The 144,179-nt window shown below is 42.3% G+C and overlaps 2 protein-coding genes and 1 long non-coding RNA gene across 4 annotated transcripts; 1 reads left to right on the top strand and 2 right to left on the bottom strand.

The window, feature by feature from the left end:
- Window positions 1-11,782: 11,782 nt before the first annotated feature.
- Window positions 11,783-13,218, bottom strand: LOC125801706 (uncharacterized). Its single transcript, XM_049478679.1, has 2 exons — window positions 12,787-13,218; window positions 11,783-12,642 (listed from the first exon to the last, which is right to left on the bottom strand). Exons 1-2 carry the CDS (start codon window positions 13,153-13,155, stop codon window positions 12,127-12,129), a joined length of 885 nt encoding a protein of 294 aa, XP_049334636.1. The 5' UTR covers window positions 13,156-13,218; the 3' UTR covers window positions 11,783-12,126.
- A 17,771-nt stretch (window positions 13,219-30,989) lies between these two features.
- sh3gl1a (SH3-domain GRB2-like 1a) lies at window positions 30,990-94,066 on the top strand. 2 transcript variants are annotated; one of them, XM_049476824.1, is made up of 10 exons: window positions 30,990-31,190; window positions 43,389-43,457; window positions 44,997-45,069; window positions 46,121-46,264; window positions 50,154-50,287; window positions 53,879-54,037; window positions 57,436-57,539; window positions 89,433-89,563; window positions 91,003-91,053; window positions 93,444-94,066. In XM_049476824.1, exons 1-10 carry the CDS (start codon window positions 31,146-31,148, stop codon window positions 93,635-93,637), a joined length of 1,104 nt encoding a protein of 367 aa, XP_049332781.1. In that variant the 5' UTR covers window positions 30,990-31,145; the 3' UTR covers window positions 93,638-94,066. The 2 variants fall into 2 exon arrangements, with proteins under 2 accessions (XP_049332781.1, XP_049332780.1); XM_049476823.1 differs by lacking the exon at window positions 30,990-31,190 and adding an exon at window positions 39,215-39,297.
- On the bottom strand, window positions 52,704-53,865 carry LOC125801091 (uncharacterized). The gene is made up of 3 exons (XR_007438611.1): window positions 53,788-53,865; window positions 53,052-53,433; window positions 52,704-52,811 (listed from the first exon to the last, which is right to left on the bottom strand). It is a non-coding gene; the product is annotated as an uncharacterized LOC125801091 (long non-coding RNA).
- Window positions 94,067-144,179: the final 50,113 nt, after the last annotated feature.

Here is a 144,179-nt window from a genome sequence, read left to right as displayed (position 1 = left end):
AGTACTGCCTCAGTCTTCACATCTGAAAATTTAAGGGCATTATCCAATGTTACCTTTAACCTCAGGTCCCTCTTCAGTCCTTCATCAAAAAGTCCAGAGATGAACTGATCTCGCATCAGCACCTCTGGGTTCAGGATATTGGCAACATCATTCACCATCATCTTCTGCCAACACTCCTGTAGACGAAGCGCAAAGCCCCTCACACTTTCTTCTGGGTGTTGCCTACAATAAAAAAAAAGTGAGCGAGTGACTGAGGCAGAGGCAGGGCTAGCATATAAATCTTTAAGTTTTTGAAAAACTTTTGCCACTGTGTCTTTATCAGTGTCAGGCAGAATAGCTATCTCTCACTTTGCTTCCCCATCTAAACAGTTAAAAACCCAATCAATTTGGTTTTCTTCAGGTACACCACACATTCTAAACCACATTTCCAAATCACCTTTCCATTGCTTAAAAGAAATGTCATTTGCCCCTCTCCCCCCTGAGAATCTAGAGCAAGGCATCATATATGGAAAGAAAGATGGCATAGAAAAAGCTCTTGGTCTCCCAACTCCCTCATTTTGACTTTGAGACATCTTCAATGGTTTAACAACTTTAAAGTACTGATCCTGCCGACTACGCCAAGATGTAACACCAGGCTCAATATCAGTTGTCAACACCACAAAAGAGCAATGAGGCAGATCAACAAATGATAGGTTTATTAATACAAATACACATGAGACAAACGGGAGGATTAGAGGAGTAGCTGCTCACTTACAGGGGTTTCTTCCTCCTCCTGCAGCTCTGAGGGAGTTTTTCCTTGCCTCCGCGCTCACTGGGGGTTCTGTATTATGTATATTCTATGTTTAATGTTTTGCCTGATTCTTTGTCCTGTAATCATGTTTCTGTAAAGCTGCTTTGTGCCAACACCTGTTGTAAAAAGCGCTATACAAATAAATTTGATGCGTGTGTGAAGCTCTAGCTGCAGTTGCGAATTTTGACCCTGTTTTGACGCCTGCTTGATGGACCAATAGGAAAGCTTTATCCGGACCAATCAGATTACGGGGTTTGTTTAACCAATCAGAACAATGGGTGGGTCTCTGCAGGTCGGAGTACTGGGCGTGTCGAAAGGTGTGGGCGTGTCGAAAGTGTGGCCGCCATTTTGGAGTCGGCCACCATGCGCCCCCCAGTGGATCAATTTACACTGAGGAAGGAGTTTAATAAAACAATAATATTCATAACTCTACCAATTTTTTACCCGATTTACACATTACAAATACGTGCTTTCATGCTGAAATACTTTATATTATGTTCTAATAATATGAATTAATTTTATATTTATGTACATAGATGCACACACTCACACACACACACTCACACACACACACAAACACATATATATATATATATTAATAAATTAATTAATTTATGTACTAATTAATATGCTATACCATATGTCTGTCTTTGATAAAGAGCATAATGTAAAGTATTTCAGCATGAAAGCACATATTTGTAATGTGTGACAGCGTCCTCCAGCATCTCTGCTGTTTGTAACAAACCAAACCGTGTGTAAATCGGGTAAAAATGGGTAGAGTTATGAATACTATCGCTTTATTAAACTCCTTCCTCGGTGTAAATTAATCCACTGGGGAGCGCATGGTGGCCGACTCCAAAATGGCGGCCACGCGGAACGTCAGCTCCAATAGACCAATAGATGCCCACCTTTCGACACGCCCAGTACTCTGAGCTGCAGAGACCCACCCATTGTTCTGATTGGTTAAACAAACCCCGTAATCTGATTGGTCCGGATAAAGCTTTCCTATTGGTTCATCAATCAGGCGTCAAAACAGGGTCAAAATTCGCAACTGCAGCTAGAGCTTCGCACACGCAGCAGAGAAGATGAATGAGAGGATTTTTAGCTCCACAGTGAAAAACGCCCACTGTCACATTTACAACCTCATAAATTCCATGTGATTTTTGGTCTGACCCAGCTTAAGCCATTTGAGCAGTACTGATTCACACATTCAAGAGATTGGATTTACAAATTAAAAAATATATATTTATATATAATTAAAATATTTTTTTCACATTCGTACATTTGAATTATTATTAATATTACTTTCTGTTTCAAGTTTGCACATTCCAGTTAATTTGTGGATTTGGATTTTCGTGCATGTAGTTGTTTAAATGCAGTTACAAGTTTCAGTACATTTGTGACTTCTGTTTTACAAACTCAAAATCTTTATGACCCTTTTTTGACTCCATAGTCACACTGTCTACATTCTGATTAAGAACAGGGCTGCTCTCACTGACGCGACTCAGGGATTATGTCAAACGCAGCACCGTGCGCAGCGCCCTAGTGCCTGTAAATTTAATGGTCCAATGAAGGTAATTTAAAAACCAGGGGCCTCGTGTACTAAAGGTGCGTACGCACAAAAACATAGCGTACGCCATATTTCACGCTCACAGTCAGATGTACTAAATTTGACTTGAACGTGAGAAAGTGCGTTCCCCGCGGCACCTTCATTTCAAGTGTACACCTTTTTTTTGTGCGTATATATTGTGTTTTTGTCATTTGGCGACACTTAGAGGCAATGCATTGAAATTACAACTATTAAGATATCCTTCATGCACAGATTGTAATAATCCATTATTGGGAAAATAAAGTCAATTAATCAGACAATTTCATTGGCTTACAGAAATAATCATTCAACGTGTTTCCACTTAGCCTAGATTATATAAAAATACATCAAAAATTTGCGCTGTAGTTGTTGGAGTTGGCAACATTGGCATTATTGGAAAATATTGCTAATGGCCGAATTCATTGAGAGCGCATTTTCCGTGATCATTATGTTTTTTTTGGCCCATGATGATGACTGGCGTATAAGCCGTTTTAGATTTCCAAAAGCATAAGAGGATAAGAAAACAAGCTGAGTGCGTGACGTGTGGCTTCTTGGTAAGCAGCTCATTTAAAGCATTTAAATGAAAGCATTTAATATCCATCTTAGAATAATACAATTTAAAGCATTATTATTATTATTATTATTATTATTATTATTATTAATATTATAACATTATACTCTGCGTAATTGAGGGAGGAGTCATGGCTGGTGTGATGTTTTCGTGCACTTGCGCTTGATTTCAAGTTGATTGTGATGTACTAAGAGAAAGTACGTGGAATTCTGCCCACGCCTGGTTTGATAAATCCGGATTTTTTTGTGCATACGGAACTTTTCAGGTCTGAGTGTACGGAACATTTTAGTAGGAAGTCCACGCAAGTCTTAGTACATGAGGCCCCAGGACATTTCCTCACTTTTTGAAAAAAAACCGGGACGCCCGGGACAGGACGTGAAATACGGACATGTCCCGGGATATACGGACGTTTGGTCACCCTACTCACAGGTGTCCAGCGAAGCCAGTTTAGACTGATAGGAGAGGCAAAGAATCGAGAGGATGAGTGAGAGAGAGTAAAGAGTGGAGGAGAAACTCAGAAATTCTGAACTCTTCTAAAACCTGTTTCCCGTCCTGGTGGAGACTGTGTATAGTTGCTTGAATGCCTCAGTAACAGCCTGGTTACAGGAGACAGCAGATTGCTTAGACCATGAGCATCATCTGCAGGAATTCATTGATTGCGCTCATTGCAGCATTAAAGTCAAGAACTCTACATGGATTTATTGAATAATTCCTGGGTTTGATTGGTCAATTCAAATATGCCCGGTTAGACTACAAGCTACAGACAAAGCTGGCATTATAATATAATTTTATGATAATATAATATAATATAATATAGATTCAACCACGTAAATAATATATTTTCTCCCTTAAATTTGCCGGTCCCTGGTGTTTAAGGTGCTAAACTGCAAGCAGAATCCTCTTTAAGTGGTACATTAAGAATAACAACGGGGTCAGGTTACTGGTTAATCTGCGAGCGAGTTTATGTAGTACTTTAGTTAGGCACGGGTTTGGGAAACACTCTTTAATTAACGATTAGTCTTAAGTATGAGGTAACAAAGTTCTTAGCGTTAAAAAGCTTTCGGGGAAACCCACCCCTGTTCAGGAGAAAAGTAGCAGCTCTGGCTTGGTCTTGTAGTCTTCTCCACTTTTGAGTCTTCTCCACATTTCGAACTCACTGCCAATATTCACATTGTTTTATTCCTTCTTTGGTCACTGAGCTTTTTTTGAGACATGCTCTGTTTTAAGTCTTTTTAAGCTGTGTAGCAGCTGAGGTTTACCTGAACCAACCCTGCAAGCTTCATTGCTGCAGCACTGATCACTCGCTGTTGAGTACCGTACTGGTAACCTCGGGGTGCAGTTAGTGTTGGGGAACGAGCAGCAGACACAGATACCCGTGACGGACTGCACAGTCCAAATAAGAACGTACTGACTGAAGCACTGCTGACAAGAGCTGCCAGTGCTTTAACTTAGCATGTTTTCTTATTATCTGATGATACTTCCTGAACATTTTATCATTTACTACTGAAAATAAATTACATATTGGTCCTTAATATAATATAATATAATAATTATATGATACGTTTATATGCTAAATGATACTGTTTGTGTGTATATACAAAATTTTCATTCAGCTGATTTAAATGAAGGCGATACAATTATGAATGGGTTTCACATCTGGCCAATAAAACTGCATCTGACCCAAGACCATCACTGATTGTAGAAACTTCACACTAGACCTCGAGCAGTTTGGACTGTGTGTCTCTCCACTCTTCCTTCAGACTCTGCTCCCTTAGTTTCCAAATAAAATGTAAAATTTACTGATGATCAGTGATGGTTTATAGAGACATGTCATCTGTTGGTGTTGATCCACTGTGTTTTATCAAGTCCAAAGTCAGTGCAGTGTTTTTCCACAAAATCTTTCAGCACTTCATGCTTCATTCATTTAATTTTCCAGCAGGCACACTGTCCACTCTGCCAAAAGTAACAGTTGGATATAATATTCTAATTTTATGAGACACTGATTTTTAGGTTTTCATTGTCTGTAAGCCATAATCATCAACAATAAAAGAAATAAACGTTTAAAATAGATCACTCTGTTTGTAATATAAGGAACAGTGCTACAGAAAGATGATAAATCCTGCCTTATTATAACAACAACCAACCACAGCACACTCTCCAATTCTAATAGTACACAAATCAATACTATTTTAAGCTATAAGCAGAACCTTTTTTTCCACAAATAAGTTAATAGGGCTTAGAGCAGAGTGAGGAGTGAAACTACTACAAGAACAACAAGAAAGACCACACCTAGCACCCATACCCAGCCCATTCCCTTCACCCATATTCTAAAACACAAACTTCATTGCAAGCTCTTCGTAGGTTTCATCAGGTAGGCACCTCCTTTCATCAGTGTTTTGCTGAATTAAGCCACGACACCTCCGGAAGGCTCAACAGTGGAGTCTGGCGTCCCAGACCCACCCCCCTTCAAGCCTGCTGCTGAAGCAATTTCAAACTCCTTCCCTTCCCCACCTAGCCTCAGCCCTTCTGAACCACAACCACTGACTAGATCTTTCAGCTACCACTGACAACTCCTTCACAACGGTCCTCAGCACACGACCTCTAATTCCCAATTCAGACAGCATGTTATGGCAGACTTTGCTACAAAACCCCTAGCACCTGTAACGCCAGACAGAGTGGAGCGACGCTTGCAGAGTAAAATTAACAGACAGGTTTATTTACAGGCTGACAATCAGATATTGCAGATGTTAAAGCCAAACAAACAATAATCTCACCAGAAACCAAAAGACAGTCCAACCGAGCAATAAATCCAAAAGGGGCAAAACAAGAGACATAAACCGATAAACCAGAAAAGAGGGTCGTAACGAGAAGGCAATAGAAGAAACCATTAAAAACGCTTAGTATGCAACCAAAGTCGACAATACCTCGCGAAGATAGAATACATAATGCAGCCTTAAATACAAAATACATGCTGAGCATAACCCGGAACTTCCTCAGAACACAGGTGAATCTGAGTGTCGGAGAGTAACGTGATTGGGCGAAGGAGAGCGACTGACGGTGACATCATAAAACATAGGATTCTGGGAAACGGAGTCCGGTAGTGTGGAAGGAGAGTCAGGCTGCGTAACAGTACTCCCCCCCAAAGAGTCAGAAGAGACCAACGGATGAGGACGACACGAGGGTACCGCCCCCCCCCCCACCCAGTGGAGATAGGGACAGATGGCCTGGAAGCGGGAACAGCATGGACAGGAGCCCTGGATCTGGGACGACCCCTCCTGGAACCATGGACGGAACTGAGGGACCGGACGGAGCTTGTACTTCTGCGCCTACCCCTTCTTGGACCAGGAGACCCTCTCCTAGGACGACGTCTGGGGCGAGGCGCAGGACGAGATGGATGAGACCGGTGGAAGTCCTCCACCATTAAAGGATCCAGGACATCAGCCGCTGGGACCCAACTTCGCTCCTCAGGTCCGTAACCCTTCCAGTCCACCAGGTACTCCAGGGCTCCCCTTCTCCTCCTGGAGTCCAATAAACGTTCCACAGCATACACAGGACCACCCTCCATGTCCATGGGTGGGGGAGGAAGTGACCCATGCGAAGTCTCATCCAGGGGACCAGGGATAACCGGCTTTAACAGGGATACATGAAAAGAGGGACATACACGATAATGAGAGGGTAGATCAAGACGGTAAGTTACTTCATTAATTTTCTTTATGATCTTGAAAGGGCCAATGTACTTAACTGAAAGCTTTTTATTTCCGTCAGACAGCCGGAAATCCCTGGTAGATAGCCAAACCCGGTCTCCAGGAGAGTAAAGGGGGGTCACACGACGTAAGCGATCAGCTTGTTGTTTCTGTCGGTCTAAGACAGCCTCAATGCATCTGTGAGTCTCCTCCCACACTTCCTCACTACAACGCATCCAATCGTCAACTGCAGGGATGTTAGAGGGTTCGGCTGACCAGGGCATGAGAGGAGGTTGGTAACCTAAAAGGCATTGAAAAGTAGTTAACTTAGTAGTAGAACTAATAAGCGAGTTCTGAGCTATTTCCACCCAAGGGAGATATTTGGCCCAGTCATGGAGATTATTGGAACAATAAATCCTTAAAAATTTACCCAGTTCCTGATTCATTCTCTCACATTGGCTGTTACTCTGAGGATGATAGCCTGAAGACAAACTGACAGATATCCCTAACCTATTCATAAAAGCTGACCAAACCTGAGAAATAAACTGAGGACCTCGATCTGAAACTATATCTTCAGGAATACCAAAAAAGCGAAAAACATGATTAAATAGAGCTTCTGCAGCTTCAAGTAGTTTACTAAAGGGGATAAACCTTACACCACGAAAAAAGCAATCGATCACAGTCATAATAACAGTCTGACCCATAGATACAGGGAGGTCTGTGACGAAATCTACTGCTAAATGAGACCAGGGTCGGGCAGGAACCGGTAAGGGTACTAACTTGCCGGCCGGTAGGGTACGCGGAGTCTTGCTTTGGGCACAGACAGTGCAGAAGGAAACAAAATCATGAATATCAGAACGCATCTTTTCCCACCCAAACGGTTCTCTAGTAACTGAAAAGTACGTGTTTCACCTGGATGACCTGATGAAGGTGAAGTATGGGCCCAAGTAATAAGCCTGGCTCTGCACTGATCAGGCACATAGAATCTGTTGGGAGGACATTGTTCAGGAGGAGGTGATACAGAATTTAGTTGGTCTATCTCCTCCGAAATCTCCCATCTAATGGGAGCCAAAATCATCTCAGGTTTTAAAATAGGCATAAGTTCAGGACTCTATATTACAATCTTCATAGATACGGGAGAGTGCGTCAGCCTTAGTATTTCTAGATCCTGGTCGATACGTCACTACAAAATCAAAACGCGCAAAAAACAAAGACCAGCGTGCTTGTCGTGAATTCATACTCTTCATGGATTTCAAATATTCTAGATTCTTGTGATCCGTTATGACAACAAACGGGTGTAAAGCTCCCTCTAACCAGTGTCGCCATTCCTCTAATGCTAGTTTGATAGCCAAGAGTTCACGATCCCCTATACCATAATTGAGCTCAGCTGGGGAGAGTTTGTGGGAAAAGTAAGCTACAGGGTGCAATTTACTGGGAGAGCCAAAATTCTGAGAGAGAACAGCACCTACCCCTACATTGGATGCATCTACTTCAACTATAAAAGGTTCCTTGGGATCTGGGTGTTTCAAAGACGGGCTGTAGTGAATACTTTCTTAAGGGAAGTAAAAGCATTATCAGCAGACTCAGACCAAACCAATCTTCTGGTGTTGCCCTTAAGCATATTGGTGAGTGGGGCTGCAATAGAGCTGTAGTTACGAATGAACCGTCTGTAGAAATTAGCAAAACCTAGAAATCTCTGTAAATCCTTGACTGACCTGGGTTGGGGCCAATTAACAACTGCTTGAACCTTATTTTCATCCATGGAAACGCCCTGAGCACTAATGACATAACCCAAAAAAGTTACAGTGGACCTATGAAACTCACATTTCTCAGCTTTCACAAAGAGCTGGTTCTGAAGAAGGCGGGTTAGGACTGCTCTAACATGTGGTACATGAGTAGAAATGTCGGAGGAGTAGATCAAAATGTCATCTATAAATGCAATGACAAACTTTCCTAGCATATCACGCAAGACATCATTGATAGATGACTGAAAAACAGAAGGTGAATTTTTCAGACCAAAAGGCATAACCAAGTACTCATAGTGCCCTCTAGTGGTGAAAAAGGCCGTCTTCCATTCATCTCCCTCTCTAATTCTTACCAAATTATAGGCACTGCGAAGGTCTAACTTCGTGAATACAGAGGCTCCACGCAATTGTTCAAGAGCGACAGGCACTAAAGGGAGACGATATGGGTTGGTCCTAGTAACAGCATTAAGCTGTCGATAATCAATACAGGGGCGAAGACCACCGTCCTTCTTTTTAACAAAAAAAAAGGATGCAGCAACAGGTGAAGTGGAATGACGGATAAAACCCTGTGCTAGAGCCTCCTGCACATACTCCTCCATGGCTAATTCTTCAGTCTGCGTGAGAGGATATATACGTGATTTAGGGGGTATCTGGTTATTTATCAGGTCAATCGCACAATCGTAGGAACGATGTGGAGGAAGTTGGGTGGCACGAGCTTTGCTGAAAACTTCATACAAATCCTGGTAATCTGGAGGGATATGTGCAAGAGACTCCGGCCCTGGACTTTCAACAGATGTGGATTGGAGCTTAACTTTGGGAACCCTTAAACAATGTTCTATACAGTAGGGAGACCAGGAGGTAATTTCTTTGTTGGACCAGGTAATAATAGGATCATGCTTTCTTAACCATGGAAGTCCGAGAATAATCTGATAATTAGTGTCTTTCATAACAAAAAACCTGATCTCCTCAGAGTGCAGTGCGCTGACGCTCATCTTAACAGGCTTGGTGGTGTTGGTTATGGTTCTCCGTCCGACCGGTGTCCCGTCCACCGCAGACAGTCTAATAGGTTCCTCCAAGCGCTCAAATGGAATCAGGATTTGTCTGGCCAGCTGCTCATTAATGAAATTCCCCTCAGCGCCGGAGTCAATCAGAGCTGGAAACACAAAGGAAGAAGACTGGCAGAACAGTACAACAGAAATAATAAAAGATCTGGAATACATGTCAGAGTTGAGTCTGCTTACCCCTTTAGCATGTGGAATCCGAGGGGTTTCCACACGCTTTCCCGAGCTAGTGGCGGGTGGTTCGTATGGATGGTCCGGGTTGCCATGGAAACCATGGGAGAGCCCACCGTAGGACGAACCTGAAGTTTTCTCTTGCCGTCTAGCTCGAGAGGGGCAGATTTGGCAGTTACGTAACACGTGATCAGCTTCGCCACAGTAGAAACATAGTCCAGCTTGAAATCGTCGTAATCGTTCCTCTCTTGACAACCGGGTAGCGTCCACTTGCATGGGTTCTTCGTCATTGCGAGGGGAGACCGCTGGTCGAGCAGAGGCAGTAACACGAGACAAGAAACCAGAACCGCATTGAGTAGAAGCTCTACAATTCAGTACAGAGCCCTGTTTCAATTGATCCAATCTGATGGCCAGTGAAATAAGTTCATCCAAGGGAAGTCCATCATCCTTACATGCTAACTCAGCTAGCATGTCAGCCCTGAGCCCATTACAAAACATAACTCGTAAAGCTGGTTCATTCCACCCACTACCAGCAGCCAGCGTATGAAATTCTAAGGCATAATCAGAAACAGAGCGGTTTCCCTGATGTAGCCCAACCAACAACTCCCCCTGAGACTGACCCTGGTGAGGATGATCAAAAACTAACTTGAATTCCTTAAGGAAGTGTTCGTAAGTAGCTCTCTCAATGCTAGGCCAAATAGCAGTAGCCCAGTCTAGGGCCTTGCCGGTGAGACGCGAGATAAAAAATGAAATCTGCGCTGAATCGGAACCGACCGTAGAATTAGCAAAAAACAAAGACATCTGCAGTAGAAAACCTCTGCACAAATCCGGAGTACCATCATACTTATCAGGTTTGCTAACCGGAAAAGAAGCTGCCGACGGAGTAGGCGAGCTAACTGGAGAGGGGCTAGCAGAGGCTAAGCTAACGGGGTTAGCCACTCTCAACTGGGCAAGCTGCGTGGCGATATCCTGGAAGCTACTGGTGATATGAGCTAGTTGAGAGTGTTGCTCAGACTGCTGACTAGTGAGAGCAGTAACGGAGTTAGCGAGACTCTCGAAAAGATTTTTGAGCCAGGCTGAGTGCGCATGCGCCGCGCAGTGGCAGCAAGTCCAAACAGCTCGTATTTTCTTTTCTTTGCGTATATTTGTGTATGGGCTTACTTTGTTTTTGTTTGGAGTAGGTTATACTCTGAGTATGTGCCTGTATAAGTACACTAGAGCGGAGCTACTACAGTTACGACTTAAATCGAGTGGGATTAAACACCCTATACCGCCGGAACTTAGGAAACCTTTCCGTGGTTGCCGTGCTGGGGCGAAGCTAAAGGCTAGGAGATGGAGATATAAGCCGTTCCTACCATCCATCATAATGGGTAATGTCAACTCTCTTGCTAATAAATGTGAAGAGCTGGAAGGGCTGATGAAGAACGACAGGACTTACCGAGAGGGCAGTTTATATTTCCTCACGGAATCATGGCTAAATAACGACATCCCGGACTCTGCTGTTAGCATCACCGGCTTCACCATGGTACGTGCTGATAGAAATCCGGAATTGTGTGGGAAAACTAGAGGTGGGGGTCTCGTTCTGCTTGTGAATGAGAAGTGGTGTAATTCCGGACATATTACTGTGAAAGAGAGGGTATGTCACCGCGAAGTGGAGCTTTTAGTAGTTGGTTTGAGACCCTATTATGTGCCGAGGGAGTTCTCCCACATCGTCGCCATTATTGTTTACATCCCACCGGGCGCTCAGCCTACGTACGCGTGTGACGTCATTCAGGAGGCAGTGGCGAATGTACAGTCCGCCCACCCTGATTCCTGTATTATTATATCGGGTGATTTTAATCATGTGGACATGAGTACTCATTTAGGGGGATTCACACAGTATGTCATCTGCCCCACCAGACATAACAACACGTTAGATCTGTGTTTTATCAATGTTAAAGATGCCTATAAAGCACTGGCTATGCCACCTTTAGGTAAATCAGACCACAATATGATTTATCTCAAGCCACATTATAAACCTTGTGTAATGAGACTACCTCCCACCTGTCGATCTTTCCGTAAATGGACTCCTGAGGTCTTCGAAGCTCTACAGGATTGTTTTGAATCAACTGACTGGGACACACTTATTGTCTCACAAGTGGCTGATAATGACATAGATGGCATAGTGGACCGTGTTACTGATTATGTGAACTTCTGTACTGATGTGGTGGTACCCATGAGAACAGTCCACTCTTTTGCAAACAATAAGCCATGGATCACTAGCAACATTAAGAGCCTCCTGAATCTAAAAAAAGAGGCATTCAAATCTGGGGACCGTGAGAGGGTTAGGAGTGTGCAACATGAGTTGAGGAAGAGTTTAAGGGCGGCCAGAAGAGACTTTGGAAGGGGTCTGCAATGGAATATGCGGGGTAACAGTACAAGGGAGGTGTGGAAGGGTATGAAGACTATTACTGGCTACAAAAGTAAAGTTAGCGAGACAGTGGGCGATGTGGACAAGGCCAACGAATTTAACCACTTTTATAGTAGGTTCAGTTCAGTCAGTGGGCCCCTCACCTCCTCTGCTGGAACCACCTGCTCTGCTCCATCCTGCAGCTGTACCACCTCCTCTGCTGTGACCACCTGCTCTGCTCCATCCAGCAGCTGTACCACCTCCTCTGCTGTGACCACCTGCTCTGCTCCATCCAGCAGCTGTACCACCTCCTCTGCTGTGACCACCTGCTCTGCTCCACCCAGCAGCTGTACCACCTCCTCTGCTGTGACCACCTGCTCTGCTCCACCCAGCAGCTGTACCACCTCCGCTGCTGTGACCACCTGCTCTGCTCCACCCGGCAGCTGTACCACCTCCTCTGCTGTGACCACCTGCTCTGCTCCATCCAGCAGCTGTACCACCTCCACTGCTGTGACCACCTGCTCTGCTCCATCCAGCAGCTGTACCACCTCCGCTGCTGTGACCACCTGCTCTGCTCCACCCGGCAGCTGTACCACCTCCTCTGCTGTGACCACCTGCTCTGCTCCATCCAGCAGCTGTACCACCTCCTCTGCTGTGACCACCTGCTCTGTTCCACCCGGCAGCTGTACCACCTCCTCTGCTGGGACCACCTGCTCTGCTCCATCCGGCAGCTGTACCATCTCCTCTGCTGTGACCACCTGCTCTGTTCCACCCGGCAGCTGTACCACCTCCTCTGCTGGGACTACCTGCTCTGCTCCACCCGGCAGCTGTACCATCTCCTCTGCTGGGACCACCTGCTCTGCTCCACCCGGCAGCTGTACCACCTCCTCTGTGGGGACCACCTGCTCTACTCCACCTCGCAGCTGTACCACCTCCTCTGCTGTGACCACCTGCTCTGCTCCACCCGGCAGCTGTACCACCTCCGCTGCTGTGACCACCTGCTCTGCTCCACCCGGCAGCTGTACCACCTCCTCTGTGGGGACCACCTGCTCTACTCCATCCGGCAGTTGTACCACCCCCTCTGCTGTGACCACCTGCGCTGCTCCACCCGGCAGCTGTTCCAGATGTACTGCTGTGACCCCACATAGCTTCTCCATAGATGAGGTTTATGCTGAACTACGTAGGCTGCGTCCAGGGAAAGCTGAGGGTCCTGATGGCGTATCGCCTCGGCTTCTAAGAGAATGTGTATCAGGACTGGCAATGCCTCTACAAACAATTTTCAACCTGAGTCTTCGCACAGGACAAGTGCCTGTCCAGTGGAAAACATCATGCCTCGTGCTGGTCCCTAAAGTAGGGAGGCCGGTAGGGGTGAAGGACCACAGACCAGTGGCCCTGACTTCAGTGATCATGAAGACATTGGAGAGGCTTTTGCTGCGGGTTCTCAAGCCTCAGGTGCAGCAGGCTGTGGACCCCTAACAGTTTGCATATCAGGAGAACATGGGTGTGGAGGATGCAGTAATATATATGACCCACAAGATACTTTCGTTTCTGGACGGGACAGGGGGATACACAAGGATCATGTTTTTTGATTTTACAAGTGCCTTTAACACTATCAGGCCGCAGTTTCTGAGGGAACAGCTGGAGATGATAGGTGTGGATGCTATGTTACTCACATGGATTTACAGCTATCTCACAGAGCGTCCGCAGTATGTCAGTTTGGGTGGTTGCAGGTCTGAGACGGTGGTAACCAACATTGGGGCTCCTCAGGGTACAGTATTGTCACCATTTCTCTTCACTCTTTACACTGCTGATTTTAAACATGTGTCTGAACTTTGCCACATTCAGAAATATTCAGACGACACAGCTGTGGTGGCATGTATATAAGAGGTGGGGATGAAAGAGAGTACAGAGATCTTGTTGCTGCCTTTACAGCCTGGAGTAGAAGAAAAGGTCTTCTCCTCAATGCACTGAAGACCAAGGAGATGATTGTGGATTTCCGTAGACTGAAACATTCCCATCAGCCTGTTATCATCGATGGACAGATAATTGAGAATGTTCAGTCCTATAAGTATCTCGGAGTCCACCTGGACAACAAACTGGACTGGTCAGTGCAGACGAGTGCAGCATATAAAAAAGGACAGAGCAGGCTTTACTTCCTCAGGAAGCTTAAATCATTTGATGTGTGTAAAGAGTTTCTGCACACATTCTATCATTCGGTTGTGTCGAGTGCTGTCTTCTTTGGTGTTGCCTGCTGGGGAAGCAGCATTACTGTTAGGGACAGGAACAGACTGGATAAGCTTATAAGGAAGTGTGTGTCAGTAATAGGCGGGAAAGTGGACTCTGTGGGTCAGTTAGTGGAGAAGAGGATGAGGTGTTTAATGGAGTGTATCCTCAGTAATAGCAGACTCCCTCTGCATGGGATCCTGGCAGCTCAGAGGAGCAGGCGCAGTGATAGACTCCTTTCTCTCTGCTGCAGGACTGAGAGGTTCCGCAGGTCATTTGTTCCTGCTGGAATTAGACTGCTTAACACCTGATGTGTTTACTTAATAAGCACCATTTAGCACTTTTTTTTTGTACCTGGGTGTGGACTCTGTTACTTCTTTATTAGTATTACTATTATTTTTATTATTTGTGTGCTGTTGGACAAATTAATTTCCCCATTGGGGATTAATAAAGTATCTATCTAAGAATCCTCCCCTGATTCCCTACAGCCTGCTGTAAATCATTAAACTCAGCCATCACACTTTTTTGGCGAGGTATTATGTAACGCCAGACAGAGTGGAGCGACGCTTGCCGAGTAAAATAAACAGACAGGTTTATTTACAGGCTGACAATCAGATATTGCAGATGTTAAAGCCAAACAAACAATAATCTCACCAGAAACCAAAGCCGTAGTAGTATAAACAGTCCGTGTTCGTAACCAAAAGACAGTCCAACCGAGCAATAAATCCAAAAGGGGCAAAACAAGAGACATAAACCGATAAACCAGAAAAGAGGGTCGTAACGAGAAGGCAATAGAAGAACTCATGAGAAACGCTTAGTATGCAACCAAAGTCGACAATACCTCGCAAAGATAGAATACATAATGCAGCCTTAAATACAAAACACATGATGAGCATAACCCAGAACTTCCTCAGAACACAGGTGAATCTGAGTGTCGGAGAGTAACGTGATTGGGCGAAGGAGAGTGACTGACGGTGATGTCATAAAACATAGGATTCTGGGAAACGGAGTCCGGTAGTGTGGAAGGAGAGTCAGGCTGCGTAACAGCACCTACTTCTACCGGCCTAATGTATGCTTGTCACCCACATTCTCTTACCTGAGCCACCAAGTCTGTATACTTCAGCCTTTTCCTTTCATCTACCTCATCTTCAAACGGAACAGTCAGCTCTATAAAATACACTATCCGCTTGATTTCAGTGTACAATACTACATCCGGCCTCAAGGTTGTGACCACAATGCACTCCGAGATCTGCAGTTTACTTCCTACATCTACAACTTCTATTTTCGTGCATCAGCCCACTTACCGTCAGTTTTCAAGCACTGTGCCGTTTCTCCACTACGCTGCCCCTCACACACAAACGTAATTACCCTACTGCAACCAACCACAGCATGTTATTAACTTCTAATACATCTCTATAATATATATTAGTTTCACATTTTAAACTGAATTACTGAAACAAAGTAACTTTTCAATGATATTCCATTTTTTATGCATCTGTATGTATATTGGTGTGAGCGAGTGAGTAAGTGATTGAGTGTGAGTGTAAGTGAGTGAGTGAGTGTGAATGTGAGTGAGTGTGACTGTGTGAGTGAGGATGAGTGTGGGTAAGTGAGTGTGAATGTGAGTGAGTGTGACTATGTGTGAGTGAGGATGAGTGTGAGTAAGTGAGTGTGAATGTGAGTGAGTGTGACTATGTGTGAGTGAGGATGAGTGTGAGTAAGTGAGTGTGAATGTGAGTGAGTGTGACTGTGTGTGAGTGAGGATGAGTGTGAGTAAGTGAGTGTTACTGTAAGTGAGTGAGGGTGTATGAGTGAGGGTGAGTGAGTGTGTGAGTGAGTGAGTCAGAGTGTAAGTGAGTGAGTAAGTTTGACTGAGGGTGAATTTGAGAGTGTCACTGTGTGTGAGGGTGAGTGAGTAAGTGTGAGGAAGTGTGAGTGAGTCAGTGTGAGTGAGTGTTTATTTGAGTGAGTGAGTGTGTACTGGTGAGTAAGTGTGTATTGGTGAGTGAGTGTGAGTGTACTGGTGAGTGAGTGTGTACTGGTAAGTGAGTGTGAACTGGTGAGTGAGTGTGTACTGGTGAGTGAGTGTGTACTGGTGAGTGAGTGAGTGTGTACTGGTGAGTGAGTGTGTATTGGTGAGTGAGTGAGTGTGTACTGGTGAGTGAGTGTGAGTGTACTGGTGAGTGAGTGTGTACTGGTAAGTGAGTGTGAACTGGTGAGTGAGTGAGTGTGTACTGGTGAGTGAATGTGTGTTGGTGAGTAAGTGAGTAAGTTGTGCTTTGGTTAAGTGAGTGTGAGTGTAAGTGTGTATTGGTGAGTAAGTTGTGCTTTGGTTAAGTGTGTGTGAGTGTAAGTGTGTATTGGTGAGTAAGTTGTGCCTTGGTTAAGTGTGTGTGAGTGTAAGTGTGTATTGGTGAGTAAGTTGTGTTTTGGTTAGTGTGAGTGTGTCTATTGGTGAGTGTGTTTTGGTTAGTGTGAGTGAGTAAGTGTGTATTGGTGAGTGTGGGTGTGTGTGAGTAAGTGTGTATTAGTGAGTGTGTTTTGGCTAGTGTGAGTAAGTGTGTATTGTGAGTGTGTTTTGGTTAGTGTGAGTAAGTGTGTATTGGTGAGTGTGAGTAAGTGTGTACTGGTGAGTGTGTTTTGGTTAGTGTGGGTGTGTGTGAGTAAGTGTGTATTGGTGAGTGTGTTTTGGTTAGTGTGAGTAAGTGTGTATTGGTAAGTGAGTAAGTTGTTTTTTGGTAAGTGTGAGTAAGTTTGTATTGTGAGTGTGTTTTGGTTAGTGTGAGTAAGTGTGTATTGGTGAGTGTGTTTTGGTTAGTGTGAGTAAGTGTGTACTGGTGAGTGTGTTTTGGTTAGTGTGGGTGTGTGTGAGTAAGTGTGTATTGGTGAGTGAGTAAGTTGTTTTTTGGTAAGTGTGAGTAAGTGTGTATTGGTGAGTGTTTTGGTTAGTGTGAGTAAGTGTGTATTGGTGAGTGTGTTTTGGTTAGTCTGGGTAAGTTGTGTTTTGGTTAGTGTGGGTGTGTGTGAGTAAGTGTGTATTAGTGAGCGTGTTTTGGTTAGTGTGAGTCAGTGTGTATTGGTGTGTTTTGGTTAGTGTGAGTAAGTTGTGTTTTGGTTAGTGTGAGTGAGTGAGTAAGTTGTGTTTTGGTTAGTGTGGGTGTGTGTGAGTAAGTGTGTATTAGTGAGCGTGTTTTGGTTAGTGTGAGTGAGTTGTGTTTTGGTTAGTGTGAGTAAGTTGGGTTTTGGTTAGTGTGAGTGAGTGAGTGTGAGTAAGTTGTGTTTTGGTTAGTGTGAGTAAGTTGTGTCTTGGTTAGTGTGAGTAAGTTGTGTTTTGGTTAGTGTGAGTAAGTTGTGTTTTGGTTAGTGTGAGTGAGTGTGAGTGAGTGTGAGTAAGTTGTGTTTTGGTTAGTGTGAGTAAGTTGTGTTTTGGTTAGTGTGAGTGTGAGTAAGTTGTGTTTTGGTTAGTGTGAGTAAGTTGTGTTTTGGTGAGTGAGTGTGAGTGAGTGAGTGTGAGTAAGTGTGTTTTGGTGAGTGAGTGAGTGTGAGTAAGTTGTGTTTTGGTGAGTGAGTGTGAGTGAGTGTGAGTAAGTTGTGTTTTGGTTAGTGTGAGTGAGTGAGTGAGTGTGAGTAAGTTGTGTTTTGGTGAGTGAGTGAGTGTGAGTGAGTGTGAGTAAGTTGTGTTTTGGTTAGTGTGAGTGAGTGAGTGTGAGTAAGTTGTGTTTTGGTGAGTGAGTGAGTGTGAGTGAGTGTGAGTAAGTTGTGTTTTGGTGAGTGAGTGAGTGTGAGTGAGTGTGAGTAAGTTGTGTTTTGGTGAGTGAGTGAGTGTGAGTGAGTAAGTTGTGTTTTGGTGATTGAGTGTGAATGAGTGAGTGTGAGTGAGTGTGAGTAAGTTGTGTTTTGGTGAGTGAGTGAGTGAGTGAGTGTGAGTGAGTGAGTGAGTGTGAGTAAGTTGTGTTTTGGTGAGTGAGTGAGTGTAAGTGAGTGTGAGTGAGTGTGAGTAAGTTGTGTTTTGGTGAGTGAGTGAGTGAGTAAGTTGTGTTTTGGTGAGTGAGTGAGTGTGAGTGAGTGTGAGTAAGTTGTGTTTTGGTGAGTGAGTGAGTGTGAGTGAGTGAGTGTGAGTAAGTTGTGTTTTGGTGAGTGAGTGAGTGTGAGTAAGTTGTGTTTTGGTGAGTGAGTGAGTGAGTGTGCGTAAGTTGTGTTTTGGTGAGTGAGTGTGAGTAAGTTGTGTTTTGGTGAGTGAGTGAGTGAGTGAGTGTGAGTAAGTTGTGTTTTGGTGAGTGAGTGAGTGTGAGTAAGTTGTGTTTTGGTGAGTGAGTGTGAGTGAGTGTGAGTAAGTTGTGTTTTGGTTAGTGTGAGTGAGTGAGTGAGTGTGAGTAAGTTGTGTTTTGGTGAGTGAGTGTGAGTGAGTGTGAGTAAGTTGTGTTTTGGTTAGTGTGAGTGAGTGTGAGTAAGTTGTGTTTTGGTGAGTGAGTGAGTGTGAGTGAGTGTGAGTAAGTTGTGTTTTGGTGAGTGAGTGAGTGTGAGTGAGTGTGAGTAAGTTGTGTTTTGGTGAGTGAGTGAGTGTGAGTGAGTGTGAGTAAGTTGTGTTTTGGTGATTGAGTGTGAATGAGTGAGTGTGAGTGAGTGTGAGTAAGTTGTGTTTTGGTGAGTGAGTGAGTGAGTGTGAGTGAGTGTGAGTAAGTTGTGTTTTGGTGAGTGAGTGAGTGTAAGTGAGTGTGAGTGAGTGAGTGTGAGTAAGTTGTGTTTTGGTGAGTGAGTGAGTGTGAGTAAGTTGTGTATTGGTGAGTGAGTGAGTGTGAGTAAGTTGTGTTTTGGTGAGTGAGTGAGTGAGTGTGAGTAAGTTGTGTTTTGGTGAGTGAGTGAGTGTGAGTAAGTTGTGTTTTGGTGAGTGAGTGAGTGAGTGTGCGTAAGTTGTGTTATGGTGAGTGAGTGTGAGTAAGTTGTGTTTTGGTGAGTGAGTGAGTGAGTGTGAGTAAGTTGTGTTTTGGTGAGTGAGTAAGTGTGAGTGAGTGAGTGTGAGTAAGTTGTGTTTTGGTGAGTGAGTGAGTGTGAGTAAGTTGTGTTTTGGTGAGTGAGTGAGTGAGTGTGCGTAAGTTGTGTTATGGTGAGTGAGTGTGAGTAAGTTGTGTTTTGGTGAGTGAGTGAGTGAGTGTGAGTAAGTTGTGTTTTGGTGAGTGAGTAAGTGTGAGTGAGTGAGTGTGAGTAAGTTGTGTTTTGGTGAGTGAGTGTGAGTAAGTTGTGTTTTGGTGAGTGAGTAAGTGTGAGTGAGTGAGTGTGAGTAAGTTGTGTTTTGGTGAGTGAGTGAGTGTGAGTGAGTGTGAGTAAGTTGTGTTTTGGTGAGTGAGTGTGAGTGAGTGTGAGTAAGTTGTGTTTTGGTGAGTGAGTGAGTGTGAGTGAGAGTAAGTTGTGTTTTGGTGAGTGAGTGAGTGTGAGTGAGTGAGTGTGAGTAAGTTGTGTTTTGGTGAGTGAGTGAGTGAGTGAGTGTGAGTAAGTTGTGTTTTGGTGAGTGAGTGTGAATGAGTGAGTGTGAGTGAGTGTGAGTAAGTTGTGTTTTGGTGAGTGAGTGAGTGTGAATGAGTGAGTGTGAGTGAGTGTGAGTAAGTTGTGTTTTGGTGAGTGAGTGTGAGTGAATGAGTGTGAGTAAGTTGTTTTGGTGAGTGAGTGAGTGAGTGAGTGAGTGTGAGTAAGTTGTGTTTTGGTGAGTGAGTGTGAGTAAGTTGTGTTTTGGTGAGTGAGTGAGTGAGTGTGAGTAAGTTGTGTTTTGGTGAGTAAGTGTGAGTGAGTGTGAGTAAGTTGTGTTTTGGTGAGTGAGTGTGAGTAAGTTGTGTTTTGGTGAGTGAGTGAGTGTGAGTGAGTGTGAGTAAGTTGTGTTTTGGTGAGTGAGTGAGTGTGAGTGAGTGTGAGTAAGTTGTGTTTTGGTGAGTGAGTGTGAGTGAGTGAGAGTAAGTTGTGTTTTGGTGAGTGAGTGAGTGAGTGAGTGTGAGTGAGTGAGTGTGAGTAAGTTGTGTTTTGGTGAGTGAGTGAGTGAGTGTGAGTAAGTTGTGTTTTGGTGAGTGAGTGAGTGTGAATGAGTGAGTGTGAGTGAGTGTGAGTAAGTTGTGTTTTGGTGAGTGAGTGAGTGAGTGAGTGTGAGTGAGTGTGAGTAAGTTGTGTTTTGGTGAGTGAGTGAGTGAGTGAGTGTAAGTTGTGTTTTGGTGAGTGAGTGAGTGTGAGTAAGTTGTGTTTCGGTGAGTGAGTGTGAGTAAGTTGTGTTTTGGTGAGTGAGTGTGAGTAAGTTGTGTTTTGGTGAGTGAGTAAGTGTGAGTGAGTGAATGTGAGTAAGTTGTGTTTTGGTGAGTGAGTGTGAGTAAGTTGTGTTTTGGTGAGTGAGTGAGTGTAAGTAAGTTGTGTTTTGGTGAGTGAGTGAGTGTGAGTGAGTGTGAGTGAGTCGTGTTTTGGTGAGTGAGTGTGAGTGAGTGAGTGTGAGTAAGTTGTGTTTTGGTGAGTGAGTGAGTGTGAGTGAGTGTGAGTAAGTTGTGTTTTGGTGAGTGAGTGTGAGTGAGTGTGAGTAAGTTGTGTTTTGGTGAGTGAGTGAGTGAGTGTGAGTAAGTTGTGTTTTGGTGATTGAGTGAGTGAGTGTGAGTAAGTTGTGTTTTGGTGAGTGAGTGAGTGTGACTGAGTGAGTGTGAGTAAGTTGTGTTTTGGTGAGTGAGTGTGAGTGAGTGTGAGTAAGTTGTGTTTTGGTGAGTGAGTGTGAGTGAGTGAGTGTGAGTAAGTTGTGTTTTGGTGATTGAGTGAGTGTGAGTAAGTTGTGTTTTGGTGAGTGAGTGTAAGTGAGTGTGAGTGAGTGTGAGTAAGTTGTGTTTTGGTGAGTGAGTGAGTGTGAGTAAGTTGTGTTTTGGTGAATGAGTGAGTGTGAGTGAGTGTGAGTAAGTTGTGTTTTGGTGAGTGAGTGTGAATGAGTGAGTGTGAGTGAGTGTGAGTAAGTTGTGTTTTGGTGAGTGAGTGAGTGAGTGTGACTGAGTGAGTGTGAGTAAGTTGTGTTTTGGTGAGTGAGTGAGTGAGTGTGACTGAGTGAGTGTGAGTAAGTTGTGTTTTGGTGAGTGAGTGAGTGAGTGTGAGTAAGTTGTGTTTTGGTGAGTGAGTGAGTGTGAGTAAGTTGTGTTTTGGTGAGTGAGTGTGAGTGAGTGAGTGTGAGTAAGTTGTGTTTTGGTGAGTGAGTGAGTGTGAGTAAGTTGTGTTTTGGTGGGTGAGTGAGTGAGTGTGCGTAAGTTGTGTTTTGGTGAGTGAGTGTGAGTAAGTTGTGTTTTGGTGAGTGAGTGAGTGAGTGTGAGTAAGTTGTGTTTTGGTGAGTGAGTAAGTGTGAGTGAGTGAGTGTGAGTGTGATATGGTGGGTCCCCACACCAATCACCAACTATGCTGAAAGACAATTTTTAATATTTAATTAGGCAGGTTACCCCTGCTACTTACCGGCTTCCTTATGGAGTGGCAGCGCGCGGGTCACCCAGCTTTTATACCCTTAATGGGGTGGGAAGAAACCTTTGGTGCCGGGGGGGGGGTTCCAGATTACCTGTGGGGGAAAAAGCAGAATTGTTAATTAAATGTGTATGTATATGTGTGTATTATACTTACCTGTCCTATAAGTCCTAGTATGTCGTATGAGTGAAGATAACCGGTTATGTGTATATTTGTTATATGTGTAATTGTTGGTAGCTGTTTCACCCATGTACTCTTTTGGTTTAGCCCGGGGGGTATTTAAGGGGTATAGGGTGAGCATTACGGGAGGAGAGGTAGATTGAGTTCTCTGAGACGGACATGTTTGCTGGAGCTAAAAAGCTTAAGACCTCTATTAAGGACTGGGTTAGCGTTCTTACCCGTAAGTCTTAACTAGTGGTAGCATTATCCACTTATCTCTGCCTACTCCTAAAAATAAGTGTATATAGTGTGTTGTATTCTTTTTTGTTTTTTTTTTGTCAATAAACTGTTATAGCTGAACAGTTTACAACTGCTCCAAGCGCCTCCTTTGCCTTTACGACGCTATTCGACAGCGGTACCTCCTGACCACACCACCCACACTACCACAAATGGTGGCAGTGGTTTAAACTGCAAATGGTTACAGCCATCTGTACCTGTTGAAAGCGCGAAAACACTTCATCGCGGAAGTCGTCGGCGAGGAGCAGCGCGGATCACGGGACACCTGGGCTCCGTGAAGCGGCATTAATTCCTAGTGCACACTAGAGAGGGACGTCGGGCAGAAGGCGACGCGCTCAAAGCAGAGGAAGCAGTTCCGGGAGCTTCAGAATAAAAGTCCTGATGCTAGACGCACGAGCGGCACGTCAGTAAAGCCAAAGCCCGTACAGACTCTTATTATGGAAACCAGAAGGGATCCATCCGGGAGAAGAGTCGACTCTCGCGAATCGAACAGCGGGAAAGAAGCGACTCCCGAGAGCGATCATGGCGGTACAGCGGCAAGCGCGCAAACAAATCCGGCAGCGCCTAACTTGGATCAGCTCGCAACTATGTTCCAGGTTTTCATGCTTCAACAACAAGAACGGGACGAGTTATGGAGAAAAGAAGCGGGTAAACAAGAACAGAGATGGCGTTCATTACAGCACCAGTTCACGCTTCTACAGCAGATGACTCGCGCCGAGAGCCATTCAGCCGACGAAGGAGGAGCAGCAGCAGCATTACCTGGCAACTCTACACAGATACTCCGACACAGCGGAGCTGCGGCAAGCGGGAGAGAAGGAGTACAAGCTTCGAACCAAGACAGCGTGAGTCCACACACAGCATTCAGGCCAGCACCAAGGCTGCCTGATTTGAAAGAAAGTGACGATATTGAGCATTATCTGGCCATGTTCGAGAGAATCGCACAGACCGCAGGCTGGCCACCTGAGGAATGGACATTACATCTAGTTCCAGCTCTTGAAGGCAAGGCCAGAGAAGCATATATCTCCATGGACACTGTAGACATCAGCAGCTACGCCAAGGTAAAAGAAGCAATACTCCAAAAGTTTGAAATAAATAAGGACACATACAGGCAGCAATTCAGACATGCCCACATGAAACCCAAAGAGACTCCAAGAGAGCTACACTGCAGGCTGAAAGGACTGTATGAGAAGTGGATCAGACCGAAGGAGAAATCCAAAGATGAAATCGGCGATGCCATCGTTCTGGAACAGTTCCTGAGTGTGTTGAACCCGGAGTTGAGACGCTGGATTATAGAACGCAGTCCCGAGTCAACAGCCAGAGCCGTGGAGTTGGCGGAGGCATTCATTACAGCGCGACGGTCTGATGAAGACTTCAACTTCAACAAGGGCAGAAGCAACCAGCCAGCAGAGAAGCCAGGTAAGTCTGATGGTGATTTTGGTAAATGTCTTAATGCCTATACCAAAAATAGCAACGTAGAAGGTCGCTGGCAGAAAGCTAAAGCTAAAACGGGCTATGGTAGCGGATACAGCTATAGCAATAGCAGAGTGCAGCAGCCTAATACTACGGTTAAATGCTATAATTGTGGCCAACAGGGCCATAAGAGCAGGGAGTGTCCAGCGGTAGATCGCAGTAAACTGTGTTATGTACCTAAACCGGACAGGAAAGGTGAAGTTGCACCAAACATGGACACAGTTATTACCGTCATAATCGATAAACGAACCCATAAAGCTTTAATAGACACAGGAGCCAGTCAAACCCTGATCACCAAACAAAGCTTACCAGGGCCCCAAATATTTCACGACAGCAAGTTAAGAGTTAAATGCGTACATGGGGACGAGAGAACTTACCCTACTACTGACGTGAAAATTGAGATAAAGGGACAGGCCTATATGCTCAAGGTGGGGGTAGTAGATAGACTGCCTTACGACGTGATCCTGGGTAGAGATGTTCCGATTTTATTAGATCTGCTTAGTGAAAATAGTGTCACGGCTAGTGTATATGCGGTCACTAGACAGCAGACTAAGGTGAGTGAAAGTGCTGAGAACAAGCAAAGGGCAGAACAGCTGCCATTCTCTACGGCATGTCGTGTACGTAAGAGCAAAAGAGAAAAGCGGCAGGCCAAGGTCAGAGGTACTAGGGTGGAGGAGCAACTGTCTGTACCGAGCTTGGAGGATCCAAAATTCCCAGCTGATATTGGTAGCTTACAGAAGACAGATGAAACCCTTAAAATACTCTTTAATAGGGCCAGCAAAAGTAAACACCAGCAAAATGGTGATGTTCAGTTTGTGCTAGAGGATGAGAAACTGTATAGGGTCAAAAGTAATCAGCAACTCTTAGTCATCCCAAAAGCACTAAGATCAGAGATTTTAGACCTGGCACACACCAGTGAATGGGCAGGTCATTTAGGCCAAAATAAAACAGTAGACCGGATCTTGAGTAGGTTTTACTGGCCAGGCGTGTATAAGGATGTAGTAGAATACTGCAAAAAATGCAAAGCGTGCCAATTAACCGCCCCCTCCAACAAGTCGGATAGAGTGCCATTAGTCAGCTTGCCAATAATTGAGGTTCCATTCTCAAGAATAGCAATGGACATTGTAGGACCATTACCAAAGAGCCAACAAGGTAATAGGTACATTCTGGTGATATGCGACTACGCCACCAAGTATCCAGAGGCTTTTCCTCTGAGAAAAGTTAAAGCCCGTCAAGTAGTGAACGCATTGATCCAATTAATCTCTAAGGTGGGGATACCAAAAGAGATAATTACTGACCAAGGCACTAATTTCACGTCCAAACTAGTGAGCGAGGTGATGGCACTGCTAGGCATTAGAGGCATTAGGACTAGTCCTTATCACCCTCAGACTGATGGCCTTACTGAGAGATTCAACAAAACTCTCAAACACATGTTGAGAAAATTTGTCTCAGATACAGGATCTGACTGGGACAAGTGGCTTCCGTACCTGCTCTTCGCATACCGGGAGGTACCACAGTCATCTAGTGGATTCTCACCGTTCGAGCTGCTCTTCGGACGAGAGGTGCGAGGACCCCTAGATGTGCTGAAAGAAGCTTGGGAGGGTGAGAAGCCAGAGCTGCAGCTGAACATCCTGTCGTACGTCAGGAGGATGAGGGACAAGATGGAGAAGCTGAGCATGCTGGTGAAAGGTAACATGGAGCAAGCACAAGCCAATCAGAAGAAGTGGTATGATGCAGCTTCAAGAAAGAGAGAGCTGAAGGTGGGGGAACAGGCACTCATCCTGCTGCCAACATCTGATACCAGCCTCCTAGCAAAGTGGCAAGGTCCGTATGAGGTGACGAAGCGGCTGGGGCAGACAAACTACGAGCTCTACCTGCCTGATCGGAAGAAGACCACCCAGACCTTCCACATCAACATGCTGAGGCGCTGGCAAGATGGGGCGACCTCTGAGCAGTTATGGCTGAGGGCTGTAGAGGACGAGGAGGAGTGTGAAGAACAGTACTTCCCTGGAGCTCAAGAAGGTACAGCGTCAGTATCACTCTCTCACCTTTCACACCAGCAACAACAAACACTGCAACAAGTCATCCCAGAGGGACTGTTCAAGGAAGAGCCGGGGCGCACAGACCTGACTGAGCACTCCATCAAGCTGAATAAGACAGAACCAATCAGACAGACCAGCTGCAGAGTTCCAGCAAGACTCATCCCGAACCTGAAAAAAGAAGTCCAAGACATGCTGGACATGGGGGTGATCGAACCTTCGACCAGCGAATGGTGCAGTCCAGTGGTCCTGGTTCCAAAAAAGAATGGAGAGCTGAGATTTTGTGTGGACTTTTCCAAGCTGAACAGTGTCTCTGCATTTGATCCATATCCCATGCCACGAGCTGACGAACTGGTGGAACGGCTAGGAAGGGCCAAGTACCTGACGACATTGGATATGTGCAAGGGATACTGGCAAGTGCCATTGGATCACCAGTCAAGGAAGCTGACAGCATTTCGAGCACCCAGTGGACTATACCAGTTCACGGTAATGCCGTTCGGTCTGCACGGGGCTGCAGCAACCTTCCAACGACTCATGGACAGAGTACTGAGGCACATGGAGGACTTCACCGCGGCCTACATTGACGACGTTGTCATCTACAGTGAGTCGTGGGCTGAGCACGTGGAGCATGTGGCTCGGGTGCTCACAAAGCTGAAAGAGGCAGGGCTTACCATCAACCCAGAGAAATGCAGCATGGCACAGCCTGAGGTCTCTTACCTGGGATATGTCCTGGGAAACGGAGTACTACGCCCTCAAGTTGACAAGGTGGAGGCAGTTCGGAACACCCCGATCCCCACAACGAAGAGGCGGGTCCGATCCTTCCTGGGTCTTGTGGGGTGGTACCGGAGGTTCATCCCGGACTTCTCCAGTGTTGCAGCACCTCTCACAGAACTCACAAAGAAAGATCATCCGCAAAAGGTGAAGTGGACACCGGAGTGTGACCAGGCTTTCGAGACACTGAAGTCACGATTGTGTTCAGCACCTGTGCTATGGAGTCCAGACTGGGAGCGGCCGTTTTTGGTGCAGACGGATGCATCAGGAGTTGGCCTGGGGGCAGTGCTTCTGCAAGGTGATGGTGATGAGCAGCACCCGATCCTGTACATCAGCAGGAAGTTATTCCCCAGGGAAAAGAACTACTCCACGATTGAGAAAGAGGCGCTCGCAATTAAGTGGGCCTTGGACTCTCTCAGATATTATCTGGTGGGGCAGGCTTTCACTTTAGAGACTGACCATCGTGCATTGCAATGGATGCGGCGCATGAAAGACAGTAACGCCCGAATCACCAGGTGGTATTTGTCACTGCAACCGTTCAAATGTGTGGTCAAATATCGCAAAGGGACACAAAATGTCACAGCGGACTACCTTTCTAGAGATTCAGAAGGGCTCTGAACATAAGGGGGGGGGTGTGTGATATGGTGGGTCCCCACACCAATCACCAACTATGCTGAAAGACAATTTTTAATATTTAATTAGGCAGGTTACCCCTGCTACTTACCGGCTTCCTTATGGAGTGGCAGCGCGCGGGTCACCCAGCTTTTATACCCTTAATGGGGTGGGAAGAAACCTTTGGTGCCGGGGGGGGTTCCAGATTACCTGTGGGGGAAAAAGCAGAATTGTTAATTAAATGTGTATGTATATGTGTGTATTATACTTACCTGTCCTATAAGTCCTAGTATGTCGTATGAGTGAAGATAACCGGTTATGTGTATATTTGTTATATGTGTAATTGTTGGTAGCTGTTTCACCCATGTACTCTTTTGGTTTAGCCCGGGGGGTATTTAAGGGGTATAGGGTGAGCATTACGGGAGGAGAGGTAGATTGAGTTCTCTGAGACGGACATGTTTGCTGGAGCTAAAAAGCTTAAGAACTCTATTAAGGACTGGGTTAGCGTTCTTACCCGTAAGTCTTAACTAGTGGTAGCATTATCCACTTATCTCTGCCTACTCCTAAAAATAAGTGTATATAGTGTGTTGTATTCTTTTTTGTTTTTTTTTGTCAATAAACTGTTATAGCTGAACAGTTTACAACTGCTCCAAGCGCCTCCTTTGCCTTTACGACGCTATTCGACAGCGGTACCTCCTGACCACACCACCCACACTACCACAGTGAGTAAGTTGTGTTTTGGTGAGTGAGTGAGTGAGTGTGAGTAAGTTGTGTTTTGGTGAGTGAGTGTGAGTGAGAGTAAGTTGTGTTTTGGTTAGTGTGAGTGAGTGAGTGAGTGTGAGTAAGTTGTGTTTTGGTGAGTGAGTGTGAGTGAGTGAGTGTGAGTAAGTTGTGTTTTGGTTAGTGTGAGTGAGTGTGAGTAAGTTGTGTTTTGGTGAGTGAGTGAGTGTGAGTGAGTGTGAGTAAGTTGTGTTTTGGTGAGTGTGAGTGAGTGTGAGTAAGTTGTGTTTTGGTGAGTGAGTGAGTGTGAGTGAGTGAGTGTGAGTAAGTTGTGTTTTGGTGATTGAGTGTGAATGAGTGAGTGTGAGTGAGTGTGAGTAAGTTGTGTTTTGGTGAGTAAGTGAGTGAGTGAGTGAGTGAGTGTGAGTGAGTGTGAGTAAGTTGTGTTTTGGTGAGTGAGTGAGTGTAAGTGAGTGTGAGTGAGTGAGTGTGAGTAAGTTGTGTTTTGGTGAGTGAGTGAGTGTGAGTAAGTTGTGTATTGGTGAGTGAGTGAGTGTGAGTGAGTGTGAGTAAGTTGTGTTTTGGTGAGTGAGTGAGTGAGTGTGAGTAAGTTGTGTTTTGGTGAGTGAGTGAGTGTGCGTAAGTTGTGTTATGGTGAGTGAGTGTGAGTAAGTTGTGTTTTGGTGAGTGAGTGAGTGAGTGTGAGTAAGTTGTGTTTTGGTGAGTGAGTAAGTGTGAGTGAGTGAGTGTGAGTAAGTTGTGTTTTGGTGAGTGAGTGTGAGTAAGTTGTGTTTTGGTGAGTGAGTAAGTGTGAGTGAGTGAGTGTGAGTAAGTTGTGTTTTGGTGAGTGAGTGAGTGTGAGTGAGTGTGAGTAAGTTGTGTTTTGATGAGTGAGTGTGAGTGAGTGAGTGTGAGTAAGTTGTGTTTTGGTGAGTGAGTGAGTGTGAGTGAGAGTAAGTTGTGTTTTGGTGAGTGAGTGAGTGTGAGTGAGTGAGTGTGAGTAAGTTGTGTTTTGGTGAGTGAGTGAGTGAGTGTGAGTAAGTTGTGTTTTGGTGAGTGAGTGAGTGTGAATGAGTGAGTGTGAGTAAGTTGTGTTTTGGTGAGTGAGTGAGTGTAAATGAGTGAGTGTGAGTGAGTGAGTGTGAGTAAGTTGTGTTTTGGTGAGTGAGTGAGTGTGAGTAAGTTGTGTTTTGGTGAGTGAGTGTGAGTGAATGAGTGTGAGTAAGTTGTTTTGGTGAGTGAGTGAGTGAGTGTGAGTAAGTTGTGTTTTGGTGAGTGAGTGTGAGTAAGTTGTGTTTTGGTGAGTGAGTGAGTGTGAGTAAGTTGTGTTTTGGTGAGTGAGTAAGTGTGAGTGAGTGTGAGTAAGTTGTGTTTTGGTGAGTGAGTGAGTGTGAGTAAGTTGTGTTTTGGTGAGTGAGTGAGTGTGAGTGAGTGTGAGTAAGTTGTGTTTTGGTGAGTGAGTGTGAGTGAGTGAGAGTAAGTTGTGTTTTGGTGAGTGAGTGAGTGTGAGTGAGTGAGTGTGAGTAAGTTGTGTTTTGGTGAGTGAGTGAGTGTGAGTAAGTTGTGTTTTGGTGAGTGAGTGAGTGAGTGTGAGTAAGTTGTGTTTTGGTGAGTGAGTGAGTGAGTGTGAGTGAGTGAGTGTGAGTAAGTTGTGTTTTGGTGAGTGAGTGAGTGTAAGTTGTGTTTTGGTGAGTGAGTGAGTGTGAGTAAGTTGTGTTTCGGTGAGTGAGTGTGAGTAAGTTGTGTTTTGGTGAGTGAGTGTGAGTAAGTTGTGTTTTGGTGAGTGAGTAAGTGTGAGTGAGTGAATGTGAGTAAGTTGTGTTTTGGTGAGTGAGTGTGAGTAAGTTGTGTTTTGGTGAGTGAGTGAGTGTAAGTAAGTTGTGTTTTGGTGAGTGAGTGAGTGTGAGTAAGTCGTGTTTTGGTGAGTGAGTGTGAGTGAGTGAGTGTGAGTAAGTTGTGTTTTGGTGAGTGAGTGAGTGTGAGTGAGTGAGTGTGAGTAAGTTGTGTTTTGGTGAGTGAGTGAGTGAGTGTGAGTAAGTTGTGTTTTGGTGATTGAGTGAGTGAGTGTGAGTAAGTTGTGTTTTGGTGAGTGAGTGAGTGTGACTGAGTGAGTGTGAGTAAGTTGTGTTTTGGTGAGTGAGTGTGAGTGAGTGTGAGTAAGTTGTGTTTTGGTGAGTGAGTGTGAGTGAGTGAGTGTGAGTAAGTTGTGTTTTGGTGATTGAGTGAGTGAGTGTGAGTAAGTTGTGTTTTGGTGAGTGAGTGTAAGTGAGTGTGAGTGAGTGTGAGTAAGTTGTGTTTTGGTGAGTGAGTGTGAGTAAGTTGTGTTTTGGTGAATGAGTGAGTGTGAGTGAGTGTGAGTAAGTTGTGTTTTGGTGAGTGAGTGTGAATGAGTGAGTGTGAGTGAGTGTGAGTAAGTTGTGTTTTGGTGAGTGAGTGAGTGTGACTGAGTGAGTGTGAGTAAGTTGTGTTTTGGTGAGTGAGTGAGTGAGTGTGACTGAGTGAGTGTGAGTAAGTTGTGTTTTGGTGAGTGAGTGAGTGAGTGTGAGTAAGTTGTGTTTTGGTGAGTGAGTGAGTGTGAGTAAGTTGTGTTTTGGTGAGTGAGTGTGAGTGAGTGTGAGTAAGTTGTGTTTTGGTGAGTGAGTGAGTGTAAGTGAGTGTGAGTGAGTGTGAGTAAGTTGTGTTTTGGTGAGTGAGTGAGTGTGAGTAAGTTGTGTTTTGGTGAGTGAGTGTGAGTGAGTGAGTGAGTGTGAGTAAGTTGTGTTTTGGTGAGTGAGTGAGTGTAAGTGAGTGTGAGTGAGTGAGTGTGAGTAAGTTGTGTTTTAGTGAGTGAGTGAGTGAGTGTGAGTAAGTTGTGTTTTGGTGAGTGAGTGAGTGTGAGTGAGTGAGTGTGAGTAAGTTGTGTTTTGGTGAGTGAGTGAGTGTGAGTAAGTTGTGTTTTGGTGAGTGAGTGAGTGTGAGTAAGTTGTGTTTTGGTGAGTGAGTGAGTGAGTGAGTGAGTGTGAGTAAGTTGTGTTTTGGTGAGTGAGTGAGTGTGAGTAAGTTGTGTTTTGGTGAGTGAGTGAGTGAGTGAGTGAGTGAGTGAGTGTGAGTAAGTTGTGTTTTGGTGAGTGAGTGAGTGAGTGTGAGTAAGTTGTGTTTTGGTGAGTGAGTGAGTGAGTGAGTGTGAGTGAGTGAGTGTGAGTTCAGGGCGCTGTTACAGAGCTGTTTGTGTCTAAGTGAAAAAGTGAAACGTGTGACCCGGAAGTGCGAGGTGGTGGTGGGGGTGCAGTATTTCTCCGGCAGCAGGATTCGGCGGTGCAGCAGGAAAAGAGCAGCGAGCTTTGGATCCGGAATCCGCGGAGAGTAACCGGACTGTAACCGGAGAGTAACCGTAGTGTGAGCGGGAGCAGCGCGGGGTGAAGATGTCTGTGGCCGGATTAAAGAAGCAGTTTTATAAAGCGAGTCAGGTGAGTCGGTTTACTAAACAACTCTCCGAGTCACTTCAGCCCGGGCTTGGGTCTGAGCTCAGACTCGGTTCTGGACTCGGTCCGGGTTTAGTTCACTAATCTCCCGCTGATCCGTGTTTATCAGATTAATCACAGCAACTTTAATCCGGAGCTTCTGAATGATCTGATCCCTCTCTGTAACTCGATTCAGTTTATAAACGACTCTTCCCTGCTGGAGCAGATCAGATATTGAGGCTTTATTTAAAACTTCAGATAAAACTCCCAGTTAATCCAGCAACAGGCAGGATTATACAGCACAAATATGATAAACAGACTCAGATTAAAATCACACCAGTTTAAACCAGTTACAACTTAAATACAGGCTTTGAAATCAAATATCAGATGTGAACTATTAACTAATAACATTATCAAATCCAGAAATCCATTCTAACCAACGACATGATCCCGTTTATTTACACGGAATTTCAGGCTCTGCTCTATTATTATATCTGTACTAGTCAAGGCATGTTCAGATTGTTCAGCAATATTGAATATACTAATCAGCAACAAAATATTTAATGACCATCAGTTACATTTCCCAGACAAACCAAGAAAGAAGTATTTTTAGGATATTTATTTTATACAGTGATGGAAAAAATGGCAAAATGAATGAAAACCTGCAAAACAACAATGTGCAGTGTTGTTTAGTTTAAGTTTTGGACAAAACATAACATTTTGGTGTATATCCAGAAAACTGTTTTACTAGTCTACAGATAGTATAATACAGCTAAAAATGACTAAATTAATCACTTTCATTGGTATTCAGCCAAATGAATAAACGTACCACAAAAGTTCAACAGAACAATCATGTTTTGGGGAAGAAATACAAAAATCTAAATTCATATCTGATATCTACAAGGAGATCTTCTTCTATAGCTAAACCATGCGGACAAAAAAAATCACTGACCTTGCGATACTTCATCATCACAGTATATCACAGTATTTAAAAATACAGCACATTCTAATATTAATATTCACTCTGTTTATCAAAGGCTGGAGTTATAGAAGAGCTTTTTTGAGATATAATCTATATAATATATCTAATAGAAATGCCACAAGAAATAGGAACAGTGTAAAGTGCCTTTTATAATCAGTCATGAGGAGACAAAAAAACAGATCCATATTTATGATACTTTTTTGGATGCACTGGGAATGTGGATTTTTTGAGGGCGGGGTAATAGCTGCTCACTCACTCAGTAAGATTCTCAGTTTCTATTGTTTTAAAGAGATGATGGAGAAAGCTAGGAACAGGAGCCGTACCCACAGGAAGCAGAGATGAGCATGGTAGACCTAATACTTTACTAATTTACTAATTGAAAAATTAATAATCAGACGAGTCAACTACCAAAATAATCAATGTAATAAATAATAGTTGCAGCACTTACAACACGAAAGCTGACATCATGCTGAATCACAGTACAGTAGTTTCCTGGAACTCTGTACTGTAGGCCTGTAGACTGCACTGCTGAACTAAGCTATTGTTAGTAGCCTTTAGCAGACAAACCGTCATTATACCACACTGAAACTGACCTGCCCAATTTACTCCCCACTTAACGTTCAGATAGCAACAGCACTTACTGCTACTGTTTTGTGGGCAGGAGCTACTTTGCCTTGTCTGATTTTATCTATTAGTCTAATAATTAATCCTTTTGTTTAATCTGGGTACTGTTTTTCTGGGTGAGTTCTATTTACTGCCACGTCATCCAGCCCAGGTATGTTTATTATGTTGTCCTCAGGCACATACCTTCATACTGAAGGCCCAGTACAATCATACCTGCACACTGTCATCAGTGAACAAAGGGAAATCCCAGCTCACGGAACAGGTCCTGACATGAACACATATCTGCAGAACTAGCTAAAACAAATCTCAGGGATTTGAACATAGTACTCATTACTCTCAGATACAGCCTCTTCTTGTGCAAAGTGCGCTGAATAGCTGAGCAATGCACAGTGACTCCACCTGCAGTAGGATGATGATGTAGATCTTTGGAGCTGATCTGTGGATTCACTATGACTGTTCTCACCTTCCTTCTCCTCTGATTATCTGAGATATTTCTTGTTCTGCCACTTCATGTCTTAACTAGAACTGTGCCTGTGGCCTTTCATTATTTCACTATGATGTTGAACAGTGTTTGTGATGCCACTCCCATGATGCCACTCTTCAGAGAAGATGCAAAGAGGAGAAAAACATTTTTTGGGCACTTTTATCCCATAATTGGATTCACCTGTGTATGTAGGTCAAGGGTCAATAAGCTTACCAAACAAAATTTATTTTCCAATAATTAGAGCTAAAGGTTTTAAATAATTAAAACAACAAGGGTGCCCAAATTTGTGCTCCTGCCTAATTTATAAAAAAAATATATTTCACACTTTCTGTGTTTCATAGGTTATTATTGTTGGAGCTATCTCTGAATTTGATATAGTGGCGATATTTAATTCACAATACCTCTGCCTCCTTTGGCTCTCTGTACTAAAAGTATTGAGAATTAATATTTAAGTCAGATTAGGCTTTTACATTCATAAGTTATGTTATTAAAATGCCTCACTGGAACTGCTTGATTGTTTTAAATTGTATCTGTGTAAATGCTGTTGGCTTATTTACACATGCACAGACTAAAAAAATCACAGAATAACAATCTATTTGGTGCGTTGGGTCGTGAGATACCTGAAGATATTGAAGCAATGTGGCTGGGTTACCAATTAGCCTAGCATCCATTTAAACAACAGCAAAAACTCCTGCAAAAAATGAACCTGCAAGTTTTAATATTTTGCGTGTGTAAATTTCTTTCTTGCAAACGCAGCTGTGAAACTCACAAGCACAATAAAACAAATCGTGTGACTGCTGAACAAAATATCTTTTTTCGTTCAACGCGTTTATTTAAAGCTGATATCTGTACATTTTGTGGGAGTTAGGGCCCTCTCTGGTGAGAATGGGTAATTGCACCGAGCATGCAGAAGAATAATTTTAAACTGGGCAGGTGTGATGCGGTCTCCCTTCAGAGCGGATGAATCCAATTTCAGGTTATGTTCAGTCAGAGAGAGGGCGCGCTCAGTCAGAAACTGCTAAGGGAAATGGCTTAAGAGGATGTAAGAGAGTTATTATATACGGTCGTCAGGTTTGTCAGTGTAAGTGAATGAGCTACTGAGCTCTTAGTTTCCTCTTCTGAAGTCTCCATTGCTCCACCAGCCACGTTCAGTAAAACTGAGCTGGATTCTCTTTCAGAGGCTGTACATGCAGAGGTGGAAAATAACAAATTACATTTACAATTTTTTTAGGTAGTTTTTAAAATAGGTCATTTTACTTTTACTCAACTACATTTTTACTTCGCTACATTGGAAAACTTCCAGTTCTTGAGTAAAAAATAAAATGCTGGGGAAAAAACTGTCTGAACTAAAAAAAAAATGGCATAAAAAAAAATGATGAAATGAAATTTAAATAGCCTTGTTACTCATATTTTATTCTGGCAACATAAAAAAACAAACCGGAAAGCTTGTGGTTGGATAACAAGTATAAACTTATACCATTCAGACCATCTATTGGTTTGTATTTGATGCGTGACCTGCACGTCACGTCAAACTCCAGAAGTGAGCCAGTGAGAAATTTGGTAGGAAGACTCCAATAATGCGTCTCCAGCTGCAGCGAGGGGCTTCGGAATGGTTGGATGCAAAAACTACTATTTCAGGATGCGATGCAGCTCAGCAGCACGAGCTAATGGTTTTCAAACATTCAGCATCTAATTTGTAAAGGCATATTAAGGTAAACTGAATGTTTCCTACTGCCTCTGGCCTCTGCTCATTTTTATTCCCTGTGTTTCATCCCATATGCTTTGTCTTGGATGAGGGATGTTGCATCTGGGAATGACGTCACACCTCTGAGTTCCAGTTAAGCATTCAGATATCAGCTCACTCTTAGCGCTGTCCCACATTAGCATTGCTGGTGATACCAGTTAATATCGTATTTAGTGCTTTCAAACATTGTGTAATTGTTTTCACAGAGTAGTGTCTATTACTGATTTAATGAGATACTAATAGAAGTCACAATAAAGTGAATAGTACTAATGTTGCTGGAAAAGCCGTTTTGTAGGAAAGTTCCAGTTAAAATTTTCTACTTGCAACTAGGAATCTCAACATCAACATTTTTAACTGTTGTGTGGTAATATTTATCCAGCTGCAGCAGAGTTTTGCTGCCTCATTTGGACTCTAAATTAAACTCAGATCAGCAGATGCTTCTTTTTTTGTGCAGCACTCTGGCTGAGTTTATACATCTCGCAGTTCTTCCGAAGCTAATCTGTGTGTATCTAAACTCTTTATTTACAGTATTGTCCACCCGTTGGATGACAGACAGTGCTGTTGCAGGAACATCAACAGTTAAAACAAATAAAATTAAACATTTACAGTATATCATTATTGTTCACCACAATCAATGAGTGCACTACAATTCAGTATTCTGTAGCCCACACATCAGCGTTTGCCTAAAGCTGTTGAGTTTAAATAGTTCTGCTCAGTTCATTGCTAAAAATTCCAGCTGGTCATCCCGAACAAAACGTCCTATGCTGAATAATAGCTAGTTATTGCGCTAACCTACCAGTATAAGGTATGTTTTCTCTGGATGACCAGCTTGGCTTGAGCTGGATTTTTGTAGGAACAGAACAGCTGGAAAACCGACTGCTACTGACATGTTCTGTTTTTAAGAGCTGTGAAGTGTATTTCTGTTCACGTGCAGGAATGCCAAGAAAATAAATGACTGGATATATGTTATTTTCTGAACGTACAGCAGTGGAAAAGCAAAGGATTAGAACTGGATCAGGCTTAAAATAGCCATCACCTGATCCCTTACAGTATGCATGCTTCAGCATGATTTGAATGAGTCATCTCTGATTTCACTGTTAAAACCATAGACTGTATAAAAAGATGGACGCCGTGTCGCCGTTCCCATTCATTCAATGAAAATGAAGCCAAAATCTTCCGCCATTTTGGCGATTCAGAAACCAGAGTCTGCGCAGTAGAGCCCAGAGGAGGGAGAAGGACTGTGGAGAGACAGCCTACTCATTTAAATAACCCCGCCCCTGAGGGCTGCCTCGACAAAGCTCACACAGTCTGCCAAACCGAGCCGAGCGGAACGGAGCGGAGTCCAGTCGAGCCGAGCGGAGAACTTATCTGCAGCACGATAAGATTAATATTTTCATAGTAACAGTGCAGTTCGTGCACGTTATGGATATTAACCGTGTACCCAGCCTCATGATAGTTCTGTATGTAGCAAGTGGAAGTGAATAAAATACAGCAAAAAAACATCACCAAACGGCAGTGAATGCCAGGACTAGTTATTGCTTTAAACAATGAGACGAAGCCGGTACTGAAGCTCAGTTAATTTTGTCGCTGAGGCTGAGCACTGAGCACATTTGGCTAAATTCTGCACGGATTATGCAGAGTCTAAGCCAGTGCTGCCGTACATCAGCGGACCTCTGGCAGAGCCTTCATGTTATCTGGGTCAGCTTGCCGCACGCACCGGTGACGGGCGAAGCCACTGACCAAGTAAAAATATGAATTCTACACAATCTAGCGAATATAGTTAGTTAGATAACTACACTAATGTTAGCTAACAAATTAAGATAGCTATATAATCCAACCGAGATTAAATGGTTCGCCTAAGATCTTGATAATTAATAAAATAAAATGCACACAGACACAGGAGTGGAGGGAACAACAGCCACCAAACTTACCGAAAAAACTGCAAAGAACTTTGTCCAGAATGTCTTTTAGAGCAATTAACAGCAGAACACGACATTATTAATACAACAATCTAAATTCAGTTTAGCTAAAAAAATAATAATAACAGTAGTACAGTTAGCTAGCTAAACGTTTGACTAACTACTAGTGCTAGTCTACTGCTTGACGTAAGGGGGAAAAAAAACATGATGCAGGTTCTGACGGTCTGTTATTGGTCCCGCCCCGGCTAGGTGTAACCCAGCCCTTTTTACAATAACCACATCTTTTTTAATAGAGCTGAATAACGCTTTAAAAAACGAATTCTGTGGGAATATAAAAAATTTACAATATAAGCAGAGGTTACACTAGCTGTTGCATTTAAATAAAGGAGGTAGAATTACAGTATATTAGAAAAAAACATGATTGAAAGTTGTCTGTTTTGCCATTGAAACCTATGGGGGTGGGTGGGGTTATACAGCTTTCTGCAGCCGAACAGCAGGCGGCGCCCGACCTGTGGTGGCTTCACTTTTGAGAGACAATGCTCTGTCCAGCTATATATACAGTCTATGGTTAAAACAAAAACAACTAACTGCATAGAATCAGATTTAGTTTCAATTTATGTTATCAGCCTGTAGCCTGCGCTAACCCCGGCTAGCACTGCACTGCTGGAGCAGCATTAGCATTAGCCGCTAACCACGCTAATCGCTAGCTCTTTTGTCATTCAGAGGTGAGTATTATCGGCCTGTAGCCTGCTGATAACCCCCTTTAGCACTGTTGGAGCAACATTAGCATTAACCATGCCATGCACCTAGCACTTGAGGACAACAGTAAATTAAGGTATAGATGAAAACTCAAAAATGAAGCTTGAGAGCAATATTTTATTCAGTGCTCACACGATTTCTTTTACAGTTGCGCTTGCAAGAAGAAAATTTACACATGCTAAATATTAAAACTCACAGGTACATTTTTTTTTTTCACCTGGTGTTTTTGTGCCCCCAACTTTTGACATTCATGCGACGCCATACACTCACTCCACTGACACTGTAGCATGTTGGACTTCTGTCTTCCTTCAGTCAAGGTAGCATTACAGTATTAAAAGGTAAATTACAGTTTTGTCTACCCACCTTAGCTTTACTTAACTTTGTTCTTTATGTTTCAGTATTCATGTTATTAATGAGCTGTGATCAGAGCTGTAATTATGTTCAGTAATCTCAGTCTGAGAGTGATGTTTTATTTATAAAGTGTTCCACCCTGTAGGTGTGCCCAGAACGAGGTGATAACCTGTCAATTTCATTGTGTTTAATCTTTATGGCTGTGATCACCTTTATATACAGTGACAGGACCGTTTTAATGTACTTTACATTTTTCATTGCAGCTGCAATATACATAAGGAATGTGCTCAAAAAAAAAAAAAATGGCTAATATAAATGTTACAAAATGAAACATTTGCCAAAAGCCACCTGATTTTTCACAGGTTTCTATTAATTCCATTAAATAAGTAACGTGGCCTAAAGATTTTTGTCTTGCTTTTCAAGAAAACTTACAGTTTAACATTTTAATATCCCAGCAGACAAACCAACAAAATCCCAATACAACCCTTAGAAATGTTATTATAATTAATAATTAGCTCCTAGTCATCATTAAGATGATTTAAAAAAGAATGCAAACTTTACATTATTTAGGGATGCACTGATCAATTTGTTTAGTTTTAATACGAATAAGGATACTATAATTTTGCACTTAGGTCAGCACCTCATACCGATCTGATACTGCTTTTATATCAATAAACTAAACCTCACCAGACTTAAGGCGTCAACATTGATTTATTTACTAACATTCTGGAAACAAGTATCAGTAAATAACACACAAGTATCACCTTTATCTCGCTTTTGTAGTGTGCTCAGCTAGCCCTGGACAATTGTGCTTCAGTTTAGAGAACAGAGTTCTGTTTTTATTTCACTACAATACTGTTCAGTGTATATTTGCATGCAATCTTTATAACTGTTCTGTCTGTTTTATTTGATGTTCCTTTAACTCCTGTCTGAAAGGGAGTGAGTTCTGAAAGGTAATTTACTAATGTTTGTAAATCTGTAAACAAGTAATTACTGTCACATTCCTGAGACAGCAGAGACACACACCAATCCAGTTCAGTGGTTTTACTGGTACGCTGAACAGGTATGGACACATGCTGCGGGACACAAGTGGAATCCTGTCTAACTGCTTTTCGGGCGCAGGTGAATGCTGCTGTACTGCAGTCGGAGCGCAGGTGAATGCTGCTGTACTGCAGTCGGAGCGCAGGTGAATGCTGCTGGGCTGCAGTCGGAGCGCAGGTGAATGCTGCTGTACTGCAGTCGGAGCACAGGTGAGTGCTGCTGGGCTGCAGTCGGAGCGCAGGTGAATGCTGCTGTACTGCGGTCGGAGCACAGGTGAATGCTGCTGGGCTGCAGTCGGAGCGCGGGTGAATGCTGCTGGGCTGCAGTCGGAGCGCAGGTGAATGCTGCTGTACTGCAGTCGGAGCTCAGGTGAATGCTGCTGGGCTGCAGTCGGAGCTCAGGTGAATGCTGCTGGGCTGTAGTTGGAGCACTGGTGAATGCTGCTAGGCAGCAATCGGAGCTCAGGTGAATGCTGCTGTACTGCAGTTGGAGCACAGGTGGTGAATGCTGCTGGGCTGCAGTCGGAGCGCATGCAGACTACTGGGCTGCAGTCGGAGCGCAGGTGAATGCTGCTGGGCTGCAGTCGGAGCACAGGTGAATGTTGCTGGGCAGCAGTCGGAGCACAGGTGAATGCTGCTGGGCTGCAGTCGGAGCGCAGACGAATGCTGCTGTACTGCAGTCGGAGCACAGGTGAATGCTGCTGGGCTGCAGTCGGAGTGCAGGTGAATGCTGCTGGGCTGCAGTCGGAGCGCAGACGAATGCAGCTGTACTGCAGTCGGAGCTCAGGTGAATGCTGCTGGGCTGCAGTCGGAGCTCAGGTGAATGCTGCTGGGCTGTAGTTGGAGCACAGGTGAATGCTGCTAGGCAGCAGTCGGAGCTCAGGTGGATGCTGCTGTACTGCAGTTGGAGCACAGGTGGTGAATGCTGCTGGGCTGCAGTCGGAGCGCATGCAGACTACTGGGCTGCCGTCGGAGCGCAGGTGAATGCTGCTGGGCTGCAGTCGGAGCACAGGTGAATGTTGCTGGGCTGCAGTCGGAGCACAGGTGAATGTTGCTGGGCAGCAGTCGGAGCACAGGTGAATGTTGCTGGGCAGCAGTCGGAGCGCAGGTGAATGCTGCTGTACTGCAGTTGGAGCACAGGTGGTGAATGCTGCTGGGCTACAGTCGAAGCTCAGGCAGACAGGTGGTGAATGCTGCTGGGCTGCAGTCGGAGCGCATGCAGACTACTGGGCTGCAGTCGGAGCGCAGGTGAATGCTGCTGGGCTGTAGTTGGAGCACAGGTGAATACTGCTAGGCAGCAGTCGGAGCTCAGGTGAATGCTGCTGTACTGCAGTCGGAGCGCAGGTGAATGCTGCTCGGCTGCAGTCGGAGCACAGGTGGTGAATGCTGCTGTACTGCAGTCGGAGCGCAGGTGAATGCTGCTCGGCTGCAGTCGGAGCACAGGTGGTGAATGCTGCTGTACTGCAGTTGGAGCGCAGGTGAATGCTGCTCGGCTGCAGTCGGAGCGCAGGTGAATGCTGCTGTGCTGCAGTTGGAGCGCAGGCGGATGCTGCAGTGGTGATGTTGAGTAACAGGTTTGTAATGGAGTGTTGACCTGGTCGCTGCAGTCACGTCTCACACTGAGTCAGAGCTGTCTCACTGCCAACGCCCCTCCTTACAGCTCCTGGAACACCCTGACATTTACAGCTCCACCAGTTTTACAAGACTTTGGCTTTTTACCACAAAGTCACCTGAGTGTGCGAGTGTCTGCGAGTGGAGGAGGACTCACAGCCAAGTTGTACAGCTGATCTGGTTACCTCTGCATTCCACTAAATGCAGCTTCACCCCAAAACCGCAGGCAACAATTTTCTCAATTGTCAAAGACAAAAATCTAAATAATCATAAATTTACCCCACTACTTCTCATCATATTTAAATGCACTGGTGGTCACTATCTAGATTTTAATAAGCAAATAAGAGCCTCCCATGAGATAATTACTGCATGGGTGATTATGTTTCAGCTGGCAACAAGTGATTTAACCATACCTGATGCAGTGAGTAGCTTCTCATTTGTCAAACATCCATGCAGAAAAGATGTGCATATGTTTTACAAGTCAAATTATTGGCATGCATCAAACTGGGAACATCTTAAGAGATTCCTGAAACTAATAATATCAGGTAAATTTCTGTTTATTATTAAACAGTGGAAGGACAGTGGGAAAGCATCATCTTCTAGGAAGGAATGTGGGTAGAAAAAAAAATCTGATTGTGGTTGGTAACTTAAATCAAATGGTATAAAAACTACACTACAATTTGGGATATGTTTAATAGTGAAAGTAAGAGCATTCCCACAGGCACAGTGTGAAGAGAACCCAAATGATTAGTGCTGTTAACCACAAATGGCGATGCTACTAAACGGGGGTGGCTAGTGCTGCTAACCGCAACTGGCTAGTGCTGCTAACCGCAACTGGCTGTTGCTTCTAACCGCAACTGGCTAGTGCTGCTAACCGCAACTGGCTAGTGCTGCTAACCGCAACTGGCTAGTGCTGCTAACCGCAACTGGCTGTTGCTTCTAACTGCAACTGCCTAGTGCTGCTAACGTTATTGATAGTGGCTTATAATATGGTGCTCCTCATACTGATAAATACGGTACCCGATCAGGCACTAGTAACACTGAGTGAGAAATAAAGCTTCTCCAAAACTGCAGCATGTTTTGAAACAGCTGGTCGAGAGCTACCACACTTAAAGATATAATGAAACACTCAGGGATGAGTGAATGAGATTTAAATCACTGAGAAATCTTATTTAGTTTGTTTCGCAGGCTTGAGTTAGTTTGAATGAGAATATAAAGCTAATGTGTTAGCTTAGCTTGTTAGCTTAGCAGTGACGTTTACCCACGGGATAAACAGGCTAGTATAGATCGACCTTGAGTTTATATGAATTGATATTTGATCATTTTTTCTCTTCTTTTCTGTTCTGTTCTCTTCCCATTTTTATATCCATCTTCCCAATTTTACTGTTTCTGTTTTTTTCTTTTCTCTTTTTTGTTTTAACTCTCTTATTATTTTCTCTCTTCTTCTTTTTTTCTTACTTTCTCACCTTGTTTCTTCTAATTTTGCTTCTCTTTAATTTTCTTTTCTTTGTTTTTCCTATTGTCTCTTTCCTCATCTTTTTTGTTTTTTCTTCTGTTTCTGCCTTCTCTTTTCATTTATTTACATTTCTATCTTTCTCCTCTTTTTTTTTCTTCAAATTTTTGGAAATTTTCTCTGTTCTTAAATCTTCTCCTCTTGCTTTGCCTCCTCTTTTTTCCCTTCCTTGACGTTTTTTCTCATATTTGCTATTCCTTTCACATTCTCTTCCTTTCTTTAATCCTTTTTTGTGTTTGTTCTACTTTTCTCACTTCTGCTGGTAATTTCCTCTTGTTTTCTCTGTTCTTGGTGACTCATGTTCTGTATGTATGTGGGAGTGATTATAGAAGCTGATCATGGCGTCAGTCTTTTGTTCAGGTTGACCTTTATCTGTTGCATCAGAGTCCTCAGATCTACTGACTCGTACAGAGCTGACCACAACGCCGCTTCTGAACAGAGTCATGTGCCAGCCTCTTTCTGTAAAGTACAGTAACAATCCACAGGTCAGATATGTAATACTGTAATACTGTATCTTAGCGGATCGTTATAAATGATACTATGGTTTTAGCGTTACCGTGTTTTCTCTCTGTGGGGAGTGGATCAGGGTGTGTTACAGCTGCAGTACACTTCCTGTACGCTTCCTGGAGTACACACCCTCTCTGTTAAGATCTGCTGATTTGAAGATCACAGGTACATTTTTGTTTGCCAGGGTGCAGTCAGTTACTTTCAGATCATAAGTACACTACATTCACTGTCCCACTGGAAAGCTTTTATAACCTGGATGTATTTAAATAAATAAAGGATTCTGCTCGGCCAGTCCGGCATTTATTTTTTCCATGTTTCTGACTCAAACTCATAAACAGTGGTGTGAAGAAGTGTTTGCCTCCTTCATTATTTCTTATTTTTTACATGTTTGTCACTTAAAAATGTCTCAGACCATCAAACGAATTTAAATAGTCTAGAACAACACAGTCAAACACAAAATGCAGTTTTTAAATGAAGGTTATTTAGGGAGGAAAAAAAACAAACCTACATGACCCTGTGTGAAGTGTTTGCCCCCCAGTTAAAGCAGAACCTGCCTGACAAAGCCGAGTAGACCAAAAGATACTCAAAAGCAACACTTTGATCCTGGCTGCAACAATAGTATAAATATCTGTTCACATTTTAACAAAACTGTTGATCTTTTATTCTGCAGATGGTGAGTGAGAAAGTGGGCGGAGCCGAGGGCACTAAACTGGATGAAGATTTTAAGGACCTGGAGCGAGTAAGAAATTGCTGAATGTTTTTTTTTTGCTGATTATTATTGCCCACCACATTTAAACGGACAGTTTTAACAGCTGCATTGTTTACTCCTAATGTTCTGACTTTAAGTTTGGTCTGAACCAAAATACAGTTGCAAGAAATTATGTATGTGAACCCTTTGGAATTACTTGGATTTCTGCATAAACTGGTCATTTAATGTGTTCTGATCTTTATATAAATCACAACAATAAACAAACACAATCTGCTTAAACTAATACCACACAAAAACTTTATACGTTTGTATGGTTTTATTGAACACATTAACATTCACAGTGAAGGGAAAAAGTATGTGAATCTTTGGATTTAATAACTGTAGTTACAGATCAGACCTGCACAACAGTCAGGAGGAATTTTGGATCATTTCTCTTCACTAAACTGTTTCAGTTCAGCTATATTGTTGGGATATCTGGTCTGAAACACTCTCTTGAGGTCTCATCTCTATTGGGTTGAGGTCAGGACTCTTCAGAAGGCGTATTTTCTTCTGTTGAAGCCGTTCGGTTGTTGATTTACCTCTATGTTTTGGGTCATTGTCCTGTTGCACCATTCATCTTCTGCTGAGCTTCAGTAAGCTTCAGTGAGCTTCTTAAGAACAACAAACTCAAAACTGGTGAACTGGGCAGGGCAGCTTTAACCAATACATCCAATCTCATCACATCCTGGCTACAATTAGCTCTTAGAAAAGTCATTAGCCTAGAGGTTTACATACTTTTTTCTCCCTCCCTGTGAATGTTAACATGTTGTGTTCAATAAAACCATGCAAACATATATTTTTTTGTGTGGTATTGGTTTAAGCAGATGTGTGTTTCTATTGTTGTGACTTAGATGAAGATCAGAACACATTTAATGACCAATTTATGCAGAAATCCAAGTAATCCCAAAGGGTTCACATACTTTTTCTTTCCACTGTAACAGATTTAAAAAGTACTACAACCCCTAGACCAGAGCAAAGGATCAAAACTGGTCTGACAAAAAGAGTTGGTCTTAGTCTGGATCAGATAAACCATGATCCAGTATGTCTACGTTTTTTGGACGGTTCAGACTTTCAGATCAATTATTCAAAGTTTAGTCAATCTATCGTCACCCATTAAAAATGGAAGAAAAAGAAGAGTGGTTGTGCCAAAATCTGATGATGTGTAGGTGCACTGACACAGCAGTTATGGTGCTGGTGGTTCTGTATCTACTGTAATTGCAGATTAACCTTTACTATAGGAGAATTCAGCACAACACCTGTAAAGGCAAAATTGTGGACATTTTACAAACCATTCAAAACAATGTATAGTATAGGGAGACTCATAAGGGATGAAGACAGAATGTAGTAAAGTCCTGCAGTGAGCTCAGTCAATAAATTAAAGAGCGAAATTAAAACTAACTGGACTACATATAAAAATGTAAAACACACCAAAATTGGTTTGCCTAAAATGTAGAGTTGAGTTACGTTTAACTACTAGATCTACAATTCTCACTAACTCTCACCTCTCTTTTCACTCGCTGTATTTAACAGAAAGCTGATGTCACCAGTAAAGCCATTGTGGATGTGCTGGCCAGAACTTCTGAGTACCTGCAGCCCAATCCAGGTATAGTAAACCAGTGTCTTCACAATACGTGTATACTCTCCGTAAATGCAACCTATATAGGAAACCTACAGGAAAGCAAGAGCTAATAAGGTGATCAGTGAGGGGATTAACATTCATACTTTCTGCAATGGGTAATTGATACATTTACTGCCAGAAACAAGATGCTTACAGACACAAAATAATCATAATTATAATATAAGCACTGTCACTATGATCCAAAGATTGCCAAATGCCATCAGAGTCCGAGAAAGTACAGTTGGTTGTGTTCTCTCTGGGTGGGTACAGTAGGTGGCTCTCTCTCTCCTCAACACTAACATTCTAATGGAGATTAGCACAGGTATCTTTTAGCTGATGTATTAGAGCTGAGGAAGACATGCACTAGTCTTCTACCCTCCTAGAGTTGGGAGCAATACTAGTGTAAGGCGGAGTTCATATGAATGTGGATTAGGTACTGTATCAGGAGGCATTAATAGTGGTTAGCTGCTAATGCTAATGCTGCTGCACCCAGCCTTAGTGGAAATCTGGAAATTTTTTCAGGAGTTTTCAGGAGAGAAATCTGTGTAGTTTAACATCCAGCGCATTTGTGATGTTTTTTTTTTTTTTAAGAATTACAGTTTTGTTTGCTTCACTTAATTTCTAGGTGCCTGACCTGAGATACCTGTCCAAAAGAGGTTAATATCTGTGAGACTGCAGTAATCATTAAAAGTGGTATTTTAAATGTGGATTAACCACAGGTTATAGTAGTTGTGTTGCATATAAATCGTCATATATGCTGTGTGTGATTATACACTTGACCAAAAAATGGTCACACTTTCTAATATTTTGTTGTAGTGGCATAATTTCCACAAGCTTCTGCAATGTCCCAAGATTTATTTTTGTCTAGAGTTGCAAAAAATTATCTTACCAATAATGGAGATTTTGAGCATTTCACAAAGCCTTCTCCAGCACATGACAATAATCAGTGTATTTATTATGATACGTGTCATTTTAAAGCAGCCTGAGCCTTTAAAAACTAATCTGTCTGCCTTTCTGTCTGTCCACCATTTGGCAGCATCCCGGGCCAAGCTGTCCATGTTGAACACCATGTCCAAGATTCGAGGGCAGGTCAAGAGCACTGGCTACCCACAGGCAGAGGGGGTGCTGGGGGAGTGCATGGTCAGATATGGCCGTGAAATGGGAGAGGACACCAACTTTGGTAGGTGTGTGTGTGTGTGTGTGTGTGTCCGTCCAGAAAATATTCACAGCACTTTACTGTTTGCCCAGTTTGTTACACCCTTATTTCAAAATGAATTACATTCGTTCTAACCTTCACCCCAGTCTAAGGTTCAGAACATTTTGGACAGGTTTTATTCAAAGATGTCTCTGTATTAGTACTGGGCGATATATGACCAAAAATTTATAACACAGTATTGTTTAAGATTCTGACGGTTTCCCAGTAAATCAGAGTATTTTTTTTTTTTTTTATTATATTTCAATATTTTGCATGAGTTATACTTATGATATAAACCACTGAAGCTGTAAATTAAATCAGAATTCATTAGCAGAAAAACAGCTAAAGAATATAATTAAAAGAGATTATATCTTAAAAGAGGTACACCAACAATTTAAACACGGTTTCCTTTACAAAACTAAATATGATAAAAATAGTTCCATAAATGTTAATAAAAGTTAAAGTAATCAAAAGACATATTTCTCAAAAGCTCTATTGCACAAGTTAAAAACACTGTAAATTAATATTTAACTTTAACAGTGAGCATTGAAATCATCCTTCAAGCTACAGTATTAAAATATTTAAAAGGTCTATAGTTACTGCTTTTGAAATGCATTTTACCTCATATTCAGAGAGTTAGGGAGTTTTATCACTTGTGATGAATAAATGATTCTGTACCCAGGACCAATTCTGGACTCGTCTGTGGGATAAGAAGGAACTTTTCTCCGAGGTGTGGATCGATTGCATAATTCCATTCATCTCCATTTGGAGAGAAAATAATTGCTGTTTGCTGCTGTTTTTCTATTTAAGTCAGATAAAAACACTCATACAGTGAGGAACAGCAGCAGGAGCTCTGCATATAAAAGTGATGTTCTCATTTCTATCTAGGCAGGATGGAACATATGACTCCACAGTGCTGACCTACCGTCACTCCAGCGCATTAGCTTGTTATGTTAACTTGCTAATGTTAGCTGTATCTGCTTCTTTGGTGGTGCTGTTCTAAACGGCACTCCACAGCGCCCCTAGCAGTATGGCGGAATGTGAAAAATGCATACTGGTTTTAATTTGGCCTCCACCCAGCACTACTCTGTACATTCCTGTATTCATATTTCTCCTAACCCTGACTAGTCTTCCAGTTCCTGCTGCTGACAAATAACCCCACAGCATGATGCTGCCACCACCATGCTTCACTGTGGGGATGGTAGTAGCGGTGTCTGGGTTTTCTCCAGATATGACGCTTGGCACTCAGGACAAGTTCAATCTTTGTTTCATCAAACCGGAGACTTTAGATTCTCATGAGAGTCTGAGAGTCCTTTAGGCACCTTTTGACAAACTCCAAGTAGGCTGTTTTTTGCTTTTACTGAGGAGAGACGTCTGTCTGGTCTGATTGGTTGAGTACAGCAGAAATGGGTCTCGTCTCTCCACAGAGCAATGCTGAAGCTCTATCAGAGTGATGCTTGGGTTCTTGGTCACCTCCCAGACTAAGGCCCTCGATTACTCCGATTGTCCGGTGGCCAGCTCTAGGAAGAATTCTGGTGGTTCCAAAAATCTTCCACTTAGGGATTATGGAGGCCACTGTGCTTATTGTGACCTTCAATTCTGCAGAAAGGTTTCTGTACACTTCTCCAGATCTCCGACTCGATACAATCCTGTCTTGAAGTTCTACAAATAATTCCTTGGACTCCATGGCTTGGCTTGTGCTCTAACATGTACTGTCAACTATGGGAGCTTATATAGACAGGTATGGGCCTTTCCTAAGCCTGTCCAATCAACTGGATTTATCTCAAGTGGACTACAATTACGTTTTTAAAAAAACTGAAGGATGATCGGTGGAAACAAGATGAACTTTCAGGCAATTTTAAATGGGAAGCGTCGGCTCTGTCAGATGCAGTCGCTCGATGCGTCATGGGTCCGGCACTTCGAGGCTGCAAGGAAAAGTTGAACCGAGGTGAACTTTATGCAAATAAATGCGGCCAACACAATGCATCTATCCAGTCAGAGAGCGGGTGTTTGCCTGATACGTGTCCTCAGTGCAGTGTTTCAGGCTTCTCTGTCCTTTATGATCAATACCTGCTGATTTACAGGAATTCTGATCAGCGTAATACAACTTGGAGGAAGACTGCTGAGATTATTGGGGTCCCTGGTGGATTTTTTAAATATTAATTCAATAATTGAACTGGAAAAGTTTGCTTTTGTTAGCCTATATGCTGCTCACTAGACAGTGTTATGAAACTCAAACATTCAGATTTATTAGTTTATAGGACATTAAGCTTGTATAAAACCATTTCCTATTTATTAAAACGATTAAATTGAACGGCGCAGGGAACGGCTTTATAACGCCCACATGTGACCGGTTGAAGGGGGTGCGAGTGTTGTTTTGGAGGAAGTGGTAGGGAGGAGTGTTTTCGTGTTAGTTGTGTGTGTGGGTTTGTATTTCCATAAGAGCTTGAGCTCTGAGAAAGACTGAACTATCTGAAGAGCCAAAAGTTTGAAGAGATGAAGATGAAAAAAGATCTTAATCAGTAACAATAACACCATTAATAAAATACTTCATTACTTTTTTATGAGTTAGACAGAGGCCTGTTATGATTTCAGCATTTTAACCCTTAACCTTGGTTTACTAATGCATTTTAATTTAATGTCAGAGCTGGGAAAAACGTACACAAAAACATCTCTAAATTGACATTCTAATAATTGTACAATTAAAAAAAAAAAAAATCCAAAAAAAAAACAGTTAGCCAAATATTTTGCAGTTTACCACAACACAAGATATGTTTTTATCACTGTTAGCAGCCTCCCAGTCAGCACTGCTAGTATTACCACTTAATAACAACGCATTCTACAGTGTGCTGTGCATCCAAACAGCATGGAAATGTGTCCACAGATAGAGGTTGTACAGTACTCTGTGTAGAACTGATTTAATGAGACACTAATGGATAGAAATGATAAATAAACTGTATAATAATACTGCGCTTACTACTGTTGATGTGCAGGGCAGCCAATTTGGAGTCAGAATTCAGGGTTTTGTATTTCCGAGTAGAAAATTCGATTGGGGCCTTCCAGTAAAAATTTCCTGCTTAATCAAATTGAAAGTTATATAAAAAGCATGTTATAGCCTGCATTCACACTGGCAGACTACAATCCACCGGTCATTTCAGACTATTTACTGCTAATGTTTATTTAAATAATAGATTTTAAGTTCTGTTGCATTTAAATAGTGTTAACATGAAAATGTTTTAAAGCAAGTTACCTGTAAATATGGTGGAACAAATAAGCCAAGTTTCTGAAATGATGCACTTCTACTGCAGTGCAGATTTATACTAACATTACTGGCTTTCAGTAGACTAGACTTACATTACTTAACACGTGTATTTAAAACTCGACCAGTCCAGTAACAGCAGAGTTTAGCTCTGTTTATATGCAGTTTGTATTTGGCTTGTAAGCGCTGCATCGTTGCTAGGTTACCTGTATATGGCGGAGTAATAAATGAAGAGCTTCCCTTACAGTTCATTACCGGCTGATAATGTCACTCATAAAATGCCTGTTGGGTATTGTGCCGAATTCAGCACCCCCGCCGGGAAAAAGAGGGTGCTAAATTATCACTACTCAATAATATCATTTCTTGCAAGTAATTCCCCCATTCATCAGTCTTTGACATTTTCATTTAGTTTTTAATATTTGATAAAGTGTAATGAATTGCGTCATAGTTTTTGTTTTCAAGTTTCCATTTTTATGTAGTTTTCGTTTCGTTTTTTTTTTTATCTCGTTTTCGTCATGAAAAATAGGTAAACGTAGATTTTTTGTCATAGTTTTCATTACCGATATTAACACTGCTGTAAGGACCCCGGTGTGACGTGTGTCCTCTGGCCTGTAGGTGGCGCTCTTGTGGAGATGGGAGAGTCTATGAAGAGGCTTGCGGAGGTAAAGGACTCTCTGGATATTGATGTGAAGCAGAACTTCATCGACCCGTTCCAGACCATCGTAGATAAAGACCTGCGGGACATCCAGGTAGGACTGTAAGAGAATTTAGGAGAGGAGTTACAGCTGTTTACTGTACCCACACTGCACCTGCACTCAATCAGATCCACTGCCTATTCACATCTCACACTCTCTTCCTTTATCTGTCTCACACTCTCTTCCTTTATCTGTCTCACACTCTCTTCCTTTACCTGTCTCACACTCTCTTCCCTTATCTCTCACACTCTCTTCCTTTACCTGTCTCACACTCTCTTCCTTTATCTGTCTCACACTCTCTTCCTTTACCTGTCTCACCCTCTCTTCCTTTACCTGTCTCACACTCTCTTCCTTTATCTGCCTCACACTCTCTTCCTTTATCTGCCTCACACTCTCTTCCTTTATCTGTCTCACACTCTCTTCCTTTACCTGTCTCACACTCTCTTCCCTTACCTGTCTCACACTCTCTTCCCTTATCTGTCTCACACTCTCTTTACCTGTCTTCCCTTACCTGTCTCACACTTATCTGTCTCACACTCTCTTCCTTTATCTGTCTCACACTCTCTTCCTTTACCTGTCTCACACTCTCTTCCTTTACCTGTCTCACACTCTCTTCCCTTACCTGTCTCACACTCTCTTCCTTTATCTGTCTCACACTCTCTTCCTTTATCTGTCTCACACTCTTTTCCCTTATCTGTCTCACACTCTCATCCTTTATCTGTCTCACACTCTCATCCTTTATCTGTCTCACACTCTCTCCCCTTACCTGTCTCACACTCTCTTCCCTTATCTGTCTCACACTCTCTCTTTACCTGTCTCACACTCTCTTCCTTTATCTGTCTCACACTCTCTTCCTTTACTTGTCTCACACTCTCTTCCCTTACCTGTCTCACACTCTTTTCCTTTACTTGTCTCACACTCTCTTCCTTTACCTGTCTCACACTCTCTTCCTTTGTCTGTCTCACACTCTCTTCCTTTGTCTGTCTCACACTCTCTTCCTTTATCTGTCTCACACTCTCTTCCCTTACCTGTCTCACACTCTCTTCCCTTACCTGTCTCACACTCTCTTCCTTTATCTGTCTCACACTATCTTCCCTTATATGTCTCACACTCTCGTCCTTAATCTGTCTTACATTCTTTTCCCTTATCTGTCTCACACTCTCTTCCTTTATCTGTCTCACACTCTCTCCCCTTACCTGTCTCACACTCTCTCCCCTTACCTGTCTCACACTCTCTTCCCTTACCTGTCTCACACTCTCTTCCCTTATCTGTCTCACACTCTCTTCCTTTATCTGTCTCACACTCTCTTCCTTTATCTGTCTCACACTCTCTTCCTTTACCTGTCTCACACTCTCTTCCTTTACCTGTCTCACACTCTCTTCCTTTATCTGTCTCACACTCTCTTCCTTTATCTGTCTCACACTCTTCCTTTACCTGTCTCACACTCTCTTCCTTTACCTGTCTCACACTCTCTTCCCTTACTTGTCTCACACTCTCTTCCCTTACTTGTCTAACACTCTCTTCCTTTATCTGTCTCACACTCTCTTCCTTTACCTGTCTCACACTCTCTTCCTTTACCTGTCTCACACTCTCTTCCTTTACCTGTCTCACACTCTCTTCCCTTATCTGTCTCACACTCTCTTCCCTTATCTGTCTCACACTCTCTTCCCTTATCTGTCTCACACTCTCATCCTTTATCTGTCTCACACTCTCATCCTTTATCTGTCTCACACTCTCTTCCTTTATCTGTCTCACACTCTCTTCCTTTATCTGTCTCACACTCTCTTCCTTTACCTGTCTCACACTCTCTTCCCTTATCTGTCTCACACTCTCATCCTTTATCTGTCTCACACTCTCATCCTTTATCTGTCTCACACTCTCTTCCTTTATCTGTCTCACACTCTCTTCCTTTATCTGTCTCACACTCTCTTCCTTTACCTGTCTCACACTCTCTTCCCTTACCTGTCTCACACTCTTCCTTTACCTGTCTCACACTCTCTTCCCTTACCTGTCTTACACTCTTCCCGTATCTGTCTCACACTCTCTTCCTTTATCTGTCTCACACTCTCTTCCTTTATCTGTCTCACACTCTCTTCCCTTATCTGTCTCACACTCTCTTCCTTTATCTGTCTCACACTCTCTTCCTTTATCTGTCTCACGCTCTCTTCCTTTACCTGTCTCACGCTCTCTTCCTTTACCTGTCTCACGCTCTCTTCGTTTATCTGTCTCACGCTCTCTTCGTTTATCTGTCTCACGCTCTCTTCCTTTATCTGTCTCAAGCTCTCTTCCTTTACCTGTCTCACGCTCTCTTCCTTTACCTGTCTCACGCTCTCTTCATTTACCTGTCTCACGCTCTCTTCCTTTATCTGTCTCACAATATCTTCATTTACCTGTCTCACACTCTCTTCCCTTATCTGTCTCACACTCTCTTCCCTTATCTGTCTCACACTCTCTTCCTTTATCTGTCACACTCTCTTCCTTTATCTGTCACACTCTCTTCCTTTACCTGTCTCACACTCTCTTCATTTACCTGTCTCACACTCTCTTCCTTTACCTGTCTCACACTCTCTTCCTTTACCTGTCTCACACTCTCTTCCTTTCCCTGTCTCACACTCTCTTCCCTTACCTGTCTCACACTCTCTTCCCTTACCTGTCTCACACTCTCTTCCCTTATCTGTCTCACACTCTCTTCCTTTATCTATCTCACACTCTTTTCCCTTATCTGTCTCACACTCTCTTCCCTTATCTGTCTCACAGTCTCTTCCCTTATCTGTCTCACAGTCTCTTCCTTTACCTGTCTCACAGTCTCTTCCTTTACCTGTCTCACACACTCTTCCTTTATCTGTCTCACACTCTTTTCCCTTATCTGTCTCACACTCTCTTCCCTTATCTGTCTCACAGTCTCTGCCTTTATCTGTCTCACAGTCTCTTCCTTTATCTGTCTCACACTCTCTTCCTTTATCTGTCTCACACTCTCTTCCTTTACCTGTCTCACACTCTCTTCCCTTACCTGTCTCACACTCTCTTCCCTTACCTGTCTCACACTCTTCCTTTACCTGTCTCACACTCTCTTCCTTTATCTGTCTCACACTCTCTTCCCTTATCTGTCTCACAGTCTCTGCCTTTATCTGTCTCACAGTCTCTTCCTTTATCTGTCTCACACTCTCTTCCTTTACCTGTCTCACACTCTCTTCCTTTACCTGTCTCACACTCTCTTCCTTTACCTGTCTCACACTCTCTTCCCTTACCTGTCTCACACTCTTCCTTTACCTGTCTCACAGTCTCTTCCCTTACCTGTCTCACACTCTCTTCCCTTATCTGTCTCACATTCTCTTCCTTTATCTGTCTTACATTCTTTTCCCTTATGTCTCACACTCTCTTCCCTTACCTGTCTCACACTCTCTTCCCTTATATGTCTCACACTCTCTCTTTACCTGCCTCACACTCTCTTCCTTTACCTGTCTCACACTCTCTTCCTTTACCTGTCTCACACTCTCTTCCTTTACCTGTCTCACACTCTCTTCCTTTACCTGTCTCACACAATCTTCCTTTACCTGTCTCACACTCTCTTCCCTTACCTGTCTCACACTCTCTTCCCTTACCTGTCTCACACTCTTCTCCTGTATCTTTCTCTCTCTCTAACAGCAACAGTTGAAGAAGCTTGAGGGGCGGCGGTTGGATTATGACTATAAGAAGAAGCGTCAGGGGAAGATTCCGGATGAGGAGCTCCGGACGAGTCTGGAGAAATTCCACGAGTCTAAAGAAGCCGCAGAGATCAGCATGCACAACCTGCTGGAGACCGACGTGAGTATCCGTGTGCTGTTGTGAACACGGCTAATCACACGGTGCTGGAGTGTCCGTCACTTTACCTGCTCTCTGTAAATGTTAAAGTTCAACACCAGTTCACAATTTCAAAAATATTGAACATACAATACAGAACCTCCAGTGACCGACTGAGGCAAGGAAAAATATGCACCGTCAAGGATTATAAATATATCCTCCTCTGGTCAGAAAAGTTATAAATGAATGTTAAAAAGTAATTATAAATCTCCACACAGGTCTAATACATTCAGGTGTATACACCAGCGATGGAAGCTGAAAGGAGTTCAGATAAACTTGGATGTAATCTGTAGTGGGGAGTGAGCAGTTTGAGCTGTCATTTATGTACAACCGTATTCTATGTTTAAAAACAGTAAAAAAAAAAAAAAAAAAAAAAAAAAAAAAACAGTATACAGAACTAAATATTACAGAATAAAAATGTATATTGAAATTTTCCAGAACTATATATTCAAAACTAATGAGGCAGAATATATAGAAATAAAGAAAGTCACATATATATATAGAACTATATATATACTGTATATTAAAACAAAAGATCATTTGAAGAAAATAATAATTTAAGACGCAATTTAAGAGACACTATACGGAACTTCTAATTCAGCAGGTCTTGCCGCTGGGTGGTGGTGGGGGGTAGCTAACAAAGTTACATAAAGCTAAGCTAAGTAAACCAAACTGTAATTATTTTTTTAATTTAAATAACACTACTGCTGAATGTTAATCTCCTAAAAACTGTTTATTTGGGTGAGTAAAGCGCTTCTGTTTATTTATAGTAAGCTTACATTCCCGAATTTCTTCAACACTAAGGCTGGAGCATTAGCATTAGCGGCTAATCGCTCCAGCAGTGCTAGCCGGGGTGAGCAGCAGACTACAGGCTGATAATACTCACCTCTGAAAGGGGAAATAGTGGTTAGCGGCTAATGCTAATGCTACTCCAGCCCTGGTGCTAAAAAACTAAAATGAAACTCCTGTATAACACTGCTTTTTGGCAGAGTGGCTTTACTGCTCCTTAATACTTGACTGGTGAAATTCATACATAAGGAGCACTGGATTATAAAACATCACACTCAGGGAATAGAGGCATTATCAGGGGACAATTTCACTCCCGGCTAATTAAACAGCCCCACCCACCATCTGCCCCTCGTTAGCATACGCCTCAGACGCTTAGGTCCGGGGATGAAGTAAGAATATATCTGCTGTAATATTACTCTGATCTGTTCTGCACATAAACTGTGATATTATGATATAGTTATATTTTAGCTCTGGTATCATATATTTACAGTGTATTGCCCAGCCCTATGCACATCTTATGGAAAAAAATATACATTTATGTTCATAAAAAACATTTTCTGGTTGCATATTTTTTTCCAAATTATTAGTTTTCCAAATCAGTAGTTTACATCTGATATTTAATTATTTTATTATATTTTATTATGTGGTAATATAAAATAAATTCAAGAAAGGCATGGTGTCTCCAGTTTAAGGAAACCAGTTCCAAACCAGTTCTGGCAGAGCATCACAACCACTGATCATTAAACGTGCTTCAAACATAAAAACAGTTTACACTGAAAATGTGCAAAATACAAAGATTTATTGTGATTTCATGTCAGACAGTAAGAAAAACATATGTGTTTTATATAGGGTGTGTAAACCCATGCTTTTAACTGTATATGTAGTGTAAGTGTCTCACTCTTACTGCTCATTTAGTAAATATAGGGCACTTATCGCCACCTAGTGTACACTGGTATTATTGAAAGTCTGTGCTGATGATACCAGATAGAGAAGGGTAGTGCTGATTTCCCTGCTCTAACAGAGCTAGTAACCCGCTGGTTAACTGGCGAGCTGGATCAGGTGTGCTGAAGTGGGAAAAGTGTGGACCTGTGCAAGAATCCAGAATTACCCACTATTAAACATTATTCAAACAATAATTAATAAATTAATTACACTTATTGTTTGTGTCAGACAAAATAGAACCTTTGCAGGAGAAGGAAAAACCTTATTAACTTTCAATGAAAGGGAATGTGAAAAGGCTTTAAAGGGCATTTCTGTTGTTCCATTAATAATAACATGAGGATACAATGGCCTGCTAAGTTTATGATTTCACATAATAGAGATAACAGAGATTTTGAACCAATCAGGGCCAATCTTCTTTTTTTCTTTTTTGGGGACATTTGTGGCATCAGTCACTCTATACGGATATCAAGAGTATAACTTTAACCACAGCCAAAATGGCAGATGTGGAGAAACTAAGTTAAATAATGCTAAGCTAAGTAAACAAAACTAAAAAAATCTATATTTTTTAAAGAATTACAAAGTCAAACGGGCACAGAATGTGTATCTACACAGATTTCTCTGCGGAAAACGTGAAATGTTTTCATTTATTTACAGTAAGCTTAAATTTCCATTAAGGCTTTGTGCAGCAGCATTAGCATAACTCCTGTATAACTCTGTACTTCAGCGGAGTGGCTTTTCTGCTCCTTAATACCTGACTGGTAAAATTCATTCATAAGGAGCACTGGATTATAAGGCGCACTGATGATTTTTGGGAAAATAAAAGGATTTTAATTGCAGCTTAAAGTATGAAAAATACAGTAAAGCTCTGAAATAAAATCAGTGCTGCCTCTCCTATTTATCTATGGCTTATTTATTTATTTATTTATTTTTAGATTCCCGGTGAGCAGTCATTGTTTTATGTGAGTTATACTCTGGGGATATGGGGGCACAATACCCAGGTGTATTAATAGATTTCATTGGTTCTTGTAGGAAATAGGTGGTTCTGAGCTAAAGCATGTGTTACATAAAAGCTGTGTGTGTGTGTTTTGCCCCCACTGGGCATTAGCTGCTCTCACAGAGAAGAATCTTTCTGGATGAAACTGCTGTCAGCTCACTGCATCATACGAATGTTAATTTATTTAAGCAACTCTTCAAACTTAACTAATCACTTTTTTAATTGTACACAGGGTGATCTATTTCAGAGTGTTTATTTCTCCTTTAGCATATTATAAAACACCAATTAAATTATGTTTTTTAGTACAGAAATGTTGGCCTACCGAGGTACAGTACATGCACTCAGTACTTGTTTTGGCAATGCCCTACTCATTCTCTACAGGGTTTAGGTCAGCACATTGATACTGTTGTTATTACCCAGGTATTATTGCTTTAGACAGGTGTGGGCAGTGTGCCAGGTTCTGCTGCATGAGGCATGGTACTGGTAGAAGCTGCACTGATTTTAGACAAAACACAGATTATTAGAACGTTTCTGTTTAAAAAAATATATTTATTTCAAAATAAAGATTTTTTTGATAGTTATTTTATTATTAAATGTTATTTTTAATGTATGTGTGTTTGTGTGTGTGTGTGCGCAGGTGGAACAGGTGAGCCAGCTGTCTGCTCTGGTGGAGTCTCAGCTTCAGTACCACAGGCAGGCTGTGCAGGTTCTGGAGGAGCTCTCTGAGGGGATGAAGCAGAGGTAGAGTATCTTAAACTTTTTATTAATGAAGGCTTTTGGTAATGAATGCTTTTTGGCTTTTTGGTTAATTATTCAGTATGGAGAAACCCCTATTTTTTAACTGTCAGTTTGTTCCCTTTATATTCAATTACTACATTATATTTATACTAAATAAGATTTGTTGTGAGGTTTTAATTTCAGTTCTCACTTTAAAACTTGTAACAAACTTTTACCAAAAAAGGCTATTTCCTTTATCTGAGGAAACTCCTACGCTCAAATTGAAACATCACAAATCTTACTGTATGCACAAAATATATATTCACACACACACAACTGTTTATAAATCAGCACACAACCAATTATTAGTCAAACTAGCTAATGAGTTAGCTAGTTCCTAGTCAGTGAGCTAGTGAGTTACCTAGTCAGTGAGCTAGTGAGTTACCTAGTCAGTGAGCTAGTGAGTTACCTAGTCAGTGAGCTAGTGAGATACCTAGTCAGTGTGCTAGTGAGTTACCTAGTCAGTGACCTAGTGAGTTACCTAGTCAGTGAGCTAGTGAGATACCTAGTCAGTGTGCTAGTTAGTTACCTAGTCAGTGAGCTAGTGAGTTACCTAGTCAGTGAGCTAGTGAGATACCTAGTCAGTGTGCTAGTGAGTTACCTAGTCAGTGAGCTAGTGAGTTACCTAGTCAGTGTGCTAGTGAGTTACCTAGTCAGTGAGCTAGTGAGTTACCTAGTCAGTGAGCTAGTGAGTTACCTAGTCAGTGAGCTAGTTAGTTACCTAGTCAGTGAGCTTGTGAGATACCTAGTCAGTGAGCTAGTGAGTTACCTAGTAAGTGAGCTAGTGAGTTATCTAGTCAGTGTGCTAGTGAGTTACCTAGTCAGTGAGCTAGTGAGTTACCTAGTCAGTGAGCTAGTGAGTTACCTAGTCAGTGTGCTAGTGAGTTACCTAGTCAGTGTGCTAGTGAGTTACCTAGTCAGTGAGCTAGTGAGATACCTAGTCAGTGAGCTAGTGAGTTACCTAGTCAGTGAGCTAGTGAGTTACCTATTCAGTGAGCTAGTGAGTTACCTAGTCAGTGAGCTAGTGAGTTACCTAGTCAGTGAGCTAGTTAGTTACCTAGTCAGTGAGCTAGTGAGATACCTAGTCAGTTACATAGTCAGTCAGCTAGTTACTTACCTAGTCAGTGAGCTAGTGAGATACCTAGTCAGTGAGTTAGTTAGATACCTAGTCAGTGAGATACCTAGTCAGTTACTTAGTCAGTGAGCTAGTTAGATACCTAGTCAGTGAGCTAGTTAGATACCTAGTCAGTGAGCTAGCGAGATACCTAGTCAGTTACTTAGTCAGTGAGTTAGTTAGATACCTAGTTAGTTACCTAGTCAGTAAGCTAGTTAGTTACCTAGTCAGTAAGCTAGTGAGATACCTAGTCAGTTACTTAGTCAGTGAGTTAGTTAGTAGCTCAGTGAGCTAGTTAGTTACCTATTCAGTGAGCTAGTGAGTTACCTAGTCAGTGAGCTAGTGAGATACCTAGTCAGTTACCTAGTCAGTGAGCTAGTGAGATACCTAGTCAGTGAGCTAGTGAAATACATAGTCAGTGAGCTAGTGAGATACCTAGTCAGTTACCTTGTCAGTGAGCTAGTGAGTTACCTAGTCAGTGAGCTAGTGACTTACCTAGTCAGTGGGCTAGTGAGATACCATGTCAGTGAGATACCTAGTCAGTGAGCTAGTCAGTGAGCTAGTGACTTACCTAGTCAGTGAGCTAGTGACTTACCTAGTCAGTGAGCTAGTGAGTTACCTAGTCAGTGAGCTAGTGAGTTACCTAGTCAGTGAGCTAGTGACTTACCTAGTCAGTGAGCTAGTGACTTACCTAGTAAGTGAGCTAGTGAGTTACCTAGTCAGTGAGCTAGTGAGATACCTAGTCAGTGAGCTAGTGAGATACCTAGTCAGTGAGCTAGTGAGTTACCTAGTCAGTGAGCTAGTTAGTTACCTAGCTCAGTCAGCTAGTGAGTTACCTAGTCAGTGAGCTAGTGACTTACCTAGTCAGTGAGCTAGTGAGTTACCTAGTCAGTGAGCTAGTGAGATACCATGTCAGTGAGACCTAGTCAGTGAGCTAGTGAGTTACCTAGTCAGTGAGCTAGTGAGTTACCTAGTCAGTGAGCTAGTTAGTTACCTAGTCAGTGAGCTAGTGAGATACCTAGTCAGTTACTTAGTCAGTGAGTTAGTTACTAGCTCAGTAAGCTAGTTAGTTACCTAGTCAGTGAGCTAGTAAGTTGCCTAGTCAGTGAGCTAGTGAGTTACCTAGTCAGTGGGCTAGTTAGTTACCTAGTCAGTGAACTAGTGAGATACCTAGTCAGTGAGCTAGTGACATACCTAGTCAGTGAGCTAGTGAGATACCTAGTCAGTGAGCTAGTGAGATACCTAGTCAGTTACCTTGTCAGTGAGCTAGTGAGTTACCTAGTCAGTGAGCTAGTGAGATACCATGTCAGTGAGATACCTAGTCAGTGAGCTATTGAGTTACCTAGTCAGTGAGCTAGTGACTTACCTATTCAGTGAGCTAGTGAGTTACCTAGTCAGTAAGCTAGTGACTTACCTATTCAGTGAGCTAGTGAGTTACCTAGTCAGTGAGCTAGTGAGTTACCTAGTCAGTGAGCTAGTGAGTTACCTAATCATTGAGCTAGTGAGGTACCTAGTCAGTGAGCTAGTGAGTTACCTAGCCAGTGAGCTAGTGAGATACCTAGTCAGTGAGCTAGTTAGTTACCTAGCTCAGTGAGCTAGTGAGATACCTAGTCAGTGAGCTAGTTAGTTACCTAGCTCAGTGAGCTAGTGAGTTACCTAGTCAGTGAGCTAGTGAGTTACCTAGTCAGTGAGCTAGTGAGTTACCTATTCAGTAAGCTAGTGAGTTACCTAGTCAGTGAGCTAGTGATGTACCTAGTCAGTGAGCTAGTGAGTTACCTAGTCAGTGAGCTAGTGAGTAACCTAGTCATTGAGCTAGTGAGTTACCTAGTCAGTGAGCTAGTGAGTTACCTAGCCAGTGAGCTAGTGAGATACCTAGTCAGTGAGCTAGTTAGTTACCTAGCTCAGTGACCTAGTTAGTTACCTAGCTCAGTCAGCTAGTTAGTTACCTAGTCAGTGAGCTAGTGAGATACCTAGTCAGTGAGCTAGTGAGTTACCTAATCAGTGAGCTAGTTAGTTACCTAGTCAGTGAGCTAGTGAGTTACCTAGTCAGTGAGCTAGTTAGTTACCTAGTCAGTGAGCTAGTTAGTTACCTAGTCAGTGAGCTAGTGAGATACCTAGTCAGTTACTTAGTCATTGAGCTAGTGAGTCAGTTACTAGCTCAGTAAGCTAGTTAGTTACCTAGTCAGTGAGCTAGTAAGTTGCCTAGTCAGTGAGCTAGTGAATTACCTAGTCAGTGGGCTAGTTAGTTACCTAGTCAGTGAACTAGTGACATACCTAGTCAGTGAGCTAGTGAGATACCTAGTCAGTTACCTTGTCAGTGAGCTAGTGAGTTACCTAGTCAGTGAGCTAGTGAGATACCATGTCAGTGAGATACCTAGTCAGTGAGCTATTGAGTTACCTAGTCAGTGAGCTAGTGACTTACCTATTCAGTGAGCTAGTGAGTTACCTAGTCAGTAAGCTAGTGACTTACCTATTCAGTGAGCTAGTGAGTTACCTAGTCAGTGAGCTAGTGAGTTACCTAGTCAGTGAGCTAGTGAGTTACCTAGTCAGTGAGCTAGTGAGTTACCTAGTCAGTGAGCTAGTGAGTTACCTAGTCAGTGAGCTAGTGAGTTACCTAATCAGTGAGCTAGTGAGTTACCTAGTCAGTGAGCTAGTGAGTTACCTAGTCAGTGAGCTAGTGAGTTACCTAGTCAGTGAGCTAGTGAGTTACCTAGTCAGTGAGCTAGTGAGTTACCTAATCAGTGAGCTAGTGAGTTACCTAGCCAGTGAGCTAGTGAGATACCTAGCCAGTGAGCTAGTGAGATACCTAGTCAGTGAGCTAGTTAGTTACCTAGCTCAGTGAGCTAGTGAGATACCTAGTCAGTGAGCTAGTTAGTTACCTAGCTCAGTGAGCTAGTGAGTTACCTAGTCAGTGAGCTAGTGAGTTACCTAGTCAGTGAGCTAGTGAGTTACCTAGTCAGTGAGCTAGTGAGTTACCTATTCAGTAAGCTAGTGAGTTACCTAGTCAGTGAGCTAGTGATGTACCTAGTCAGTGAGCTAGTGAGTTACCTAGTCAGTGAGCTAGTGAGTAACCTAGTCATTGAGCTAGTGAGTTACCTAGTCAGTGAGCTAGTGAGATACCTAGTCAGTGAGCTAGTTAGTTACCTAGCTCAGTGACCTAGTTAGTTACCTAGCTCAGTCAGCTAGTTAGTTACCTAGTCAGTGAGCTAGTGAGATACCTAGTCAGTGAGCTAGTGAGTTACCTAGTCAGTGAGCTAGTTAGTTACCTAGTCAGTGAGTTACCTAGTCAGTGAGCTAGTGAGATACCTAGTCAGTGAGCTAGTGAGATACCTAGTCAGTGTGCTAGTGAGTTACCTAGTCAGTGTGCTAGTGAGTTACCTAGTCAGTGAGCTAGTGTGTTACCTAGTCAGTGAGCTAGTGAGTTACCTAGTCAGTGAGCTAGTTAGATACCTAGTCAGTGAGCTAGTTAGTTACCTAGTCAGTGAGCTAGTGAGATACCTAGTCAGTTACTAGCTCAGTGAGCTAGTTAGTTACCTAGTCAGTGAGCTAGTGAGTTACCTAGTCAGTGAGCTAGTGAGTTACCTAGTCAGTGAGCTAGTGAGTTACCTATTCAGTGAGCTAGTGAGTTACCTAATCAGTGAGCTAGTGATGTACCTAGTCAGTGAGCTAGTGATGTACCTAGTCAGTGAGCTAGTGACTTACCTAGTCAGTGATCTAGTGACTTACCTAGTCAGTGAGCTAGTGAGTTACCTAGTCAGTGAGCTAGTGAGTTACCTAGTCAGTGAGCTAGTTAGTTACCTAGTCAATGAGCTAGTGAGATACCTAGTCAGTTACTTAGTCAGTGAGTTTGTTACTAGCTCAGTAAGCTAGTTAGTTACCTAGCTCAGTGAGCTAGTGAGTTACCTAGTCAGTGAGCTAGTGAGTTACCTAGTCAGTGAGCTAGTGAGTTACCTAGTCAGTGAGCTAGTGAGTAACCTAGTCATTGAGCTAGTGAGTTACCTAGTCAGTGAGCTAGTGAGTTACCTAGCCAGTGAGCTAGTGAGATACCTAGTCAGTGAGCTAGTTAGTTACCTAGCTCAGTGACCTAGTTAGTTACCTAGCTCAGTCAGCTAGTTAGTTACCTAGTCAGTGAGCTAGTGAGATACCTAGTCAGTGAGCTAGTGAGTTACCTAATCAGTGAGCTAGTTAGTTACCTAGTCAGTGAGCTAGTGAGTTACCTAGTCAGTGAGCTAGTTAGTTACCTAGTCAGTGAGCTAGTTAGTTACCTAGTCAGTGAGCTAGTGAGATACCTAGTCAGTTACTTAGTCATTGAGCTAGTGAGTCAGTTACTAGCTAAGTAAGCTAGTTAGTTACCTAGTCAGTGAGCTAGTAAGTTGCCTAGTCAGTGAGCTAGTGAATTACCTAGTCAGTGGGCTAGTTAGTTACCTAGTCAGTGAACTAGTGAGATACCTAGTCAGTGAGCTAGTGACATACCTAGTCAGTGAGCTAGTGAGATACCTAGTCAGTTACCTTGTCAGTGAGCTAGTGAGTTACCTAGTCAGTGAGCTAGTGAGATACCATGTCAGTGAGATACCTAGTCAGTGAGCTATTGAGTTACCTAGTCAGTGAGCTAGTGACTTACCTATTCAGTGAGCTAGTGAGTTACCTAGTCAGTAAGCTAGTGACTTACCTATTCAGTGAGCTAGTGAGTTACCTAGTCAGTGAGCTAGTGAGTTACCTAGTCAGTGAGCTAGTGAGTTACCTAGTCAGTGAGCTAGTGAGTTACCTAGTCAGTGAGCTAGTGACTTACCTATTCAGTGAGCTAGTGAGTTACCTAGTCAGTGAGCTAGTGAGTTACCTAGTCAGTGAGCTAGTGAGTTACCTATTCAGTGAGCTAGTGAGTTACCTAATCATTGAGCTAGTGAGGTACCTAGCCAGTGAGCTAGTGAGTTACCTAGCCAGTGAGCTAGTGAGATACCTAGTCAGTGAGCTAGTTAGTTACCTAGCTCAGTGAGCTAGTGAGATACCTAGTCAGTGAGCTAGTTAGTTACCTAGCTCAGTGAGCTAGTGAGTTACCTAGTCAGTGAGCTAGTGAGTTACCTAGTCAGTGAGCTAGTGAGTTACCTATTCAGTAAGCTAGTGAGTTACCTAGTCAGTGAGCTAGTGATGTACCTAGTCAGTGAGCTAGTGAGTTACCTAGTCAGTGAGCTAGTGAGTAACCTAGTCATTGAGCTAGTGAGTTACCTAGTCAGTGAGCTAGTGAGTTACCTAGCCAGTGAGCTAGTGAGATACCTAGTCAGTGAGCTAGTTAGTTACCTAGCTCAGTGAACTAGTTAGTTACCTAGCTCAGTCAGCTAGTTAGTTACCTAGTCAGTGAGCTAGTGAGATACCTAGTCAGTGAGCTAGTGAGTTACCTAGTCAGTGAGCTAGTTAGTTACCTAGTCAGTGAGTTACCTAGTCAGTGAGCTAGTGAGATACCTAGTCAGTGAGCTAGTGAGATACCTAGTCAGTGTGCTATTGAGTTACCTAGTCAGTGTGCTAGTGAGTTACCTAGTCAGTGAGCTAGTGTGTTACCTAGTCAGTGAGCTAGTGAGTTACCTAGTCAGTGAGCTAGTTAGATACCTAGTCAGTGAGCTAGTTAGTTACCTAGTCAGTGAGCTAGTGAGATACCTAGTCAGTTACTTAGTCAGTGAGTTTGTTACTAGCTCAGTAAGCTAGTTAGTTACCTAGTCAGTGAGCTAGTGAGTTACCTAGTCAGTGAGCTAGTGAGTTGCCTAGTCAGTGAGCTAGTGAGTTACCTAGTCAGTGGGCTAGTTAGTTACCTAGTCAGTGAACTAGTGAGATACCTAGTCAGTGAGCTAGTGAGATACCTAGTCAGTGAGCTAGTGAGATACCTAGTCAGTGAGCTAGTGAGATACCTAGTCAGTGAGCTAGTGAGATACCTAGTCAGTTACCTTGTCAGTGAGCTAGTGAGTTACCTAGTCAGTGAGCTAGTGAGTTACCTAGTCAGTGAGCTAGTGAGTTACCTAGTCAGTGAGCTAGTGAGTTACCAAGTCAGTGAGCTAGTGAGTTACCTAGTCAGTGAGCTAGTGAGTTACCTAGTCAGTGAGCTAGTGAGTTACCTAGTCAGTGAGCTAGTTAGTTACCTAGTCAGTGAGCTAGTGAGATACCTAGTCAGTTACTTAGTCAGTGAGTTTGTTACTAGCTCAGTAAGCTAGTTAGTTACCTAGTCAGTGAGCTAGTCAGTTACCTAGTCAGTGAGCTAGTGAGTTACCTAGTCAGTGAACTAGTGAGATACCTAGTCAGTGGGCTAGTGAGATACCTAGTCAGTGAGCTAGTGAGATACCTAGTCAGTGAGCTAGTAAGATACCTAGTCAGTGAGCTAGTGAGATACCTAGTCAGTTACCTTGTCAGTGAGCTATTGAGTTACCTAGTCAGTGAGCTAGTGAGATACCATGTCAGTGAGATACCTAGATACCTAGTCAGTGAGCTAGTTAGTTACCTAGCTCAGTGAGCTAGTGAGATACCTAGTCAGTGAGCTATTGAGTTACCTAGTCAGTGAGCTAGTGACTTACCTATTCAGTGAGCTAGTGAGTTACCTAGTCAGTAAGCTAGTGACTTACCTATTCAGTGAGCTAGTGACTTACCTATTCAGTGAGCTAGTGACTTACCTAGTCAGTGAGCTAGTGAGTTACCTAGTCAGTGAGCTAGTGAGTAACCTAGTCAGTGAGCTAGTGAGTTACCTAGTCAGTGAGCTAGTTAGTTACCTAGCTCAGTGAGCTAGTGAGATACCTAGTCAGTGAGCTAGTTAGTTACCTAGCTCAGTGAGCTAGTGAGATACCTAGTCAGTGAGCTAGTTAGTTACCTAGCTCAGTGAGCTAGTGAGATACCTAGTCAGTGAGCTAGTTAGTTACCTAGCTCAGTGAGCTAGTGAGATACCTAGTCAGTGAGCTAGTTAGTTACCTAGCTCAGTGAGCTAGTGCGTTACCTAGTCAGTGAGCTAGTGCGTTACCTAGTCAGTGAGCTAGTGAGATACCTAGTCAGTGAGCTAGTTAGTTACCTAGCTCAGTGAGCTAGTGCGTTACCTAGTCAGTGAGCTAGTGCGTTACCTAGTCAGTGAGCTAGTGAGTTACCTAGTCAGTGAGCTAGTGAGATACCTAGTCAGTGAGCTAGTTAGTTACCTAGCTCAGTGACCTAGTTAGTTACCTAGCTCAGTCAGCTAGTTAGTTACCTAGTCAGTGAGCTAGTGAGATACCTAGTTAGTGAGCTAGTGAGTTACCTAGTCAGTGAGCTAGTGAGTTACCTAGTCAGTGAGCTAGTTAGTTACCTAGTCAGTGAGTTACCTAGTCAGTGAGCTAGTGAGATACCTAGTCAGTGAGCTAGTGAGATACCTAGTCAGTGTGCTAGTGAGTTACCTAGTCAGTGTGCTAGTGAGTTACCTAGTCAGTGAGCTAGTGAGATACCTAGTCAGTGAGCTAGTGAGTTACCTAGTCAGTGAGCTAGTGAGTTACCTAGTCAGTGATCTAGTGACTTACCTAGTCAGTGAGCTAGTGAGTTACCTAGTCAGTGAGCTAGTGAGTTACCAAGTCAGTGAGCTAGTGAGTTATCTAGTCAGTGAGCTAGTGAGTTACCTAGTCAGTGAGCTAGTGAGTTACCTAGTCAGTGAGCTAGTGAGTTACCTAGTCAGTGAGCTAGTTAGTTACCTAGTCAGTGAGCTAGTGAGATACCTAGTCAGTTACTTAGTCAGTGAGTTTGTTACTAGCTCAGTAAGCTAGTTAGTTACCTAGTCAGTGAGCTAGTCAGTTGCCTAGTCAGTGAGCTAGTGAGTTACCTAGTCAGTGGGCTAGTTAGTTTCCTAGTCATTGAACTAGTGAGATACCTAGTGAGTGAGCTAGTGAGATACGTAGTCAGTGAGCTAGTGAGATACCTAGTCAGTGAGCTAGTAAGATATCTAGTCAGTGAGCTAGTGAGATACCTAGTCAGTTACCTTGTCAGTGAGCTAGTGAGTTACCTAGTCAGTGAGCTAGTGAGATACCATGTCAGTGAGATACCTAGTCAGTGAGCTATTGAGTTACCTAGTCAGTGAGCTAGTGACTTACCTATTCAGTGAGCTAGTGAGTTACCTAGTCAGTAAGCTAGTGACTTAGCTATTCAGTGAGCTAGTGACTTACCTAGTCAGTGAGCTAGTGAGTTACCTAGTCAGTGAGCTAGTGAGTTACCTAGTCAGTGAGCTAGTGAGTTACCTATTCAGTGAGCTAGTGAGTTACCTAATCAGTGAGCTAGTGATGTACCTAGTCAGTGAGCTAGTGATGTACCTAGTCAGTGAGCTAGTGACTTACCTAGTCAGTGATCTAGTGACTTACCTAGTCAGTGAGCTAGTGAGTTACCTAGTCAGTGAGCTAGTGAGTTACCTAGTCAGTGAGCTAGTTAGTTACCTAGTCAGTGAGCTAGTGAGATACCTAGTCAGTTACTTAGTCAGTGAGTTTGTTACTAGCTCAGTAAGCTAGTTAGTTACCTAGCTCAGTGAGCTAGTGAGTTACCTAGTCAGTGAGCTAGTGAGTTACCTAGTCAGTGAGCTAGTGAGTTACCTAGTCAGTGAGCTAGTGAGTAACCTAGTCATTGAGCTAGTGAGTTACCTAGTCAGTGAGCTAGTGAGTTACCTAGCCAGTGAGCTAGTGAGATACCTAGTCAGTGAGCTAGTTAGTTACCTAGCTCAGTGACCTAGTTAGTTACCTAGCTCAGTCAGCTAGTTAGTTACCTAGTCAGTGAGCTAGTGAGATACCTAGTCAGTGAGCTAGTGAGTTACCTAATCAGTGAGCTAGTTAGTTACCTAGTCAGTGAGCTAGTGAGTTACCTAGTCAGTGAGCTAGTTAGTTACCTAGTCAGTGAGCTAGTTAGTTACCTAGTCAGTGAGCTAGTGAGATACCTAGTCAGTTACTTAGTCATTGAGCTAGTGAGTCAGTTACTAGCTCAGTAAGCTAGTTAGTTACCTAGTCAGTGAGCTAGTAAGTTGCCTAGTCAGTGAGCTAGTGAATTACCTAGTCAGTGGGCTAGTTAGTTACCTAGTCAGTGAACTAGTGAGATACCTAGTCAGTGAGCTAGTGACATACCTAGTCAGTGAGCTAGTGAGATACCTAGTCAGTTACCTTGTCAGTGAGCTAGTGAGTTACCTAGTCAGTGAGCTAGTGAGATACCATGTCAGTGAGATACCTAGTCAGTGAGCTATTGAGTTACCTAGTCAGTGAGCTAGTGACTTACCTATTCAGTGAGCTAGTGAGTTACCTAGTCAGTAAGCTAGTGACTTACCTATTCAGTGAGCTAGTGAGTTACCTAGTCAGTGAGCTAGTGAGTTACCTAGTCAGTGAGCTAGTGAGTTACCTAGTCAGTGAGCTAGTGAGTTACCTAGTCAGTGAGCTAGTGACTTACCTATTCAGTGAGCTAGTGAGTTACCTAGTCAGTGAGCTAGTGAGTTACCTAGTCAGTGAGCTAGTGAGTTACCTATTCAGTGAGCTAGTGAGTTACCTAATCATTGAGCTAGTGAGGTACCTAGCCAGTGAGCTAGTGAGTTACCTAGCCAGTGAGCTAGTGAGATACCTAGTCAGTGAGCTAGTTAGTTACCTAGCTCAGTGAGCTAGTGAGATACCTAGTCAGTGAGCTAGTTAGTTACCTAGCTCAGTGAGCTAGTGAGTTACCTAGTCAGTGAGCTAGTGAGTTACCTAGTCAGTGAGCTAGTGAGTTACCTATTCAGTAAGCTAGTGAGTTACCTAGTCAGTGAGCTAGTGATGTACCTAGTCAGTGAGCTAGTGAGTTACCTAGTCAGTGAGCTAGTGAGTAACCTAGTCATTGAGCTAGTGAGTTACCTAGTCAGTGAGCTAGTGAGTTACCTAGCCAGTGAGCTAGTGAGATACCTAGTCAGTGAGCTAGTTAGTTACCTAGCTCAGTGAACTAGTTAGTTACCTAGCTCAGTCAGCTAGTTAGTTACCTAGTCAGTGAGCTAGTGAGATACCTAGTCAGTGAGCTAGTGAGTTACCTAGTCAGTGAGCTAGTTAGTTACCTAGTCAGTGAGTTACCTAGTCAGTGAGCTAGTGAGATACCTAGTCAGTGAGCTAGTGAGATACCTAGTCAGTGTGCTATTGAGTTACCTAGTCAGTGTGCTAGTGAGTTACCTAGTCAGTGAGCTAGTGTGTTACCTAGTCAGTGAGCTAGTGAGTTACCTAGTCAGTGAGCTAGTGAGTTACCTAGTCAGTGAGCTAGTTAGTTACCTAGTCAGTGAGCTAGTGAGATACCTAGTCAGTTACTTAGTCAGTGAGTTTGTTACTAGCTCAGTAAGCTAGTTAGTTACCTAGTCAGTGAGCTAGTGAGTTACCTAGTCAGTGAGCTAGTGAGTTGCCTAGTCAGTGAGCTAGTGAGTTACCTAGTCAGTGGGCTAGTTAGTTACCTAGTCAGTGAACTAGTGAGATACCTAGTCAGTGAGCTAGTGAGATACCTAGTCAGTGAGCTAGTGAGATACCTAGTCAGTGAGCTAGTGAGATACCTAGTCAGTGAGCTAGTGAGATACCTAGTCAGTTACCTAGTCAGTGAGCTAGTGAGTTACCTAGTCAGTGAGCTAGTGAGTTACCAAGTCAGTGAGCTAGTGAGTTACCTAGTCAGTGAGCTAGTGAGTTACCTAGTCAGTGAGCTAGTGAGTTACCTAGTCAGTGAGCTAGTTAGTTACCTAGTCAGTGAGCTAGTGAGATACCTAGTCAGTTACTTAGTCAGTGAGTTTGTTACTAGCTCAGTAAGCTAGTTAGTTACCTAGTCAGTGAGCTAGTCAGTTACCTAGTCAGTGAGCTAGTGAGTTACCTAGTCAGTGAACTAGTGAGATACCTAGTCAGTGGGCTAGTGAGATACCTAGTCAGTGAGCTAGTGAGATACCTAGTCAGTGAGCTAGTAAGATACCTAGTCAGTGAGCTAGTGAGATACATAGTCAGTTACCTTGTCAGTGAGCTATTGAGTTACCTAGTCAGTGAGCTAGTGAGATACCATGTCAGTGAGATACCTAGATACCTAGTCAGTGAGCTAGTTAGTTACCTAGCTCAGTGAGCTAGTGAGATACCTAGTCAGTGAGCTATTGAGTTACCTAGTCAGTGAGCTAGTGACTTACCTATTCAGTGAGCTAGTGAGTTACCTAGTCAGTAAGCTAGTGACTTACCTATTCAGTGAGCTAGTGACTTACCTATTCAGTGAGCTAGTGACTTACCTAGTCAGTGAGCTAGTGAGTTACCTAGTCAGTGAGCTAGTGAGTAACCTAGTCAGTGAGCTAGTGAGTTACCTAGTCAGTGAGCTAGTTAGTTACCTAGCTCAGTGAGCTAGTGAGATACCTAGTCAGTGAGCTAGTTAGTTACCTAGCTCAGTGAGCTAGTGAGATACCTAGTCAGTGAGCTAGTTAGTTACCTAGCTCAGTGAGCTAGTGAGATACCTAGTCAGTGAGCTAGTTAGTTACCTAGCTCAGTGAGCTAGTGAGATACCTAGTCAGTGAGCTAGTTAGTTACCTAGCTCAGTGAGCTAGTGCGTTACCTAGTCAGTGAGCTAGTGCGTTACCTAGTCAGTGAGCTAGTGAGATACCTAGTCAGTGAGCTAGTTAGTTACCTAGCTCAGTGAGCTAGTGCGTTACCTAGTCAGTGAGCTAGTGCGTTACCTAGTCAGTGAGCTAGTGAGTTACCTAGTCAGTGAGCTAGTGAGATACCTAGTCAGTGAGCTAGTTAGTTACCTAGCTCAGTGACCTAGTTAGTTACCTAGCTCAGTCAGCTAGTTAGTTACCTAGTCAGTGAGCTAGTGAGATACCTAGTTAGTGAGCTAGTGAGTTACCTAGTCAGTGAGCTAGTGAGTTACCTAGTCAGTGAGCTAGTTAGTTACCTAGTCAGTGAGTTACCTAGTCAGTGAGCTAGTGAGTTACCTAGTCAGTGAGCTAGTGAGTTACCTAGTCAGTGAGCTAGTGACTTACCTATTCAGTGAGCTAGTTAGTTACCTAGTCAGTGAGTTACCTAGTCAGTGAGCTAGTGAGTTACCTAGTCAGTGAGCTAGTGAGTTACCTAGTCAGTGAGCTAGTGAGTTACCTAGTCAGTGAGCTAGTGACTTACCTATTCAGTCAGCTAGTGAGATACCTAGTCAGTGAGCTAGTGAGATACCTAGTCAGTGTGCTATTGAGTTACCTAGTCAGTGTGCTAGTGAGTTACCTAGTCAGTGAGCTAGTGAGATACCTAGTCAGTGAGCTAGTGAGTTACCTAGTCAGTGAGCTAGTGAGTTACCTAGTCAGTGATCTAGTGACTTACCTAGTCAGTGAGCTAGTGAGTTACCTAGTCAGTGAGCTAGTGAGTTACCAAGTCAGTGAGCTAGTGAGTTATCTAGTCAGTGAGCTAGTGAGTTACCTAGTCAGTGAGCTAGTGAGTTACCTAGTCAGTGAGCTAGTGAGTTACCTAGTCAGTGAGCTAGTTAGTTACCTAGTCAGTGAGCTAGTGAGATACCTAGTCAGTTACTTAGTCAGTGAGTTTGTTACTAGCTCAGTAAGCTAGTTAGTTACCTAGTCAGTGAGCTAGTCAGTTGCCTAGTCAGTGAGCTAGTGAGTTACCTAGTCAGTGGGCTAGTTAGTTTCCTAGTCATTGAACTAGTGAGATACCTAGTGAGTGAGCTAGTGAGATACGTAGTCAGTGAGCTAGTGAGATACCTAGTCAGTGAGCTAGTAAGATATCTAGTCAGTGAGCTAGTGAGATACCTAGTCAGTTACCTTGTCAGTGAGCTAGTGAGTTACCTAGTCAGTGAGCTAGTGAGATACCATGTCAGTGAGATACCTAGTCAGTGAGCTATTGAGTTACCTAGTCAGTGAGCTAGTGACTTACCTATTCAGTGAGCTAGTGAGTTACCTAGTCAGTAAGCTAGTGACTTAGCTATTCAGTGAGCTAGTGACTTACCTAGTCAGTGAGCTAGTGAGTTACCTAGTCAGTGAGCTAGTGAGTAACCTAGTCAGTGAGCTAGTGAGTTACCAAGCCAGTGAGCTAGTGAGATACCTAGTCAGTGAGCTAGTTAGTTACCTAGCTCAGTGAGCTAGTTAGTTACCTAGCTCAGTGAGCTAGTGAGATACCTAGTCAGTGAGCTAGTTAGTTACCTAGCTCAGTGAGATACCTAGTCAGTGAGCTATTGAGTTACCTAGTCAGTGAGCTAGTGACTTACCTATTCAGTGAGCTAGTGAGTTACCTAGTCAGTAAGCTAGTGACTTAGCTATTCAGTGAGCTAGTGACTTACCTAGTCAGTGAGCTAGTGAGTTACCTAGTCAGTGAGCTAGTGAGTAACCTAGTCAGTGAGCTAGTGAGTTACCTAGCCAGTGAGCTAGTGAGATACCTAGTCAGTGAGCTAGTTAGTTACCTAGCTCAGTGAGCTAGTGAGATACCTAGTCAGTGAGCTAGTTAGTTACCTAGCTCAGCGAGCTAGTGAGATACCTAGTCAGTGAGCTAGTTAGTTACCTAGCTCAGTGAGCTAGTGAGATACCTAGTCAGTGAGCTAGTTAGTTACCTAGCTCAGTGAGCTAGTGACTTACCTAGTCAGTGAGCTAGTGACTTACCTAGTAAGTGAGCTAGTGCGTTACCTAGTCAGTGAGCTAGTGCGTTACCTAGTCAGTGAGCTAGTGAGTTACCTAGTCAGTGAGCTAGTGAGATACCTAGTCAGTGAGCTAGTTAGTTACCTAGCTCAGTGACCTAGTTAGTTACCTAGCTCAGTCAGCTAGTTAGTTACCTAGTCAGTGAGCTAGTGAGATACCTAGTTAGTGAGCTAGTGAGTTACCTAGTCAGTGAGCTAGTGAGTTACCTAGTCAGTGAGCTAGTTAGTTACCTAGTCAGTGAGTTACCTAGTCAGTGAGCTAGTGAGATACCTAGTCAGTGAGCTAGTGAGATACCTAGTCAGTGTGCTAGTGAGTTACCTAGTCAGTGTGCTAGTGAGTTACCTAGTCAGTGTGCTAGTGAGTTACCTAGTCAGTGTGCTAGTGAGTTACCTAGTCAGTGAGTTAGTGAGATACCTAGTCAGTGAGCTAGTGAGATACCTAGTCAGTGAGCTAGTGAGTTACCTAGTCAGTGAACTAGTGAGATACCTAGTCAGTGAGTTAGTGAGATACCTAGTCAGTGAGCTAGTGTGTTACCTAGTCAGTGAGCTAGTGAGTTACCTAGTCAGTGAGCTAGTGAGATACCTAGTCAGTGAGCTAGTGAGATACCTAGTCAGTTACTTAGTCAGTGAGTTAGTCACTAGCTCAGTGAGCTAGTTAGTTACCTAGTCAGTGAGCTAGTGACGTACCTAGTCAGTGAGCTAGTGAGGTACCTAGTCAGTGAGCTAGTGAGTTACCTTGTCAGTGAGCTAGTGAGTAACCTAGTCAGTTACTTAGTCAGTGAGCTAGTTAGATACCTAGTCAGTGAGTTAGTTAGATACCTAGTCAGTTACTTAGTCAGTGAGCTAGTTAGATACCTAGTCAGTGAGCTAGTTAGATACCTAGTCAGTGAGCTAGCGAGATACCTAGTCAGTTACTTAGTCAGTGAGTTAGTTAGATACCTAGTTAGTGAGCTAGTTAGTTACCTAGTCAGTAAGCTAGTGAGTTACCTAGTCAGTAAGCTAGTGACTTAGCTATTCAGTGAGCTAGTGACTTACCTAGTCAGTGAGCTAGTGAGTTACCTAGTCAGTGAGCTAGTGAGTAACCTAGTCAGTGAGCTAGTGAGTTACCTAGTCAGTTACTTAGTCAGTGAGCTAGTTAGATACCTAGTCAGTGAGCTAGTTAGTTACCTAACTCAGTCAGCTAGTTAGTTACCTAGTCAGTGAGCTAGTGAGATACCTAGTCAGTGAGTTAGTTAGATACCTAGTCAGTGAGCTAGTGAGTTACCTAGTCAGTTACTTAGTCAGTCAGCTAGTTAGTTACCTAGCTCAGTGAGCTAGTTAGTTACCTAACTCAGTCAGCTAGTTAGTTACCTAGTCAGTGAGCTAGTGAGATACCTAGTCAGTGAGTTAGTTAGATACCTAGTCAGTGAGCTAGTGAGATACCTAGTCAGTTACTTAGTCAGTGAGCTAGTTAGATACCTAGTCAGTGAGTTAGTTAGATACCTAGTCAGTGAGCTAGAGAGATACCTAGTCAGTTACTTAGTCAGTGAGCTAGTTAGATACCTAGTCAGTGAGCTAGTTAGATACCTAGTCAGTGAGCTAGCGAGATACCTAGTCAGTTACTTAGTCAGTGAGTTAGTTAGATACCTAGTTAGTGAGCTAGTTAGTTACCTAGTCAGTAAGCTAGTGAGTTACCTAGTCAGTAAGCTAGTGACTTAGCTATTCAGTGAGCTAGTGACTTACCTAGTCAGTGAGCTAGTGAGTTACCTAGTCAGTGAGCTAGTGAGTAACCTAGTCAGTGAGCTAGTGAGTTACCTAGCCAGTGAGCTAGTGAGATACCTAGTCAGTGAGCTAGTTAGTTACCTAGCTCAGTGAGATACCTAGTCAGTGAGCTATTGAGTTACCTAGTCAGTGAGCTAGTGACTTACCTATTCAGTGAGCTAGTGAGTTACCTAGTCAGTAAGCTAGTGACTTAGCTATTCAGTGAGCTAGTGACTTACCTAGTCAGTGAGCTAGTGAGTTACCTAGTCAGTGAGCTAGTGAGTAACCTAGTCAGTGAGCTAGTGAGTTACCTAGCCAGTGAGCTAGTGAGATACCTAGTCAGTGAGCTAGTGAGTTACCTAGTCAGTGAGCTAGTGAGTTACCTAGTCAGTGAGCTAGTGAGTTACCTAGTCAGTGATCTAGTGAGTTACCTAGTCAGTGATCTAGTGAGTTACCTAGTCAGTGAGCTAGTGAGTTACCTAGTCAGTGAGCTAGTGAGTTACCTAGCTCAGTGAGCTAGTGAGATACCTAGTCAGTGAGCTAGTTACTTACCTAGCTCAGTGAGCTAGTGAGTTACCTAGTCAGTGAGCTAGTGAGTTACCTAGTCAGTGAGCTAGTGAGATACCTAGTCAGTGAGCTAGTGAGATACCTAGTCAGTGAGCTAGTGAGATACCTAGTCAGTGAGCTAGTGAGTTACCTAGTCAGTGAGCTAGTGAGTTACCTAGTCAGTGAGCTAGTTAGTTACCTAGCTCAGTGAGCTAGTTAGTTACCTAACTCAGTCAGCTAGTTAGTTACCTAGTCAGTGAGCTAGTGAGATACCTAGTCAGTGAGTTAGTTAGATACCTAGTCAGTGAGCTAGTGAGATACCTAGTCAGTTACTTAGTCAGTGAGCTAGTTAGATACCTAGTCAGTGAGTTAGTTAGATACCTAGTCAGTGAGCTAGCGAGATACCTAGTCAGTTACTTAGTCAGTGAGCTAGTTAGATACCTAGTCAGTGAGCTAGTTAGATACCTAGTCAGTGAGCTAGCGAGATACCTAGTCAGTTACTTAGTCAGTGAGTTAGTTAGATACCTAGTTAGTGAGCTAGTTAGTTACCTAGTCAGTAAGCTAGTGAGTTACCTAGTCAGTAAGCTAGTGACTTAGCTATTCAGTGAGCTAGTGACTTACCTAGTCAGTGAGCTAGTGAGTTACCTAGTCAGTGAGCTAGTGAGTAACCTAGTCAGTGAGCTAGTGAGTTACCTAGCCAGTGAGCTAGTGAGATACCTAGTCAGTGAGCTAGTTAGTTACCTAGCTCAGTGAGATACCTAGTCAGTGAGCTATTGAGTTACCTAGTCAGTAAGCTAGTGACTTAGCTATTCAGTGAGCTAGTGACTTACCTAGTCAGTGAGCTAGTGAGTTACCTAGTCAGTGAGCTAGTGAGTAACCTAGTCAGTGAGCTAGTGAGTTACCTAGCCAGTGAGCTAGTGAGATACCTAGTCAGTGAGCTAGTTAGTTACCTAGCTCAGTGAGCTAGTGAGATACCTAGTCAGTGAGCTAGTTAGTTACCTAGCTCAGTGAGCTAGTGAGATACCTAGTCAGTGAGCTAGTTAGTTACCTAGCTCAGCGAGCTAGTGAGATACCTAGTCAGTGAGCTAGTTAGTTACCTAGCTCAGTGAGCTAGTGAGATACCTAGTCAGTGAGCTAGTTAGTTACCTAGCTCAGTGAGCTAGTGACTTACCTAGTCAGTGAGCTAGTGACTTACCTAGTCAGTGAGCTAGTGTGTTACCTAGTCAGTGAGCTAGTGCGTTACCTAGTCAGTGAGCTAGTGAGTTACCTAGTCAGTGAGCTAGTGAGATACCTAGTCAGTGAGCTAGTTAGTTACCTAGCTCAGTGACCTAGTTAGTTACCTAGCTCAGTCAGCTAGTTAGTTACCTAGTCAGTGAGCTAGTGAGATACCTAGTTAGTGAGCTAGTGAGTTACCTAGTCAGTGAGCTAGTGAGTTACCTAGTCAGTGAGCTAGTTAGTTACCTAGTCAGTGAGTTACCTAGTCAGTGAGCTAGTGAGATACCTAGTCAGTGAGCTAGTGAGATACCTAGTCAGTGTGCTAGTGAGTTACCTAGTCAGTGTGCTAGTGAGTTACCTAGTCAGTGTGCTAGTGAGTTACCTAGTCAGTGTGCTAGTGAGTTACCTAGTCAGTGAGTTAGTGAGATACCTAGTCAGTGAGCTAGTGAGATACCTAGTCAGTGAGCTAGTGAGTTACCTAGTCAGTGAGCTAGTGAGATACCTAGTCAGTGAGTTAGTGAGATACCTAGTCAGTGAGCTAGTGTGTTACCTAGTCAGTGAGCTAGTGAGTTACCTAGTCAGTGAGCTAGTGAGATACCTAGTCAGTGAGCTAGTGAGATACCTAGTCAGTTACTTAGTCAGTGAGTTAGTCACTAGCTCAGTGAGCTAGTTAGTTACCTAGTCAGTGAGCTAGTGACGTACCTAGTCAGTGAGCTAGTGAGGTACCTAGTCAGTGAGCTAGTGAGATACCTAGTCAGTGAGCTAGTTAGTTACCTAGTCAGTGAGCTAGTGAGATACCTAGTCAGTGAGCTAGTTAGTTACCTAGCTCAGTGAGCTAGTGAGTTACCTAGTCAGTGAGCTAGTGAGTTACCTAGTCAGTGAGCTAGTGAGTTACCTAGTCAGTGAGCTAGTGAGTTACCTAGTCAGTGATCTAGTGAGTTACCTAGTCAGTGAGCTAGTGAGTTACCTAGTCAGTGAGCTAGTGAGTTACCTAGTCAGTGAGCTAGTTAGTTACCTAGCTCAGTGAGCTAGTGAGATACCTAGTCAGTGAGCTAGTTACTTACCTAGCTCAGTGAGCTAGTGAGTTACCTAGTCAGTGAGCTAGTGAGTTACCTAGTCAGTGAGCTAGTGAGATACCTAGTCAGTGAGCTAGTGAGATACCTAGTCAGTGAGCTAGTGAGATACCTAGTCAGTGAGCTAGTGAGTTACCTAGTCAGTGAGCTAGTGAGTTACCTAGTCAGTGAGCTAGTTAGTTACCTAGCTCAGTGAGCTAGTTAGTTACCTAACTCAGTCAGCTAGTTAGTTACCTAGTCAGTGAGTTACCTAGTCAGTGAGCTAGTGAGATACCTAGTCAGTGAGCTAGTGAGATACCTAGTCAGTGAGCTAGTGAGATACCTAGTCAGTGAGCTAGTGAGTTACCTAGTCAGTGAGCTAGTGAGTTACCTAGTCAGTGAGCTAGTGAGTTACCTAGTCAGTGAGCTAGTTAGTTACCTAGTCAGTGAGTTACCTAGTCAGTGAGCTAGTGAGATATCTAGTCAGTGAGCTAGTGAGATACCTAGTCAGTGAGCTAGTGAGATACCTAGTCAGTGAGCTAGTGAGTTACCTAGTCAGTGAGCTAGTGAGTTACCCAGTCAGTGAGCTAGTTAGTTACCTAGCTCAGTGAGCTAGTTAGTTACCTAACTCAGTCAGCTAGTTAGTTACCTAGTCAGTGAGCTAGTGAGATACCTAGTCAGTGAGTTAGTTAGATACCTAGTCAGTGAGCTAGTGAGATACCTAGTCAGTTACTTAGTCAGTGAGCTAGTTAGATACCTAGTCAGTGAGCTAGTTAGATACCTAGTCAGTGAGCTAGCGAGATACCTAGTCAGTTACTTAGTCAGTGAGTTAGTTAGATACCTAGTTAGTGAGCTAGTTAGATACCTAGTCAGTGAGCTAGTTAGTTACCTAGTCAGTAAGCTAGTGAGATACCTAGTCAGTTACTTAGTCAGTGAGTTAGTTAGTAGCTCAGTGAGCTAGTTAGTTACCTATTCAGTGAGCTAGTGAGTTACCTATTCAGTGAGCTAGTGAGATACCTAGTCAGTGAGCTAGTGAAATACATAGTCAGTGAGCTAGTGAGATACCTAGTCAGTTACCTTGTCAGTGAGCTAGTGAGTTACCTAGTCAGTGAGCTAGTGACTTACCTAGTCAGTGGGCTAGTGAGATACCATGTCAGTGAGATACCTAGTCAGTGAGCTAGTCAGTGAGCTAGTGACTTACCTAGTCAGTGAGCTAGTGAGTTACCTAGTCAGTGAGCTAGTTAGATACCTAGTCAGTGAGCTAGCGAGATACCTAGTCAGTTACTTAGTCAGTGAGTTAGTTAGATACCTAGTTAGTGAGCTAGTTAGATACCTAGTCAGTGAGCTAGTGACTAACCTAGTCAGTGGGCTAGTGAGATACCATGTCAGTGAGATACCTAGTCAGTGAGCTAGTCAGTGAGCTAGTGAGTTACCTAGTCAGTGAGCTAGTGAGTTACCTAGTCAGTGAGCTAGTGAGTTACCTAGTCAGTGAGCTAGTGAGATACCTAGTCAGTGAGCTAGTGAGTTACCTAGTCAGTGAGCTAGTTAGTTACCTAGCTCAGTCAGCTAGTGAGTTACCTAGTCAGTGAGCTAGTGACTTACCTAGTCAGTGAGCTAGTGAGTTACCTAGTCAGTGAGCTAGTGAGATACCATGTCAGTGAGACCTAGTCAGTGAGCTAGTGAGTTACCTAGTCAGTGAGCTAGTGACTTACCTATTCAGTGAGCTAGTGAGTTACCTAGTCAGTGAGCTAGTGAGTTACCTAGTCAGTGAGCTAGTGACTTACCTAGTCAGTGAGCTAGTGAGTTACCTAGTCAGTGAGCTAGTGAGTTACCTAGTCAGTGAGCTAGTGACTTCCCTAGTCAGTGAGCTAGTGACTTACCTAGTCAGTTAGCTAGTGAGATACCTAGTCAGTGAGCTAGTGACTTACCTAGTCAGTGAGCTAGTGAGTTACCTAGTCAGTGAGCTAGTGAGATACCATGTCAGTGAGAGACCTAGTCCGTGAGCTAGTGAGTTACCTAGTCAGTGAGCTAGTGAGTTACCTAGTCAGTGAGCTAGTGACTTACCTATTCAGTGAGCTAGTGAGTTACCTAGTCAGTGAGCTAGTGAGTTACCTAGTCAGTGAGCTAGTGAGTTACCTAGTCAGTGAGCTAGTGAGTTACCTAGTCAGTGAGCTAGTGAGTTACCTAGTTAGTGAGCTAGTGACTTCCCTAGTCAGTGAGCTAGTGAGATACCTAGTCAGTGAGCTAGTGACTTCCCTAGTCAGTGAGCTAGTGAGATACCTAGTCAGTGAGCTAGTGACTTACCTAGTCAGTGAGCTAGTTAGTTACCTAGCTCAGTGACCTAGTTAGTTACCTAGCTCAGTCAGCTAGTTAGTTACCTAGTCAGTGAGCTAGTGAGATACCTAGTCAGTGAGCTAGTGAGTTACCTAATCAGTGAGCTAGTTAGTTACCTAGCTCAGTCAGCTAGTTAGTTACCTAGTCAGTGAGCTAGTGAGATACCTAGTCAGTGAGCTAATGAGTTACCTAATCAGTGAGCTAGTTAGTTACCTAGTCAGTGAGCTAGTGAGTTACCTAGTCAGTGAGCTAGTTAGTTACCTAGTCAGTGAGCTAGTTAGTTACCTAGTCAGTGAGCTAGTGAGATACCTAGTCAGTTACTTAGTCATTGAGCTAGTGAGTCAGTTACTAGCTCAGTAAGCTAGTTAGTTACCTGGTCAGTGAGCTAGTAAGTTGCCTAGTCAGTGAGCTAGTGAATTACCTAGTCAGTGGGCTAGTTAGTTACCTAGTCAGTGAACTAGTGAGATACCTAGTCAGTGAGCTAGTGACATACCTAGTCAGTGAGCTAGTGAGATACCTAGTCAGTTACCTTGTCAGTGAGCTAGTGAGTTACCTAGTCAGTGAGCTAGTGAGATACCATGTCAGTGAGATACCTAGTCAGTGAGCTATTGAGTTACCTAGTCAGTGAGCTAGTGACTTACCTATTCAGTGAGCTAGTGAGTTACCTAGTCAGTAAGCTAGTGACTTACCTATTCAGTGAGCTAGTGAGTTACCTAGTCAGTGAGCTAGTGAGTTACCTAGTCAGTGAGCTAGTGAGTTACCTAGTCAGTGTGCTAGTGAGTTACCTAGTCAGTGAGTTAGTGAGTTACCTATTCAGTGAGCTAGTGAGTTACCTAGTCAGTGAGCTAGTGAGATACCTAGTCAGTGAGCTAGTGAGTTACCTAGCCAGTGAGCTAGTGAGATACCTAGTCAGTGAGCTAGTTAGTTACCTAGCTCAGTGAGCTAGTGAGATACCTAGTCAGTGAGCTAGTTAGTTACCTAGTCAGTGAGCTAGTGAGTTACCTAGTCAGTGAGCTAGTGAGTTACCTATTCAGTAAGCTAGTGAGTTACCTAGTCAGTGAGCTAGTGATGTACCTAGTCAGTGAGCTAGTGAGTTACCTAGTCAGTGAGCTAGTGAGTAACCTAGTCATTGAGCTAGTGAGTTACCTAGTCAGTGAGCTAGTGAGTTACCTAGCCAGTGAGCTAGTGAGATACCTAGTCAGTGAGCTAGTTAGTTACCTAGCTCAGTGACCTAGTTAGTTACCTAGCTCAGTCAGCTAGTTAGTTACCTAGTCAGTGAGCTAGTGAGATACCTAGTCAGTGAGCTAGTGAGTTACCTAGTCAGTGAGCTAGTTAGTTACCTAGTCAGTGAGTTACCTAGTCAGTGAGCTAGTGAGATACCTAGTCAGTGAGCTAGTGAGATACCTAGTTAGTGTGCTAGTGAGTTACCTAGTCAGTGTGCTAGTGAGTTACCTAGTCAGTGAGCTAGTGTGTTACCTAGTCAGTGAGCTAGTGAGTTACCTAGTCAGTGAGCTAGTTAGATACCTAGTCAGTGAGCTAGTTAGTTACCTGGTCAGTGAGCTAGTGAGATACCTAGTCAGTTACTAGCTCAGTGAGATACCTAGTTAGTGTGCTAGTGAGTTACCTAGTCAGTGTGCTAGTGAGTTACCTAGTCAGTGAGCTAGTGTGTTACCTAGTCAGTGAGCTAGTGAGTTACCTAGTCAGTGAGCTAGTTAGATACCTAGTCAGTGAGCTAGTGAGTTACCTAGTCAGTGAGCTAGTGAGATACCTAGTCAGTGAGCTAGTTAGTTACCTAGCTCAGTGAGCTAGTGAGTTACCTAGTCAGTGAGCTAGTGAGTTACCTAGTCAGTGAGCTAGTGAGTTACCTATTCAGTAAGCTAGTGAGTTACCTAGTCAGTGAGCTAGTGATGTACCTAGTCAGTGAGCTAGTGAGTTACCTAGTCAGTGAGCTAGTGAGTAACCTAGTCATTGAGCTAGTGAGTTACCTAGTCAGTGAGCTAGTGAGTTACCTAGCCAGTGAGCTAGTGAGATACCTAGTCAGTGAGCTAGTGAGTTACCTAGTCAGTGAGCTAGTGAGTTACCTAGTCAGTGAGCTAGTGAGTTACCTAGTCAGTGATCTAGTGAGTTACCTAGTCAGTGAGCTAGTGAGTTACCTAGTCAGTGAGCTAGTGAGTTACCTAGTCAGTGAGCTAGTTAGTTACCTAGCTCAGTGAGCTAGTGAGATACCTAGTCAGTGAGCTAGTTACTTACCTAGCTCAGTGAGCTAGTGAGTTACCTAGTCAGTGAGCTAGTGAGTTACCTAGTCAGTGAGCTAGTGAGATACCTAGTCAGTGAGCTAGTGAGATACCTAGTCAGTGAGCTAGTGAGATACCTAGTCAGTGAGCTAGTGAGTTACCTAGTCAGTGAGCTAGTGAGTTACCTAGTCAGTGAGCTAGTTAGTTACCTAGCTCAGTGAGCTAGTTAGTTACCTAACTCAGTCAGCTAGTTAGTTACCTAGTCAGTGAGTTACCTAGTCAGTGAGCTAGTGAGATACCTAGTCAGTGAGCTAGTGAGATACCTAGTCAGTGAGCTAGTGAGATACCTAGTCAGTGAGCTAGTGAGTTACCTAGTCAGTGAGCTAGTGAGTTACCTAGTCAGTGAGCTAGTGAGTTACCTAGTCAGTGAGCTAGTTAGTTACCTAGTCAGTGAGTTACCTAGTCAGTGAGCTAGTGAGATATCTAGTCAGTGAGCTAGTGAGATACCTAGTCAGTGAGCTAGTGAGATACCTAGTCAGTGAGCTAGTGAGTTACCTAGTCAGTGAGCTAGTGAGTTACCCAGTCAGTGAGCTAGTTAGTTACCTAGCTCAGTGAGCTAGTTAGTTACCTAACTCAGTCAGCTAGTTAGTTACCTAGTCAGTGAGCTAGTGAGATACCTAGTCAGTGAGTTAGTTAGATACCTAGTCAGTGAGCTAGTGAGATACCTAGTCAGTTACTTAGTCAGTGAGCTAGTTAGATACCTAGTCAGTGAGCTAGTTAGATACCTAGTCAGTGAGCTAGCGAGATACCTAGTCAGTTACTTAGTCAGTGAGTTAGTTAGATACCTAGTTAGTGAGCTAGTTAGATACCTAGTCAGTGAGCTAGTTAGTTACCTAGTCAGTAAGCTAGTGAGATACCTAGTCAGTTACTTAGTCAGTGAGTTAGTTAGTAGCTCAGTGAGCTAGTTAGTTACCTATTCAGTGAGCTAGTGAGTTACCTATTCAGTGAGCTAGTGAGATACCTAGTCAGTGAGCTAGTGAAATACATAGTCAGTGAGCTAGTGAGATACCTAGTCAGTTACCTTGTCAGTGAGCTAGTGAGTTACCTAGTCAGTGAGCTAGTGACTTACCTAGTCAGTGGGCTAGTGAGATACCATGTCAGTGAGATACCTAGTCAGTGAGCTAGTCAGTGAGCTAGTGACTTACCTAGTCAGTGAGCTAGTGAGTTACCTAGTCAGTGAGCTAGTTAGATACCTAGTCAGTGAGCTAGCGAGATACCTAGTCAGTTACTTAGTCAGTGAGTTAGTTAGATACCTAGTTAGTGAGCTAGTTAGATACCTAGTCAGTGAGCTAGTGACTAACCTAGTCAGTGGGCTAGTGAGATACCATGTCAGTGAGATACCTAGTCAGTGAGCTAGTCAGTGAGCTAGTGAGTTACCTAGTCAGTGAGCTAGTGAGTTACCTAGTCAGTGAGCTAGTGAGTTACCTAGTCAGTGAGCTAGTGAGATACCTAGTCAGTGAGCTAGTGAGTTACCTAGTCAGTGAGCTAGTTAGTTACCTAGCTCAGTCAGCTAGTGAGTTACCTAGTCAGTGAGCTAGTGACTTACCTAGTCAGTGAGCTAGTGAGTTACCTAGTCAGTGAGCTAGTGAGATACCATGTCAGTGAGACCTAGTCAGTGAGCTAGTGAGTTACCTAGTCAGTGAGCTAGTGACTTACCTATTCAGTGAGCTAGTGAGTTACCTAGTCAGTGAGCTAGTGAGTTACCTAGTCAGTGAGCTAGTGACTTACCTAGTCAGTGAGCTAGTGAGTTACCTAGTCAGTGAGCTAGTGAGTTACCTAGTCAGTGAGCTAGTGACTTCCCTAGTCAGTGAGCTAGTGACTTACCTAGTCAGTTAGCTAGTGAGATACCTAGTCAGTGAGCTAGTGACTTACCTAGTCAGTGAGCTAGTGAGTTACCTAGTCAGTGAGCTAGTGAGATACCATGTCAGTGAGAGACCTAGTCCGTGAGCTAGTGAGTTACCTAGTCAGTGAGCTAGTGAGTTACCTAGTCAGTGAGCTAGTGACTTACCTATTCAGTGAGCTAGTGAGTTACCTAGTCAGTGAGCTAGTGAGTTACCTAGTCAGTGAGCTAGTGAGTTACCTAGTCAGTGAGCTAGTGAGTTACCTAGTCAGTGAGCTAGTGAGTTACCTAGTTAGTGAGCTAGTGACTTCCCTAGTCAGTGAGCTAGTGAGATACCTAGTCAGTGAGCTAGTGACTTCCCTAGTCAGTGAGCTAGTGAGATACCTAGTCAGTGAGCTAGTGACTTACCTAGTCAGTGAGCTAGTTAGTTACCTAGCTCAGTGACCTAGTTAGTTACCTAGCTCAGTCAGCTAGTTAGTTACCTAGTCAGTGAGCTAGTGAGATACCTAGTCAGTGAGCTAGTGAGTTACCTAATCAGTGAGCTAGTTAGTTACCTAGCTCAGTCAGCTAGTTAGTTACCTAGTCAGTGAGCTAGTGAGATACCTAGTCAGTGAGCTAATGAGTTACCTAATCAGTGAGCTAGTTAGTTACCTAGTCAGTGAGCTAGTGAGTTACCTAGTCAGTGAGCTAGTTAGTTACCTAGTCAGTGAGCTAGTTAGTTACCTAGTCAGTGAGCTAGTGAGATACCTAGTCAGTTACTTAGTCATTGAGCTAGTGAGTCAGTTACTAGCTCAGTAAGCTAGTTAGTTACCTGGTCAGTGAGCTAGTAAGTTGCCTAGTCAGTGAGCTAGTGAATTACCTAGTCAGTGGGCTAGTTAGTTACCTAGTCAGTGAACTAGTGAGATACCTAGTCAGTGAGCTAGTGACATACCTAGTCAGTGAGCTAGTGAGATACCTAGTCAGTTACCTTGTCAGTGAGCTAGTGAGTTACCTAGTCAGTGAGCTAGTGAGATACCATGTCAGTGAGATACCTAGTCAGTGAGCTATTGAGTTACCTAGTCAGTGAGCTAGTGACTTACCTATTCAGTGAGCTAGTGAGTTACCTAGTCAGTAAGCTAGTGACTTACCTATTCAGTGAGCTAGTGAGTTACCTAGTCAGTGAGCTAGTGAGTTACCTAGTCAGTGAGCTAGTGAGTTACCTAGTCAGTGTGCTAGTGAGTTACCTAGTCAGTGAGTTAGTGAGTTACCTATTCAGTGAGCTAGTGAGTTACCTAGTCAGTGAGCTAGTGAGATACCTAGTCAGTGAGCTAGTGAGTTACCTAGCCAGTGAGCTAGTGAGATACCTAGTCAGTGAGCTAGTTAGTTACCTAGCTCAGTGAGCTAGTGAGATACCTAGTCAGTGAGCTAGTTAGTTACCTAGTCAGTGAGCTAGTGAGTTACCTAGTCAGTGAGCTAGTGAGTTACCTATTCAGTAAGCTAGTGAGTTACCTAGTCAGTGAGCTAGTGATGTACCTAGTCAGTGAGCTAGTGAGTTACCTAGTCAGTGAGCTAGTGAGTAACCTAGTCATTGAGCTAGTGAGTTACCTAGTCAGTGAGCTAGTGAGTTACCTAGCCAGTGAGCTAGTGAGATACCTAGTCAGTGAGCTAGTTAGTTACCTAGCTCAGTGACCTAGTTAGTTACCTAGCTCAGTCAGCTAGTTAGTTACCTAGTCAGTGAGCTAGTGAGATACCTAGTCAGTGAGCTAGTGAGTTACCTAGTCAGTGAGCTAGTTAGTTACCTAGTCAGTGAGTTACCTAGTCAGTGAGCTAGTGAGATACCTAGTCAGTGAGCTAGTGAGATACCTAGTTAGTGTGCTAGTGAGTTACCTAGTCAGTGTGCTAGTGAGTTACCTAGTCAGTGAGCTAGTGTGTTACCTAGTCAGTGAGCTAGTGAGTTACCTAGTCAGTGAGCTAGTTAGATACCTAGTCAGTGAGCTAGTTAGTTACCTGGTCAGTGAGCTAGTGAGATACCTAGTCAGTTACTAGCTCAGTGAGATACCTAGTTAGTGTGCTAGTGAGTTACCTAGTCAGTGTGCTAGTGAGTTACCTAGTCAGTGAGCTAGTGTGTTACCTAGTCAGTGAGCTAGTGAGTTACCTAGTCAGTGAGCTAGTTAGATACCTAGTCAGTGAGCTAGTGAGTTACCTAGTCAGTGAGCTAGTGAGATACCTAGTCAGTGAGCTAGTTAGTTACCTAGCTCAGTGAGCTAGTGAGTTACCTAGTCAGTGAGCTAGTGAGTTACCTAGTCAGTGAGCTAGTGAGTTACCTATTCAGTAAGCTAGTGAGTTACCTAGTCAGTGAGCTAGTGATGTACCTAGTCAGTGAGCTAGTGAGTTACCTAGTCAGTGAGCTAGTGAGTAACCTAGTCATTGAGCTAGTGAGTTACCTAGTCAGTGAGCTAGTGAGTTACCTAGCCAGTGAGCTAGTGAGATACCTAGTCAGTGAGCTAGTTAGTTACCTAGCTCAGTGACCTAGTTAGTCAGTAAGCTAGTGACTTACCTATTCAGTGAGCTAGTGAGTTACCTAGTCAGTGAGCTAGTGAGTTACCTAGTCAGTGAGCTAGTGAGTTACCTAGTCAGTGTGCTAGTGAGTTACCTAGTCAGTGAGCTAGTGAGTTACCTATTCAGTGAGCTAGTGAGTTACCTAATCATTGAGCTAGTGAGATACCTAGTCAGTGAGCTAGTGAGTTACCTAGCCAGTGAGCTAGTGAGATACCTAGTCAGTGAGCTAGTTAGTTACCTAGCTCAGTGAGCTAGTGAGATACCTAGTCAGTGAGCTAGTTAGTTACCTAGCTCAGTGAGCTAGTGAGTTACCTAGTCAGTGAGCTAGTGAGTTACCTAGTCAGTGAGCTAGTGAGTTACCTATTCAGTAAGCTAGTGAGTTACCTAGTCAGTGAGCTAGTGATGTACCTAGTCAGTGAGCTAGTGAGTTACCTAGTCAGTGAGCTAGTGAGTAACCTAGTCATTGAGCTAGTGAGTTACCTAGTCAGTGAGCTAGTGAGTTACCTAGCCAGTGAGCTAGTGAGATACCTAGTCAGTGAGCTAGTTAGTTACCTAGCTCAGTGAGCTAGTTAGTTACCTAGCTCAGTCAGCTAGTTAGTTACCTAGTCAGTGAGCTAGTGAGATACCTAGTCAGTGAGCTAGTGAGTTACCTAGTCAGTGAGCTAGTTAGTTACCTAGTCAGTGAGTTACCTAGTCAGTGAGCTAGTGAGATACCTAGTCAGTGAGCTAGTGAGATACCTAGTTAGTGTGCTAGTGAGTTACCTAGTCAGTGTGCTAGTGAGTTACCTAGTCAGTGAGCTAGTGTGTTACCTAGTCAGTGAGCTAGTGAGTTACCTAGTCAGTGAGCTAGTTAGATACCTAGTCAGTGAGCTAGTTAGTTACCTGGTCAGTGAGCTAGTGAGATACCTAGTCAGTTACTAGCTCAGTGAGCTAGTTAGTTACCTAGTCAGTGAGCTAGTTAGTTACCTAGTCAGTGAGCTAGTGAGTTACCTAGTCAGTGAGCTAGTGAGTTACCTAGTCAGTGAGCTAGTGAGTTACCTAGTCAGTGAGCTAGTGAGTTACCTATTCAGTGAGCTAGTGAGTTACCTAGTCAGTGAGCTAGTGATGTACCTAGTCAGTGAGCTAGTGAGTTACCTAGTCAGTGATCTAGTGTATTACCTAGTCAGTGAGCTAGTGAGTTACCTAGTCAGTGAGCTAGTGAGTTACCAAGTCAGTGAGCTAGTGAGATACCTAGTCAGTTACTTAGTCAGTGAGTTTGTTACTAGCTCAGTAAGCTAGTAAGTTACCTAGTCAGTGAGCTAGTAAGTTGCCTAGTCAGTGAGCTAGTTAGTTACCTAGTCAGTGAGCTAGTGAGATACCTAGTCAGTTACTTAGTCAGTGAGTTTGTTACTAGCTCAGTAAGCTAGTAAGTTACCTAGTCAGTGAGCTAGTAAGTTGCCTAGTCAGTGAGCTAGTGAGTTACCTAATCAGTGGGCTAGTTAGTTACCTAGTCAGTGAACTAGTGAGATACCTAGTCAGTGAGCTAGTGAGATACCTATTCAGTGAGCTAGTGAGATACCTAGTCAGTGAGCTAGTGAGATACCTAGTCAGTGAGCTAGTGAGATACCTAGTCAGTGAGCTAGTCAGTTACCTAGTCAGTGAGTTACCTAATCAGTGAGCTAGTGAGATACCTAGTCAGTGTGCTAGTGAGTTACCTAGTCAGTGTGCTAGTGAGTTACCTAGTCAGTGAGCTAGTTAGTTACCTAGTCAGTGAGCTAGTGAGATACCTAGTCAGTTACTTAGTCAGTGAGTTAGTTACCTAGTCAGTGAGCTAGTTAGTTACCTAGTCAGTGAGCTAGTGAGTTACCTAGTCAGTGAGCTAGTGAGTTACCTAGTCAGTGAGCTAGTGAGTTTCCTAGTCAGTGAGATAGTGAGTTACCTAGTCAGTGAGCTAGTGAGTTCCCTAGTCAGTGAGCTAGTGAGATACCTAGTCAGTGAGCTAGTGAGTTACCTAGTCAGTGAGCTAGTTAGTTACCTAGCTCAGTCAGCTAGTGAGTTACCTAGTCAGTGAGCTAGTGACTTACCTAGTCAGTGAGATACCTAGTCAGTGAGCTAGTGAGATACCTAGTCAGTGAGCTAGTGAGTTACCTAGTCAGTGAGCTAGTGAGTTACCTAGTCAGTGAGCTAGTTAGTTACCTAGTCAGTGAGCTAGTTAGTTACCTAGTCAGTGAGCTAGTGAGTTACTTAGTCAGTGAGCTAGTGAGTTACCTAGTCAGTGAGCTAGTGAGATACCTAGTCATTGAGCTAGTGAGATACCTAGTCAGTGAGCTAGTGAGTTACCTAGTCAGTGAGCTAGTGAGTTACCTAGTCAGTGAGCTAGTGAGATACCTAGTCAGTGAGCTAGTGACTTACCTAGTCAGTGAGCTAGTGACTTACCTAGTCAGTGAGCTAGTGAGTTACCTAATCAGTGAGCTAGTGAGTTACCTAGTCAGTGAGCTAGTTAGTTACCTAGCTCAGTGAGCTAGTGACTGACCTAGTCAGTGAAAGAAGTAGATGAGAGATTCCAGAAGCAAAAGTCTGTAGCAGATGAATCCAAAAAGAATCCTCAGAAAATTCACAAAAACACAAAAATAAAATCAAAGACTGACAAAATATGTATTTGCTATATATTTTTTCTCTTTTGAATTTGCAACATACAAATTGTCCTTTTGATTTTAAAAATTTTGTGAAATCTGGGGTCCAAGAACCTCTGTTTTACTGGCCATAGTCCATTGAAACCCAAGACAAGAGAGCAGTACACAAAAAATCCTTCTACAAAAAGAAAAAAAAACATCAATAATCACACCAAAAACATAAAAAAAACATTCATCCTGTTTTACTTACATTGGGCTTAAATCACTTGGGTTTCCCCAGTAGAAGAATTTAAAATATGCAAACAGCCATGTCTGCTGCCAACAAACTGTTTGTAGCAGATTGTAACTGCTAACAATGCCCACTTCTTCTCCTGAGAGCTGAGGACCAGAACTTGGGCTTAAAAATGACATTACACTAAAATCTAATCAGAATCTGTGTTACAATGAGATGGTTACAAATTATTAGAATATTACAATATTTATTGTAATTTTAATATTAATACAATATTACAAAACATACAACACCTACATACACATAGAAAATATGTTACTAATTATTAAAGTGTTTATCTACAAATCGTGCATTGATACCCTAAACAACCTGAAGTATAAAAAAACACAGGACAGGTCTGTATTAATATAGCTGTGGCTTCACTGTTAGCTGATGTTATTAACCAGTTTTCTAATGTATTAGAAAAGTCTAATGTATTAGAATAGTCTAATGTACACACACAGCTCATAAGGTACAAAATCCTAATGTTTAATGTAGTAATTAATACATTTTTTTAAGTTATTGTCAAAAGTTAAAACCTCACTTGAGGTGGTGTATAAAGGCAAAAAATAAAAATAACTTCACTGTCCAAACAGTTATTGACCTGATTGCCAGTACTGTTTTAATGGTGTTATGTGACAATAAAGTATTTAAATTTGTTCTCTCGACTGTGTTTAAATGTTTTGGTCTCAGATTAAACAACGCCCAGTCTCAGCCACAACGTAAGCGAATGCCCAAACCAGTGCCCAGCTTTGACTACGACCCTGAACCTTCTAACGGCAGCTACAGTCCAACAAACGCTCCCCCATCTTACTCATCCTCAGGTGAACTGCATTACCACACCTGCACCAGTACAGCATCAGCACCACCCAGCCAGTAGGGCTGTGCACTGATACGATACGCATCACATACAGGGACTACAATTCAAAATATCATGATTTATATTGTAAAAAGATATACTGTTTTTTTCGCAATATAATGCACACTGGATTATAAGGTGCATTATGTGACACTAGTAAGAACAAGGAGTGTCACCACGTTTTTCTTCTAATTCAGCAGGTCTCGCCGCTGGGTGGTGGTGGTGGTGGGGGGTTACTACATTAAGTTAAGCTAAGTAACAGTAAACAAAACTGAAATTCTTAAAAAAAAACAACAAAAAAAAACATTTTCTCAAACGAGTGCTGGATGTTAATCTAAATAAAATTCTCTCCTGAAAACTGTTTATTTGGGTGAGTAAATCACTTCCCTTTATGTACTGTAAGCTTAGATTTTCAGATTTCCACTAAGGCTGGGTGCAGCAGCTTTAGCAGATGCCGTTTGAGCTAGTAAACAGCACCTGACATCACTACACTGAGTGTAGTGCTAGCGGTTTGTCCCATGTAGCTAGTTTTATCAGGATAAACATGATAGGCTACAGGCTACAGTCTGAAATACTCGCTTCTGAATGGCGAAAGAGCTAGGACTTAGCATGGTTTGCAGGTAATGCTAATGCTGCTCCAGCAGTACTAGCCAGGATTCGATCTGCTCACCACTAAACAGCTAAAAGCGGCTAATAATGCTCCAGTCTCTGTGCTGGAGAACTAAATTGAATCTCCTGTATTACTCGTTACTTCAGAAGAGTGGCTTTACTGCTCCTTAATACCTGACTGGTAGAATTCATACATAAAGAGCACCGGATTATAAGGCGCACTGAGACTTTTGGGAAAATTAAAAGATTTTAAATGCGAAAAATACTGTAATATAAAACAATATTTATGAAATCAGAATAAAAGAAAACCACTGTCTGACAGCAATCATTATATATAAACTATCAGCAGATGCTTGATGTTTTTATTATACACTCACCTATAGTATCTCACAAAAGTGAGTACACCCCTCACATTTTTTTTTATATTTTATTATATCATTTCATGGGACAACACTGAAGATATGACACTTTGATACAGTGTAGTCTAAAACTAAAACATAGCACAGCATAGCCAGGGTCATACAGCAGTTTTCCAGAGGGAACAATAAATTTACATTGTTATACTATAGCTGTACACTGACTACTTTACACTGTATCAAAGTCTCATATCTTCAGTGTTGTCCCATTAAAGATATGAGAGACAGCACATGTGTCTACAGGATGTCCTGCACATATCACTGAGCTGATAGTGTCCCTCGCATCACTACTAGAGGTGACTGAATGCAGTGAATGAGGGCATGTCTAGCAGTAATGTTAGAGATCAGTGCACTCATTTTTCTTTTCTTATCGTGGCAGCTCCTGCTCCTTCCCTACCCAACCGACCGTCACTGCGTCAGAAACGCCACTGTAAGTATCTAACCCATTCCCCAATCTAACCCAAAACACTGCACTGACTTTGGACTTGATAAAACACAGTGGATCAACACCAGCAGATGACATGTCTCTCCAAACCATCACTGATTGTGGAAACTTTATACTAGACCTCAAGCAGCACTTCATGCTTCCCTCTGCTGACAACTTTTATGGAGGTGTGGATTTCATTTTTCAGCAGGAAATGGCACGCTGCACATACTGCTAAAATTACCAATGGGTCTATAATATTACCAATGGGTATATAATATTCTAATTTCCTGAGACTATTTTTTAGATGCGTGTGTATATAACAGAGTGGGACACAACTGCAGAATATATGTAGTAGACAGTGTTGGGAAGGTTACTTTTAAAATGTAATCCCTTACAGATTACTGATTACATCACTCAAAATGTAATTTGTAACGTAATCAGTTACATTACTTCAAGTGAGTAACGTAATCTGATTACTTTGGATTACTTACAATATTGTCATTTTTTTAAGCCTGAATGAATGTAGCAACCACATCTTGCATATTATTGTTTTATTTTTCCTTCCAGTTAATAGATAGACAAATAAAACAGCCTTTTCAATCACCCTATAAAAATACTTATGAAACCATTTAATCAAACAATTTTATAAAACACTTCTATAAATTGATGATAAAATCATTAAAAACCAAACAATGTAACAACAACTGTAAGCTATCTATTTGCAGGTTTGCCACTTTCTGCAGGTGGATTTTTTGCCAGGATTATCTAGGGGTGTAAATCACAAGATTCATTACGATACGATACAATACGATTATTTTAGTCAGCGATACGATAATGTACGATACCTCAAATTATGTCTTTATACGATACAGTTCGGTCCAATAGGATTTAATGCGATTACAATCTGTTCCTTTTCTAAGAACTCACAAATGCAAACAAAATATAATTTGAATGTTTTATTATTAAATGTCAAATGCAGTGTAATCATAAACAGTAAACAATAATTCACTTCAACACTTTAATTTCCATTATTTAAGTTCCATTTGAGAACATCAAATGCAGAAGAAAATGTAAAAAAAAAAAAAAAGCGCCTGTTATATTTAGAGTTTACAATGTGTGTATGGATGTTGGTGATGAATAGTCAATCATTCTCTACATTTCCTGATTCAGTAGGGTCTTGACAAACAAATTACAAAATTTGTAATTTATATCACAATGCATTGAAGAGTTACACTGCATTATATTAGGTGTCCACCAGGCGTCTCCAACGTGTTCAAAACCTCTCCAGTAAATCTGTCTCTATACAGCCAGAGTTGGTAATTTTTTTGTTTGTTTGTGATAAAATAAATGAATGTAAGTCTATTTCAGAGTAATATTAATACTTTTTGATGAAATGACAAACAAAATCACAAAATGCCACTCCCCCAGCCATTAGGAGACCAATCAGGGCAAATTACGTACCAATGTTTTCGTCTAAGGGTGGACTATTGGATGAAATAGGTGTCAATCACTTTTGTGACGCTGGCTATGACCTGATTTGATTGGATTGGATTGATCCAGCGCTCACGTAATTGGTTCAAAAGACGATCACTCAAGAAAAATAGTGGTTTGTGGACCGCTGAAAATAAACGCATGTTTGTGAGGAGAAGTGAGCAGGCGAATAAAGGACTTTATGGATATTTTATCTGCGGTTCAGTGCTGTACTGTGGATGCTGTGATAGTAAGTGAATTTTCTATAATGTAATATGTTGTTATTTTATATACTAATAATATTTTATAAGGCTATTTTGTTGGGGAGGCGTGTTCCCCATGTAAACAATGTGAAAAAACAGGCTGTTTTCAGTTGGCGATTTCTGGCGACTGGTTTCATGTAGATGGTTGTAAATTTGCATGCAGGTAGTTAGTATTAGTACTAAAGAATATGAGTTTTGGTCGGTGTGTTTAGAATATTTGACGCTTATAAGCATTCAACTTTACATAGTCAGAACGGGCCCGCCGACAGGCTAGGGGGCGCTTCTGCAGTGAAAACATTCTGAGCAGGAGGTTGTGAATCATAGAATATTCTGATGTCGTGATTTATGTGAATGTGTTTGCGTTTTGTCAGTGTTGGATTGGAAGACCAAAAATAGAAAAGTACCGCAATGTAATCCATTTATTTTAGCAGAGTAACTGTAATCTGATTACCATTTACTGAAGCAGTAACTGTAACGGATTACAGTTACTCATAATTTGTAATCTGATTACGTAACGCCGTTACATGTAATCCGTTACTTCCCAACACTGGTAGTAGAAACCCCTTTATTGAGATTTGTTCAGTGTTTTGATCAAAATGTTTATTTCAGTGCAGACAAAAAAATGTAACTGTAACTTTATCTCTTCCCTCGTATTACCAGCGAACGACCAGCCGTGCTGTAAGGCCCTGTACGACTTCGAGCCCGAGAACGAGGGAGAGCTGGGCTTTAACGAGGGCGACGTCATCACACTGACCAACCAGATCGATGAGAACTGGTACGAGGGCTCACTCCGCGGCCAGCAGGGCTTCTTCCCCTGCAACTACGTGGAGGTGGTGGTGCCCCTGCCCCGCTGAGTCCAGGCACCGGTGGAATGAGTGGTGGAGAGGGGGAGTTCAAAAAGGGGACGAGTGGTGGGATGGGTGGAACAGATGACAGGGACCCTAGAACAGGCCGTGAGACTCTTTCGTCTCTCTCTGCACTTTTTCCAGTTTTTTCCATTAACAAAAAATTTGGTTTATGGAAATGTTTATATATTTTTTTACAGCCAGGGATAACTATGTAAAATAACACTACCAGATATTGAACTCCCTTTATGATAAGTAAGATCACAGTAAATTCACCATGTATTGTTTTCTATTTTTTTTCTCAATTTCTTTTTTTTGGAATATAATTTTTTTTAATGATTATTTGCTCTAATTAATTCAGTCTCTGTCCAGCTTTCATTGATATGCTAGGCAGACAAAGCTTCCTTCACTGTTGTGATTAAATGGATATTAACTTTTGACCTTTTGCATGTAGTGTTGCTGCCTAGCTGTCATGGTTTCCTACAACGCAGAATATTCATATCACTCATTTGACCATGATCCTGATTCTGATTTATACAGAAATTGATCTGTGCTATCATAAAAGACTGTTTGCCTTATAATATTTGTGTTAATTATTAATGTGACTCTGTTGTTTTGAACATGCTGGAGGTCTGAAGGTCAGAGCATTATCCTTCAATTTCTCTTTGCTGGACCTATATATATTTATCTGCAGTAAATTAAGGCCCTTTCAGACAGTATATTTCCCCCCAGGCATTTTTCAGACAAAAAAATCAAATCTAAGGCCATTAACTTGTGCTCTGAGTAATTTTAACACAAACGATTATTATAAAGCATAGCTGTTCACACCTGTTGTTTTGAATGTTTTTTCTGTGAGGCTTGTGATCGGACACGGTTAATGTGGGCGGGGCTCTGCTGTCGGGGGCGTATCGAGACTCTTTGTGGTTCACACTACAGTATTAATGTTCGTATGCATCTCAGATCTCTGAATGTGATGAAGGTGGTTTGATTGATGGGATTATGATGCTCCTCAAGACGCACTGAATCACTGAACACCTGAACCAAGTTCTGTTCTTATGATCAGATCACTCAGGAAGCGTGATACACCACTCTTGAACAGGGCCAAGGCAGACTTAAAAAGAAAGTACAATGCTGATGCTAACTCAGTGACACAAAGAAAATACCTGTTACTACAAAGGGCAACATTTGTGGGCGGAGCATGTCCTGGACTGACACGTGCCTTACTGTAAGATGGGCTTCTACTGCTCTAAACAGATCTATAGAGAGAGAGAGAGAGAGTGAGTGAGAGAGAGAGTAAAGTAGGCAGTAAGTGATCAAAGTTAATATAAACCCAAAGAAGAAACATTTGAGCTTTTGTCTGTTTGTCTATCACTCGGTTCCCCTTTTAGTTCCACATTTGTCAACATTAAACTGTATTAAACACTAGCCCCTCACCTCTGTTTATAGCTGCTTCCCCTTCTAACAGTTCATATAATCAGGTATTCTCTTCAGAAATGCAAATTCTTTATATATCTTAATATGGAAAAATGAGGAACCTGCCAGGCGTTACAATGTTTACATGTCTTATTTGCGTCTGAGTGGTCGATTTTATATGTGTTGATGTCTGTAGGTCATTTTGGGCACAAAGGCTGCAAACTGATGCTTGTCGTCTTCTATTATTGTGCATTATTTTGTACTGGGGTTTACATTTGCAGGCTTACAGCGATGATTGCATCCACTTGCACACTACGCACTAATACTATAAGATAAATAAGATATAGATTATATACTAGTGCATCTTAAAAAATAGAATATCATTGAAAGGTTACTTTATTTCAGTAATTATTATTATTATTATTATTATATATTATAAAGATGTATTTAAATATGATTTAAGATCAATTGTTACTTTTGGCAGAGGGAAGCATAAAGTGCTGTAAGATTTTGTGGGAAAACTAAACTGCACTGACTTTAGACTTGATAATAAAACACAGTGGATCAACACCAGCAGATGTCATGTCTCTCCAAACCATCACTGATTGGTGGAAACTTCACACTAGACCTCACGCAGTTCAGACTGTGTGTCTCTCCACTCTTCCTCCAGACTCTGATCCCTTAATTTACAAATGAAATGTAAAATTTATTGCTGATCAGTGATTGTTTGTGTTATATTAAGTCCAGTGTTTTCCCAGGAAACTCTTACAGCACTTCATGCTTCTTCCCTCTGCTGACAACTTTTATGGAGATGTGGATTTTATTTTCCAGCAGGAAATGGCACACTGCCAAAAGTACCAATTGGTCTTATATAATATTCTAATTTTCTGAGACACAGATTTTTGGGTTTTTATTGGCTGTAAGCTATAACCATCAACAATTAAAAAAAAGAGTAAACACTTAAAATAGATCACTCTGTGTTTAATACATCTATATAATATATGAGTTTCACTGAGTTACTGAAATAAGGAAACCTTTCTGTTTTGCATTGCATTGTGGGATAAGTGTCCATTGTAATCATACTTACAAAGCAACAGGTTCTGAGTATGTAGTGTAGATATTCAACATTTACACTTGTATCTATACTACATACTCAAAAACAAGTAAGCATTAGTAATTAGTAATATGCATTAGGGACACACCCAATATTCTGTAATTTCATGGACAATCTGTTAGCAGTTTCAGAATGTCTAAGCTTGGTCAGACTAGTCAACCAGCATGGTCATTCATGCTGGTCAACCATGCTGGAACATGGGTCAAGAAGTTGTTAGAAAATATTAATGCTGGATAATATATTGTGTAGCCTTATATTAGTGATGTACCCCACAACTTCTCATGATTTAGAATAGTATTTTTCCCAGCATATTTGAAGTTTATCCAACCTCACAAAAGTTAAACATGTAAAGAACATCTTGTATTAGGATCGTAAGTTTTAGTCATATGATCTGATCAGTAGTGAGCAAAATGCTTTCACCATTTCTCTACACAATTAAATTTTCTCTGCGAGTACAGGGAGATTTTTATCGACGGGCAGTAGGGACATGCATGCTTTCATTTTAATTACCATAATGAGATTCGTGGTCAAATGTGGATGTGCATTGTTGTGGTGTTCCCTGGAGTCAAGTTATACCCTATAGTTTAGAGTCAGTGTACTGTCCTCCAAACGTGTGTGTGTGTGTGTGTGTGTGTGTGTGTGTGTCTCTTTTGATGTAAGATCTTCCACCGAAGTATCATAGCTTTATTTTAATACAGTGTAAAGAATAATAATCCTCATGGGGAAATAATGGAAAGTGCAGTTTCTTTATAAAGCTTTATAATCTGTTTTTTGCAGGGCTGCATTTTAAAATCAGGTTTCTTCTTTAATATGTTTCAATATCAGGACCTGTTATTGTCTGCTATATTTGTCATTGTCACAAATGTGCAAGACTAAAGTATATTATATTTTCAATAAACAGAAAAACTGTACTAAAAAAGTCTTCAGTTTTTATTGTTGTATAATGCAAAATTGTTATTTTTTTCCTATTAGATTTTCACCACACAGTGCATCCTGCAGAATTTTGTGATTCTGATCTGACCTGCTACTATTTATTTATTAGTTTATCGTTTTATTAATAATTTATTAATTATTATCGTTAATTCTCCCTATTCACACCCATTACTTTTAGCAACCACTTGGAACCACTCAGTGAACACCTGCTGTGTACCATGGCAACCACCTGGCAACATCTTAGCAACAAACAGCAATACCAAGGGTTGCCCCCATTCAGACATGCAAACCATGGCTCCTCTGGGTCATGATCACAACGGCCTGACTCCTGTGGGGCGTGGCTCTCGCTACAGGGTATGTTTTATTTTGTGATTTTGTAAAGGGGTGGTAAAAAGCAGTGAGTCATATTTAAAAGCCAGAAACTATTTAATACCAGTAAGCAACCAGGAGGTACTATTTTATTTATTTTAAATACATTGTTTTCAATTTATAAGCAATATTGGACAATTCACACAGTGACCAGATTGTAGTAACTGTAATATGTAAAACAGAAGGAACAAATAATATAAAAGAAAAAAAAAAATTATAATAAGTTTTAAAACAAATTACAGTGCTTATAGCTCACCACCATATTACATGCATGACGTCAATTATATTGACAGCCCACCCTAAGTCACTTACCTAGTCCTTACCCTCCCCCTAGCTGCTTCTGCCATATTTATAACACTATATACCCTATCGTACACCCTGCGCAAGACATACACAGGTGAATCCAGTTATGAAAAAAGGGTTAAGGAGCCAATTGCAAGTGGCAACATGGGAGCTTTAAAACAAATGACCTGAAAACAAAAATTGTTCAACATCATGGTTTAGAGCAGTGGTTCCCAACCTTTTTCTTCAGGGACCCATATTTTTACCATTGTAAGCTTTGGTGACCCAACATATCAAGCCCCAACAACCCCCCAATAAAAAAAAGTATACACTTACGTCTTTTACATTTATTACTTTAATACATTTCAATAATTCACCCTAAAATGAACTTCATTATAACATTGCCTGCTCAAACAATACAGACTAATAAGAAAAACTTTGAAATTAGGCTTTTACATAAACTTAAGAAAATAGGCTACTTGTAAAACACATGTCTCTTCAAAAGTAATATAGGCCTACTTCCATATGAAAGAAGCAACAACAAAGAAAATGAGGAATAACTTATAAAATAAAATAAAATTAAATAAAATAAAAATAATATCACATGAATTTCACTGTTTTTCCTTCTTCACCTATTCATTTACCTATACACTTCGGCAGGCAACAACACAAACTGAGTAGGCCTAATAATTTGTAATATTACCACAGTATTAATTTCACTGTTTTTTATCTCCTTGTTATTTGACTGTTGTAAACACAACTTAACCCAGGCAACAACACAAAAAATGAGGAACGTATGATATTACCAATTTCAGTTTTTTTTTTTTTTTATCTCGTTTTCATTTGACTGTAAACACAACCTAAGCCAGGCAACCTAGCTTTTAATGAGAGCTCTGCCACTGTATTTCTTTAGCCAGTGATTCGATGTCTGGCGTGACTTTGGTAACAGCCAAACGAAAGTGGCTGTGCACATCCAGTTGCGTGCCTTTGTTTTGATGGTGACCAGAGCCCTGAAAGTATGGAGCTAAATTAGTGCCAAAACTACGCAAATAAAGAAAACGTATTCTGTAAATATGATACTTGCAAACAAACACAACACGTTTTACAAATACAAAACTCGACTATCTAACACACACGGTGTGTTTTACAAACACAAAACCTGATGGTTGTAAATATATATGTAAACTTCAAACAAATACACAGCTGTTTTCTAATACATTGCTCTTTACAAATAAATATTACACGTTTTACAAATGCAAAAAGCAATAAACAACAAGTAGAACATGATTTTCAAACATTACCGTGTCAGGATTCACGAACACGCACAGCCCATTTGTAAATCACGTGACTTTTGGCACACTTTTAGCAGTCGCAAACTCGTGTTGAGATTTTCTCACAAATACACCCCAACTCTACAAATGCATCGCTCCAGAACAGCAGGTGGCGCTGAGGGACACTTCACAAGCTGTGGCTGCACAGCAAAGCACGCCCCGCTTCCAGCGCTCCCCATTACACTGATTAATGTGTTTAACTCTACCATTTTATACCCGATTTATACACGGTTTGGTTTGTTACAAACAGCAGAGATGTAATTATGATATAGGATGCTGTTACACATTACAAATATGAGCTTTCATGCTGAAATACTTTATATTATGCTCTTTATAATATTAATTGGAGTTTAATATTATATATATATATATATATATATATATATATAGATAGATAGATAGATAGATAGATAGATAGATAGATAGATAGATCATAATACAGAGTATTTCAGCATATTGTCATTAAAAGCATTATTGCAGAAAATGAGAAATGGCTGAAATAACAAAAAATATGCAAAGCTATTAGACCTCAAATAATGCAAAGAATTGTAGATTAGATTCCAGAGGTTTTCAATTTGGTAAAATCATAGATTTTTTTTTATACCATTTTTAAGTGGTCTTTTATTTTGTCCAGATCTATCTATCTATCTATCTATCTATCTATCTATCTATCTATCTATCTATCTATCTATCTATCTATCTATCTATCTATCTAATTAATTTAAACACCAATTAATATTTTTTTCTTTCTTTGTTAAAGAGCATAATATAAAGTATTTCAGCATGAAAGCTCATATTTGTAATGTGTAACAGCGTCCTATATCATAATTACATCTCTGCTGTCTGTAACAAACCAAACCGTGTATAAATCGCGTATAAAATGTGATTATTGTGATTATTATAGATGTATTAAACACCTTAATCAGTGTAAATTAATGCACTGGGGAGCGCTGGAAGCGGGGCGTGCTTTGCTGTGCAGCCACAGCTTGTGAAGTGTCCCTCAGCGCCACCTGCTGTTCTGGAGCGATGCATTTGTAGAGTTGGGGTGTATTTGTGAGAAAATCTCAACACGAGTTTGCCACTGCTAAAAGTGTGCCAAAAGTCACGTGAGTTACAAATGGGCTGTGCGTGTTCGTGAATCATGACACGGTAATGTTTGAAAATCATGTTCTACTTGTTGTTTATTGCTTTTTGCATTTGTAAAATGTGTAATATTTGTTTGTAAAGAGCAATGTATTAGAAAACAGCTGTGTATTTATTTGAAGTTTACGTATATATTTACAACCATCAGGTTTTGTGTTTGTAAAACACACCGTGTGTGTTAGATAATCGAGTTTTGTATTTGTAAAACGTGTTGTGTTTGTTTGCAAGTAGTATCATATTTACAGAATACGTTTTCTTTATTTGCGTAGTTTTGGCACTAATTTAGCTCCATATGAAAGCCGTCTCTGACAGGTATGTTGTGGCGAATGGCAAGATGAATCTGGTGATCGCATGATTAGAAAATTAGAAATTAGGAATTAGAAAATAGACTTTAAAAATGTTATTTAAAAGAGAGAATTAGAAAATACACAAATTAAAAACAACGTTTATTATTAGACCAATAGGCATCCACATGCTGCAGCATTTCCCACCACCAGCGGAGTTTCATACAATGTTTTTATTTTTTTTTACATGAGGAATGAATAATAATAACTATAATAATAATACATAATAATAATAACATCGTATGGAGCTCCAGCGGCCTGAAATGCTGCAGTGCGCTTCGTTATTCAGCGCGAAGATTCACAGATTCGATCTTGAAGCTCTTCTCTGGATTACTCCTGGGTGCTGCGGTGGAAGCTTGAATGATGTGCTGAATATTTATTATTATTTTATTGTTATTTTTTTCAATCCTGAAGACATCGCGTATAGAAAGCCATACTGCCTGCTGACCGGAGTCAGAAAGCAGAAATGCTTCTGCCATAGACGAAACCGGCAGCGTCGTCTTATACAACTATTTGTCTTCGTTCAAAAACAGAATAAATGTTTAATGTAGCACTTAAATTTTGTTGCTTCTATGCATATATTTAATTATTTAATAATTTTATAATTAAATGCTTTGTTATTTATTTAACATGGGCTATATATGGTATTAAAATTAAACCCCTCAAAATCAAGAGGTCTTCGCGACCCTCCGTGAATCTTTGGCGACCCATAGGTTGGGTCGCGACCCATAGGTTGGGAACCACTGGTTTAGAGGAAGGATACAAAAAGCTCATGATCTCAGAGATTTCAGCTGCAGTTTCTACTGTGAGGAACAGAGTGAGAAAATGGAAGAACCACATGTACAGTTCTAATTAAGACCTGAAGTGACAGATCAAGAAAAATCTCAGATAATCAGAGGAGAAGGATGGTGAGAACAGTCCTAGTGAACCTACAGACAACCAGAGCTCCAAACACCTACAACATCATTTTACTGCAGATGGAGTCACTGTGCATCATTCACTATTCAGCACATCTTGCACAAAGAAAGGAGAGAAAAATGCAGTAGTGGTCGCTTCATTTTTTAATGCGTTTTTGGTGCTGTGGACTGATCAAACTAAAATTGAGTTATTTGGAGGGCGGAAAAAGAACACAACATTTCAGGAAAAACACTTTCTGTGGGGCTGTGTGATCAGTGCAGGTACTGGGAATCTTGTTAAAGTTGAGGGTTTCATGGATTCCAGTAAATATCAGCAGATTCTTAAGAACAATGTTCAAGAATCAGTAAGATAGTTTTGGATAGTTGGGAGAGAGTTGAAATTAGGAAACTTTCCCATAGGCATAGCTACTGCTTTGCTATAATTACCTTTGTAACCTGAAATTGCACTATATCTATCTACTACAGACTGGACAGCTGGAACTGAGACCTTCTGTACGAAACAGAAGAATATAATCTATAATAAAACTATTTTGTGTGTAATTTTATGTCACCATTTATGGCTGGATGGGTCTGGATGGTTTCTGCCAAGGGTTCCAATGCTACTGCAAGGCTGTAAAGGTGAAATCATGCAATTTTTTAAAACACCAGCATTGGGGAAGGAATAAAGGGACTGCACCCACTTAATAAAGTCCCTCCCCAACCAGAAGTATGTCAAAACATCAAACATAATGTGCCTTACTGAAACCTGGCGTCAACCAGAGACATTTTTTATATAATAAATGAGACGTGTCCATCCGGCTACTGTTACCTTCAGAAAGCCCGCAGCACAGGACATGGCTACCATATACCGCAGTGATCTGAACTTGTCCTCTCTGCCTCTGTCTGAGCTTTCATCTTGTCCTTTAGATGTAAATTGGCATTTAGATGTAAATTGCCATCTCCTGTGACAGTTCTCCTTATCTATCGGCCTCCCAAACCTTAAAAAAAAGTTTAAGGAATAAAAAGTTTAAAAAAATAAAAGTATATCTGTCCACAGGCCAGAGAGTCTTAAAACCAGCATGGGAGTGGAAAAACTATTTAGTTCTACAATTTTCAGCAAATATCACGTGACAAACACACCCTTATTAAATTGGTAAAATTCAAAATACAGATTTTCACTACAAATTCAAATCAGTGCACATTACACACCACTCAACAAATAGCATTCTCATTACACATGCTGGATACTTGAAATAATAACCCCTAGGCTGCAATACAGTATACTTTAATATTAATAGAAAACAAAAAAATAAAAATAAGAAAAGAAATTAAGTACTGGGAATCAGAGCAGCATTACCAAATATCACATCACTTCATTAAATCACTTAAAATAGGCCTGACCAATTTTATAGTTTGAAAAAAAAAAAGAAAACAGCAGCTAGCGGCAGTTCACAAGAATTTTTAATTTAGAAGGCAGCAATTCTCCATAGGCCCCCACACATTTAGCCTAGTTACAGTGCACTGATGTACTCAGCACTCTATATCTCAGCTTCCTTACTTCCTAAAAACCACAGAAGTTTGTTGCCCCACGCTACAGCAATCTGGACAGGACTTCTGTACATCCCTAAAATACATTTACAATACTAAGCAAAAAAAAAGCAGCAAACCATTGACACATACATTAGCTTTTTTACTCTCACCACTGTGGACAAACTTCACCATTACAGCTCGCTCATACCAGTATGTAGTTATCTGGACAGCACATCCACCACAATCTATTTATATTAAAACACACATACTAAGACAAACCAAGCTTTTAACATACACCAGAAACTACCAACACTATGATTAGAAGCAGAAACTTAACACTATTGATGGGTTCAGCAACACTGATGCATCAGCACATGCGCCAAGCTCCTAGAGCAAACCCCGCATCGGTGCGCATATCGGTTTTTAACTGAGTAGCGTTTTGGATGTCCATGCTCCTGTTAAAAACAGAACGATTACCTTCTCTCGTTCAGCTCCCTGGTTCACAGATGAGCTAAGGGAGATAAAGGCAGCTGGCCGTTCCCTTGAGCGGTGTTACAAAGGTTCGGGCCTCACTGTTCACAAGGCAGCGTATTGGCAGCACCAAAAATTCTACTCGAAGTCCATTACAAAATCATGGTCACAGTTTTATGGAAACATCATCAAAAACAGTCTGGGAAATTCCAAGCAGTTATTTTCAATGGTGAACAATCTTTTAAAACCAAAAGCCCTCTCACCCACTGAAAGTCCTGAAGAGCACTGCAATACCTTCATTACATTCTTCAGAACAAATTCTCACTCTCAACCTCCTCCACCCTACCAATGCAGAATACATACTCACAGCCTGAGGTCCCCCAGCCCCTCAAACTACAGACCCATTTCCAACCTTCCATTTCTCTCTAAAGTACTGGAAAAGGTAGTTGCGAACCATCTTTAGGATCATCTTAAACATAACCTTTTTGAAAAACTTCAGTCTGGTTTCCATTCTGCTCAGAGCACAGAAACAGCCTTGGTTAAGATTGCAAATTACCTCCTGGTGGCAGCAGACACTGGCACACCTTCCCTCCTCATACTCCTGGATTAGTCTGCTGCATTTGACACTGTTGACCATGGCATTTTTCTCAACTGGCTTCAACCAGGGCTGGACTGGGACAAAAATTCGGCCCTGGCATTTTTGGTTTAGACCGGCCCCTCATAATTAGCAGAGCACAACCAACATGTAATTTATGTATGTGGGGTTACAGAGAAGCATAATGTATCATCAGCATATTAAATATAAGAAGTTTATTGTCAATTATTAACTCCACCATTTTTGTCTGCTCTGTGTAGTTCAATTGATTATCCTTTTTATTTAAATCATCTCTAATATGTATTTTTGGAATTTCTTTGATATAACAAATATAACAATTCTAATTTTTCAGGTTAAAGGTGCTTCCTCCTTTAAACAGCTATAACATGTATTTGTCTCAGTCTACAAACGGGGCATTCTGTATAGCCTCACCATTATCAACTTTCTATTAAAAATTTACTTAATTATAATCATGTTTTGTTTTTGGAAATGGAATGTTGTAACGGGGCTCGAGAGAGCGAGCGAGGGAGAAAAAGAGAGACAGTCAGAGAGAGAGGAGACTTTTGACTTTTAACGACACTTTATTATAACCAAATTGTGTTATAAAATCTTAAAAGTCAGTTTTAGGCCATCTCGGCCAATAAAATAATCATTTTAAAAACAGAGGATCATAACAACATATGGGTAAGTAAATAAATAAATAAATACATAAATAAATAACCGTAAATCATTCCTTGCAGTTTAAAACTGAGGTGCAAAGCAGAGCTCATCATCTAAAACTGAGCACACAGCCTCACCACAACACCACACTGCCGTAAAAGTTATAAGATCCGACATACATTTGTAATAATTAAAATCAATTAAAACCCTGGATCTGACAAGTCTAGAGAGGATTGTTACAGCGTCGGTGTCAGCTGCCTGAGCCACTTTGTTCCTGCGACTAATGTAGACCGCCAACTTAGCCTGACCAAGAATAAAATTGATCAGCTGACACCTGAACCTCTCTCTCCGCACATATTTAAAACCCAGGATAAAAATCTGAGGGGTAAAAACCACATTAAGAGCGGTAAAAACAGAGTGTAAAACCTTAAAAAGGGGACGTAGCCTAAAACAGTGCATAAAAGCGTGAAACACCGTTTCCCTCTGAGAACAGAAGGGACAACCTTGAGTGACATCAGGATTTAAAATGGAAATAAAAGAATTCACAGATACAATACCGTGTAAAATCCTCCACTGCAGGTCAGCCACTCTCTTAGTTAACGGTGGTTTATACAGCGCTCTCCATTCTGGGTGAACCTCATCACTGAGACCCAGAGCATCACGCCACGGCGTGTCTGCTCTGGTCTCCAGTCTTTTCCTGTTAAAAACTTTCACACATGTTTTGTACAGTCTTTTACCAGACACCGAGCTGAGGTCCATGTCCGGCTCCTCTGTGTTGTCCAGGAGCGGTCCCTGACAGCCCTGATAATCCGGGGCGATGATGACCCTGGGAAAGGGGTCATCTCCATCAGGGCTGAGTACTCCTGCGCCATAGTCCGTCAGCAGAACCCACTCCTCGGAGGACAACGCAGACCTCCAGCGCTGCAAGATCTGGGCCACGACTCTAAGGGACCTCACCCCCAGACGCACCGCCAGGTTCTCCACTCCGTCCATTCCAGGCCCTGCAACCTCCACCAGCTGACGAAGTGTTATGACGTTCGTGGAGACCAGCTTCCTGACCAGTGCGGGGGAGGTCCGGCTCGTCACATCCAGTCGTGACCCATAGACCAGAGGCTCCTCCAGGAGCCAGTACAAAGAGGTTTCACCCAGTCTGGACGTGTTAAAAAAGTTCCAAATTCTAAAAAGTCCACGGTAAAACAAAGGTAATCCAGTAAAATCCAGTGCTTTAGTGTCCAATAAAAACAGAGTTCTGTCCAATCCCATTCCGCCCACCATTTGTAAAATCCTGCATGCCACTGCTCTCCATACCAAGTCCTGTGGGCCGGTGAGCAGTCTCTGTATAAACTGGAGGCGAAAGGCAGCAGTCCTGCTGGCTAGGTGGACCAGCCCTTGTCCTCCTTCCTCCTTGGGCAGGAAGAGAACTGTCTGTGGTAACCAGTGCAGTCGGTCCCAGAAGAAATCCACCAGTAAAGCCTGAATGCCAGCAAGTAGGTTCGGTGGGGGATCCACACACGCCAGCTTATGCCATAAAAACGAAGCAGCAAGGTTATTTACAATTAAAACCCGACCCCGATAAGACAGCTGAGGGAATATCCAGTTCCATCTATTGAGACGACCCTTCACCTTCTCAATAGTTCCCTCCCAGTTTTGCTTATCATAATCGCTGTCTCCCAAGTACACTCCTAGATATTTAAAACCACCCGTCCTCCATGTCAACCCAGGCAGTGCGGGTCCCCCACCAGGCCATTCGCCCACTAAAACAGCAGTGCTTTTTGTCCAGTTCACTTTAGCAGATGATAAAATCCTAAAATCATTTAAAACATCTACTAAAACATCAATGTCATTCTGTGAGGTTATCAGGACAGTCAGATCATCCGCATAAGCAGAAAGGCGTAAAGGTGTGCTACAGTTCGGGATGATAAATCCGGAGAGCCTCTGCCGCAGCTGGCAGAGCAGAGGCTCGATAGACAGGCTGTATAACATTCCCGAAAGAGCACACCCCTGCCTGATACCTCTATGAACATTAAAAGGAGCGCACAAACCACCGTTAACTTTCAGTACACTTTCTATGTCCTTGTACAGAACCTTGATCATGGCTATAAAACCAGGGTTGAACCCAAAGTTCTCCAGAACTTTCCACAAATACTCGTGTTCAACCCGGTCAAAAGCCTTTTCCTGGTCCAAAAATACGAGACCAGTCTTTAAACCCAATAGTCTGGAGACGGCCAAAACATCCCGAATCAAATGAACATTGTCAAAAATAGACCTGCCAGGCACACAGTACGTCTGGTCAAGGTGAACCACCTGCTCCATCACCTTCCCCAGTCTCGAGGCTAATGCTTTTGAGAGTATCTTGCAGTCTGTGCACAGTAATGACACAGGGCGCCAGTTCTTCAGCCACGTAAGATCCCCTTTTTTTGGCAGTAGGGTCAGGACAGCTCTCCTGCAGCTCAGCGGGAGCTTCCCATCCAGCACACTGGCCTGAAGCACCTCCAGCACATCCTGACCCAACACTGACCAAAACGCCTTATAGAACTCCACCGGGAGGCCATCAATGCCCGGAGCCCGGCCGTTCTCCATGCCCTGGAGGGCTTCATAAAGCTCCCCCATGGTGAGCTCAGCGTCCAGTGCCCTGGCGGACTGTGGCGTGATTTGTGTCTGCAGGGGGAAGAACCTCTCCTCTACACCCTGTGCATTGTCCTGCTCACTCTCATACAGCTTTGAGAAAAAGCCGACTGTCTGCTGCCGAATTTCAGAAGGCTCAGATACGAGATCCCCTGATTCAGTTCGCACAGCATGCATAAACCTTTTCTGTCCATTTTTACGCTCGAGACCAAAGAAGAACTTTGAAGGAGCATCCATTTCCGTTACATTACGAAAACGAGAACGGACCAGCGCCCCCTGTGCTGTAATGCCTAGCAGATCAGCTAACACAGCCTTTTTTCTTTTAAGAGCTGTAATACGCTCTTGATTTCCTGTGGGTTCTGTAAAACCTTGAAGCTCCACAATCTCAATCTCCAGAGCTTTCAGAGATCTGGAAATGTCTCTAGTGACATTGACAGTGTACTGCTGACAAAACACTTTAATGTGTACTTTTGCTACGTCCCACCAACTCTGTAATGAATTAAAAGATGTTTTCCGTGACTTTAAAACATCCCATAAAAAAGTAAAAGACTCTTTAAAATTAGCATCATCTAAAAGTGAGGTATTAAAATGCCAGTACGCACTCTGAGGTTTAATATTACTTTTTCTAAAAGTACACTGAACCATACAGTGATCAGTAAAACCAACAGGAGTAATAAAACAGTGCGTAAAAACAGATAAATGATGCTTAAAACCATAAAATCGATCAAGCCTGGCCAGGGAGAGAGCATTATCTCTAGAATGTGAATATGTATATTGCTTTTGTACACCATGTAAATTCCTCCATATGTCACAAAGATCATGCATCTCTATGAGCTCACACAGCCGCCTGCGGGATGCAGTGTGTGGCTCCAAGTGGTTCCTGTCCAGGCTATCAGCTGTACAGTTAAAATCCCCACCCAAAACTAAAAAATCTGTAAAATCACAGTCAGAGAGTACAGAGCTGAGCCTGTCTAAAAACAACATCCTCTCCACTCCTAGAGTGGGAGCGTACACACAAATAAAAACAAAGGTCTCGTTCTCAAAACAGGCTTTTACTTTTAGCAGCCTCCCAGGTAAAATCTCATCTACTGTGTAAGAGTAGGGGATAAAACTGGACACAAATAAAACACCAACTCCACTGCTGACAGAGGAATAATTACTTAAAATGGCCAGGCCGTCCCACTCTTTAGCCCATTCTATATTAACTTCATCATCACTGTGCGTCTCTTGGATAAAAAAGACATCAGCACGCTTCTGTTTGGCCAACTCATAAAACATTGCTCTTTTTACAGGGTCTCGTGCACCATTCAGGTTTAAAGAAGCAATCTTAATGTCACCCATTAAAATAATAAAAAGAGATAAAACAGTGATGGCAAGGGCCAACCCGAAACAGGGACTAAAAAACTGTAAAAACATCATCATTACAAGCTTTGCAGGCTGGTCAGTATCTTGTTTAATCTGTACACTTCTGTGGAGGTAAAAGCCTTTTCTCTTTTTAAAAGTTTAACGTCATGGATGAGCTGGTCTGTGTCTGTAAAATGATCCTCCACCCGCACACCTCTCTGCCCTTTAGACTCTTTTAAAAACTTCTTAATTTGTACAGCAGTATACACAACAGGGATTCTCTCATCCTGAGAGCACACAGACCACCCAGAGTCAGAAACAGAGCCATCATTATCACCTTCATCATCACCCTCACTCCCCTTCACCTCCTCATCTGTACCACTGACCTCAGTCTTTGCCTGCTTTTTCCCTTTTTCCTTTCCTGACATTTTCCTCTTAGTTGGCACTTTAAAAACAGGTTCATCCACCATCTCCACATCATTTAAAACCACAGCTGCAGCAGAGGCAGGTTTAACGCAGTCACTTACCTCTGCTGTCTGCCCCTCAGTGCCCCCCGCCGCGCTGCACGCCTCCTCCACGGGCGGCTCCTCCACAGCTGGAGGAGGTGATGAAGGTGCCTCCGCGGCGCGTGCAGCTCCCCCGGTCTCCTCCGTTTCAGCCTCGGACCCGCTCACCTCATCCTGTACCGACCCCGGGGCAGTCGGCGCATCTCCCTCGCCCGAGCCCTCAGCCGCCGCAGGGGGAACGGCCACCGCGGGCTCCGCAGCAGCGGGACCCGGCCGCTCGCGCTCAGCACCCGCGGGAACATCTGAGCTTGCGTTAGCCTTCTCCGGGCAGGCTCGCACCAGATGACCCGCTTGTCCGCACCAAAAACACTTGATGTCCGTATCAATGGACACGTAAACAGTGTAATCGAACTCCTCCACCTTTAGCTTGAGAATCAGATCCAGATCCTCCCCATCCTTCAAAGTCATTAAAACCATCCTTCTGAAAGACACCAGGTGCTTTAAAAGAGGTGATTTGAGTCCGAGACTAAGTCTTTTCACGGATGAGACCACCTTGCCATAGCGGGAAAGCTCACGGACGAGTAGCTCGTCTTTAATGAACGGGGGGACGTTAGACAGTATCACCTTCCTCGCGGGGGTACTGAGGGGCAACACCGGGAAAAGCTGACCGTTAATAATTACTCCCTTACTGATCAGGTCGTTCGCTCTTTCCACGGTGTTTAAAAACATGACCATGGAGTTATTCATGCGGGACGCTGACAGCACGTTTTCATGTCCCACACTTTCTCCAACAGCCAGACAGCAGCTCTCTATACTCGCCTTACAGGCGAACTTTACTCCATTCTGCCTGGAGAGCTGCTCAAACGGCGAACTCCTTGGAGCCGCAGAGCTCCTCCGAGCAGCCGCAGACCAGGCCATACCACGCTCACGCCACACACACACACACACTCACACACACACACCCGCGCTCAGCAGCGCGCACACACACCACACCGCTACACCACACACACACGCAGATAAACTCACTCACACACTCAAACAATCCACTCAATCAAAACGAAAACGAAACTTAACAACAACAAAAAGTTCGGCAAAACGCCAAGCGCTCTCACACACACCCTCCGCTTCCTCCAGCACTCACGCTCACGCATGCGCAGAGAGAGAGAGAGAGAGAGAGAGCGAGCGAGAGAGGGAGGGAGAAAAAGAGAGAGACAGTCAGAGAGAGATAGAGAGCGAGCGAGAGAGGAAGGGAGAAAAAGAGAGAGAGAGAAGAGTTCTAAGGAAAAGTCATATCTGTGTGAGAGAGACAGTCAGAGAGACAGTCAGAGAGAGAGAGAGCGAGAGAGGGAGGGAGAAAAAGAGAGAGACAGTCAGAGAGAGAGCGAGCGAGAGAGGGAGGGAGAAAAAGAGAGAGACAGTCAGAGAGAGATAGAGAGCGAGCGAGAGAGGAAGGGAGAAAAAGAGAGAGAGAGAAGAGTTCTAAGGATAAGTCATATCTGTGTGAGAGAGACAGTCAGAGAGAGAGTGAGCGAGCGAGGGAGGGAGAAAAAGAGAGAGACAGTCAGAGAGAGAGAGCGAGAGAGCGAGGGAGAAAAAGAGAGAGACAGTCAGAGAGAGAGAGAGTGAGCGAGGGAGGGAGAAAAAGAGAGAGACAGTCAGAGAGAGAGAGAGAGAGCGAGAGAGGGAGAAAAAGAGAGAGAGAAGAGTTCTAAGGATAAGTCATATCTGTGTGAGCTCCCAGATTTTTCTCTTGTTTTTTTTGTTTTAAAGTGAGAGAAACATTAAGATAATCTGTAATAATAATTGGATAACGTAAATTCAAGTAAAAAGTAAAATATTTAGGACGGAAATCAAGAAATTCAATAAGATATTGAAAGATATTGAATCAAAACAAGAAGAGACTTCACCTTCAGGCAAAGCAGGGAGAAACTGAGAGGAACATACATCTCTATCAGAATTTTCAACAAACAGCATCTGCAGTACTGTGAGTAACTTTTTCACTAAAAACATTGAAAATAAGAGGAAGAAATATTATACTTAAGCGTTTTAGCTATGAATATGAGCTAAATGCTAAAGCTAAAGTGACAGTTGGAGGGTTGACTATCAAAAACCCTCAACATTCCGAGCCATCAGTTACCCATATAAGGTGTCCAGGATGAGCCAATCAAAACTGTCCCCTGTCCCTCTCTGCCCTGTGCAGGATGTGGATCAACTCTGTGGCCCAGTACAGTACTGCCCTGTCATTTACCCTCCTGAACTGAAAAGTGAAACGGCCAGGAAACAGTTTAAACAGAATCTGCTAAAGGAGAATCCTGAAACTCTGTTTGCTGATTTTTATAAGACTGGGGAAGTCAGCAATCTTATCTTTTATTCAGAACACCCCAGCTCATGGCATAAAGCTCTGCTAAGTCACTGCTCCTCTGTGAAAAAAGAAGGGATCTGTAATGGGTGGAAAATAAAAATAAAGGACCCAACAGACACAGAGACAATTATGGCCACAGTGGTCCTAAAGCAGCAGTCTTACCATCAACCAAAGCTGGACAAGGACAGCTCCGAAAAAGAGTTGACAGCACTGAGAGAACAAGTTAAATATCTACAGATGATCATAGAGGAGGACAGACACACCTACAGGAAGGAGATGTCTGCATTGAGAGAGGAGCTAAAGCAGAGAGACAGCACAGTACAGAGTCTGACACAACAGCTGCTCTCCTTCAGTCAACTTCAGAGCCCTCCAACAGCTCAAACCTCCCAACTTCAGCCCTCACCCTCAACCTCCACCAACTCTTAAACACCTCCACTTGCTCCAATCGCCAACTCTCAACCACCTCCACTTGCTCCAATCGCCAACTCTCAACAGCCTTCACTTGCTTCAGTCACCAGTTCTCAGCAGACTCCACCCAGTCAACAAGCACATGTGGAGTCCAACATCCATGAAACAGAGAAAGAGGAGGGAAATCCAGGTCAATGTGACATTGCTCTGTTAATCGATTCCAATGGGAAATTCATTAATGAGAGAAAACACAGAATGGTAAAACTCTGGTGCCCAACCACTAAAAAAGCACTGGAGCTCCTCACAGAAGAAAAATAGGGTCACCGAGCCACATTAAAATCCACACCGGGACAAACGACCTCTGGAGTCAGCAAGAGAGAGTGGCCACCTCCCTGAGAGCAGTAATCGAGAAGGCCAACAACACCTTCTCTAATTCAAAAATTGTCATCTCAACACTGCTGCCTCGCAAAGATTTTTACCCTTACACCATCCAAAAAATCAACGCCAGCATCTCCAGGGAATGTGCTCTCCGGCGAAACACCCACCTGGCCCATCACCCGACTCTGGATACCACCTGCCTCTATGATCACGTCCACCTTTTTAAAAATGTAGTGCCTACATTTGCAAAAACACTGAAGGACATTGCACTGACCCGCAGGGCTATCCAGTACACCGCTGAACAAAACCTCAAGAGAACACGGTCATCAGAACAGACCCCAAGACCTGGAGGAGGAGCATCACAAGCCCCCATCAGACACCTCAGCACCACACCTACCATCACCCACCACAGCCAGGCATGCAGAGGAGAATCCAGAGGAACCCTGTTCCTGCACATACACCAGCACACACCACAGGTTCCCCCCATGCACCAGTCCCACCCAAGGGCGTAGGAGCGGGTTTGATATTGGGGGGGGACACATTTGCCAATATGAACCCAAGCCCACCCTGTAGTTTCATTTGTGGAAATTACTTTTAATTAAACGTAAATTATTATTAAAAGGTGACTTTACAACCTAAACATGTTACTCCATGTTACAGTTACTGTTGTTAGAAAAGAATATGAATGCAATGTCTGAATTGTATGCATATAACAAAAATGATCAGTTATCACCTAATATTTAAAGTAATATAACAAATTTGGTTATTATTATTATTATTATTATTATGTATTGGCATGTCAATTCTGTCATATCTTTACGTTTTCTCCTGCGCTTATTTTTTTCTACTGAGAGCTCTTCTTAAGATGGTGTCCTGTTATGTAAAAGAATGTAACTTTACGTTTCATAGACATGTGGTCACTGTGAACTACAAATGAACAGAAGTCACGTTACAGCAGTGTTTCTCAACCCTGTTCTTACATGTTATACTGCATATTAACACTGTTCTCCATATTCTAGAGCTTCCTCTGCTTTAAAGGCATTTAATAGAGTAAGTGGTGGTATGATGTGTTTAATACACTGCTGGATATACATGATTAATTTAGGCTCCATAGGGGGCTAAGAGATTTTAACAGGTAAACTCGGTAAAAAAATTATTAGCCGATCAGCTGGATCAGGTGGAAAACACAATTTTGGGGCAGTGATGATCAGGGTTAAGAAACTGCTTTAAACTAAAACATAAAGTACTGTACTACATTCTGGCTAACCACTACATCTGGCTTCTATCTAACTAGTTGACTAAATGAATTTTCGTTCATTATAGCCCACAGTAAGTCCTGTAATCCTAAATTAATAAACACAGTTTGACAAAATGAAACAGTTATTAGCTGATCAGGTACAGGGCAAGTTGAACATTACATATATAGTTTTTTTTTTCTTTAACCTTGACTCCCAATCTAACTAATTCCAAAGTTAAGCTAACTCACTAACACAGCTGCAGTTTATTAATCACAGTGGGTTTAAACTGTGTGCTGATTCAGAGACGTGTATTTTTAACCAGCTATCAGAAACATATCATCACAGTTTACGTGGTTAGCCTACCGTTACCTTTTTTTTTTTTTTTTTAAATCTCCGTATATCCAGATCTGTTTTTAAATCAGCTGCTGCTGCAGCCCGATCCCGCTGCTAAATCTCACAGCGAGGGGGCGGGGCTTCCACCACCAGCACACTGCCTCTCCTCCCCGCGTCGCAAAACCAGCAAGCTGATTGGCTGTTTCTACTGAGAGGCGGGAATTAATACATGAACTGGCTCCGTGATTGGTCCGGTCTGTCTCCTCATTAATAGTACAGCTGATCTGAGCGAAATGATATCATTTTTGGGGGGGACAAATCCACCTGTTTCAAATATTGGGTGGGACATGTCCAGTGTTGGGAAGGTTACTTTTAAAATGTAATCCCTTACAGATTACTGATTACATCACTCAAAATGTAATTTGTAACGTAATCAGTTACATTACTTCAAGTGAGTAACGTAATCTGATTACTTTGGATTACTTTAAATATTGTCATTTTTTTAAGCCTGAATGAATGTAGCAACCACATATTGCATATTATTATTTTATTTTTCTTTCCAGTTAACAAATAGATAAACAAATAAAACAGCCTTTTCAATCACTCTATAAAAATACTTATGAAACCATTTCATCAAATAATTTTATGAAACACTTCTATACATTGATGATAAAACAATTTAAAACCAAACAATGTAACAACAACTGTAAGCTATCTATTTGCAAGTTTGCCACCAGTGTTAATTTTGACAACAAATTTTGATTTAGTCTTAGTCATAGTCTTGTGACGAAAATAGTATTTAGTTTTAGTCACAATTTAGTCATCTGAAATATTTTTAGTTTTAGTCGACTTAATGTCATAAGAATATAGTCTACTAAAATTACAGTAAATTTAGTCGACAATGATTTTTCATCAGTTTCCTTGAATTATTAACTCTACACGTATACGAAATGAAACGTTTAATAACCACGTGAGTAATATTGTTAATGTTTGAAAGTGAAATATATTTATATATGATTTAATGTATTTTATTATTATTGTTGTGTGACTATACATATGTTACATTTAAAATTTTGCTCTAGAAATCAGGTCATAAAACATCTGAATAGTTAAATTAAAGTTTAAACAGAGCTGTAGATGCAAAAACAACTTTTAAAGGATCTAGTTTTATCTCCAGCACATCTACTGGAGCTACAGTCTATAAATGAGATCAAAACAAACATTCACACACTGTCCTGTAGAGATGCTCTCAGGATGTACTGAGAGACTTCATGAGTTAAAGTGAGAAACTGATGAGAAAGTGCTGTAAGGAACTTTACACAGACTTTTGGGTTCATAGATTCACTTATTTTATTGTTTTATTTTCGTTATATTATTGAGTTCCTTTCTGACCTGTTCCTGCTTTAACACTAGCTATATCTTTCCCACTGTGAGACTAAACAGATGATTTGATCTTAATGAGTGAGTTCTGTATCAGTTCTGTGTTTTAGTGCACTGCCGAGTTAAACACATCAGCTCATGAAATAACATCAGCATTAAAACGCGGATCTCTGCATGGAGATCTGTGTGACTCTGGTCTGCAGAAGCTGAAAGATTAGTGGTGTTTTTACCGGAGATGGAGTCTCTGTTTACACATTATCTTGTTTTTCGCGACGTCAAAGGAGAAATATATCGCCTCTCCTCTCTCTCTTCCTGCTGAACACTGTCGAGTTAACTTCCAGTCGAGCTCCGTAACGACAGGTTAATTCCCGGGTTTGTAACTGAGCGCGCGGCGCTACTGCAGTGATTGGATAAAGTAGCAGTGATTGGATCTCTTCCTAACTGGTCCCTACCTTTCACAGAACTAAATCAGTCTGATTGGATTTCGTCCCTGCCAAACATTTTCGTCTCGTTTTTATTCGTTGACCAAAATGTCAGTTAATTTCGTCTCGGTGTGTGTGCGGAGCCGCTGTCTGTCCCTCCTCCCTGTGTGTGTGCAGCGAGACTGGAGGAGGGGTAGACAGTTCCCTGTCATATCAGAGCGATTTCACCGCAAAATGTTATTTGCGTTTTGTCGGTGTTGGATTGGAAGAGCAAAAATAGGAAAGTACCGCAATGTAACCCTTTTATTTTAGCAGAGTAACTGTAATCTGATTACCACATAATTTGTAATCTGATTACGTAACGCCGTTACATGTAATCTGTTACTTCCCAACACTGGACATGTCCCACCCATCCCCCCCGGTTCCTACGCCAATGGTCCCACCATCAACTACCCAGCAGCTCCAGACCAGGCCTGGACCCCTGACCTACGCTCAGGTCGTCAGAGGAACAGCAAACGCTAATGTGTCCGAACTCAGAGACATACAGCAGATGCTCAGTCACATCTGCACTCGTCTGATGGGACATGGTCTGTGATTAGAATAGCATACCTGTTATTTCATAAAGAATGGCATCATTTCAAATTTCAGTTTGGAACGTTCAGGGTTTGAACTCTTCTCTTTTTAATTTAAAAAGCAGAAACCCTGAAGGATAAGGATATTGATATTTTGATACTGCAGGAGACATGGTTTAAAGGAGATGGTCCCACTGGTTGTCCTCCAGACTACAGAGAATTGGTTATTCCTTCCACCAAGTTAACAGGCGTTTCTCAGGGTAGGGACTCAGGGGGAATGCTTATTTGGTTTAAATCAGAACTAGCAAATTCTATTGAAATAGTAAAAAAGGAGAAGATTATTTGTGGATAAAACTTAACAAAACAGTCAATTTCAACCCCCCAAAATGTATTTATTTGTGCAATATACATCCCCCAGGGCAGAATCCCCCTATTTTAAAAAAGAAACCTTCCAAAATTTAGAAAACGAAATTAGTCATTTCCAAACTCAAGGCCATGTAATGATCTGTGGGGACTTAAACGCTCGAACAGGAGAGCAACCTGACTTTATCAGCACAAAAGGAGATCATTTCATTAGAGGAGATGATACATTTTGGTACTCACTCCCCTAGAGAAAACTGCGATAAATCAGTAAATTCACATGGAAGAAACCTACTGCAGCTCTGTCGAAGCCTGGGTCTGTACATTGTGAATGGACGAATGAGAAGTGACTCCTTCGGTAAGTTCACACACTGCTCAGCTCTTGGCAACAGTGCTGTAGATTATATAATAACAGATCTGGACACTGAGAGCCTTCACAGTCAAGCCACTGACACCTCTCTCTGATCACAGCCAAATTACTGTATATCTAAACAAACCAGTTGGGAATGATAATTGGCAAAATCCCAGCAAACTTTATAAATTTAAACTACCTCCCAGATGGACTCAGGACAGTGCTAAAAATATATTCAAATATATTCAAATTTAAGCATTAGAAAAAACAAACCCAATAAGACCCAAGAAAACAAATGGTTTGATCAGGACTGTAAAAACAAGAGGAAAGAACTAAGAAGGTTATCCAATCAGAAACACAGAGAACCTCATGATCAGGAATTGCACACAAAGTACTGTGAAGCACTTAAAGAATACAAACATATTCTAAGAATAAAAAAAATACAAATTAACAATTTAGAGGAATCAATTAATTCTAATTCATTCTGGAATCATTGGAAATCATTAAACCGAACAGATCATGAACAATTAACAATCATTAATGGAAATACATGGAGAAATCATTTTGAAAAATTGTACAGTACTCCATTAATAAATAGAAAACAATTTGAAATATCTGAAAAACTACAGGCATTTGAAACAATTATTAAGAATTCCCAGAACCCCCTCGACTTCCCAATTACAGAAAAGGAAAAACTAAAAAATATACAGCCTAAAAAGGCCTGTGGAACAGATGGTGTGTTAAATGAAATGTTAAAAAACACAAATCATATATTCAAATTGGCTATCTTAAAACTATTTAATTTTATTTTAAATGTCGGCCACTTCCCAACTACGTGGAATGAAGGACTTATAACCCCTATTTTCAAAACCGGAGATAAGTTTTACCCAAACAATTACAGAGGAATTTGTGTAAGTAGTAACCTAGGTAAAATATTCTGCAGCATCTTGAACAGCAGAATTACACAATTTCTAATAGAACATGATGTTCTGAGTAAAAATCAAATTGGCTTTTTACCAAACCACAGAACATCAGACCACATTTTCACCCTCCACACACTCATTGATAAACATGTAACTCAAAATAAACACAAAATCTTTACCTGTTTTGTGGATTTCCAGAAAGCTTTTGACTCAATTTGGCATACCGGATTATTTTATAAACTTATTGAGAATGGTGTTGGGGGGAGAACATATGATGTAATTAAATCGATGTACACAAAGTAAATGTGCAGTTAAAATTGAAAAGCTCAGAACAGACTTCTTTCCACAGTCACGAGTAGTAAGACAAGGCTGTAGTCTGAGCCCCACTCTGTTTAATTTATATATTAATGAATTGGCAGAAAAATTGGATCAATCCAGTAATATACCTGGTCTTGCTTTAGGTGACACAGAGGTCAAATGTCTTCTTTATGCAGACGACCTCGTTTTACTGTCCCCTACGAGAGAGGGACTACAACAAAGTCTCGAAGTGCTGGAGGACTTTTGTCACACATGGGCTTTGAAAATAAACCACCAAAAAAACAAAATCATGGTGTTTCAAAAAGGGACAAAAAGTCAGGGGAATTTTAATTTTAAAATTAATAACACAAATATTGAATATACTAAAACATACGCATATTTGGGTATAACATTCAGTTGTACTGGAAGTTTTGGCTTGGCTGTGAAGGAGCTCAAAGAAAAGGAGAGAAGAGCTATTTTTGCCATTAAAAAATCTGTTAAATTTGAAATTCCCATTAAAATCTGGCTAAAATTATTTAAATCAATAATAGAACCCATTGCATTGTATGGTAGTGAGGTTTGGGGACCCCTCACTCAAAATGATTTTTTAAACTGGGACAAACACCCAGTTGAAAGTCTGCACACAGAGTTCTGCAGGAATCTCCTCAGTGTGCAGAGGAAGACCCCGAACACGGCCTGCAGAGCAGAATTAGGACAGTACCCTCTAATAATTCACAGAAAAAGAGACAGACAGTCAGAGAGAGAGAAAGAGCGAGCGAGAGAGGGAGGGAGGGCGAAAAAGAGAGAGACAGTCAGAGAGAGTGAGAGAGAGCGAGAGAGGGAGGGTGAAAAAGAGAGAGACAGTCAGAGAGAGAGAGAGAGAGCGAGCGAGAGAGGGAGGGAGAAAAAGAGAGAGACAGTCAGAGAGAGAGAGAGAGAGTTCTATTACAGTCATGTTTGTGTGAGCTCCCAGATTTTCTTGTTGTTTTCTGGTTTTAAATAAGAGAAACCATAAAATAATATGAAGAAACTCTACATAAGGGATCAGTAAGTACGGATCTACAAAAAACAAGACAACAATTTAAAGGATTTCTTCATATAACTATAAGAGAGGACACATCCAGGCTGAACAGCTAACAGCAGAACTGAAGTCAGAGGAAACAGAGGAAAACCCAGATAGCAAAGGGAGGTTGAATCAACGTTGATTTTTGGGTTTTTTGGTCGGTTTTGGTTGAATGACCAAAAATCAACCATAAATCATCAGATTGGTTATGATCTACAACGTAACCCGTAAGACCATCTCCCTCGTTTAACAGCTAACTACAGACTCTTCATGGCTCTCTGACAGTGTTGGAAACTCACCGTGAAGGCGAACTGAAACACGCCCAGTGAGGAGCCGCGCAGCGGGCGTGTCCCAAATCGCTGAGAAATAGTGCAGAGTAGTACATACACAGGTTTATGGAGAGCCTGTCCATAGCCTAACCATAGTCTGTAAGACATTTATCTGAGTCAACACCGCTGGTATTCATATTAACCCTTATCTTTATCTACTGCCTCCCAACTGAATCGTCACTTTGGGTGTTTAGCATCCCTAAATATCTAATCCTAGAATCACCCATGCACAGTATTATACATAAAAGTGTAGAATAAAATCAAACTAAACTACTCCAAAAAGAGTTGAGTTTTCCATGTCACTTTATATTACAGCCTGAACAAGCCTCTCGTGGTTTCATTAGGTATACTTAAAACAACAGTATTAAGCACTCTGAACTCCAGCAACATGTAGATTTTGGTAATTAAGTGTAGTCAATGGTAAATGACTACATGTCATTTGCATGTAATATGCTCTTAAAAAACAAAGCAACCCAAGCCACAAGCATTCACAATAAAAACTTTATTATGAACATATTCAAGTTAAAACACACACCCTACTCTGAATTAACTATATTTAACCCTGTTAAGCCTGAACCATTAGCAGGTAATTCTCATTTCTGTAATTTAATTTAACTTTCTTTACAGTTATTAAAAAAACTTTGCATGAGTATATACCACAATTAACCTTTTACAACAGTTCATAGCTGTGCAACAGAGGCTTTACCACACAACACCAAAGTAAACATTCTGAAAAAACTCATCAGACAGCAATATAATTAAGCAATATATTTAAGAATAATACACCTATTATGACAGTTGACAAACATTAAAATAACAGTCATAAATATTCATCCCACAATGTCCACACTTTAATGCGTTAAGCTCTTCATGGTAATATGAATAATTTAATTGAACATTTCACTGGAAGAACTTTACTTGAGCACATGTGGCATTACTACTATAAAAAACACTTCCTTCCTCTCTGGTGCCAACATGCAAAATAACATGTTTTACACATTGTAGCAATATTTATAAGTCATTAATGAAACCCAGGATATTGTCTTTAGATACTTACACCATTGCAACTCTAATCCAAGGTCAGAGAAAAGTAAGAATGCAGTCTGGATCAGTTTGTTCACACAGAAGGTTAAAAAGGTACACTAGGTAGGATTTTCTTGATTTATAATTTTTAAAGAAGTAAAATATTTCAGCTTCAAAATCACTGTTTAACTTTAAGGGCTGGATGCAACCAACACTCACAAGAACTGCATTTCTTTTGAGAACTATGAACTGCTTTATGGTACTATAGCTCCAACAACTACTACAAGATTTTTTCAAAGCCACTGGCAAATGCGGCTTTTCTAAACCTACAGCTAATTTCATAGACTGTAATCACTAAAACTGGTTGTAAGTGAGAAGTATGCCTCTCTCTTTCTAAAACAGATCTCCACCACTTTCCTCTGGCTCTGTCGGGTCTGGTTCAAGAAAATGGCTTAACACCATTTTATTTTCTATAAAGCTATGGCGTGATGATCACAATATAGCAAAGTAACAAATCACTATAATCGTAAAAAAAAGGCTGCATAAGTGACCTGCACAGTGCACACGTTGGTTTATATTTGACGAATTGCAAAAATGGAGGCCAGGCAAGGGTCTGCGTATTTGTTTTACTATGAGTTCATGTTTGGCTTGTTTGTATTGAACGCTAAATTTGTAAGCAGGTGTGCTGGCTCGTTCCTTTCAATCAAAGAGATGCATGAGTAGATTTGTGCAGGGAGAGAGGGGCTTAAATGTGACTTCATGACAGTACTGTAAACTTGAATTACAGTCAGGGGAAGGCCACAAGCCAATTATTGAATAAATTCTATTCAATAAATAACTCTTTTACCCAGTGTGCCTTTAAAGTAGCGCTTAGATCAGGCCCAAATATCCAGCCCGACCCGACCCAGAAAGTTTTTCTCAGTCGATTTGGTACATTTCTCAGATCAGAATTTAAATTCTCAAAACTGTTCATTCAATCTCCACATCTCCTCCCTTGGGCACATCATGATTGCATTTCTCATTGTGTTTCACATTTTGCAAATGCGTCCGTCATTCATGCAAATGGTCATGTACAATTTTCAGCTGTTTTTTTGCATTATCCATTGCTTGTGTCACGCTTATCAATGTGAATAAGGTACGTGCTTTTGCAGGCATTTCATTGAGTTTTGCTCTTTGCACTAACTATTTTGAGAAATTCACTTGTGATGCCAATGTAAATCATGATGTGAGAAATGTACCAAATCGACAGAGAAAAACTGTAAAACACGAACAATGCAAACAATGATCCACTGGCCTGAACATTGATTAATTAGGCTACAAGAATGTCCGAACGACTTTCCTCTAATCCAATAATTTAAGATGGTTTAAGTATATAACATCCTTTCTAAACAATCATTTTTCTTTATTTTAATCATACAGCCATACAATCATACAGTGCAAAAAACACAAAAACAGCAATATGGCTGTGCTGTGTGATCATTCTATCTTGCAAAACTTACAAATAAATAAATTAATTAATAATAATAATAAAAAAAATAAAAATTAGTTATTACTTTGCTATACTGAGCTTGGGTTGGGCAGAGAATGTAAACTACTTTGAAGTGTCCCAAATCCGCACTTGAAAAAGTGTTTGCCCCTTCCTGATTTCCTGATTTTTTGCATGTTTTTCACACTTAAATGTTTCTGAACATCAAACCAATTTAAATACTAGTCAAAGAGAACACAGGTAAACACAAAATGCTATTTTTAAATGAAGGTGTTTATTATTGAGGGAAAAAAAACTCTAACCCTACATGGCCCTGCGTGAAAAAGTGATTGCCCCCTTGTTAAAACATACCGTCACTGTGGTTTCTGACACCTGAGTACACTGTCTCTAGCCACACCCATGCCTTATTTTTGCCACACCTGTTCTCAATCAAGACATCACCTAAATAAGACCTGTCTGAAAAAGTGAAGTCCACCAAAAGATCCTTAAAAGCTACACGTCATGCCGAGATACAAAGAAATTCAGGAACAATTGAGAAAAAAAGGAAATTGAGATCGGTCAGTCTGGAAAGGGTTATAACGCCATTTCCAAAGCTTTGGGAATCCAGCAAACCACAGTGAGAGCCATTGTCCACAAATGGCAAAGACATGGAACAGTGGTGAACCCCCCAAAATTACTGCAAGAGCGCAGCGACAACTCATCCAAGAGCTCACAAAAGACCCCACAACAACATCCAAAGAACTGCAGGCCTCACTTGCCTCAGTTAAGGTCAGTGTTCATGCCTCCACCATCAGAAAGAAACTGGGCAAAAATGGCCTACATGGCAGAGTTCCTAAAAGAAGACCACTGCTGAGCAAAAAGAACATTAAAGCTTGTCTCAGTTTTTCCAGAACATCTTGATGATCCCCAAGAAAAGTTGAACTCTTTGGAAGGTGTGTGTAAAAGAAACACTGCATTCTGTTCATGACCTCAAGATGAAACGATATTGGGTTCTGCAGCAGGAAAACACACCAGCAAATCCATCTCTGAACGGCTGCAGAAAAACAAAATGTAGACTTTGGAGTGGCCTAGTCAAAGTCCTGACCTGAATACGATGGAGATGCTGTGGCATGACCTTAAAAAGGCCGTTCATGCTCGAAAACCCTCCAATGTGGCTGAATTACAGTTTACAGTTTGAATTACAATTTACAGTTAGCGCGAAACCTGCAGAATTTTCAAACGAGTGAAATACTCTGCTACACTCACTGCTGAACTACCACTGGATGAAGAAGTTAATGGCTCCGATTCAGAGTTATCTGAACCTGCAGTCTTCTTTTTAAAAAACGTTGCATGCGAGCTTGAGCGCTTCACACTACTCTCGCAGTGCATCGCGTGGGGGAAAAACTTTACAGTGTGTCCCAATTTAGGGGCCGCATCCTTCGGAGGCTGTATTCGAAGATAGATTGCGTCACAGCTGCGCAGTAATACACCGCCTATCTCTGTGGGTTGCATCCTTCAGAGTATGCTGCCTGTGAATTGGGACACACCCCGACACGCGCTGACTCTGGAAAGGAAATATGCACGTGATGCGCAATATTTTGACGGCACCCCCGCACAGCAAAAACAGCAGTGTTGAATTTGAAGAGTTACCTATTTCAGAGTTGTGTAGTGTTGATTTTAGAGTTGCTCTACATGTTCTCTACACTGGCAGTGTTAGAATCTGACTGAAATAGTGGTTGATGGTTAGTGTTGTAAGTAAATAACTCTCTCTCAGGGTTTAATTAGTTTAGGCTCCTACCACACTCCTCCACAGCCTGACAGAAGAAGCGGGAAGCCATTTTCTTGAGCAGATTCAAGGCCAATAAGGTAACTTTTAAATCTTTAAAAACTAATTTCATAAAATATTCTGTTGTATATATTTTAGCAAGTGTACAGTAACCTAGCTAAACAAGAACTAGACATAGTAAATATATATATTTTTTAAATACTAAATACTTTTAAAAAAACTTATCTGTCTAATTAGCATTAGCTAGCTCAGCTTTTCTGTCAGGTGCCATTTTAAAGTATATTAAATTATAATACATTAAGCTGCCTTTTTTATGTTAACTAGGGCTGCGTCCGAAATCGCGTACTTCCATACTAAACAGTATGCAAAAGCAGTATTCAAGATCGGGTAGTGTGTCCAATTGCGCAGTAGGCGAGTTTGAGTACGTGAAAAGGTCCCGGATGACGTACTGCACCGGGAGACATTTTTAAGTATACAAGCCCAGCACACTTCACCCGCTAATATTTCCCACAATCCACCTGGAGCCGCGCTGAGGGACCCGGCAGTGAGTGGCGGCGGCAGAGGAGAGGAGAGAGGGACAGAGAGAGTGAAGTTTATGAGGTGAGGAGAGTAAAATATCTAAACTGTTTTGGTTGTTTGCAATATCAGGCTGTAAATGAGAGATTTATGAGGGTTAGTTTAAGTTAAAGTAGCGAGTTATAGGTGTGAGGGTTTATTATTAATGCTGTTGCAGACACAACTTTATTTTCGTATCTGAACTGCTTTACTGAGCAGCTTTAGCCCTGTGCTACTGAGATCAGTTAGCTTAGCTACCAGAGTTACCAAACTTATCACAACTCTTTATTAATCTTCTGTTCTGCAGCACCAGCGTTTACTAACTCACTACAGCCCTGTATGCTGCTGCAGTTCTGAGGAGCTGGGGCAGGTTTCATTTAATACCGATCAGTCTGTATAAACTCATCTGAGAAAAAAGGCTGCTGATATCAGAGAGGCTTTTCAACAGACAGACAGACAAACTGACTGCCAAAAATCACATTCATAAATTATAATCAAAATCTGACCATTTTATTTAGTGTTATTAAATAGCTAGCTAACCAGCCAGGATGGTTAGACTTTTATGTTGTTCTGAATTTATATTATATTTGTTTAATGCCCAAGCTAAACTGATTTAATCTGCGTGTGTTTCAGATTCAACTATCCTGCCAGTAGAGAGAGGATGAAGACAAAGAGAGGGAGAAAAATGAACAATAACGAATAATAAAAAAATAAAACCATTTAAAAGACTTGTCATTCTTGTATTTTGTGGGGAATTTATTTTATTTATTTATTTGGTAGCATATTTTATTTACATCAGTAATGTATATATGTTGGCCTTTATGTTTAATGCTGTCAGTAAAAGATAATGTATAATAATAAGGATCATGTTTTTAAATATTTATGCTAGAAAAGGGAATTTTGAGGTGAAATGGTAAGGAAGGAATTAATTAACATTTTTGTATTTATCTTTGAAACTTTCTGATATTTGTTTTGTTGCATACGCAAATATTATTAATATACTTCATGAATATTAAACAATCTGTTTATATTTATTATTAAATATTTCATATTTGAGGAAAATATTAGTTTTAAGTTTTATTTACAGTCAGTGCTTTTTAAATAAGACAGTTTGGGGGTTTATTAATGAGGGGATTTTAATTAAATTAATTTGGGTAAAGCTCTAAAGTGTGCCGCTGGTTAGAAGGGGTGAGAGGTGAAAGGGCGTCTAAGGTAAGGTAAGGATGGTGGATGTAGTGCGTCCGAGGCTGCGTGCGTACTGCGGTCTGACATACTGAAAAAGCGTACTGCTTTGCTCGGAGAGCAGTGCGTACTCACCCCAAACCAGTACGTACTGCTTAAGTACGCGATTTCGGACGCAGCCTATATCAGTATTGTGGTAAACCACTCTTTTTTAAGAATTGTAACTGTGAGACTAAAATTGGTTTGTCAAATTTCCTTTTCCACCTTAAATGTAATTTGACTAGCTGACTAGTTAGCTAGTTAGCTTAGCTTTTCTGTCAGGTGCCATTTTAAAGTACACTGCTCAAAAAAATAAAGGGAACACTCAAATAACACAATATAACTCCAAGTAAATCAAACTTCTGTGAAATTAAACTGTCCACTTAGGAAGCAACACTGATTGACAATCAATTTCACCTGCTGTTGTGCAAATGGAATAGACAACAGGTGGAAATTATTGGCAATTAGCAAGACACACTCAATAAAGGAGTGGTTCTGCAGGTGGGGACCACAGACCACTTCTCAGAACCTATGCTGTCTGGCTGATGCTTTGGTCAGTTTTGAATGTTGGTGGTGCTTTCACACTCGTGGTAGCATGAGACGGACTCTACAACCCACACAAGTGGCTCAGGTAGTGCAGCTCATCCAGGATGGCACATCAATGCGAGCTGTGGCAAGAAGGTTTGCTGTGTCTGTCAGTGTAGTGTACAGAGGCTGGAGGCGCTACCAGGGGACAGGCCAGTACACCAGGAGACGTGGAGGAGGCCGTAGGAGGGCAACAACCCAGCAGCAGGACCGCTACCTCTGCCTTTGTGCAAGAAGGAACAGGAGGAGCACTGCCAGAGCCCTGCAAAATGACCTCCAGCAGGCCACAAATGTGCATGTGTCTGCACAAACGGTTAGAAACCGACTCCATGAGGATGGTATGAGGGCCCGACGTCCACAGATGGGGGTTGTGCTCACAGCCCAACACCGTGCAGGATGCTTGGCATTTGCCAGAGAACACCAGGATTGGCAAATTTGCCACTGGCGCCTTGTGCTCTTCACAGATGAAAGCAGGTTCACACTGAGCACATGACAGACGTGACAGAGTCTGGAGACGCCGTGGAGAGCGGTCTGCTGCCTGCAACATCCTTCAGCATGACCGGTTTGGCAGTGGGTCAGTAATGGTGTGGGGTGGCATTTCTTTGGAGGGCCGCACAGCCCTCCATGTGCTCACCAGAGGTAGCCTGACTGCCATTAGGTACCAAGATGAGATCCTCAGACCCCTTGTGAGACCATATGCTGGTGCGGTTGGCCCTGGGTTCCTCCTAATGCAGGACAATGCTAGACCTCATGTGGCTGGAGTGTGTCAGCAGTTCCTGCAAGACGAAGGCATTGAAGCTATGGACTGGCCCGCCCGTTCCCCAGACCTGAATCCGATTGAGCACATCTGGGACATCATGTCTCGCTCCATCCACCAACGTCACGTTGCACCACAGACTGTCCAGGAGTTGGCGGATGCTTTAGTCCAGGTCTGGGAGGAGATCCCTCAGGAGACCATCCGCCACCTCATCAGGAGCATGCCCAGGCGTTGTAGGGAGGTCATACAGGCACGTGGAGGCCACACACAATACTGAGCCTCATTTTGACTTGTTTTAAGGACATTACATTAAAGTTGGATCAGCCTGTAGTGTGTTTTTTCACTTTAATTTTGTGTGTGGCTCCAAATCCAGGCCTCCATTGGTTAATAAATTTGATTTCCATTGATGATTTTTGTGTGATTTTGTTGTCAGCACATTCAACTTTGTACAGAACAAAGTATTCAATGAGAATATTTCATTCATTCAGATCTAGGATGTGTTATTTGAGTGTTCCCTTTATTTTTTTGAGCAGTGTATATTAATTTATAACACATTAAGCTGCCTTTTTATGTTAACTACCTAGCAGTATTTTGATAAACCACTTATTTTTATAATCATTTTTCATTCATTAGCAAATAAAATGTAAAAGTGGTTTGTCATACTTCCTATTGCATCTTAAATGTAATTTGGCTAGCTGACTAGTTAGCTAGTAAGTTAATCTTTTCAGTCAGGTGCCAGTATAAAATATAATATAAAATTATAAAACATTAAGGTGGCTTTTTAAGTTAACAATGGCGGTATTGTGGTAAACCACTCTTTTTAGAATTGTTTTAATTTAATAACATTTTAAAATAACCCAGCAAACATGCCCACACTGGGCCAATGAGGGCCCAATGTGGGCCAACACATCGGCCCTGTATGGGCAGCCCACATCGGGCCATTGGGGATTTGCACATCGGTGCGGTATCGGCCCCACGCCATCGGCCCCATATGGGCAGCCCAAATCGGACCATTGGGGACTTGCACGTTGGTGCGGTATCGGCCCCACGCCATCGGCCCCATATGGGCAGCCCAAATCGGACCATTGGGGATTTGCACGTCGGTGCAGTATCGCCCCCATATGGGCAGCCCACTTAGGGCCAACGGAGATTTGCTCATCGGGACGGCACCAGCACCATGGCGTCGGCCCATTTCAGGCAGCCCACATTGGGCCAATGGAGATTTGCTCACCAGTATAGCGTCGGCCCCACGGCGTGGGCCCTTTTCAGGCAGCCCACATTTGGCCAGCGAAGATTTACTCCTCTATGCAAAATCAACACCAAAGCATTGGCCCATTGGGCCAACAGAGATTTGCAGAGCTCTAACACACACACACACACACACACACACTGACTCATGCCCTCAGTGGAAAACCAATTGTGGCCCCAAATTTTTAGAACTGTGCAATATTGAACAGAGAACACTTTTCAAGGAAGAAAATTTAAAGCTGTGCTATTGGCACTTTGACATTTTTTGCAACTGGCTGAAAAACAATTAAATAAATAACACAATTTAAAGTGTATAGTAAATTAATTAATTTATTACAAAGTATCATGTATGAAATATAAACAACACACAACATTATTTAAGTAAATTACTTAATAATAAATCCCAAATTTATATTTTAGCATTTAGATAAACATGTACTGCATAAATATCTCCATTTGCAAAAACAGTATTTATAATAAACAGTATGATATAAATATCAAACATAATACAAAATAACAAAGAATTATACAACTTATATATATATATATATATATATATATATATATATATATATATATATATATATATATATATATATATATATAAACATCAATAAAAACAGCAAATCATATTCTTGAATAAATACTTAAATGCACTAGACTGATGTAGTAGATGAATAATAAACTGATACTATTATTGCTACTGGAACAAAGCCTCTGGGGTGGGTTTCCCGAAAACGATCAACCTTAGCCAATAACGAACGAACTAACGAATGACGTGAGTAAAGAACGAGCCAGTTCTGCGAGTGTTTCCCAAAGAGCTTCGCAACGTGAAAATTTACAAAGGAGGTTAAAGAACGTCTTTGTTGACTCCTCCCCCGAAACAGCGCGCTCAATCGATCCACAAATATCGATTATTATGCAGTATTTATTCAGTATTACACCCTAAAAATGTAAAAAAGTGTTGTAATCATCAATATTATACATATTTTGAAATTTAAATTGCAAAAGGATGTACTTTGGCATTAATAAAATACTCCTAAAGATACATATGACTAAATAAATAAGTCATATGTTTATATATAAATGTTTAATAAACATTAAACTTTTTTTACTTTTTTAAAACTATTATTGTTAATATATATATATATATTATATTAATAGATATTGTACTAATATTATTAATAGTAATATTGATAATAATATTCATTTATTATTATTATAATTATTAATAATATAAAAATAATATAATAATACATATACGTATGTTCCGGTGTGTGTGTGTATATATATATATATATATATATATATATATATATACACACACACACACACACACACACACACACACACACACACTCTGTAAAGCTCCAGCTCATCCTAAATCACCATCTCAGTTGGGTTTAGGTCAGGGGATTGTAAAGGCCATGCACCTTTTTGTTAACTTTTGTTAATTCCATATGCGTCAATTAATTGTTTTCATGCTTTTAAAATTAATCGACAATGTAAAAAAAAAAACATTAAATGAGACGTGTCAACTTTTGACTGGTATTTATATATTTGCGAGCTGACACACCCCAGTGTTTGCCACAATGTTGGTTAGAAGTATCTAAATAAAGAATAATATTAAATATTACCTGCACATTCACCGATACCCTTTACAATACGTGTAGGTGTGATTAAAGACACCGCAGGCGTCCCCTGCACCGGACCTACAGTACCAGGGATTTTCCCAATAGCATGGAAATACATTGTATTGTGCTGTAATTCCCGGGCTGGTGGGAAGTGTATATAAGTGTGTATTCCACAGTAACAGCCTGATTACAGAATCCACGGACTTGGTGACTTTGCAGCTTTGCTTAGACCGTGAGCATCATCTACAGGAATCTGGATTTTAATAATTTATGGGTTTGTTTGGTCAATTCCAGTATGCCCAGTCAGACTACAAGCCACAGACAAAGTTGGCATTATAATATAATATAATATAATATAACTCATTCACTCACTGGCTGGAGTCTATACCAGCCGGGATCGGGCTGAAGGCAGAATACACCCTGGACAGGCCGCCAATCCATCGCAGGGCAGACAGACACACAGACACATCCACTCACACACTCACACCTAAGGGGCAATTTTTATCCGACATCCAATTAGCCTGAACTTTGGACTGTGGGAGGAAACCGGAGCACCCACAAACACGTCAAATAATATAATATAATATAATATAATATTAATTATTATAATAATAATTATATATATAATATAATTTATTATAATTAATAGTAACATAATATAATTGCTTCAACAAGGGAAATTATAATTTTTCTCCCTCAAAATTGGCGGTCCCTGGTGTTTAAGGTGCTGAACTGCAAGTAGAGATCCCTTAAAGAAGCTCTTAAGAATAACGACTGGGTGAGGGCACTCGTTAATCTGTGAGCGAGTTTACGTAGTACTTTAGTTACGCACGGGTTTGGGAAACACTCTTTAATTAACGATCAATCTTAAGTACGAGTTAACGAAGTTCTTAGCGTTACGAAGCTTTCAGGAAACCCACCCCTGGTCTCTATTATTAATTTTATTCCTCTTGCTTGTAGACTTGGAACCAAAATGTCATCCCAATCAAACCAGTAAAAAAAATTCTAATTGAATATAACATTAGTTTTTGCATTAAGGTTTTTATCTCACAGCAATAATAATGAAGGAGAAAATAGACACATGTATTTTACATAAATAGAACAGATATAGTTAATCATAATATCAAAAATGAATATTGTTTATGCATTAATATAGCATAGATCATAAATTAACTATTTTTTTGAAGAGACTGCATGAGACGATGCTTCCGTCCTGAACGGTCCCGTGAATTCCAAAGCCAAACCTTTGCAACCTGCTCGATCTCTGCATCCTTTGGTGGTGGCATGATTGATCTTCTCACGGCCTCTTAAAATAATAATATAGAGATATGAGAATGCAGTCAGGTAAATACTACATCTGTTAGTGTCTTTTCATGTACAATGCTTAATTTTAGAGAAATTTGCAGACTGTATTTGATTACAGTGATTCTTATATAGTGATAGTTATTTGAATTTGAATTTGAATTTCTTCAGGCTATTGATGGTGAAACATAAATAGCCTTTACAGTCACTGTGTGTGACTGGTAGTTACATTCTATAAACATGTGAGGTGGCCGATATCAGGATATCAGGTTCACAAAAATACCAAAACTTTTCGTCGGATTTGGATTCGTCGGTCACATGATCCACATTGACATGCCCTCACTGCCCTATCGCGCCCACACAAATACACACAAATTAAATATCACATGCAAAAATAAAAAAATATGTAACTTTTATAACCTTGCTTGCTGGCTTACACAAAGTGTATAGTCAAGCACAAATACATTTATAATTTAATATTTTTATTTATTTATTATCAGCACTACCAATAATAAAGGTGAGATTATGAATCAGCACCATGGAGCAAATTCGTAGCTATCCAAAATATTAAATAAAAATATTTTTATAAATAAAAATGTATAGCTATACAGTATATGTCTTGAAAAATATGAGATGTTACTGGGTGTGTGTGTGTGTGTGTTTTATGTGCATCAGAGTTTATCAATGATATTGCAGGTGTTTCAAATTTTTGCTCCATGTGCACCCTTTTGACTTTGAGCACCTGCCCCTCCAAAGGTCTCTGCACAACTCTGCTGTGGTACCTTGATTTTTCTCCACTTTTGGTTTAGAAAATATTTCAGAGCTGATGCTACATTTCACACAGTGTTGCTCCTATCCACTAAGCTAGCTAATCTACCTAGCTCTCACAGACAAAAACAATAAAAAATATTCAGATACCCTTCATATGAACTTGTTATGACACAAACTTTCAGATTGTAAAATATTGAATGGTAAATTTGGGCTGACCCAGAGTAACCTAGCATAGGATTTGTGTGGGCATGCTCACATATGTGTGCGTGCTGCCCACATATAACCCACAATGCCTACAGAGTGTAAATGGTGCAGGCTGAATTTGGGCTGACCCACAGTGTCCCTGCATGACATTTGTGTGCACATGCCAAAGTGCAGGTTGCCGACATATAACCCATACCGGCCCTTGGCGCCCCCCGAGGCGGACGTGTTTGCTCGCTCTGCTCGAGTTTGCCGTTTTTATCTTCTTTTTTGGACTTTTTACGCTCTCTTAGCAGTACACAAATGTCGTGCACTGCTAGTATATGACAGACAAACTCTGTTGGACATCGCATCACACAGTAATTTTGGATTTACTGGCTTTATTCCACCGGAGCTGCAACCTGTCGTGTTCCTGGTTCTTTATAGCGCGGGTAAATGACTTCCAAGACACTTCCAGTTACTTCCAATGCGCGAGTACTTTATTATTGAACTTGCCCTATATACAGCCTGCCATGCCCCTCTCTATGTGCTCGCCCCATAATACATTGCGTCAGGTAAATATTAGCTAATCCAGCAGAGGGTGCTACAATACTACCACATCTCCCCTTTTGAGCAGAACAAAACAATTATTGTCATAGAAACTACAAATAAACAACAGCAAAAAAAATGCATTGTGTGTTTGCCATTTAACCTGCTTATACTTTCAACCTAAAACCTACTGTCATATCTTACAAACAATCTGACAACTTAAAATAGACAGGTCAGCAGAACTTAACACAAAACTTTTGTTTTCCTTAACCTGGGGGTCAGGGTGGACTACCTGAACCTCCCGAGTCAGCTGAGGGGATTATTCTGCCCCATCTTGACAGCTGCTCAACCTAGACTAGACATGAATGTTCATTACAAGTCCAGTTTTTGTGGCTTCACTATCAGCCTCCCGAATCTGGTTCTGGGTATAGTGAGCTCTGGTTTGACACAGGGTGTTTGTGTCACTTGAGTCTGTATGGGTGTAACAGCTGCAGGCACCTGAGAGCTGTTCTGTGTAGTGCTGTTGCTGTCAGTCTCATCCATAGGGATAAGGTGGTGTCTGTTCCTACGAACAGTCCCATGAGGAACTTCGATCATGTAAGAGCGTGGTGTTGAATGTTCTCCTAACACTGTTCCTGTGACCTTCTGGTCTGTGACCCACACTTGTTTGCCAGGAAAGAGCTTACTTAGATTGTGTACACGATGACGTTGATTAAAGTGCATTTGGTCTGCGACCCTCTTCTCTCTCTCCTTAAAGCGTACTTCAGTATTGTCAGGAAGTGATGGGTTCAGCACAGATGGCAGGGTAGGTACCGTGGTACGAAGTTGACGTCCCATCAGCAACTGAGCAGGGCTGTAGCCATTCCGGAGTGGTGTTGCCCTATATGCCAGCAAGGCAAGATACGGGTCCGATGTTCTCTTGAGAAGATGTTTCACAGTTTGTACTGCGCGTTCTGCTTCCCCATTGCTGCGAGGGAATCTCGGACTGCTAGTGATGTGTTTAAATCCATAAGTTGCTGCAAACTCAGAAAAAATGCTTGACGAGTACTGAGGACCGTTGTCACTGACAACGACCTCTGGGATGCCATGTCGAGCAAAAATAGACTTAAGGTGCAAGGTGATGTCAACAGATTTTGTGAATGAGAGGTTTACCACTTCAACATAACGTGAGTAGTAATCTACTACCAATAGGTATGTTTTCCCTTTCAGAGTAAACAGATCAGTGCCCAACTTTTGCCAGGGTCTCTCAGGCAAGTCTGTTGGGATCAGTGGTTCTGTGTGGTTTGTACGTTCTTTGATGCATGTTCTGCAATTCAGCACAAGTTCATTAAGCTGTTGGCTTAATCCAGGCCACCACACACTTTGCCTTGCACGCTCCCTGCATTTCACCACACCTTGATGACCCTCATGTAGTTTTGCTAGGATGTCATTCCTCAGAGCAGAGGGAATAACAAGTCTTGTTCCTTTGAGCAGTAATCCATCATGAACAGTAAGGAAGGCATGTGCTTCCCAGTACTGCTTTTCTGGTCCGGTGCAGCGATTGAACTCTGGCCAACCTTCTTGACACATTGTCATGACACGAGAACACACACTGTCTGCTTTTAGATGTTCTCTCAGTCCATCCAAGTAAGTTGAGCTTGCTGGGAGATGCTCTATGATGCTGTCCATATAGATGTTTGTGCTCTCCATAAGCTCTTCATCTGCGTTGTCTGTTTTCTTTAGCAGTGGAGCACGCGACAGTGTGTCCGCTGTCCACAGGCTTTTCCCAGGCACATGCGAAATCTTGTAGGAGTAGCGCATGAGTCTCATCCTGAAGCGTTGTATACGTGGGGGTAACGCATCCAGTGCTTGCGCCCCAGGAGACTAAGAAGTGGCTTGTGGTCAGTCTCCATTTCAAAGTAACGGCCTATTAGAAAATCTCTGAACCGCTCACATGCCCAAGTGAGCCCAAGGGCTTCTTTCTCCACCTGTGCATATCTTTGTTCGACCTGTGTAAGAGACCGTGATGCGTAGGCGACTGGCCTCCACTGTTCACCCCATTTCTGCAACAAAACTGAACCCAAACCATAGGATGATGCATCCGCTGATAACTTTGTCTCTTTGTTTGGGTCATACAAGGCGAGAACGGGTGTGGACGACAGATCCTTTTTCAAGTCATTGAACGCTTTGACTTGGTCTGGCCCCCAAAGCCAGCAGTTTTTCTTGGACAAGAGGTCTCTGAGGGGTTTGTCTTTTTCAACCAGCTGTGGTATGAATTTTCCGAGTTGATTAACCATCCCTAGAAAACTTCTTAGCTCGCTGACATTAGTTGGCTCTGGCATGTCTTTGACTGCTGCTGTTTTCTCTGGGTCCGGCATCACCCCACTGTCTGAAATGATGTGGCCCAGAAATTTCACTTCACGCTGTGAAAGGGAACATTTCTCAGTGTTTAGCGTGATACCAGCAGTTTCCATCTTTTTCAGAACAGAGCGAAGATGTGCATCATGCTCATCTTGTGACTGCCCCCACACCAGCACATCATCCATGTGGCAGACTACACCTTCCAGTCCTTCTGTGACTTCCGTGGCCATTCGATTCTGGAAATGTTCAGGAGCCGACGCTATCCCAAACGGTAAACGATTAAAAAAGTATCGGCCAAAGGGGGTAATGAAAGTTGTGAGCTTAGCTGAGTCTGGAGCTAATGGGATTTGCCAGAAACCCATGTTTGCATCTAGTTTGCTAAAGATTTTTGCACCAGCTAGAGAACCAAGTGTCTGTTCAACCGAAGGGAGAATGTATTTTTCCCTTTGAACTGACTCATTGAGCTTGGTAAGGTCCACACATATCCGAGGATTGTCCCCTGATTTTTTTGGTACCACCACAATACCTGAGCACCATTCTGTGGGTTCCTCCACCTTGCTGATAACTCCCAACTTTTCCATGCGCTGCAGTTCGTTCTTGACTTTGGGCATGAGAGGTAAGGGGATGCGACGTGGAGTGGATAAAGAGAATGGTTCTGCCCCTGGCTTCAGTTTAATTGTGTATGGCTGCTGTATTAACCCTAGTCAACTGCACAATTTCGGATAGCATTCTTTTAGTGACTGGGTGGTTAGGCTGTCCACTCGTGTGACCAACCCGAGGCTAGTGATAGCAGGCCTACCCAATAGAGCTCTGTGAAGACTCTTTATAACATACACTTCCTCTAGTGAATGCTTCTCATCTTTTTGTAGGAGCAAGCTTGTGACCCCTAGCACATCAAGCGGAGCGTAACCTGGTCCCAATAAGTGTTTGGACACTGGCCTGAGCACTGGCTTCTTGCATCCTTTGAACACAGAGTGGAACATGTGCTCTGGCATGACAGTCACGTCTGCCCCTGTATCAATTTTGAACTTTACTGTTTTTTTCTTTGATTTTAATGTCAACCATCCATGGGTCTCCGCTGGCTTCAACTGTGCCCAGAAATATGCCATCTTCCAGTTCTTGAACCTCATTCACCTTTTTGGATAAAAAGCACACTTTCTGGTAGTGTCCTTTCTTTCCACACCCATGGCAGGTTACTGCATTCGCTGGACAGTGAGCTTTCGGATGGAAAGGGCTTTTACCGCATTTGCGACATTTTGACTGTTTCTCTCTGGCGCTGTGGCTGTTCTTTGCTCTCTGTTTGCTCTGGTGTGGCCTGTTCTTGCTTATTACACGATCCACAGAGCTAGTTCCTTTATTATAGCTAGTGTCACCCCGCAGGCTACTCTGCTGCTGTTTTACCGCTTCGGACTGCCTGGCCATTTCTATCGCTTTGTCCAGCGTCAGATCTTTGTCCAGTTGCATGCGTTCAGATAAGCGCATGTCAGCAAGTCCAACAACTAACCGATCTCTGATCAGCTCTTCACGCAGCGTTCCATACTTGCAGTGTTCAGTCAGTGAATATAGCGCTGTGACAAAAGAGTCCACTGATTCACTTTCTCCTTGTTTTCTCATATTAAAACGTGCTCTTTCGTAAATCACTTTTTCTTTACCACAAAGAAAGCCTGGAATCCCTCTTTTACGGCGCTATACTGCCTTTGCTCGTCCTCCGTTAAATTCAGTCCCTTTAGTATATCGTCCGACTCGTCTCCCATGCAATACATTAGTGTATTTACCTGGTTGTCTTGTGAAGAAGCATAGAGATTACTGGCCTGACGGAAACGCTCGAACCGTCTAATCCATTTCTCCCATTCGTGTGGTTTGGTGAAGTCGAAAGGCTCCGGCGGCTGTATGCTGAATGTAGCACTCGGGCCGGGCACGGGCGGCTGGCTGCCCCCGGCGGCTGCGTCGCCTGAAGCTACCGGGTCTCTCGGCTAACAAGCTAACCGCTAACTACTGCGCAAACAGCGTCTAAACAAACCAATACTTTATATATATATATACTTCTTCAAGACCTATTCTGACACCATGTCGTGTTCCTGGTTCTTTATAGCGCGGGTAAATGACTTCCAAGACAACTCCAGTTACTTCCAATGCGCGAGTACTTTATTATTGAACTTGCCCTATATACAGCCTGCCATGCCCCTCTCTATGTGCTCGCCCCATAATACATTGCGTCAGGTAAATATTAGCTAATCCAGCAGAGGGTGCTACAATACTACCACACAACCCATTGTTCGCTCCCACAGCCACCGCCGCAGCCGCCAGGAAGACCCAGCGGCGCCGACCCCAAGCGAGTGCGCTGACCCAAGGAGAGCGCTTCGGAGGCGGCGACGCAGGCGAGGCAAGAGAGGAGGGCTACATGCTAAGCTAAAGGCTCGCGCTAGCCGACCACCGCTGCCCAGCCTCCTGTTAGCTAACGTGCGGTCTTTGGAAAACAAATTGGACGAGCTGAGAGCCAGGATTACATCACAGCGGGAATTAAGAGAGTGCTGCGCTCTTATTTTCACCGAGACCTGGCTCTCAGATAAAGTTCCGGACAGCGCTATTCAGCTAGAGACTCACTCCGTACACAGAGGAGACCGGACTGCAGCCTCCGGGCTAAAGGGGGAGGTGTGTGTGTTTGTAAATAACACGTGGTGTGGAGACATACAGACCGCTTATAAGCACTGCTCACCAGACGTGGAGTTCATACTGCTGAAATGCCGTCCCTATTATCTACCACGGGAATTTACTGCTGTGTTTTTAGCCGCTGTTTACATCCCTCCGCGGGCTAACTCTACGGCAGCGCTCGGCAAACTCCATGACGTCATCAGCATGCTGGAAACGGCTCACCCTGATGCCGTCTTCATCACAGCAGGGGATTTAAATCAGTGCAACTTACGGACTGTGTTTCACAAACACTATCAACACGTGGACATTCCCACCCGCGACAAGAACACCCTTGACCATGTGTACAGCAATGTACGTGGTGCATTCAGAGCCGGACCTCGCCCCCACTTCGGACAGTCAGACCACATCTCAGTGTTCCTTTACCCAGCCTACAGACAGAGACTCAAACAGGCAAACCCTGTTACCAAAACAGTTAAACTGTGGTCTCTGGAGACTGAGGGCATCCTGCAGGACTGTTTTGCTACAACAGACTGGGATGTGTTTAAAGCTGCAGCCACAATGGAGGACTCCTCTGTCTGCATAGAGGACTATGCTGAGCATGTGTCCGGCTACATAAGCACTTGTGTGGATAACATCGTGCCCACCATACAAGTGAAGAGATTCCCCAATCAGAAGCCCTGGATCAACAGCCATGTACGACGCATGCTGCGTGCTCGCTCTCTTGCATTTAAATCAGGCAATGAGACTGAGTACAAAGCCGCAAAGTACAGACTGAGGAAGGCCATCACAGCAGCTAAGAGGCAGTACAGGGAGAAACTGGATGGCTTCTACTCCACTGCTGACTCCAGGCAGATGTGGCAAGGCCTGCAGCACATCACAGACTACAAGACTACCACCAGCACCTTGAGCACTGCAGACACCCTACCAGATGACCTCAACACCTTTTACACCCGCTTTGAAACTCCCAGCACTACCACCGAGAGGCACACACAGCCCTCTACACCCCCCTCCCCCCCTCTGACAGTATCATCAGGCCAGGTATACAGAGCTCTGAGGAAGATCAACCCCCGCAAGGCGGCAGGACCAGACAACATTCCTGGAAGGGCCCTCAGAGCATGTGCTAACGAACTGGCTAACATTTTCAGCTCCATTTTTAATCTTTCCCTCAGCCAGAGTATTGTTCCCACTTGCTACAAGAACACAACTATTGTCCCCCTCCCCAAGAGGAGCCCCCCAACCTGCCTGAATGATTACAGGCCAGTAGCACTCACTCCGATCATTATGAAGTGCTTTGAGAGAGTGGTTCTGGATCACATCCAGTGCAGCATACCGGACACTTTGGACCCCCTGCAGTATGCCTACCGTCCCAACAGATCCACCTCAGACGCTATCGCTGCTGCCCTCCACTACTCTCTCTCCCACCTGGAAAACAAAGACTCCTACATCAGGATGCTCTTTGTGGACTACAGTTCTGCCTTTAACACGGTCATTCCTCACAAACTCACAAACAAACTGTATGTACTCGGCCTGCACCCGACCCTTTGCAGCTGGCTGTTGGATTTCCTGACTGGCAGGCCTCAGTCTGTCAGGATTGGAGACAGGACTTCAGCCAGTATCACCACTTACACAGGCACCCCACAGGGATGTGTCCTCAGCCCTATCCTCTACACCCTGTTCACCCACGACTGTGTCGCTTCCCATAAGGACAACATCATCCTGAAGTTTGCAGATGACACCACAGTGATAGGACGTATCAGTGGCGGAGATGAAGCGGCTTACAGGAGGGAGGTGACAAGACTGGTGTCATGGTGTGAGGACAACAACCTCGCCCTCAACACAGACTGATAGAAGGAGCTGATAGTGGATATGAGGAGGGAGAGGAGACCTCATCAGCCACTGTTCATCCGGGAGCTTGAAGTGGAGAGGGTGAACAGTTTTAAACACCTGGGCATCCACATCAGTGAGGACTTCACTTGGACATTGAACACCACACAGCTGGTCAAAAGGCTCAACAGCGGCTGTACTTCCTGAGGAGGCTGAGGAAGTTCAGGATGTCTCCCAAGATACTCTGCAACTTCTACAGCTGTGTTATTGAGAGCCTCTTGACCAACTGTATCACCGTGTGGTATGGCAACACTACTGCGACGGACCGTACACGCCTGCAGAGAGTGGTAAAGACTGCGGAGAAGATCATCAGAACTCCACTGCCCTCTCTGCAGAGCATCTACCACCAGAGAGTCCTCAGGAGAGCTGCCTCCATCCTCAAAGACTCTACCCACCCCCAGCAAGGACTGTTCACTCTTCTGCCTTCAGGCCGGAGGTACAGAAGTGTGAAATGCAAAACCACCAGGCTAAAGAACTCATTCTTCCCCACTGCTACCAGACTCTTGAACCTACCTCAGAAATAACCATTCACATTACTCTCTACACGTTTACATGTCAAGGACATTTCTCAGAGACACATGCTTACTTTACTTTGCAAAATTTTGTAATTGCACTACTGAACCTTTTGCACTTTTTTCATATTCCACTGCTGTAGATAACATGTACTTACTTGTAAATAATATCCATACCCCATTACTGCTTTCATGTATATATTTCCATCATGGATGTAAAGTTAACAATAATTAATATTAATATTTTGTTTTTTATTCTTTCTTTATTGTATATTTTCTATTTTTATCTTTATGCGGCATACTTGGCGAGGGGCAAAGAAAGAATTTCATTGTACGAGGAAACTTGTTTCTTACTGTGCACATGACAATAAACTCCTTGAAACCTTGAAACCTTCACGGTATGAAATGGTGCAGGCTGAATTTGGGCTGACCACACTGGCTCTGCATGGGAATTGTGTGGGCATGCTAAACTGTGCTTTGCCCACATATATCCTACACTGGCCCTTCAGGATGTAAAATGGTGCAGGCTGAATTTGGGCTGACCCACACTGGCTCTGCATGGGATTTGTGTAGGCATGCTAAAGTGTTTTGCCCACATATATCCTACACTGGCCCTTCAGGGTGTGAAATGGTGCAGTGCACTGGCTCTGCATGGGATTTGTGTGGGCATGCCAGAGTGCGGGTTGCCCACATATAACCCACACTGGCCCTTCAGGGTGTGAAATGGTGCAGGCTGAATGTGGGCTGACCCACAGTGGGCCTGCCTGGGATTTGTGTGGGCGCATCAAAGTGTTGGCTGTCCAAATAATTCCCACACTGGGCCTACAGGGGCATTAATGCACTGGACCAGTTCAGGCTAGCCCACAGCGGCCTTTTATAGGATTTGAGTGGGCCAGCCAATGAACAGGCTGCCCACAGAAAACTAGGGTTGCCACCTGTCCCGGTTTTCCCAGGACTGTCCTTCTTTTTAATATTCGGTCCCGGAAAAAAAAATCTCAATGAATGTCCCGGTTTTCACTAGGTTAGTTTAACTGAGTATTTAGGCTTTTTCTGCCTGCATTAAATCTGTCTTTTTTTTTCTCGCTGACTTGCACCATTGTGCCTCATTGATCTGAACTGGATCTGATCTGACTCCTCCCATAAGTCCAAGGGGATAGGGTTAGGATTCGAGCCCCGATGTGCTTCAGACCAATGAAAACACGACGTAGGAAGAGTTGGATCAGATCTAGCCCCACCCCCTGGACGTGTGGTTCTGCAGCTACGGCCATCTCAGTACAGGCGGCTGTTACGGGCAGTGAATCAGTGGCATTGCTATAGCGTCGTTTGAGGAGTTTAAGGAATACAGCGGTTGAGATGGGCGGCGAAACGGAGGAGGACGACGAGTCTGTGCCTAGTGAGTCTGATAAGCCAGTCAAAAAGAAAATGAAACGTTCATGTTATTTCAATAATGACTGGATGAAAAATGAAAAGTATGTCGCATGGCTAAAGCCAACCCATGAGGATCCATTTTCGGCCACCTGCACCATGTGCTCAGCTAAAATTGTGATTAAACATGAGGGCAAAACTGCATTGGATGACCATGCTAAAACCAAAAAACATTTAAATCGAATGCAAACCACTCGACAAACCAGAGCAATTTCATCATTTATGATCAAGAAAGACTCTGAGGAGGACAAAATTGCTGTCGCCGAACTAACCTCTACTTATCACGGTGTGCGACATGGCCACAGCTACCTGTCCACTGACTGTGGGAACAAGGTCAGTGCGAAAATATTCAGTGATTCTAATATTGCAACCAAGATGTCATGTGGCAGAACTAAGAGCGAGGCCTTAGTTGAGAATGTGTTAGCACCATTTAGTCAGGAGAGACTAGCAGCAGAGTTGCAGAAAGTGCACTATTTTGCAGTGTGTTCTGATGCTTCCAATTCTGGCCACACAAAGCTGTTCCCATACACAGTCCAGTACTTCTGTGCATCTGAGGGTGTGAAATGTGGATTGCTAGATTTTTATGAAGACCCAGATGAATCCAGTGAAGCTATATTTAAACAGATAGTCTCCATCACTGAAAACAGTGGACTTTCAGTCAACCAGATTAGTGCATATGGTGCAGATAATGCATCAGTTAATTATGGTCGGCACAACTCGGTTTTTCAGAAACTCAGAGAAGTTAATCCACACATTTTGAAGGGCAACTGCAAGTGTCACATGATAAATAATGCTGTAAAAACAGCGAATCGCGTCTTTAGTTCTTCAGGATGTGACGTAGAAGCCTTCGTGCTGAAGGTGTATAGTGAATTTAGCTGTTCTGCTAAAAAGGTAGAAGTACTTAAGGAGTTTTGCGAATTCACTTCTACAAAATACAGGGAGATTCTGAGGCATGTCCCCACACGTTGGCTGTCTTTGCTGCCTGCAATCCAGAGAATTTTACAGTGCTGGCCAGCCTTGAAGTCTTATTTTCTATCCCTTGGAAAGGATGACTGTCCGAGCATTGTCTGGACATTTGTGGGCGGTGCTTCTGACACAGAACATGTGGACCATACTATGGCTGAATGCATCCTGGCATTTATGCACAATGTGATGCAGGAATTTGATTCCTCTATCAGGAAGCTAGAGAGTGACAGTGCTACTGTCATAGACGTTTACTCAGTGATGAACCGATTGCGCAACCAGCTGAACGCAAGGCGCACCGACAGATTCTATGGAAGTAAAGCAAAACAAATAACAAGAAGTCTCTCACCCCAGCAACAAGATCACTTCAGAAGCCTGGTAGACAGATTCTTTGAGAAAGCAGTACTGTATATCGAGGATAAATTTGACTTCAATGACCAGCTTCTTGCACATGCTGGCTGCCTTAGCCTTGATGAGGGTCAGTCACTCCAGTGGTCTCAGCTGAATCATTTACTGGACAAACTAGCCCTGGATGTTGATGAAGACAAGCTGTATGGTGATGTGGTCATCCTGAATGAAGTATCAGGCACCATTCCAAAAGACCTTACCCTTGACAAGAAGTGGGCCTATTTTTTCAACAAGGCTACTGAATCCACTGAGCTGATGAAAGTAGTTGCTTTTGTTTTTTCTATACCAGTCAGCAATGCCTACACAGAGCGAGTGTTCAGTCACATGGAGGATATTTGGTCAGACAAAAGAAACAGACTGTCGGTTTCAATGGTTAAGTCTGAGCTTCAAGTCCGTCTGAATTTTAACTTGTCATGCACCGAGTTTAAGTCATTCATTGAAGAACAGAGAAAGCTGGTAGCTGCAGCAAAGGGAAATGCCAAATATAAATGGAAAACTAGGTAAGGAAAGGCCTATGATGTGTGTTTCAGGTTTTTTATTTTCAGTTCAATCTCTAAAGATTATACACAGTAAATGTCTATAGAGTTGGTATAAATGTGGTGATGTCAAATCTGATGTGTTCTCCCTCCTTCACCTTTTAGCCAAGAGGGTGCAAAAGCAAGCACAAGCAAAGCTCACTCCAGTACTTAGATAAGCAGGTAAGCAGAAGTTCCTTCTTATACTTAATAAGCAATATTCATTGCTTTGAACAACCCTACTTCTCAAAGCCGTCTCTGATTATGTTACATCAACCGTATATTTTTGGGCAGCTGCCAGTATGACAGTGTCCTTGTTTTTTGTCAGACATAGGTGGCAACCCTACAGAAAACCCATGTTGGGCCTGTTTGGAATTTTAATGGGCTAGCCCCTGCCCACAGTGCCCACACTTAGCCCACGAAGGGCCGATGTGTAGCTTTTTGCTGGGAAGGTTATATTAATTCATAAAACATTAAGTTGGCTTTTTCAAGTTAGTTAACCCTGACTAACTAGCTGTATTGCGGTAAACCACTTTGTGTGTGTGTGTGTGTTGAGAAAGAAGTTAAGTTAAACTCCTTATTTAAGTAATTGCCTCAAAAATAACAATTTAGTAATTTTGTTAATATTTCCACCTAATACCATACACAAGACACTGAAATGAGCTTCTCAAAGCTTAAATGAGCTCCTCAACGCTCAAGTGAGCTCCTCAAATTTGCCGTTCCACCTTAAACTGTGCGGACTGTTAATTACTTATTAATTACTTGTTAATTATTAGATTGGGAGGCAAATCCGAAGAGCTCGT

The sequence above is a fragment of the Astyanax mexicanus genome, chromosome 4 (genome assembly GCF_023375975.1).
Source record: "Astyanax mexicanus isolate ESR-SI-001 chromosome 4, AstMex3_surface, whole genome shotgun sequence".
In the NCBI taxonomy this organism is placed as follows: Eukaryota; Metazoa; Chordata; class Actinopteri; order Characiformes; family Acestrorhamphidae; genus Astyanax; species Astyanax mexicanus.
The sequence above is the reverse complement of the archived record's forward strand: the minus strand, read 5'-3'. Positions and strand labels throughout refer to the sequence as shown.

Coding starts and splice junctions, on each gene's coding strand:
- LOC125801706 (XM_049478679.1), bottom strand. CDS start 13,155: ATGGAGAAGCTATGTGGGGTCACAGCAGTACATCTGGAACAGCTGCCG. Junction 12,643..12,786: donor AGGTAGTCCCAGCAGAGGAG/GTGGTACAGCTG, acceptor ACAGCAGAGGAG/GTGGTACAGCTGCTGGATGG.
- sh3gl1a (XM_049476823.1), top strand. CDS start 39,238: ATGCTGCTGGGCTGCAGTCGGAGCGCAGGTGAATGCTGCTGTACTGCA. Junction 45,070..46,120: donor GTACCTGCAGCCCAATCCAG/GTATAGTAAACC, acceptor ACCATTTGGCAG/CATCCCGGGCCAAGCTGTCC. Junction 46,265..50,153: donor GGGAGAGGACACCAACTTTG/GTAGGTGTGTGT, acceptor TCTGGCCTGTAG/GTGGCGCTCTTGTGGAGATG.